This window comes from Pituophis catenifer, unplaced genomic scaffold (assembly GCF_029215685.1).
Source record: "Pituophis catenifer annectens isolate HBS135680 unplaced genomic scaffold, rPitCat1.0.hap2 SCAF_9, whole genome shotgun sequence".
Classification (NCBI taxonomy): Eukaryota; Metazoa; Chordata; class Lepidosauria; order Squamata; family Colubridae; genus Pituophis; species Pituophis catenifer.
In genome coordinates, this window is record NW_027256889.1 from 20140925 (window position 1) to 20281028 (window position 140104).

Genomic DNA, 140104 nt, shown 5'->3' on the forward strand with positions numbered 1-140104 from the left:
TAATAATCTTCTTTCAATCTGTCTTGTTTTATTAATTTTATCATTTTAATTATTTTCATTCCTTTTATAACTTGTAAGCATACCCTTGTAGGGAAGATGGACAGCAAAAAAAATAAATAAATGTAATGAATAAAATAAATAATAATAAAGCCAAGATATGGCTGGAGTTTTGTGTGTGTGTATATGTGTTTCTTCCATCATGGCTGCCATCTTGATTTGACGGGCTCATCAGAATATCATCGGATTCCAGCTACCAGCCCTGGACGACATCTTCGCATCTCGCTGTTTGAAGAAGTTGCACAACATTTTCAGAGACTCTTCCCATCCTGCTTACAATCTTTTTGGACTGTTGCCTTCTGGCAGAAGATACAGAACAATTAAAACTTGGACCACACGTTTTCTGAATAGTTTTTATCCCAGAGCTATAATTGCACTCAACAATGAACTAAAGTGATGGGAGTGTCCCGATGCTCCCATGTCACACCCCTCCTGCGTGACCTGCATTGGTTACCGGTTGCCCACCAGGTGAGGTTCAAGGTGCTGGTGATTACCTATAAAGCCCTACATGGCTTAGGCCCGGGGTATTTGGCGGATCACCTGCGGCCAGCAATAGCTCCCCATCGCCCCATGTGCTCACATAGAGAGGGCCTACTTGGGGTCCCATCAGCCAAACAATGTCGGCTGACGGCCCCTAGGGAGAGAGCCTTCTCTGTGGGTGCACCTACCCTCTGGAATCAGCTCCCCTTGGAGCTCCGGGTAGCCCCCGACCTTCGCTCCTTTCGCCGTGACCTTAAAACATGGCTGTTTCGTCAAGCTGGCCTGGACTGAATGGGGTTTTAATGGGAATTTTAGTTTTTATTGTTGAATTTTAATTGGATTTGTTGTTTATTGCTGTGAGCCATCCTGAGTCCTTGTGGAGAAAGGGCGGCATATAAGTCTGATAATAAATAAATAAACTAAAGGCCACCATCAGTGAGCTGTTGGACAGCATTACTTGGTCTGTTGTGTGGATGTCTGGGTGGTTTAGGGGTGGGGAATTTGTGGTGGGTGGGGGGGGTGTTGGGGATTGTTATGTGTGTTGGACCTGGTCTTTGGGTGTTAAGTGAATTTCGTTGTATGGGTATACTGTGTATACACATACAATGACAACAAAGTTATTATTATTAAAGGGAAACCTCCAAGAGCTAAATTTTAAATTGATTTTAAATTGGGTTGTTTTAATTTACGGCCAAAATATTTAATTATTTTAATACTGTTTTTTAAATTTTGTATGCTCTGTTTTTACTTAGGCTGTGCACCGCCCTGAGTCCTATTTGGAGAAGGGCGGTATAGAAATTTAATTAATAAAAAAAATAAAATAAAAAAAGAATGAATTTTGAATGGAAAGCTGACTAGAGTCATTGATTTTAGAACTGGAATAAATAAATAAATAAATAAATAAATGACATAATCAAGCTCCCTTTGAAAAGCAAAAGAGGCCTCTAACCTTTAAGAGCAGGTGGGCGTCTCAGGAATTTTGAAATAGAAAATGTCATGGGTGCCCTCAGACATACCTCCTCGGCTTGAGAGTGGCCCCTTCAGACAATGACTGCTGTTGGTGATGAAGCCACCATGGATCCATTTCACAGGAAAACCAAGCTGTAAGATGAAAACAGCGAGAACCTGAACTCAAGGCTAAGCCTGAGGGAATGCCGAGCCTCAGAACCTTTCAGTTTTCTGATCCAGATAAACCCATTTCACAGACAGGCAAGCTGAGGATGCAAATGAGAAATACCTTGCGTAAGATGGTGACAACATCCCAGAGATAAATCTGACTCCTGAAACACATTTGATTCAGCAAACGGTGAGGCTAAAATATAGATGTTTTCACAAAACATGCTTTACTGGATCAGTTTCAGATCTAGCAGCTGCGTTTGCAAAATTGTGTTTGGTGATCTTGATAAGGGTGATTTTCTACTTTGGTGGTTGAGCATATCATGAGAATCCACTCTGTTGGATTAACCTTAACCAGGGAACAATTTTTAGTTCAGGAACCAGGTAAGCATATTGAGTGAACTTAGCTTCCAAATATCTTTATCTAAATACAATTAATCCTCGCCTTACAACCACAATTGGGACCAGAATTTCCACTGCTAAACAAGAGAGTTGTTTGCCACTGTTGTTAAGCGAATCATTGCAGTTGTTAAGCGAGTCACGAATCGGGCTTCCCCCATTGACTTCACTTTTTGTCAATGGCCAAGAGCCCAAATACTGTATTGATCCAGGGGTGAAATGCTACCAGTTTGGCTCGGTTCGACCGAACTGGTAGCGATGGCAGCGGGTGGTTCAGAGAACCAGTAGTGACGGCAGTGTGAGGCTCCGCCCACCTGCCCAGTCATCGCTACTTCCTGCTTTTAACCAGGAAATAACCTGTTTTTTACCCTCTGTGCATGCGCAGAAGGGTTTGCGCATGTCCACGTGTGCACGACACACGGCACGTGCACTTCCGAGCCGGTAGGGAAGGTAAGTAGATTTCACCCCTGTATTGATCATATGATTGTGGGGGTGCTGTGATGTTGCTGTTATAACAGAACAGAATAACAGATTCGGAAGGGCCCTTGGAGGTCTTCTAGTCCAACCCCCTGCTCTGGCAGAAAACCCTATACCATTTCAGACAAATGATTGCCCAGTCTTTTCTTAAAAACTTCCAGTGTTGGAGCAACTTCACAACTTCTGGAAGCAAGTTGTTCCACTGATTAATTGTTTAATTTCCTGACAGTTTCACCAGGCAGGCCTGGTCTAATTTTCTCCCTCTTTTTAAAATTTTTTTAATTTTTAATATTTTTTAGTATTTTTAAATATTCAAATGTTTAAATTTGTTTTAAATTGATTGGGGTTTTAATCTGTCTGGGCCAAAACTATTTAATTTGATTTTATTTCTGCTTTTTAAATTTTGTATGTATGTATTTTATTGTTGGCTGTGCACCGCCCTGAGTCCTTCGGGAGTAGGGCAGTATATAAATCAAATAAAAGTAAAGTAAAGTAAAAAAAGTTAATTAATTAACTGTCAGGAAATTTCTCCTTAATTCCAGATTGCTTCTCTCTTTGATTAGTTTCCATCCAGAGCTTCTTGTCCTGCCTTCAGGTACTTTGGAGAATAGTTTGATTCCGTCTTCTTTGTGGCAGCCCCTGGGATATCGGAACAGTGCTAACATGTCATCCCGGTCCTTCTTTTCATTAAACTAGACATATCCAATTCCAGCCACCGTTCTTCATATGTTTTAGCTTCCACTCCCCTAATCCTCTTTGTTGCTCTTCTCTGCACTCTTTCTAGAGTCTCCACATCTTTTTTACATTGTGGCAACCAAAACTGAATGCAGTATTCCAAGTGTGGCCTTACCAAGGCATTATAAAGTAGTATTAACACTTCACATGATCTTGATTCTATCCCTCTGTTTAGGCAGCCTAGGACTGTGTTGGCTTTAAGCGCAAGGACCGGTCATAAGTTTCAGTGGCATTGTAACTTTGAACGGTCGCTAAACAAATGGGTGTAAGTCAAGGACCACCTGTACCGAATCACGAAATTGATCAAATCCACAGTTTAGTTTTATTTAAGGATTATTTATTTGCTTGTTAAATTTGTTTGCTGCCCATCTCACCACAAGGTGAAGATTGCCTTCCTCCTTTGGCCCCCACCTCACCACGCAGTCACACATTCCAAGATCCCTCCAACCTAATTTTTCTTTCAAATTCCCCTCCAGATGTGTTGGCTGGGATTGGCAAGAGAAATTGTGTGCATCACAATGTCATCGCCCTGATTACACAATTTATGTCAAAAATAGATACAATGCCCCCCACACACACCATTTCTCCCCATTGAGCTGCCTTAAATCCCTCCCTGATGCCTTCCCTTGTTTTACCTCAGCTCGTCTCCTCCCAACAGCAGTTAAAATTAATTCCTATACTCAAATCACCTGGTTATTAAATAAATCATCTTCCGGCTTTTCCCAATCGTAAACTAGATGCTGGACACTTAAGATATGATAAAAGAGGCAATAAATTGTTTAAAAAGGTCCCTGGCAGATCAAGAATCATTTACATCTGAAGATTACATAATAATCACAGGAATTCTGCAGATAATTTCTTGTGATTATTATACAAACTTCAGTTGTAAATTGAATTTCTTTGAAAGAAGAGTTAAGGCTTGACTGAGGATGGGAGAGAGCAGAGTTCAGATGTTCTTAAATTGTAGTGACTGTTTTTCTTTCTTTTTTTAAAAAAATAATATTTATTAAATTTCCAAAGATTAAAATACACAGTACAAAAAGAAACATAATACATAAGAAAAGCAAGGAAAACACACACACACACACACACACAAACACAAAACAAAAAATATAAACAACCAAAAACAAACATATCAAAATTTCAATACTAATAACAACTTTTCTGCATCGGTATCTCAAACCTATTTAACCTCTTTACACAAATTCTACTTCTAAATATCTCTATCTTAAACTTACATCTTTATTTAAATTATCTTGATTTCTATTCACAATTCGGTCTCAATAACAAAAACATCCCTTAAGTTTTATGTTTACTCTTCAGCCAGGAATACCATTTATTCCATATTAAATAGTACTCGGTGTCTCCTTCTCCTTCATTTCCATAGATAATCTGTCCATCTCTGCACATTTGTATTTTTTTTTATTATGATTTGATCCGGAGGGGTGTCTGATTGTTTCCAATTTTGTGCTATCACAATTCTACTTGCCCTTAGTATGTGTAATATGATATATTGTATACTTTTCTGCATTTTCCCTTCCAAAATACCCAGGAGAAATTTGACTGTTTTTCTTTAAAACCATGTTCTCAAGATCAGGCCTTCAATTCTTCTCCAGCCCATGAGGAAGCAAGTAACATTAGCTGTTCCAGTTTCAAAGTGGTGTTTTCCCCTCTTTTCCCAACACAACATGGGCCAGGCCATTTCAATGATTAGCTAGTTGTTGATGCTTTTAGAGTGAACCAGTTTGGTCTAGTGGTTAAGGCACCGGACTAGAAAGCAGTGAGTTCGAGTCCTGCCTTAGCCATGAAAACCAAATGGGTGACCCTTTCTCAGGGTCTTTCTCAATCTTTCTCAGCCCAACCCAGCTCACAAGGTTGCTGTTGTGCGGAAAATATGAGGAGGAAGGCCTGTTGGATATGTTTTTGCCACTTTGAGTTCATCATCATCATCATCATCATCATCATCATCATCATCATCATTTGCTCAGCTTCTATTGGACCATCTCCTTCCCCTCCAGTCACTCTAGTTGACTCAGCCTTCCAAGGTCAGTAAAATGGGGTCCCAGATTGTTGGGGAGGGGGGGGCAAGATCCTGACTCTGTAAACAATTTAGAGAGTGCCGTAAAGCACTATGAAGCGGTATATAAGTCTAAGTGCTACTGCTATTTTCAATGGTCTCCTTGGGATGCTGTCAGCCATAGCTGTTCTCTTGCGGCTCAACATGGGGGGAAAACCAACCATTACCTTAGTGGGAGAGAGAGAAGAGAGAAGAGAAAGAGGGAGGGAGAGAGAGGGGAAGAAAGAGAGAGAGAGAGAGAGAGAGAGAAAAGAATCAGGGAGAGAGGGAGGGAGAGGGAGAGGGAAAGAGAGAGAGAAGAGAGTGAGAGAGAGAGAAGAGAGTGAGGGAGAGAAGGAGGGAGAGGGAGAGAAAAGAATCAGGGAGAGAGGGAGGGAGAGGGAGAGGGAAAGAGAGAGAGAAAAGAGAGAAGAGAGTGAGGGAGAGAGAAGAGAGTGAGGGAGAGAGAAGATAGGAGAGGGAGAGAGGGAGAGGGGGAAAGAGAGAAAAGAGAGAAGAGAGGGAAGGAGAGGGAGAGAAGGAGGGAGAGGGAGAGAGGGAAAGAGAGAGAGAAAAGAGAGAAGAGAGTGAGGGAGAGAGAAGATAGAAGAGGGAGAGGGAGAGAGGGAGAGAAGGAGGGAGAGGGAGAGAGGGAAAGAGAGAGAGAGAGAGAACAGAGGGGGGAGGGAGAGGGAGAGAGAGGAATTCTGGAAGCTGAAGTCTAGACCTCTTCAATTTGCCAAACACTGGTCTTGTACGTTGTGCAAATGAAAATATGGATTAATCCCACAGTCACATGCCCAACTCTGCTTCCTTCACCAGCTGGTTGAAGATTGTCAGGGTTCTCCTAATAGAAACAGATCTCTAGGAGTCATACTTTGCTCTGTCCTTATGATGGAGCAAGGACATAACTACGAGAATTCTACTCAGCAGATAAACTGAAACTCAGAAACAAGAATGCCAGTTTGATGAGTACATTTTCTTTGGAACCATCTTGGAAACAAGAGAGAATGTGATTTAGAGGAGCCTGAAAAATCAGGTAAACACAAATGATAGAATAGAATAGAATAGAATAGAATAGAATAGAATAGAATAGAATAGAATAGAATAGAATAGAATAGAATAGAATTTCTATTTTGATTTGTTATGATGATTTGCTATGCCCAAATAGGTGGCAACACTAAACTGATCTTGGCTGGTCAGTTGGACTAAATCATAGAATCCCAGGGTTGAGAGGAGGTCTTTTAGTCCAACCTCCAAGAGACAGAGTTAGTTCTTAGATGGGAAACCACAAGGAATGTAAGGCAGTACTTATAATCTAAACTACAATAGATGGATCAGATTAATTTCTCTGAGGGATCCTGAGATTAAATCCTATGATACCAGTTTCACATCTTGTAGATTCTGCAATTTTGTCTGGTATTGACATCACAGAACAATTTTTTTTAAAATGCAGTCCACTCTTATCCATCTTCCTGAATTAAGGTGGATGAACCCCCAGAATTAAATCTCATTGCCCATCAGGAAATTCCAAGACAGCAGAATTGACGAGGAGGAGGAGGAGGAGGAGGAGGAGGAGGAGGAGGAGGAGGAGGAGGAGGAGGAGGAGGAGGAGGGAGAGGAGGAGGAGGAGGAGAGGAAGTTGAGCTTAGCTTGAAGGAGTTATGTCCCTTAACATTAAAAAAATATAGATTTAAAATATGAATTTATTCCTATCCAGGGTTAGTGGTTGGTTGGTTGGTTGATTGATTGATTTATGGTCCCAGATCAATCAAACAAAGATACAGAATTAAAAATACGGGAAAACACCAAAGTTGTTATACAACAGACCAATATATATGCTTGTAGTCTCCATAACAGATATGACAGCAATTTGAGCCAAGATTTTAAAAAATCTTCCATATGGAACATGTATGATGCTGTGGAAATAACTAGAAATCATGCCTGCAATTAATATAATAAGGGTGGATGGTTTTACTTTATCATTTTGAAGGTCTAAAACCCAGGAAATGTTTCTGGAGAAAAGAGAAAGCTGTGACATTTGATGAAGAATTTTTAGCATTCCCTCTCTATGGTGTCCCTTTGGAACTTTCTTTGTGAGCAAGCCATAAAATCTGGGTTGCTATAGAATGGAAATAAGATTGTGATGCATAGAAAAAAATGACCAGATCCAAGCATACTTCTCTAAACAAAGGCTCTTTTGGAAATTATATAGTTTAATTATTTTTCCACTTGAAGATTTAGGCTAGAAGATGGATCACAGGCTGGGCCTGATTAGCAATGATGGCATTGCACTGGATTAAGAGTTTCAAATCAGAGTTTATTAAATCCTACTGCTTGGGCTCACCCAACACAAAACAACAAACCATGATGTACAAACAGAATGGCTTATTTTACTCAAGCTGAACAACCCATGTTGTGATTAATGGGATGGGTAGGCTTAGTCAAGGTCAAGGCGCAAAGTGGCTTGGCAAAGATGGGAAAGGAAAATGAACCCTTGGTCCATTTTGCACCCAGAAGTAGGGAAATGTCCTTTGTCCCTTCTGTTGATAGTAGAATGACACATCATAGCACTGCTCAGTGCTGGCAGGGGTTGCTGGGAATTATAGATCAGTACCTGGAAAGCTACCGGCTCCCTACCTTCAGCTGCTCCTTCCTGGAAGATCTGAGTGATTAAGAATCTCAGCATAAAATAGAGTTTATATATCATCTGTCTGTCTGTCTATCTGTCTGTCTGTCTGTCTCTATCTATCCATTTATCTATCTATCTATCTACCTATCTATCTATCTATCTATCTATCTATCTATCTATCTATCTATATCTATCTATCTATCTATCAATCAATCTATCTATCTATCTATCTATCTATCTATCTATCTATCTATCATCTATCGTCTCTATCTATCTATCTTTCTATCTTACTATCTATCTATCTTTCTTTCTATCTATCTATCTATCTATCTATCTATCTATCTATCTTTCTATCTATCTATCTTTTTATCTTACTATCTTACTATCTCTATCTCTATCTATCTATCTTTCTATCTTACTATCTATCTCTCATCAATCTAATCTAATCTAATCTAATCTAATCTAATCTAATCTAATCTAATCTAATCTAATCTAATCTAATCTACCTATACACACAGACACACAGGGCTCTATCAAATGGCAGTCCTGTAGGGGTGAGACTTAGAAGAATTCAACCTAATTTGATCATGACTAGACGGGGAGATAAATACAGGAAAAGGTTATCCTCAAAAATTTGGATTGGAGCCATGTACGGTAGTTAGTACATGTTAGTACCTGGAAGCCAACGGCATACACACTTCATTATTGGGACACTGCATCAGCTGCATATAGCTGCATCACTACATATAGTGTGCCAAGGTTCTCCTGGCCACAGCTTTCACCTGCTAGCCAAGCAGGAGCTGCAAGTTCAAGAGAAACCTCTAATCTAGGATTAGCAAGTAAAAGAAACAATGATAGCTTGGGGAAGAAACTTTGGATATTCAATTGATTTGGAAAAATGGCAACAACTATGGGAAAGGAATTATAAATTAATGATGTCCACTGCATATAAGATGCAATATAAAATGTTTTATAGATGACATATGCCACCTGAGAAATTAGCAAAAATGTTTAAAGACAAATCATCTAAATGTTGGAAGTGTCAACAACTACCAGGATCTTATTATCATATGTGGTGGACATGTTCGGAAGCTAAAAACTATTGGATTAAATTTAAGACTTGGTTGGAGGAAATGATACTTTAACGTATTGAATTTAAACCAGAGCTGTTCCTACTGGGTATCCTACCTGAAAAAATTAGCAAGGAAAAAGTTTATATATAAAAGAAACCTCTAATCTGTGAACCATTTCTGAACACAGGAGTCCAGTTCCATTCAGAGTCAGAGGGGAAACGACCCCTGCATCATTAGGTTGATGAGCTCAAGGCCTCTCTATCTTGAAGGGAATTGGAGTCTGTTCCTCCCATCCTGACATTCGCTGTGTCGACATTTCCACCATGCAGCAGAAGTGGACAGATGCCAAAAACTACACAAGGGATATCATTAGATTAATTGCAGCTGTCAGGGTTGTCTGCAAGTAAAGGTAAAGGTAAAGGAGTCCCTGTGGATTTTACTCCACTAATCGGGTTGCCAACTTTAGGGGTGGGGTGCGTATCTCCATTTCAAGGGTCTTTGAGCCAGCGGTGTCCAAAGACATTTCCGTGGTCATGTGGCCAGTAGGACATCACGGAGTGATGGAGTTTCCCACCAAAGTGTTACCTATTTATCTACTCACATTTACATGCTTTCAAATTGCTAGGTTTTTTTTAAAAAAATATTTTTTACTATTTTACATCATACATTTCCTTTCTATGTTGAGCAGTGTGCTCTCTAGGTGTCCAAGGTGTTAACATACAAACTTACAAGCATCATCATCATCATTATACTCATATATATATATATATATATATATATATATATATATATATATGCGGTAATATATAAGCAAATATGCAATAACATCAATCATATTGTAACATATATTATCTTCCATTATAGTATCAATTATATAACCATCAACAAAAATTTAGTCATCTGTTTTTCTTTCTCCTGTAAACCATATTTCACCTAATTCCACTCCTCTAACCTCCGTATCTGTCATTTAACCATTTATAGAATAGTTCCCATGTTGTGAAATAATCCAAGTCTTCTTTTCCTTTAATTTTTAGGGTTAACCTATCCATCTCTGCACATTCCAGGATTTTTTTGATTATGATGTCATCTGCAGCAGTGGTGAAATCCAATTTTTTTTACTACTGGTTCTGTGGGCGTGGCTTGGTGGGCGTGGCAAGGGAAGGATACTGCAAAATCCCCATTCCCTCCCCATTCCAGGGGAAGGATACTGCAAAATCTCCATTCCCTCCCCACTCCAGGGGAAGGATACTGCAAAATTCCCATTCCCTCCCCACTCCTGGGGGAAGGATATTGCAAAATCTCCATTCCCACCCCACTCTGGGGCCAGCAAGAGGTGGTATCTGCCGGTTCCCCGAACTACTCAAAATTTCCGCTACCGGTTCTCCAGAACCTGCTGGATTTCACCCCTGATCTGCAAGGGTTTCTGGGTTTTTCCAATATTGTGCATATGCTATTCTAGCAGCTGTTAGGATGTGTAAACCCAGATGTGTGTTACCTTTACTGTAATTTCCTGGAAGCATGCCAAATTGCTAAGTTGGCAGGAGTAGGGCAAGGACAGGAGCTCACCCAATCGTGCGATGCTCGGGTCTCAAACCTGACCTGTCCGCTTTCCAGCCAACAAGCCCAACATCTTAACTCCTGAGCCATCGTGTCATCCCTGGTATATTCAAGGCCTGGCCCAAAAAGTCACAGTGGCATCCACGATGGAGTGACCAAAGGCCTCCCTGCTTTTTATGTACATCACAGGTGCAACACCCATTTAGAAAAGGTGGAGTTTTGATTCCACCATCACAATATCCACCCTGTCTTTTTTTTTTTCTTCTCATCATACGCTGCAGATCTCTTTGGTCTATTTTCACATGAGGCAAGCTAAATTAATCTACTTTCTGGAGTTGCCCAGACTGAACCCTAAATTCAGTCCATGTGCCAGGCTAAAAAAATATGGCTGACAAGTTTACTTTTTCAGTATTGATCCATTTCCCTTGCGTGAATTCTATAGAAATAAAATAAAATGCATTGTTTTCCTTGACTTGCTCCTTCCCTGGCTTGGCCCTACCTCTTATTGGGAATAATTATCATAATTTCGGAAACTTGTATGCCATCTAACCCTCAACACCTCTGAAATTACCATAGAATCAACAGAAAATTTAAAAAAATAACAGTAATGAAGACAAGGGCGATGAAGGGAGGGGTCTCATTCTCGCTCACCAAAGTCCTGGGTGAACCTCTCCTGCCCCTCCTCTCCTGGGAGAGACTGTAATTATGGTAGAATCCATGTATTGCCTTTAGAAAAATCCAGCCCTTGGCAACTGCAGTTCTAGCCATCTACAATCTGGTACCCACCAGATCAATGGTGGGTTGCCCCCGGTTCGGACCGGTTCTATAGAACTGGTAGTAAAACTGGCGGGAGGCTCCGCCCACTGACCCCGATGTCATCAGGAAGCTTCTGCGCATGCGCAGAAGTGCGCACACGGCCCCATTGCAAACCGGTAGTACAGGAACTCACCCCTGCTCCAGATGCTTTGATTGGGAACTGTCAGAATATTATATTCTCATTATCAGAATGCCAGAGGCCACACTGGCAGAAGATTCTGGGCAGCCTAATCCAAGACATCTGGAGAACATAAGATTGGAGACCATTCTAGGAGTTAGCAAGAAAAGGCCTTCTTGGCAAGAGCAAACTGGAGACTTGTTCCTGATTATAGATAGTCCTTGACTTATGACCACATGTGGGGCAGTATTTTGGTTGCTAAACAATGCAGTTGTCAATCTAGTCACCTCACGACTGGACCCAGTTTTATGACCATTTCACCCTAGTTGTTAAGTGAATCACACAGTTTTTAAGTGAATGTAGTTTTCCCCCACTGACTTTGCTTATCAGAAGCTGACTGGGAAGGTTGCAGGCCATGATCATATGACCACATGACACTGCAACTGTCACAAATGTGAGCCGATTGCCAAGCATCCAAATTGCAATAATGTCATCGCAGTGGGTGGTACGACAGGAAAAATCATAACAAAATACCATAATAACAGAGTTGGAAGGGACCTTGGAGGTCTTCTAGTCCAGCTCCCTGTCAAGCAGGAGACTAAACCAAGGGTCTGTAACCTTAAATACTCAAAGAGGCATTTGGACCCATTTCCCACAGAAAAGAAAACACCGGGAGCCACAAAACCTGGGTGGGCGTGGCCAACTCGATGTCACTCACTTCCACCAGTCACATGACACCCCCCTGCCACGCCTACCCAGCCAGTCATTAGGGCAGAGAACCAGTTGTTAAAAAACACTGGGAACCACAAAATCCTTTTGACATCTCTCTCTCTCTCCTCCCTCCCTCTCTCCCTCTCTCTCTGTATCTCCCTTTCTCTGCCCTGGCTACTTCTCCATCCCCCACCGTCGCCCTTACCTTCTCAGGCCAGGCAAGGAGTGACTGGGAAGGGAGGGCGACGGGTGGGGCCAGCCAGTAGTGGGATCACCTGACAGGGAGCCACAGCAGAGGGCCCAAAGAGCCGCATGCGGCTCCGGAGCTGCAGGTTGCTGACCCCTGCTTTATACCATTTCAGACAAGTGGCGGTCCAGTCTCTTCCTAAAAACCTCCAATGATGGAGCACCCACAACTTCTGACAGCAAGTCGTTCCACTGGTTAATTGTTCTCACTGTTAGAAAGTTTCTCCTTAGTTCTAGGTTGCTTCTCTCCTTGATTACTTTCCATCCATTGTTTCTTGGGTTAACTTCTGGTGCTTTGGAAAATAGGTTGACCTCCTCTTCTTTGTGACAGCCTCTCAAAGATTGGAACACTGCTGTCACCCCTACTCCATCTTTTCACTAGACTAGACACACTCAGTTCCTTCAACCATTCTTCATATGTTTTAGCCTCCAGTACCCTAATCATCTTTGTTGCTCTTTTCTGCAAATCTTTCCAAAATCTCAACATCTTTTTTATAATACGGGTGACCAAAACTGGATGCAGTATTCTAAGTGTGGCCTTACTAAGGCTTTATAAAGAGGTACTAATACTTCACGTGATATTGATACTAGCTTTCTCTTAATGCAGCCTAGGATTGTATTGCTTTTTTTTTGGTTGCCACTGCACACTGCTGGCTCATGTTTAAGTGATTGTCCACTAGGACTCCAAGATCCCTCTCACAGTTACTGCTGTTGAGCCAGGTTTCACCTAATCTGTATCTGTACATTTGGGTTTTTCTTGCCTAAGTGTACAACTTTACTTTTCTCCATATTGAATTTCATTTTGCTGAATAGGGCCCAGTGTTCAAGTCTATCAAGATCCATCTGGATTTGGAGCCTATCTTCTGGGCAGTGGTGAAATCCAATTTTTTTTACTACCGGTTCTGTGGGTGTGGCTTGGTGGGCGTGGTGTGGCTTGGTGGGCATGGCAGGGGAATGATACTGCAAAATCTCCATTCCGTCCCTACTCTTGGGGGAAGGATGCTGCAAAATCCCCATTCCCTCCCCGCTCCTGGGAGAAGGATACTGCAAAATCCCCATTCTCATCCCACTCCTGGGGGAAGGATACTGCAAAATCCCCATTCCCTCCCCGCTCCTGGGAGAAGGATACTGCAAAATCCCCATTCCCATCCCACTCCTGGGGGAAGCATATTGCAAAATCTCCATTCCCATCCCACTCTGGGGTCAGCCAGAGGTAGTATTTGCAGGTTCTCCGAACAATTCAAAATTTCCGCTACCAGTTCTCCAGAACCTGTCAGAACCTGCTGGATTTCACCCCTGCTTCTGGATATTGGCTTTTCCTGCCAGTTTAGTGTCATCTTCAAGGACGAGTGATAAGTCATTTTTTTCAGCTGCATCATGACTCTGAACCGTCATGAAACGAATGATACATAAGTTGATCACTTCTTGTAGTGTAGTACAGATGATATCGGTGACAACTGCCCCGACGTGCTTAAAGTAAGTAAAAAGGCAACACCGGGTCAGTTTGAGCACATTCGGTGTTGACGGCTCAGCCTCAGGAATGGGACGAGAAGGCCAAATGGTAAAGATTACATAACTGATACCCAGGATAATCTCTAATATTTCCCAAATCTTAAGGAATTTCTCTCTTTCACACACTCACACTCATACCCATTTGGAAAAAAAAAGCTCCTATAAACCAGCATGAAAACATTATGGCAGTTCTTGCTTGAACTGAAAGGCAAGCAAGGCATACGACAATATATTTAACCTAGTTGCCAAATTATCCCATTTTCCGGATTTATACTATTTGTGTAGCATCCGCCCTTAAACACAATAGCCGTCTGGAATCTTCATGTGCAAAATGCAGGCAGAAGGTTTAGCCAATGACCCAATTCGGTGGGCTGTGTGAAGGAAGCCAGAGGAGAGGACTAAACAAACAAACGAGGAGGAGTTCTTGAAATGGATTTCGCTGGAAGTACCAACGTTCTTCCTACTGATTGTAAGTATTGCTTTCATTTATTTATTGCATGCATATTTAGAAAGAAATTATAGCAGTACTTGCAATTTCCTGAATTCCTCATTGGGAGCGGGGTTGGTGCTACATCCTGTAGCATCAGTCAAGAAAATTGAAGTTGTGGCCTAGTTATTTCTTGCTAGACTCCTGCAATCTTCTCCATCTGATCTTCTCTCCTTACAGATCTCCTAAATCCCCCTGATTCTCCCCCCCCCCCCGCCCAGGGCTTCCTAGTCAGGATAATTCACACCTTCCCTTCCTTAAGCACAGCGTCCCCTCTTAAATCTTTTAACTGATTTCTTTCCACCCCTGGAAACTATTGTCTTTACTTTCAACACTCTTGATGGTCTTCTACTCTTCAACCATCATCCTAGCCACTGATGTTTCTGCCCTATAATAAGGGAAAACATTTGCCATAAGGCTCTGGTGCAGAAGTGTCCAACCTTGGCCACTTTAAGATTTGTGGACTTCAACTCCAAGAATCCCCCAGTCAGCAAATTCTGGGATTTGAAGTCCACAAGTCTTAAAAGTGGCCGAGATTGGACACCCCTGCTTTAGTGTTCCATATCTCCTTTATGGCCGAGAATGCTTCTGAGTCCATAAACATTTCCCCCACCCCCCACCCCGAAAGGCACATGGTGATTAATTGCAATTCTTTTATGGAAGGGCATCCACCTGTCCAGAAAAATGGACACAAGCTGTAAAGAGGGAAAAATCTTCCGTGGAGTTTTGGAAAAGTGGATGACAGAGAAATAAGCTCATCTATGTCCTTTGGGGGAAACAGATGTTTGTGACTAGCTAGGCTCCCCTTAGCAGCTATTTTGCTTAAGCACAGCGAGTAAGCTCTCAAAATTCCAGATGTGCCAACTGACCCCAAACGCTTATCAGCCATGATCAGTCAACCCCAGGTAGGTTATTTTTGCCTCCTGCTCCTTCTATTTTTTTTCTTTGCTGGCTACTGGACCAGTGGTGGGTTCCTCCTGGTTCGGCCCGGTTCCACCGAGCCGGTAGCGGTGACCATATGACATCACCGAACCGGCTCTGCCCCCCCGTGCCCCCCCCCGCATTATTCTTACCTTTTATTTGGCCCCACCCCCAATCTATTGCTGCCTCCTGAGTCCCAGCTGATGGGCTAGAAGGAAAAAAACTGTTTAAACTCTTGCCGCGGGGCTTCAAAGGGCCACCCTACAGCTGATCAGTGGTAAAAGGCAGTTTGGTGGTAGACCGGTGCCTCCAAAAACAAATGAGTAGACTGGTGCCTGCAAAAATAAATGGGTAGACCAGTGCCTCCAAAAACAAATGAGTAGACCAGTGCCTGCAAAAATAAATGGGTAGACCAGTGCCTCCAAAAACAAATGAGTAGACAGGTGCCTGAAAAAATAAATGGGTAGACCAGTGCCTCCAAAAACAAATGAGTAGACCGGTGCCTGCAAAAATAAATGGGTAGACCAGTGCCTCCAAAAACAAATGAGTAGACCGGTGCCTGCAAAAATAAATGGGTAGACCAGTGCCTCCAAAAACAAATGAGTAGACAGGTGCCTGCAAAAATAAATGGGTAGACCAGTGCCTCCAAAAACAAATGAGTAGACCGGTGCCTGCAAAAATAAATGGGTAGACCAGTGCCTCCAAAAACAAATGAGTAGACTGGTACAGCTCTGCAAGCAGTTAAAAGCCTGGTAGACCAGTACCTCTGCTAAATCCTAAAGAATTGTCACAGGACCATCAAGCCACGCCCACAAAATAAGCCACACCCACAGAACCGGTAGTAAAAAAATTTAGAACCCACCCCTGTATGGGACACCTGGCTACTGGTGTCCAGTAATGGCTACTGACCACATATGCTTCTCTTTCACCCTGTACACTCCAGTTCAAGCCCCAGCTTTTCCACAGAGTCTTGGCAAAGCGCTCTGCAATCTCATGCCCTTAGTCATCCAGTAAATTCATGTCATTGAAGTGAATTCGTATTCTCTTCTACTGACCTGCAATTGCATCTTTTCCTTCCTCTCTGTTGTCCTGGTCTCCAATTAGAGATGGTCAAATTCTTGGGGTAGGGATTTCTCTCCGTGCGGTTTATAAAATAGCAATCGCATGCATGGGGTTACCTCCGCCAGGTTGACCTCCAAATGCTCTGGACATCACACACCCTTAGCCACAACATGAAATCTTTGGAGAGAGGAATAAGTAGTCCTTGGTTTAACAACCGTTTGTTTATAGTGACAGTTCTAAGTTAAAACAAGCGGGGCTAAACATATGAACATGTGAATGTTTTTAAAATGTTATCTATTTTTAGGTTCTATTTAATTGGGCCAAACTATGTTATAATAATAATTTTAATTAGCAATTTTATGATGTTTGTGTATCTATATTTTTCTTGACTGTACACCGCCTTAAGTCCTACGGGAGAAAGGCGGTATAGAAATATAATAAATAAACAAACAAATAAACAAATAAACAAATAAATAAAACACTGAAAAAAATGACTTATGACCGTTTTTTTAAACTTACAACCATTGCGGTAATCAGACACTTGACAAGTGACTCATATTTATGACAGTTACAGTGTCCCGGGGACATGTGATTAACTTTTGTGACTTTTTAATAAGCAAAGTCAATGTGGGAGCCAGATTCACTTATCAACCGGGTTACTAACTTCACTGCAGTGATTCGCTTAACAACGGTGGCAAGCGAGGTTGTCAAATGGGGCGAAACTCACTTAACAAGGGTCTCACGCAGCAACACAAATTCGGGGCTCAATTGTGGTCATAAATCGAGGATTACCTGCCATCTAAGTTGCCCCATTATTAGAGAAGCATTGGATATAGATGGTATTCCGGAGATGTAGACTGAATTCTAAGGTTCTCAGCTATAGCAGTTCTAGCTCAGGAATCTGGAAATTACCATCTGGATGGTAGCCAGGTCGAAAAAAGACTGGGTTAAAGAAATGGATAAAGTGATAAATAAGCTGAAGACTCCTGTTGTGGCCTGTCAGCAGCCTGTGCAGCTAGTAGCTGATTCCGACAGCGAGGAGGCTGGTGTGGTGTTGTGCCAGCAGCCTGTGCAGCTGGCACTCGAGTCAGACAATGAGGAGGCTGGAGAAGATGTGGTGCCAGAGGCGGGGATTCAGCCAGAGCCTTCAGAACCTCCAGAAGCTCCTTTAAGTGAAGAGGATGAAGAGGAGGAGCCTCTTCTCGATGCACGGGCGCACAGAGCTGCCAAAAGGCAGGAGTGGCTCCTCAGGAGGAGGTCTCCTCAAGAGTAAGGCTTGGGGCCAATTGGCCACTCCCTTAGCCTATTTAAGGAGGAACGCTGACTGAAGCAATTTGCAGGGAACAACTTTGTTCACATACCTTCGTGTCTTGTCTTGCTTATCAGCTTCCTGCAAATTGCTTCTGGGCATTCTGCCAACCACAGTAAGCTTTCAGTTATTATTCTTTGAATTCTTGGCAGCTGTTAATGAAGTTAATTAACAGCCGTTGTTGTAAAAAACTGGTTTATTTAGTAAACTAAGGTTTGAACGGACTTTGTATGTCCGCGTTCTTTGGGGTCCGTAGCTGGGGCAGAACAACTCCTGGTTTTTTGGAATTAGGGTGGCTGAAGATGCAAATCTAGTTGTCAGTCATCCCAATAATCCAAGAACTACGTATTCTGAGTACTGGTAGTCCTTGATGTACGACTGACCACATTTGAATCCAAAATTTCTGTTACTAAGCAAGACACTTGTTAAGTGAGTTTCGCCCCCTTTTATGAATTTTCTTGCCACACTTGTTAAGTGAATCACTGCAGTTGTTAAGTGAGTAGCTTGGTTGTTAGGTGAATCTGGCTTCCCCATTGACTTTGTCAGAAAGGTGAATACATGACCCCAGGACTCTACAATTGTCATAAATATGAATCAATTGCCAAGCATCCGAATTTTGATTAGGTGACCATGGGGGAATGCAGCAATGGCCGTGTGAGAAATGGACACAGGGGAAAAGAGCCTTGTTAGTACAGTGGTCTAAAGCACCCTGTTATTAACATCAGCTACCTGCAATTACTGCAGGTTCGAATCTCGCCAGGCTCAAGGTTGACTCAGCCTTCCATCCTTTCTAAGGTAGGTAAATTGAGGACCCAGTTGTGGGGGCAATAAGCTGACTTTGTAAAAATATACAAAAGGATGAAGGCTATTGCTTAACGCATTGTAAGCTGCCCTGAGTCTCCGGAGAAGGGCGGCATATAAATCAAATTAAAAAAAAAAAAGTCGCTTTTTTCAGGGCCGTTGTAACTTTGAACGGTCACTGAATGACCTCTTGTTAAGTCGAGGACTGACTGTGCAGCATTTCCGCGAATCTTTCCACAGATCTCAGGCATCCGCGCTGGAGAAGATGCTCAGGAATGAGATGTTTAGGATTCCGCATTGGAATGAGGTTTGGTGGTGTGCAGAACAATATGGAGTCTGGCCAAGTCAAGGCATTGATGAAGTTTCTCGGGGAACTTGCCAAAGGCAGATTGGACGAGGAGCAACCTCCCCGTCCCCTTCACTGCTCAGCATTTGCTATAAAAGGAAGTCTCTTGCTTTTTAATTCCATCTCGTCCAGCTTCAACCCAGGGTTTCTGCAGCCAGTCACTTAACAGAGATGTTCCAAGTTTTGCTCTTGCCCTCGCTTGGCCCAATTCCTGGCTTTGCCTTCTCCCACTCCCTGTTTGCTCCATCGATTCCATTATAAAGGGACTGCACTAGCCTCTTTATCAAATGAACGCTCTCTCTTTTAAAAAAAAAAAGAGAGAGAGAGGGAGAGGGAGAGAGCCAGAGGAAGAGAACAGCTTCAAGAAAACAAGTCTGGAACTTTAAATCCACACCCTGCTACAACAACAGCAACAAGATTTGTGGATTCAGAAGCAAACCTCCTAAGCATCTTTCCTACCGCTGTGTCCAAGTATGACGCCAAGATTCAATTACAGCAAAGTTCCATCCTTTTCTTTTTTCTTTTTCTATTTTAGAAATACTTGCCTTTTGCTCATGAGTGCCCAGCCAATCAATCTCTCTCTCTCTCTCTCTCCGTATCAGATTCCTAGGAAGCCCATCAAAAATTTAAGAATCCGATGCAACCTGATGTCTATGCTTATTTGTTTTCATTTTGGGATGGGAGTGGGGGAAGAGAGACAACCTTTTGGATATTAATCAAGATCTGGATTTGTGGGGTGGTCAAAAAAGTCAAAATGGTAGCCAGAATAGCACAACCGAAGTCCTGCCCTTTTTAACAGGAGTGTGACGCACAAAAAAAAGGGGGGGGGGCAGGGCTTCAATTGTGCAGTCTTGGTAGCTTCCTCCCCCCCCCCAGATGTTCTGTTTAAGAATTCCCTATGAAAGCAACACTGCTAAGCGTCCTCTGGAGATAGCTCTCATTTCATGCCTACAAAATTCATTTTATGGCACTTCTAATGTAAGAGATTTTCATTATTGGGCAAAAAATATAGAATTGCCCTCCTTCCTGGTAATTTAGGCCTACATCTCCAGAAATAAAATTAACACACCCATCAAAGATTTTGGATTTTCACACCAGGATGGTGTGCATTGAAGCAACAAGATTATTTCTGTGTGTATGTGCATCTCTGTGTTCTAATAAGGATGCGTAGTGATTTTATATATATATATATTTATATATATGTATATGTATATATATATATACACACACACATACATACATACACATACACCTCTAGCATCTCTCTCATCTATCGCTATCTATCTATCTATCTATCTATCTATCTATCTATCTATCTATCTATCTATCTATCATCTATCTATCTATCTATCTATCTATCTATCTATCTATCTATCTATCTATCCCCTCTCTCTACCTGTCTATATAATATTTTATTCTAGTCCATCTGCACACAGAGCAGGAAGAATGGCGTCCTCAGACACAAGTCGGTGCTGATATTCTGAAAGAAGAAAAGTCCTGTAAAGTTACAGATCTAAATGAGATCCATGCTTTACTTAGGGACACTTCTGCAAAACTCTCTAGTGCAAATGGTCCTCGACGCAGAGAAGAGAAAGAAGCAACCTTACCGTCTTTCAGATTTAACTCCTGCCTCCTACCTTTCCTCTTTTTTTTTTTTTTTAACTCCTGCTTTCCCTTCTCTGGGCAAGTCTCCATCTCCCAGGGGTGATGGGTAGCCTAGGAAGTGGGGAAGGGGGATTTCCTTCTCAGACCACCTGCAAAGCAGTCAAGACCCCTCCCCCCCCGAAAGAGGCTCCATGGCAGAATCCCTTTGCCCCCCCCCCCTTGGGGGAAACCACTTGCACACGTCCACGCAAAGCTTCTTAAAGGATGCTAGTTCCCCCCACCCAAAAAAAACCCCGTTTGTACGTGCATGCTTCCCCCTTCACCATGCCCACAAGGTTATTATTATTTGTTCTGCATCTTTTTAAAAAGAGAGAAACAAACGAAAGGTACACCTCTAATGTCCAAGCTTTGCAACATCAGCTCCGTACTGGTGAAGGTTAAACACGCCCAACTCTTCTGCAGTGCCCGGCAATCTGCTCGCCCCCCCCCCCCAGCTCTCTTTTCCCAGAGCATCACTTACAGTCCTGGTGGAGATGCTCCCATCCTCTCTGCTTGGAGGTGGCTGGGGGGGGGGTTCAGGGGCCTTTGGGGTTGTGCTCTGCAGCCTTGCCATGAAAGCTGCCTCGCTTACCGGCACCGGGCTCGACTTTGCCACGGAAAACTCCCAGTTCATCCTCACTGCCTCCTGCATTCTGTTCCTTTGCTAGCCGGCTGGTAGGAGCAGTGGCAAACCACTCGCAGTTCAGCTTGAGAAGTTCCTTCCTTGTAATGAAGGGGAGGGATTTATCTCTCTCTCTCTCTCTCTCTCTCTCTCTCTCTCTCTCTCTCTCTCTCTCTCTCTCTCTCTCTCTCTCTCTCAGAGATGTGCATGGGTTGTGTGTTTGTATAGTCACAGGCGCACCCACACACATCCATTGGGCCATAGAGGGACCTGCTTGCTGTGCTTTGCAGGGTTTGTCAGGTGCAAAGCAGCCATGGATTTAAAAAATGAAGGTCGTTTTGCCTCCCCATCTCTAAAGCACGGGAGAGTTCCCTTTCCGACTTCTCCTGCACCCCCAACTTTAGAGAGAGAGGGGGGGGGAAATATTAGTTCCGCCTATCTTTGTCCACGCAGCCCCCTAGCCAACACCCCCTTCCTTTCCGCCCAACAGCCAATGGAAGTTTGTACAGACTTAAAAAGGGGGCTAATGGACGCCTTGAAGCTTTATTTATCAGCAAAGGTTTGGCGCAAAGGGGTAAATTCCCTTTACATTTTTATCCACGCTTGCCAGGAAATAACTTCTATACCTTCCTAGCCTAGGCACCTCTGAAGGGCCGGGGAATTATGCGCTCTGCGCACCATTGCAAATAGCCAAGATCTGGGCGGAACTGGTGCCAAAGAACAACGAAGTTGGTGACAAATGGATCCTGGATCTGCTAGAAGGCAAAATATTTTTTTGCTTAGGGCAGTAGCTTCATTCTGCTTGTGGCATGTGAAAGTTGGACAAGTTGGAATTTGCAAGGCCTACCTCCAAGAGGCCTGGAGTCTATGCTTAGGGTAGGACTACGGCAGGGGTGAAATGCTCCCGGTTTGGACCAGATCGCCTGATCCAGTAGCGGGTGGTTTGGAGAACCGGTAGCAAAAATCCCTGCCCCCCCCCACATGCCCAGCTGAGCCGCACAATCATCAGAGACTTTTTTTTTTTACTTTTAAAAGCATTTTTTCTATGACGTCAAAAAATGCTTTTAAAAGTAAAAAAAAAAAAAGGCCCTGATGATTGTGTGGCTCAGCTGGGATCATCAAAGGCTTTTAAAAGAAAAAAAATTCTTTTTTTCTTTTAAATGCCTCTGATGATCCAAGCGGAGTCGCCTGATCGGCAGAGGCTTTTTAAAAAAAGCCTCTGCCGATCAGCCAACTCAGCTTGGATCGTCAGAGCCTTTTGAAAGCATTTTTTTTACAACCTCTTCGCTGAAGAGGTTGTAGAAAAAATGGTTTTAAAAGTTTTTTTAAAAAAATTGGCCACGCCCACCCAGTCACATTACCCCCCCAAGCCACACCCACAGAACTAGTAGTAACAAATTTTAGATTTCACCACTGGACTACAGGTAGTTCTCCACTTACAACAGTCATTTAGTTGTTCAAAGTTATGACAACCCTGAAAAAAGTGACTTATAGCTGTTCTTCATCCTTACAGCCGTTGCAGCTTCCCCATGATCACATGATCAAAATTCAAACCCTTGGCAACTAACTCATATTTATGACGGTTGCAGTGTGCTGTCATAAGTGCGATCGACTTTTGCGGCCTTCTGATAAGCAGAGTCACTGGGGAAGCCAGATTTACTTAGCAACCGTGTTACTAACTTAATAACGGCAGTGATTCGCTTAACAACCCTGGCAAGAGAGGTTGTAAAGTGGAGCAAAATTCACTTAGCAAATGTTTCGCTTAGCAACAGAAATGTTGGGCTCAATTGTGGTCGTAAGTTGAGGATTACCTGTACCAGGTGTCTGGCAAACCAGGAGCTCACATTCTCCTTTTTGTCCTTGTCTCTTCCATCCATCAGGCATATCCTTAAAATCAAATATTGACAAGCTTCCTGAGTACTTTTTATTTATTTATTTTTAAAAATGGGGCTGGTTTTACCACAGAAGTGATTCAAACTTTCATGCCTTGCAACTTCATAAATTGCCTGCTTCTTTCTTTCCCTCATCTATCAATAGCCTAGATTTACATTTTGTTCACTTTCTGATTCCAGCAAGCAGCTTCAATCCAGACTCTTTAAATCTATGATCGCGGGTGTCTGGAGATCACATGGCACATTTGTAGGGTGAAATTTGAAAAATGTCTGGTTGTCAATTCTATATTATTGCTAGCATATGTTGTCGAAAATAAATATTTGACGGAGGGAACATTGTGATTGAAAAACCAATCTTTCTGATGCTGGAAAAAGTAATTTCATATACATGTAGGCCCTAAGTATATTTCTTTTACAGTTGTTTTGGCTACGGTTTTTATAATGGTATGTGGGAATGATTTTGGGAGATGGGGGTGCAGGGGGCAGAAAGAGATGCTGCTTAGGGAATGATCAGATCAATTGAGGGGAGCCTACAGCTGCGTAACAGGCAGAGGAAAAGAAAAAACTCAGAAAGGAATGTGTCCCAAACTTAACAGGCTGTCACAAGAGATGGTGAGAGATTTGTAGTTTCACCTCTTGTAAGATTCTACTAAGGTAGACTTAATAGTAGGATTAGCCAGTGGTGGGTTTCAATTTTTTTTACTACTGGTTCTGTAGGTGTGGCTTGGTGGGCATGGCAGGGAAAGGATACTGTAAAATCTCCATTCCCTCCCCACTCCAGGGGAAGGTTACTGCAAAACCCCCATTTCCTCCCAATCAGCTGGGACTCGGGAGGCAGAGAATAGATGGGGGCGGGGCGAGTCAGAGGTGGCATTTACAGGTTCTCCAAACTACTCAAAATTTCCGCTACCGGTTCTCCAGAACTGGTCAGAACCTGTTGAAACCCATCTCTGGGATTAGCCCATCTAGTTGTGTTTCCTGTTTGGTCTACCTGGGAAGGCTGATATTTTTGTCAGGGATGCCAAGAAAGGTAATGAATCTCCTTCCTCCTCTTCCCCAAATTGTTCTCCTTTTCAATTGTCCATGTCCTCTTTTGCTTGTTCAGGGATCTACAATAGGGATCCAGGCTATTATCTAAAGGTATGGAGATGCTTAGTTGGAAGTTGTTTTGTAAATTGCTTGTGTAACCCCTTGGATTCCATGATACTGGCCTCCTTATCATGGAATCCAAGGGGGTACACAAGCAATTTAAATGGAGTCGTAGTCCTAAGAACAACATCTCCAGTTTTTGAGGTCTTTGAGGCTCTTAAGCAAGAATATATTCACTCTTCTCATCTCTTACAACCTCTTAAGCAATGAAATACTGGGATTCTTTAGTTTTCTTCCTTTTTTTTTTTACCCACCCTTTCCTATTATAAATGGTGACTGCTCATCCACTCATTTTCAATTATTCTATTAACCATCTCAACCCATGCTCAACCCAGTCCTCCCATTAGTCTGCTCTGAGCCAACACTTTTTTTTTGGAAAACAGAACATTTCCCCCCACCCCACCCCCTTGGTTTTCTCCTCTCAAGCATGAAATCCTACAGCCAGCCTAAAAATTCATGGAAACGGGGAAAAGAGACGTGTAGAAGTGTACAGATATGTAGAGGACCTTATCTTACTGCACTGAACTAAAATTGAATTCTCAATCTAAGATGTTTTAGAATAGGGGGATTGTAGTTCCCCCCTATTTTAGTATCCCTGTAGGAAAAGAAGAAGGTACCATCTTTTCCCTTAGTTTCACTCCAACCTTCTCCACCCTCATGCCCTTCAGATGTGCAATCTCCAGCATCCTCGACTGATCCCCATACTGGCTTCATGGTACGGGCCCTACACAGGGGTGGGGCTGCTGGGAATTCACAGGGGTTCGGGAGAACCTCTAGCTAAGATTCTGTGCAGTTCGGAGAACCCCCAAATCCCACTCCTGGCTACTGTATCCTTCCCCTGGAGTGGGGTGGGAATGGAGATTTTACAGTATCCTTTCCCTGCCACACCCACCAAGCCAGTGGTGGGTTTCAAAATTTTTTACTACCGGTTCTGTGGGCATGGCTTGGTGGGCGTAGCAGGGTATTGTAAAATCTCCATTCCCACCCCACTTCAGGGGAAGGTAACTGCAAAATCCCCATTTCCTCCCAATCAGCTGAGACTTGGAAGGCAGAGAATAGATGGGGGGCGCGGCCAGTCAGAGGTGGTATTTACCGGTTCTCCGAACTACTCAAAATTTCCGCTACCGATTCTCCAGAACTGGTCAGATCCTGCTGAAACCCACCTCTGCTGCAGGTGCCACAGACAAGAGGCTATTTGTACGAATCAGTTCTCAGGCACAAGCCGATAGCCTGAGAACGCAACAATCCTTTAGGAAAACAAAGAGAGATCATCCCCTCCTATCCAAAATAAAATAGTTTCTAGCCTTTTATGACACCCAGGCAGGAGAAATAGCTACAAACATTTGACCCTTAATTTCAATATAAATAGGGCTTGCCTTTTAATGCACAGCACTAACTGGAACTCTTTCATAATGGCTCCGTTAGCTTTTCTGCAATAAACCTTAATCAGAGTTTTTGTGTCCTTGGAAGTTTGTTCTAACAGTTTCTTGTTTAGCTACCCAAGAGAAGGCTGACGTTATTGCAGTGATGGTCCCATTCAAACTGGGAAGTGGGGTAAATAGTATTTCAAGACTTGAGATCGCTAAGCTATGGGCAGGGCCTCCCTAAAGGCAATCATTTCTTCTGCTTAGGCCAGTCCAGCGGTCAGGAACCTGCGGCTCTGGAGCCACATGTGGCTCTTTCATCCCTCTGCTGCGACTCCCTGTCACTCAACATATGCATCACAACCGCCAATGTGCAACACCCACCGGCACACAATTTATCGAGCTTTTCAACCCCTGGTAGGCTAACCATGGATAAATCCAAGAAAAGAAAAGTTTCAGAAGAAAACAGAACATTTAATTCAACTACATAAGCTAGTTTTGTGGCCTCTCAGGAAATAGTCAGGCACGGGAAGGGTTTTGTGGCTCCCGGTGTTTTCTTTTTCTGTGGGAAAGGGGTCCAAATGGCTCTTTGAGTGTTTAAGGTTGCTGTAGGAAGTTAGCATCCACCCCTTTCCCAGAAGAATGAAATATTTTGGGAAATATTAAAAAGGCAGAATATTATGTTTCCCTGGATGAGAAATGGAGAAGCATGTTTTAAAGACAAAGCAGCTCCCACCTTCCTGCCCCCACCCTTTTGTTAATGGGCCAGAGGCAGAAACTCAATCTTTGTCAATGGACCTCATCTGCAAGACAATGGGACCCATCTATAGGACAGAAACTCACCACATGGCACCTGGGAAGATTAGATCAGCCGGCAAGGCTAGCTAAGACCCCCACCCCCTGGGAGTCTGACAACCAATCAGGATACTCTTTCTGGGCCCCAGGAAGTTCAAAGCCAGAGAGAGCATAAAACCCGGGGACTTGCTGTATCTCGCCCTCTTTTCTGTTCAGGAACTCAAACCATGTGATCCTGTCCACCATTAAACCATCTTTCCAAGCAGTCTCCATATTTCCAGTGTCTTTTTCCCCACTTGGAACAGAACCCAGAAGGATATTTCTTCCTACATTGCAGACCCCTGGGCCAGTCCTACTGCTAAATAGAGAACTGAATTCCCAGTTGATGGCGAAGACAACCTCTGGACCATGGCTTCATTGTACCAGTGCTTCCTCTATGGTGGCATCAAATGCAAAGACAGTTATGGACCCTTTTCAGAAAGGCTGCCAATATTCCATCTGCCTGTCAAGCAGGAGTTAGTCTGGCATCAGCTCTGAACTAGGCCAAACGTAGCTTCAATATGAATCAGTTCAGAGGGGGTGCCAATGCCAGCTTCGAAAGGAGAAGAGAAGTCAAGAGTTGTCAAGTGGCATCATCTTTCTTTGAAGGCATTAGGAGGCTGGATCTACTACCAGCTTCATTCTCATCGTGTAAAGGCAGTTTTGGGAAGGGAAACGTTGTTTTCTACTCCTAGCCTCAGTATTTCTAGCCCTGGAGATTTCAGCATGGCTCCTATCTCCTCCCATCTTACCTAAACGCATGTGTTGAATTGGATCCATCTCCTCAGGAGATCCCGCTTACAACTGCCAGGTCTAATTTTCTAAAGTGTTTTGGAAGCTACCGAGTCTTTAATTTCATAGAGTTGATTTTTTTTCTGAGCGCAGAGATGCTCTGAATTGCAAAGCTGGTGGGTTCTGTTTGCTTGTTTGAACATTTATAGCAAACTTTTAAAGGCACAAGATTCACCGTGTGGGCTGCAGTCAGTGAGGCCTCACACAGTCTTCTGCAACTTGGTACATTCCAAAGGTAACAGCCCAAATTCCCAGAATTCCCAGGAAGTCTGGTCCCCCGGAAAGTCTGGGAAATGTAGTCTCCACCTCATTTTCAGGAGACTATACTGGGCAAACGTAGCTGGACCGCCCCAAATAGGAAACATTAAGGGATTGAGAGAAGATTTCGTTATAAGAGTTCCCCTTATCAGTGTTCTGTCACTCTTTAAAAAAAAAAAAAAAGATTTGCAAGCATTGTGATTTTACACAAAGGCTTAAATGCCAATCTGCTATCCTTGAAGGAAAAACTGAAGAAAAATACATGGCCATATCCAGTGGTGGAATTCAATTTTTTTTTTACTACTGGTTCTGTGGGCATGGCTTGGTGGGCGTGGCACGGGAAGGATACTGCAAAATCTCCATTCCCTCTCCACTCCAGGGGAAGGATACTGCAAAATCCCCATTCACATCCCACTCCAGGGGAAGGATACTGCAAAATTTCCATGTCCTCCCCACTCCTGGGGGAAGGATACTGCAAAATCGCCATTCCCACCCCACTCTGGGGCCAGCCAGAGGTGGTATTTGCTGGTTCTCCAAACAACTCAAAATTTCCGCTAGCGATTCTTCAGAACCTGTCAGAACCTGCTGAATAGCACCCCTGGCCATATCTTAATGTTTTACCACCAAAAATTCTAAGGATACAGATCACTGACTCTTGTCCTGGGCTGAAGGGGAGGGTGTTTCTGAAAAGACTTCTTTTTGCTTAAAACGATTCCCTTCCTATGAGAGTAACTCTTCTTATCAAAATTGAATTGGCTCTCCTATTCTATTCTATTCTATTCTATTCTATTCTATTCTATTCTATTCTATTCTATTCTATTCTATTCTATTCTATTCTATCCTATCCCATTCTGTTCTAATATTCTATTCTATTCTATTCTATTCTATTCTATTCTATTCTATTCTATTCTATTCTATTCTATTCTATTCTATTCTATTCCACTCCACTCTACTCTATACTCTACTCTACTCTACTCTACTCTACTCTACTCTACTCTACTCTACTCTACTCTATTCTATTCATTCTAAATGTCCACAGCCCCAGATTTGAACTGCACCTCCTGGCTCAAAAACCAATAGCTCCCATCCGAAGATGCCCAAACTCGACAGCAAAAATGTTTCCCTATTTAACTGGAATGGGGCATCCAATGTCAGCCAGACATGAGGAAGCAAATTCCTCCTCCTTTTCCTCACTCTGACTTGGTCCGCCTTCCACATCTCTGGATCCTCCTGAAGGGAAGCCAAGTCTGAGGATGTTCTCAGTTGAAGGACAGTCAGTTAAAGCAGGGGTCTCCAACCTTTGACAACTTTAAGCCTGGCAGACTTCAATTCCCAGAATCCCCCAGCCAACTGGCTGGGGAATTCTGGGAATTGAAGTCTTCCAGGCTTAAAGTTGCCAAGGTTGGAGACCCCTGAGTTAAAGAATTCTGATTGATGGGATCCAGGAAGAGACCTTCTCTGCCACAGCTCCCATCCTGTGGAATATTCTGCCCTCCCCCCAGGTGAGGCAGCCCCCCCCAAACTCTCAGCCTTCTGGAAAGGCGTCAAAACATGGTTCTTTGACCTTGCATGGAGAACCCAGAGGATTACGCAGCCATGGGGCTGGTTAGCACCTTGAAAGCCCTCCCTCCGCCCTTCAATTAATTTTTTAACAGTGTTTTAATCAACTTTGCCTTTTAATTTTTAAAAAACATTTTATATACTGCTTTTAAATTTTTAACATTTTATTGTACACCGCCCGGAGTCCCTCCATGAGGGAGATGGGCGGTTCCAAATAATAAATAAACGAATGAATAAATCCTCCGGCTGAACCTCTGACGATACTAAGTTTAGTAACAGTAACACAGTTGGAAGGGACCTTGGAGGTCATCTAGTCCAACCCCCTGCTCACGCAGGAGACCTGTACCAGGGATTCGAACCGCCGGACTGCTGACCTTTCCGATCGACAAGCTCAGTGTCTTAGCCACTGAGCCTTTGCAAGAGTCTCAGTCACGGGCCCTCCTTTTTTGCGTTTCAGTTTGCCAGCTTTGCAAGCCAGAGGCCCTGAAAAGTCATTTAGCATTGCTTTAAAAGAAAAGAAAAACATATTTTAAAAGAAAAAAGGAAAAAGGAAAAGAGGGACTTTTTACACCAGAAGTTAGAAAAAAAAAAAAACACGGAAACTCCTACCTCATCCTTGCTTACCCAGGAGAGCTGAAATTGACAAGGCTGGGACATACCTTTCTCCCTCTGAACTCTTCCCTCCCTCCATCGCCTTCCCCACCACCAAGCTTGCTATTTTTGGCAGGATCCTCCAAACTCCGCTCCGCCTATTAATAAGGGGAGTGAAAAATCTGTCGTGCCTCTGCTATATAAGGAAAGGTAGAAGGATCTACACAGCTAACTATACTCCGAGCCAGAGAGTGTGCACGCAGAAGCAGAAGAGAGTGGAGGGGGTAGAGGGTGGAAGAGACTCACACTTTTGGCACAAGGAATGGAAAAGAGATTGTGTCAGGACAATTCAGGGGCAGTCGCCTTGCGCACGTAGAGGGGAACAAATGCTCCGGCATCAGCTTTCAAAAATCTTTGATCGCCCACCTCTGGAAATCTCCTTTACAGTTTTCACAAACAAGCCAGGATCCATCGAGTTTGTTTCTGAAGGTGGAATCATCATCTGTCACATTGCTGAACCCAAACCTGGTCCTGAATAGAATAAAAAAAAATCCCACCCGGTCCGTTTTAGCTATGTTCTGCCCCAGCTACGGGTCCCAAAAAGTGTAGCACACACACACACAGCTCCAAAAACTCCGTTTAATACAAACAGACCCTTTTCAAAATGCAGGCTTTAACCACAAATGTCCTTATCAGCCTGCTATGAATTACAGAGATTAAACAAAGTCCGACAAGGGTTGGCAATCAGCCCAGAAACCAAGTTGTAGCAAAAAACTCACTCTCAAATTGCTCTTTGTAGGACCAAAACGTTGTTTCCAGCAACATTTGCTATCTGTGTGCGAACTTAAATAGGCTAAGGGAGTGGCCAATTAACCCCAAGCCTTACTTTCGAGGAGACCTCCTCCTGAGTAGCCACTCCTGCCTTTTGGCAGCCCTGTGTGCTTGAGCATTGGGAAGAGGCTCCTCCACTTCACTCTCTTCACTTGAAGGAGCCTCTGGAGGTTCTGAAGGCCCTGGCTGAGTCTCTGCCTCTGGCACCACATCCTCTTCAGCCTCCTCGCTGTCCAACTTGAGTGCCGGCTGCACAGGCTGCTGGCGCGACACCACACCAGCCTCCTCATCGTCGGGATCAGCCACAACCCGTGCAGGCCGCTGGTGGGCCACAACAAGCTATTGGCCAAGTTGCCTGGATGAATAAGTCAGTTCTACACCATGCTCCATGCCTCTTACTTGTATTTCTGGACAAGCGTCTAGTGTTCCTCTGAATGAGGCTTACCCAATTACTGGGTCATGTTTGTGTCATAGGAAGTGGAGGGCAGCCCGAGTTTAATCAATCTTGAAGCTGTCTATCAGGATGGGGCGAAGATGTTTGCAATCTGGCAGTCACATTTACGTGTGATTCATAGCAATAATTGGTTATTTTTGAGCTCTTCGGCCTTTCAAAAAGAGGAATAATACGCATCATCCATTCTGCAGCTACATTTTCTACCCTGCCAAAAGTAGCAGCAGGGTCCTCTCCTTATTTTCTTGTGGAATAGGGACACCAAGCTGTTTCACTGACAGCAAATAAAATCCAAAGCAAATATCAGCAAGTGCTATTCTGTAAATGAGATGTCAACCTTCCCAAGTAATCCAGGCAGGAAGCACGACTAGATGAGCTAATTCGACTTTATTGTAGGGCTATACATTAACAGAATCTTGCAAGTACGAAAGAACAAAGCTCCCACTGTCTACCATCTGAGAAGCTAGGGAGGTTCCTTTCTGAGTTTCTTTCCCTGCCTGTTATGCAGCTGCAGGCTACACCCCTTCTTATCTTTTATTTTAATGTACACTGAGAGCGTACTGTATGCACCAAGACAAATTCCTTGTGTGTCCAATCACACTTGGCCAATAAAAAATTCTATTCTATTCTATTCTATTCTATTCTATTCTATTCTATTCTATTCTATTCTATTCTATTCTATTCTATTCTATTCTATTCTATTCTATTCTATTCTATTCTATTCTGCTTGTTCCCTAGGCCAAGGGTCTCCAACCTTGACAACTTTAAGGCTTGTGGACTTCAACTCCCAACTCCAAAGCTGGTTGAGGAACTCTGGGAGTTGAAGTCCACAAGTCTTAAAGTTGTCAAGGTTGGAGACCCCTACTCTAGAGCAGTGTTTCTCAAGCTTGGCAACTTTATGCTGGCTGCAGAATTCTGAGAATTGAAGTCCACAAGTCTTGAGGTTGCCAAGGCTGGAGACCCCTGCCTTAGGCAGCATCTCTTCCCCATATCCCCAGCAGGGGTAGGTTTCACTTACCTTTGCTACCAGTTCACTCACATGCCACTTCTGCACATGCGCAGAGCGTATTTGATGATGTCCAGGTGGGTGGGTGGAGCCTCCTGCCACCGCTGCTACCAATTCGCCTGAACCGGGGCGAACCGGTAACAACCCACCACTGATCCCAAGGTCACTCCCACATACCACTACATGAGGCTAGTTACTAGCACTGCCTTAAACATTTCCTTTTTTAAAAGCAAGAGTGATAAAATAGAACCAGCAGATAAAACAAATGCAGCAAGAAATTGGATGCTTCTCAGGCGCAAATAACCAGGAGCATTCGTTGAGTCCAAAGCACAGGATTATTGCTACCTATATACAAGAATCTAGTCAACCAATGTTCAAAGCTAAATTGGTGCTAGATTAGGGTCAATAGAATTTAAGGTGTGGGGGCTGAATTTGGATCTCTTACAGCAATGCAGTAACTCCAAACTGATAACACATTTAACTCCGCCTTCCAGGTCAGCCTGCTCTTCTCCTTCATCACCCTTAGTATTAGCAATATTTCAGTTCCCAGGAGAATTTTGGAGACGCAAAATGACCACAGAGGCACATAGAAACCAGTGTTTTTCAAACTTGACAACTTTTAAGATGTATGGGACTTCAGCTCTCAGAATTGATGTTGGCTGAGGAATTCTGGGAATCGAACTCCACCCATCTTAAAGATGTCGAAGTTTGAAAAACACTGAAATAAACTTGAAATTGTTCCTTTTTAATGTCAGAGAGTATCAAGAATATCAAATATGCATGAGTCAAAAAGAGGGCTGTGAAAATATTTACAGATCCCTCACATCCTGGACATAAACTGTTTCAACTCCTACCCTCAAAACAATGCTATAGAGCACTGCACACCAGAACAACTAGACAGAAGGACAGTTTTTTCCTAATGCCATCAGTCTGCTAAACAAATAATTCCCTCAACACTGTCAAACTAGTTACTAAGTCTGCACTACTATTCTCATCTTGTCATCGTTCCCATCACCCATCTCCTCCCACTTATGACTGTATGACTGTAACCTTGTTGCTGGTATCCTTACGATTTATATTGATACTGTTTCCTGATTGCTTATTGGTACCCTATGACTATCATTAAGTGTTGTACCTTATGATTCTTGATGAACGTATCTTTTCTTTGATGTACACTGAGAGCATATGCACCAAGACAAATTCCTTGTGTGTCCAATCACACTTGGCCAATAAAAATTCTATTCTATTCTATTATTCTATTCTATATACTTTTTAAAAATGAACTGCGTGTGAAAAAAAAAAACTTAACTCAGTCTCTGCTACAGAAAGGACCTCCTAAAACAAGCTATTTGTTTCCTAAATGATACAGGTGATTGGAAAGTCCTTGCTTTGCTTTAAAAAAAAAAAGCCAACTCTTTGTATTCTGGTCTTAATCTATTGAGTTTGTGTAAAGAAGTCAAGAAGCAAAGCTAAGCGTGCTCTGGTATACAATACTGCATTATTCCTGCCCGAGGAGCCGACTGTGACCCCACCTTGGGCCAAAAAGTTCTAAAATGCACTCACTCAACCAGCAGACTTGGTTCAGTTTCTTCCCTCCATTGGTCCATCCCAAATCTTTGGCTTCCCAAATCTTTGGCTTCAGGTAGCGTCATCCTCTTCTTGCTGAAGAGGGAGGCTTGAGGCTTCAGCCTGTTTTGCTTTCTCTTGCTGAAACCAGCGTAACACATTTGCAACCGTCTCTTTCCTCCTCCTTTACGTTTCCTGGTTGGAGACCAAAAAGAACTTCCTGCTGTTGGTTCCCAGCCTGATTCATGCACAGGGATCTTAATTCAATGGTGAAATCCAAATTTTTTTACTACCGGTTCTGTGGGCCTAGCTTGGTGGGCGTGGTATGGCTTGGTGGGCATGGCAGGGGAAGGATATTACAAAATCTCCATTCCCACCTACTCTGGGGCCAGCCAGATGTGGTATTTGCCGGTTGGCCGAACTACTCAAAATTTCCTCTACCGGTTCTCCAAACTGCTCAACATTTCCGCTGCTGGTTCTCCAGAACCTGTCAGAACCTGCTGGATTTCACCCCTGTCTTAATTCCTTCGGACATTCTTTCCCAGCCTGATGTCCTCCACGTTAGGCTAGTGTCAGCACTTCAACCTGCATTTACTCTAATGCTGACATAAGAAGGAGAAGCGAAGGCATCTGGAAAGGGACGTTTGACTTTTCACCTACTTATTTTCCCTGGAGATAATATCCCCTAGGAGATGGGATGGGAGGGGGGAAATTCCTTTGAGCTGGAGTAGATTAGGGGTAGAATGACTTGGAAGATGGCCAATGAGTGCAGGGGAGTGGGGAACGGAAAGGGAGGGTTTTGGGGCTGGAAGTCAGTGTTGGCTTCGATTGGAGTCGGGTTTAGAATGTCGTGCTTAATAAATAGGAGTTTTTCTTCAAAGACTTTGAAATGCAATTTATTTGAGACGACCTTGAAACTTGACAGCTAGATTGTAACATGCCTAGCGACCATTCAAAGTTACAACAGACTTGCTCAGGGCTACTTACGACCTGGATTCTAGGTTCCAAATGGCCGGGCCCTTTCCACAGTCATGGAATCATATTTTAGGTGTTCAACAACCAGCCTGCATTTACAGTGATTTGCAGTGTTCCGTCATCATTGGACCATGATTCCTGTTATTTTTGCCAGAAACCGACATTTATTTCTGGTGTCTGGCAAAAAAAAAAGAAAAAAAAGAAAGCCTATTGCACACAATGGATTCAGTTAACCATGACACTCACTTAATGACCATGAATTTGCTTAATAACTGCCATAACTAAGTCTTAAAATGAGGTCAGTCACATAATGACAGCCACCTAACAATTGGGTTATGACAACTTAAGACGGTAATTCTGGGTTCAATTATGGTCATAAATCAAGGCCTACTTGTATTCAGTGTTGGATGTCAACCTTTCAAAGCACCAAGGGGGCACGATGGCTCAGAGATTAAAGATGCTGAGCTTGTCAGCTGGAAAGCTAACAGCCTGGGTTCGAGACCCAAGCGCTGCACTCCTGCCCACCTATCAGTTTGAAAGCCTGCAAATGCGAGTAGATAAACAGGTACCACTTCGGTGGAAAGGTAACAGCATTCCATGTGCCTCAGCATACAGTCATGCCGGCCACACGACCATGGAAGTGTCTTCGGACAATGATGGCTCCCTCGGTTAAGAAACGGGAGTGAGCCCTGCCCCCTTAGAGTGAGAAACAATTGGACAGAGGAATCCTTTACCTGTACCTTTAAAAGCACCAGACGTCTCAGGTTCAATTTATCTAGAAGGCTAAACCTCCGAGACCAGACAGTATGAAAGGGATTGTTTGGGGTCTACTGACCCATAAATCCTTAAATGTTCCACGGCTTTACTCAACCTAATTTCCTGGATTTAAGAGCATCACAAAATGCAAAACAAAATGTGGTTGACCAGTTTGCATTCAATGCATTGTGTAAACATAATTTAAGATTCCTCAAGCATTTTTCTATCTCGGCATTGGCTTTGGGTAGATCTGTCACCTAAACAGCTGAAAATAAGCAATCTAGGGTTCACAAAACAGTTAACCTACAGGTTGCCCAGTATAACAAGCTTGGATTAGTTCTAACCTTGATTGGTTTGGGAGTAGCTTACTGTGTTGTTATGAACCTAAACTATTTGGTTAGTTCATGGATTATGCAACCCCACCCCACCCCCCACCTCAAACTGGCTAATTTGGGAAAAGGGTTAAGCAAGAAAGCTGCTGAAAGGATTTAATTTGACTCATATATTAATATATTTACATACTGCCTTTCTAAGTGAGTTGCTTTTAAACTTCATGACTAAGTATTCAGATAGTTAGTTTTTATTGAGTGTGGAACAGGAGAGGTGGAAACAATGAGTCATGTCCTTTCACACTGCTTGATTAAGAGATGTCTTTGTGCAAAGTTGTTTTTGCTTTGTAAAGATTTTTCAGGCAGACAAATGAATGTGATTTTTACCTTTTACTAGACCCGGGGTCGGCAACCTTAAACACTCAAAGAGCCACAAAGGCCCTAACCAGAAGTCCCCCGTTCAATTCTGGAGCCAACCGGAAGTCCGGTTCTCCGCACCATAGTGTCTCCTCTTAGTGTCCTTTTTCCTCTACCTATCCTAACTGAAAGCCCTATCAATTGTGGAGCTGACTGGAGACAGGGAGCCACAGCAGAGGGATGAAAGAGCCACATGCGGCTCCAGAGCCGCAGGTTGCTGACTCCTGTACTAGACCTAAAGCTGAGCGTTTGCAGTTTTACAATTCATACATACCCAACTATCATGGTATTCCCTTCCAGACAAAGCCTTGGTAGTACAGTGGAGCCTTGGTAGTACAGTGGTCTAAAGCACCCTGTTATTAAGACCAGCTGCCTGCAATTACTGCAGGTTCGAATCTTACCAGGCTCAAGGTTGACTCAGCCTTCCATCCTTTCTAAGGTAGGTAAATTGAGGACCCAGTTGTAGGGGCAATAAGCTGACTTTGTATAAATATACAAAAGGATGAAGGCTATTGCTTAGCACATTGTAAGTCGCCCTGAGTCTCCAGAGAAGGGCGGCATATAAATCAAATTTAAAAAAAAAAAAGCCATATTATGCATAATATAGAAAAGGAGTAAAGAAGGACTTAAAGCATGAGATAAGAAAAGAAAACATAGCTAAAACTACTTTACCTACGCACAGTAAACGTCTCCACAGCTTTTAGTCCTGGAAAAAAAAAATCCTTGCTTTCACATTTATATACAGATAGTCCTTGACTTATGACTACAATTGAGCCCAACATTTCCATTACTAAGCAAGACAGTTGTTAAGTGAGTTTTGCCAAATTTTACGACCTTTCTTGCCACAGTTGTTAAGTGAATCACTCCAGTTATTAAGTTAGTAATACAGTTGTGAACTGAATCTGGCTTCCCCATTGACTTTGCTTGTCAGGAGGTTGCACGAGGGGATGACGTAACCCTGGGACACTGCAACCATCATAAATAAGAGCCAGTTGCCAAGCATTTGAATTTTGATTTTGTGCCCACAGGAATGCTGCAACAGTTGTGTGAAAAACAGCCATCAGTCACTTTTTCAATACTGTTCCAACTTTGAATCAGGGGTGGGTTCTAAATTTTTTTACTATCGGTTCGGTGGGTGTGGCTTATTTTGTGGGTGTGGCTTGGTGGGGGTAATGTGACCGGGTGGGCGTGGCCAACTTTTTTTTTTTACTTTTAAAAGCATTTTTTCAACAACCTTAAGAGGTTGCAGAAAAAAATGCTTTTGACGAAGCCTCTGATGATTAGGCAAGTCAGCTGGGATTGCCAAAGGCTTTTAAAGGCATTTTTTTTCCCTACAACTCTTCGACTGAAGAGGTTGCAGAAAAAAATGCTTTTAGAAGCCTCTGATGATCAGGCAAGTCAGCTGGGTTTGCCAGAGGCTTTTATAGGCATTTTCTTTTCTACAACCTGAAGAAGAAGGCTGAAGAAGTTGTAGAAAAAATACTTTTAAAAGCCTCTGACGATCCCAGCTGAGCCGTACAATCATCAGAGGCTTTGTTTTTTTTTACTTTTAAAAGCATTTTTTCGGCCGAAGAGGTTGTAGAAAAAATGCTTTTAAAAGTTTTTAAAAAAAGCCCCTGATGAGGTGGGCGGGATAAGTGAGTGGCGACCGGGCCGGGGACCAGTTCGGGGGCATGGCCAGCCAATGTTATTACCGGTTCTCGGACCTACTACAAATTTTTACTACCGGTTCTTGCGAACCGGTGCGAACCGGGAGCAACCTACCACTGTTTTGAATGGTCACTAAATAAATTGTTGTAACTCAAGGACTACCTGCACAGTTTTATATATTGACTTTTGCTCCTTGATCAACTCCATCTCAACCATGCTTGTTTTGGAGTTCTTGCTCTTCCCGATTTCTTACCCCTTTGCTCTTCCTTCATATATTTGTTTTTCAATTCATCCTCCTTATATGTATATAAATCTGTATATTCTTGTGGATTCTTCACTTTGTATTCATTCTTCTTCCTTTGTCACCTGTAAAGACCCCATTTACATTCAAGTACTTTTCAGTTCCTCCTATTGTACCCAACTCTCATTTCCATATAAGTGGACCTACATACACTTATATACAGGGTAGGCCTCAACTTACGACCACAATTGAGCCCAACATTTATGTGTTAAGTGAGAAATTTGTTTTAAATGGGTTTTGCCTTATTTTACGACTTTTCTTGCCACTGTTGTTAAGTGAATCACTGCGGTTGTTAAATTAGTAACATGGTTGTTAACTGAACCTGGCTTCCCCCTTGAGGCTTCTAGGAGCCTGGGGAGAGTGACAACGGCCTTCCCCCCCCCCAGAGGCCGGAAACGGAGGGCCTCCGGCGGGGTGGGGAAGGCCATTTCTACCTTCCCCAGGCTCCTAGAAAGTCTCTGGAGCCTGGGGAGAGTGAAAAACGGGCCTTCTAGTCCCACCGGAAGTAAGCAATTGGGCCATTTCCGGCCTCCAGAGGGCCTCCGGTGGGGTGGGGAAGGCCATTTTTGCCCTCCCCAGGCTCCTAAAAAGCCTTTGGAGTCTGGGGAGAGCGAAAAATTGGCCTTCCCCACCCCACCGGAGGCCCTCCGGAGGCCGGAAACAGATTGTTTCCCGACTTCCGATGGGACCAGAAGGCCCAAAAATCAGCTGGCCAGCACGCACATGCACGCCAGAGCTGAGCTAGGGCAACGCTCGTGTGCCCACCCCTATGGCTCTGTGTGCCACCTGTGACACGCATGCCATAGGTTCGCCATCACGGGTCTAGGACTACCTGTACTGTAGTTATTTTCTCTTCTTTCACAAACGCAACACATTCTACTTACTATCTTTCCATCCGACTTGCAACTTCTTAAAAATATCTCCATTTTTGTTGTTCTTAGTGAACATTCTACCAATGTACACAAATTCATCTATTTACTTATTTTTTTTTTCCATTTCCATATAACTTCAAACAGTTGACTCCATTATTCTTATTGAACTCAACTGCCTTGGTCTTTTATACATTAATTTCCATGCTCTTTATTTTATTGTGTAATCTAACATTCCTTGCATATAATTTAAGACCTCAGCCAAGAATACAAAGTATGTGTGTGTGTGTGTGTGTACATCTTCAACTAATAGTGTTCTAACATCATCATAAGCATTCTTTATGTGTTTCTCTATCAATATATTAAATAACTAAGGGAACAGCTTGTCTTAATCCTTTTTCAATGTTAAACTGTTCAGTAACCATTTCATTTATTCTTACCCACTTAGTTCCACTCTTAATGCATTCATCAATTAACCTTCAGCTTCATACTCATGCAAAACATCCATCATTCAAATCTATTAATCATACACTTCTACTAAATCAACAAATGCACAATAAACTTTCTCATATTCATATAGTTCTTCATGACCTAAAGAGGAAAAAAATTGTTCTCACTGGTGCACATAAGTGCACCAGTGTGCCTACCGTCCCTGTCCTAATATTCCTTTTTACTTACTCTTTTCATGTATTCAAATTATGTTTATATTTTTACCTGTTATCTTATATATGCTTGACAAAATAAATAAATAAATAAATATTTTTTATTTATTTTTAATAAATAAAATGGGGGCTTCTTTTCTGAAGCTTTGTTTCTGATGCTTTTTTCAGCCTCTGAAACCTCCATTTGAGAAGCTGGGCGGGGCTACATTCGGAGTATAAGATGTGCCCAGATTTTGACCCTTTTTTTGGGAGGGGGAAAAGGTGCGTCTTATACTCCGAAAAATATGGTACCTATTACAGAGCTTGGAATACTGAAAAGGATACAGAACTATTTTTCATCTCCTTACCTTTCCCTTGACTGATGACTTTTTTTCTAATAATGTACCAACATTTGCACATAAAGGCTCAAACTAAGAGTTGGAAATTTGCCTTGTGTTATTTATAAAGCAATAAAGGTGAGATAAACAGCTAATAAACTATCATATTAGCTCTCAGTGCCCGTTTGCTGAAAATAATGACATTCCCAACCATCCTATTGCTTCCAAAAGCTGGGTGTCTTTCATAACAAGAAGCAGATGTGCAGCACGTTATAGTGATGTTCCAAATGTAACCGATGAAGAAAGTGGAACAAGCCCCTGCCCTGTGGGTCAAGACTGGTGGGCAGGAAGGTTCTGCAGCACGTTGGGGGGCTCTGAGAAGAACACATTACTTGGAGGCCGGACAATTTATATTCATGAGCGGTAGGCTTTGCCTATGAATAAAGATGGGTTTGAACTTCATGTACAAATAAAATTAACATAGGTTTTACACAGGGAGTTGACATACACGATCTTAAAACAAACCTAAGCAGGTCTAGTTGGTACCCAGGTGGCAAACCACAATTCCAGGACAACTGACTGGACTGGATGAGGCAGTGGGAGAACATCTTCCATCCCTTTAGATGTGTTCATAAAGTCACAGGAACTGAGCTTGACTCAGTGGGGTCTTTATTTTTATTGTATGCGAGTGGGGAATAGCCCCTATGTGAATGGATGGTGGGGGGAAGATGACTCTAGATTAGGGGGGTCAAACTCGCATTGTCATGGCGTCGTCACGTGACATCATGACTTTTTTCCCCTTCGCTAAACCAGGCGTGGGTGTGGCCAGCGCATGAGGCATCTGGGCTGCGGGCTGTGAGTTTGATACCCCTGCTCTAGATGATCTACTAAGCGCAGGGGTGTTGGCACAGGGCTCAAGATGGCAGCCACAACTAACTAGAGGGTCACAGCCAATGTAAAAATGACGAGGCTCCAGTCACATGATTGAGCCCACCATCTTGACTTCTTGGACACCCACATTGATATCCTGAATAAATATAACTGGGTTTTTCATCATGTCTTCTTGGTGAGCTTTTTCCAGTTTTCTCCACAATATTATGACATGTTTTGGGCTGAGAGTAACTGATTGGTCCAAAGTCACCCAGCCGGCTATCATGCCTAAGGTGGGAGGAGAACTGAGTGTCTCCTGGTTTCTAAGCCAGCATCTTAACCACCACACGAAACTGGCTCTTATCCACATTGACCTAAATGGAAGTAGATTTCAGTACAATCAAGGAAACCACTCAAACAGGCTTCTAGCATCATATATAGCTCCTTTCCCTCAAGAATAATTTAAGACTGCAGCTGTCCATGTGGGCTCTAGAGATTAAAGACCTTGACCTTTGAAGAGGTATTTGTTCTGGACAGAGATTTTTATGTCCAGGCCCCTAAAAGTCCTCGTTTCCCCAGTACTATCAAGGAATTTCTCTGTGCTTGGTGAGGAAGCAAATCTTCCTCCTGAACGCATCCCCATGGCAACTTTGACTCCATTCCAACCTTTGGTCTGCTGGAAGTAGAACACCCAAGAACCTTCCTTTGCCTAGGCCAGTGTTTCTCAACCTTGGTAGCTTGAAGATGGGTGGACTTCAACTCCCAGAATCCCCCAGCCAGCGCTGCTGGCTGGGGGATTCTGGGAGTTGAAGTCCACCCATCTTCAAGCTACCAAGGTTGAGAAACACTGGCCTAGGACAAGGTTGTTCATTTTCAAGGAAACCATCGAATTCAAGAATCCCACCTCTACTGCTGGAAAGAAGGAAAAGAAGACAAGGACAGCCATGATTCCAGTTCAACGGGGTTAAGTGCCCCCACAGGCTGAGCAGCATATTTATTCTTCATCTTCCAAAAAAAATCAGTAGTGCAGCAATGTAAACAGGAAACAGGAGAAGTTGAAAAACGATTCTTCACCAGAGACAAGCCTGGCCAACCTCGGTGCCCTCAGGGCCACATTTCCATTTATAACATTTGGGGGGGGGGCCCTACATAACATCATCAACTTTTTCTCCCTTACTTCCAAAGACTTTATTAAAAGGACAGAATGTCGTAAACCATTCACCTGTGGTCTACTAACCTCCAGGGGACCACATAATTGTTTAGGGGGATATCTGGCCATCCTAAACCTAACAAAAAATAATAATAATAATAAATCTGAACTTCCACAATTTTAAAATTAGGGCCCCTGTCATCACAGTGTAAGCACTTAGAAGGGTTTGCCCCTTGCAATTAATCAGTGATAGCACTAAGAAGGAATGGGGGGGGGGGGGGGGAAGAGGAGGAAGGGATAGTCAACTAGAGTTCATTTTTTTTCTTTAGAGGGAAAAAGGATGTTTGCCAAGTGTGAAACAGGGAGCATGGAAATGAATAAAGCATGTAATAACAGGAGGGAAAAAGAAAAATGAGCGAGAGTAAATCTCATACCCCCTAATGAAACTAGGAAGCATTTTCCATCATCTTAGAAGAAGAAAAGGGAGCTGCTTCACATTGGTTGGTAACTTGTGATTTCCACCCAATAGGCTGTTCAGTGGAGATGCCTGCATTTGCTCTAGGTTAAAAAAAGGGGGAGGGGGTTTAATAGGTCTGACATGGGATAAGCAATATTTTCAATGGGAAGCACACAATGTGCATGGGATTAACAACAAAGAAAGAGGTGGTGCAATAGGAGAGAAAGAGGCACTGATCTACTGGGCGGTATCAGAATCCATTTGTCTACATTTGTCTTTTGACCCTCTTCCTCCTCCTTTTCCACTTGTGCAAAGGTGGGTTTTCTTTTTTCTTTTCTTTTTTTTTGCAAGACGACACATCAGTGTTTTTTCACAGGCAAAGGAGCCTGTTGTTCTACAGTGTGACTGACTACCAGTGAGAAAAACTTTCAGGGTTGATGCAGAGTGTGGAGGAAAAGAGCCCGAGCAACCAGCGATCTGGAGGCTCCATCTCAATTCTCACCACTGGCAAAAACTGAAAAGGGGAATTTACTATCCTAGTCAAAATGCAGTTTCTTCACTTGCCATGGAGACAATGCTTGGCTTCTTCCATTTCTGGAAAATGACGCTCATATAAATGATGGTGAATCAGGAAAGTTTTCCTAGGAGTGAATTGGGGGGTGGGGTGGGGGGACAGTTTGAGGCATCTCAGCTTTCAAGACCAACTACGGAGTGTGTTCTCACAAACAATACAGAAGAGTGTGTGAAGAAGGTTGCCAACTCTGTAGCAAACAGATGCTTGCATGAGTAGCCTCGGATCTGTACTACAGCCCTACGCAAATAGATGCCTTTTCACAGGAGTGGCTGGGAAGTTCTGCATTGTTTTCAGAACTGCACCTACCCTTCATAGTCTTTTGTTTCACAGCTTCTTTTGTCAAAATTAAATTTCCCTTTTGAGTCCAAATTCAAGTACTGGCAGTTTGACTCAACATTTTCTTAGAGATGATCGGTAAAGAGAGAAGGACTCTCCAAACAGTGGTACTCCCAGGATTCCTCGTGCAACCGAGGAGGAAGAGAGTGGTCTTTCATATCGTTTGCCAACTCTTTGTGATGCAGGCCTATCGCTATAGAATCTCTTCTCGCTGGTTTTTTGGCTTCAGTATCACCTGCCCATTTCGCAGAAAGCCATTCTGGCCGTGGAGGAGCTTTCCCTTCTCCCGGTCAGGCCAAGTGAAGATGGCTTCGTCACTGTCCAGTTCAGACTCCGAATGCATCAGACTGGTGTTCTGTGCCTGGGATTTCTGCTTGCTGCCTTTAAAAACAAACAGAGAAACATAAAGAAACAAAAGGCTGCCTATGCATAAGTGCACCAGCGTGCCTATCGTCCCTGTCCTAATATTCCTTTTTACTTACTCTTTTTATGTATTCAAATTATGTTTATACTTTTACCTGTTATCTTATATATGCTTGACAAAATAAACAAAAAAATAAAAATAAATAAATAAAATCTTGCAGGAAAGGTGGATATGGGGAGAGTGACCCCATTTACTGACTCCACTTTCCTCCTTTCGAGACTGTTTTTCTTGCTCCTTATTGTACATATCCTGATATTTCTGCCTTTTTTCAATGAATAATCTAAATAAATATACTACGGTGAATTTATTTACGTAGCATTGGTTACAACAAACCAAGTTAAAATAAACTCAAAGCAGTAATGAACAGGAGGAAAGAAGATTCAAGCATGAGCTTTACCTGAGCTCTTATTTACCAGCATCGGCTTGAAACAATTTTCACTTTAGATAAGAGTTACGAAGCAAGGAAATTTAGCTGTAATTCTTTAGTACAAGAGGAAAAAATAACTTTCTGTTGCTCTGAAAAATAAGTGACAGATTTTTTTTTTACCTGGGGCCTTGTTCTCTGACATCAGCCCGTCCAACCTGGGAAGGCAGGGAAGGCATGTTGCGGATCCCGTCAGTCAAAGAATTCTGACTGGCTGGGTCCAGGAAGAGGGCCTTCTCTCCCACTGCCCCGTCCTGTGGAATATTCTCCCCCTCCCCGGAGGTGAGGCAGGCCCCCACCCTCCTGGCCTTCTGGAAAGGAGGAGCCTGGATAGCTCAACAGACAGAGCACTGTAATTTAACACCAGCTGTCTGCAATTAAAGTAAGATCGAATTTCGCCAGGCTCAAGGTTGACTCAGCCTTCCATCCTTTCTAAGGTAGGTAAATTGAGGACCCAGTTTGTGGGGGCAATAAGCTGACTTTGTAGAAATATACAAAAGTATGAAGGCTATTGCTTAACGCACTGTAAGCCGCCCTGAGTCTCCAGAGAAGGGTGGCATATAAATCAATTTTTTTAAAAAAAAGGAGCGAAGAGCTGGCTTTATGGCCTTGTGTGGGGAGCCCAGAGAAGCATGCAGCCATGGGCCTGGTTAGCACTCTGAAAGTTCTCCCTTTGCCTTTCAATTAATTTTAAACAGTGTTTTAATCATCCTTGCCTCACCTCAGTGTTTAACTTTTATATATTGTTTTTATATTTTAATATTTTATTGTGCATTGCCCGGAAGTGCTCTGTGAGGGAGAGGAGTGATTTTAAAATGTGATAAATAAACAAAAACAAACAAACATGCAAATAGGAGAGCCCCAAGCCCATTCTTTCTTTTATATCCCTCTCTCAGAATAAATGTTTCTTTGCAAAGACAAGAAAAACATTCCCTCTCCAGATCACAAGCTACGATGTATTAGAGGAAAGGTGGCAAAGGAATCACATGCTTGGTCCTCTTACTTTACACATTAGCAGGAATGAGGAACTACATCACGTGGCTGGATCTGATTTCACAGCTATTTTTGCTGCCGGCGTTAAACGAATCACACAGCAGTCATGAAGGAATCTGGCTTCCCCAACTGACTTTGCTTGTTGGAACCCAGTTGATAAGGTCATAAGTCACAATCACATGACCGCAGGATACTGCAACCATCCTTAATGTGAGTCAGTTGCTAAGCGCCCAAATTGTGAACATGTGACCTGGGGGGGGGGTATGACAGTCATAACTTCGAGGACTGGTCATAAGTCACTTTTTTGAGGCCGTTGTAGCTTCAAACTGTCGTTAAATAGTCATAAATCAAAGATTACCTATAAAGACCTAAACTGAGGTTCATGCAGACGTTTAAAATCCCTTGAGAATAAAAAACAGGCTGCCTCTGTCTTCGGTCATGACTAACTTCTTCTCTCAGGTCTCACCTGCTTTGGAATTTGGCTTCAGCTCCAGGCTCTCTTGATCCGTGGCATCCAAGATCTTATACTTACTCTTCCTTTTGGGTTTTCCTTTTTTCCTTCAGGAGACAAACAAACAAGTTGGGACTCAGGGAAGGCAGAAACAGATTAACAGCTCAGTCAGGGAACAGCAGCAACAGCACTTAGACTTATATACCGCTTCACAGGGCTTTCCAGCCCTCTCTAAGCGGTTTACAGAGTCAGCATCTTGCCCCCAACAATCTGGGAACGCTGGCAAAGGGCACAGGGAGCTTACTCACTTCTTGCAGCAGCAGACCACCACCCAGGAGAAGATCCCAAGGGAGACCAGAATCACAAAGGATGCAATCACGACGTAGAGCACACTCCATTCTGGAAGAAGGACAGAAATGTTCTCAGATTGTCTGACTTTTGAGACGTAACAGAAATTTCACACGTCTTTCGGGCAGAACAAGGAGAAGATGGGAATGCAGTAAGGCAGAGGTCTCCAAACTTGGCAGCTTTAAGACTTGTGGACTTCAACTCCCAGAATTCTCCAGCCAGCATGCTGGAGAAGTTGAAGTCCACAAGTCTTAAAGCTGCCAAGTTTGAAGACCTCTGCAGTAAGGGATTCTCAATTAGCAGGAAAAGTGGCACTTCTGGATTACCAGGATTAGGATCCTGAATTACTGCCTTTGCTTGGCCACTCTTCTCAATCCCCTGCTATATTTGACTCCAGATCGAAACCAGCCTTATGTATCCACCTTTCAGAAATCACACAGGAGAGCCTGGACTTTACCTCTGTCTTTATAGATAGGTTCTCTGTAGCTAACAACAGATAATTTTAAACTCTAAATTAAGGGAATATCAGCAGAGCCTCACACCCCAGAGAAATTGACCAGGGTATTTTAGCAGGGGACTGGACTAGATGATCTCCAAGGTCCCTTCCAGTTCTATTCTATTCTAAGGTGGTAGCTACTGTGACTACTCTCCCATCTCCTTTTGGAAGGGTTATCCCCATTAACTTACCAGGATGTGCAACTGACAAGATTGTAGGTTAGACAAAGTGCAATTATTGTGGTCTCCCCTGAACATTCTTGTGGAACCAAATGGTCCCATTGACCCTTCCCCACTTAAAACACAGGCTATACAATCTGAGAGGTCAACAGCAGTGCTCTAGGCCAACCATTAACCCTCCTCTCCCTATAACAGGGTGTAAGGTTTAAAATGTAAACGGAACCTAGACACATACAAATGGCAAGCAGCATCCTGACACAGCCTCTAGCAAAACTCATTCTATGTCCAGCAAAGTCATGAAACTGGGATATCCACCTACCACAATTGCTTTCACCATCACCAATCTGCACTTTGATGAAGTTCTCCATCCAAAAAGGATCACAAATGCAACGCTTGGTGAAAGAGTCGCAGAGGCCGTGATCTGAACAGTTGAGCTGGCAGGCTGAGGAGGAGGAAAATGTAGTCAATATTTAGGCAGACAGTACCAGGGACAGGCACAGAGGAGTACGAATTCTGCCTTTATGTATGTTTCTCATGGTTGATTGCCCATATAGCACGAATGTGTAGCTGAAACACAAGTACTGCCTGGCTGTTTGCGGTCTGTAATGCTGAATTCAGCTTATATAAAAGAGCTCATTCTGAAGGATCAAATTTCCAGTGAGATGATGCTTCTGCTAATTGTGAATAGGGTTATACTCTAACAGAAAACAAACAGATATGCAGTTTGAGGCAAATCTGCATTTTTTTCTGGTTTTGCAGATGGAGGCAATCATTTTGATCAACTTTGGTTGATGTACAATTCTATCACTTCCCTATATATGCATCATAGGGATTTGATGGCTATTATAGGCTTCCATTTAATATGGGTATCTGATGTTCAGAAACTTTCAACTGGTCCAGAACTCAGCAACCAGGTTGGTCTCAGCCATAACTAAAAGATCACATCATATCTATGCTAAAGAATTAGGCTGGCTTCTAGATTATTTCCAGATAAATAGCCAGCATTGATTATTATTAACTCTATAGTTTTGATCCAGACTTGAAAAGACCTTAAGATCTAGGACATCTTCTGCTGACTCCCTTGTTCAGAGTTCAACTGAGGAGTTTTACCTAGAGTTACAGTGGGCTCATCTTGTGGCAATCCTTGTAGCTGGATTTCTAGAATGGGATCCCTGTTGAGTTGTGGGAAATGGCTTCTTTTTCGATTTTAAGAAAGTCCTAAAGCTGTACCTTTCAAAAGAAATTTGGGGTAACTAATTTTAGTAGGCATTCTTTAATATTTCTAGCTTTCGCTACTAATTTATATGAGTATTTGATGTATAGTTACATCGAATAACTATATATAGTTATTTATAATTATATATAATAACTATATCTAGTTATACAAATAACTAGATGAAGTTAGTGTCCTAGCCAGATGTATGCATAAGGCCTGGAGTTTTAGATTTATTTATTTTATTTATATATCAAATTTGGAGATGGAAGATCTCCCTCACAGAGAAACTCTGATGAAGGGCTTATTGAAATAACCTTTCTGACTTTGCTTGTCAGAAGCTAACTGGGAAGGTTGCAAATGATGATCACATGACCCTAGGACACTGCAACTGTCATAGGTACCTGCCAGTTGCCAAGTGCCCCAATTTTGATCACATGGCCATGGGGATGCTAAGTGTGAAAAACACTCCTACGTTACTATTTTCAGTGCTGTTATAACTTCAAATAGTCACTAAACGAATGGTTGTAAATCAAGGACTGCCTGTAATGCATTTTACCAAAAGGCATCAACTTCAGGAAGCTTCAGCTCACTTCAACGGGTGTTATTTGTGAACTGAGCTTTACTTTCTTGTTTGTCTGTTTGCACGCCTCCCATCAAGAAACATAACGCTGGGAGGCTCACAACCATCACATAAACCAAACATCATAAAAACAAAAAGCAATAAAACCAAAAATCAAAACCTGGTGCCACAATCAATCTCCTTTAGTGCAGCCAATAGCACCATCTTCAAGCTCTAACCTCACCCTATTCTTGGAGGAACCTTGGAGGAAGAATCTTTATGGCCTCCTGGAAGATGGAACTCCTGGAGAGTTGGAGCCTGTTGGATCTCTAGAGGAATGGCATGCACAGGGCAGAGGCTGCCATGGAAAAGAGCACACTGCCAAGGTCCTGCTAGGCAGCAACATGATTCCTGGGTGTGGATAGACTTAAAGTGAATCTCCTAAAATATCCTCTGACTTACTGACTGTATTGATCTCCAGTGCACGGAAGATAAGGAAATCTGATTGCTGCTTCCGCAATTCACTCTTGAGGGTCCATGCAACATCACGTCCTTTGAAGATCTGGTGAGGAGGCTGATTCCGCACATAGAACACCAACTTTGTGCTGTTAAAGGGAAGAAAATTGAAAACGGCAAAAGATAAGGGAGAAAATGGTTGACCAGAATTGCAATTCAAGAGAGGCAGAAAGGAGCCATGGAAGCATTTCCTTAATACACCATCTTCAACAACTTGCCCAATGTTTCTCACCCAATGACCATGTGGTCCCTGTGTTTAAGATAATCCTCTTTCCCCTGAAACCTAATGAAGAGCAAATGTATAAATCAGAAGTCTTCAAACTTGGCAGCTTTAAGACTTGTGGACTTGTGGAGTTGAAGTCCACAAGTCTTAAAGCTGCCAAGTTTGAAGACCTCTGGTATAGATGATCAAACTCCAATCTTATAAAACATACGTTATGCATGTACAAAAGCCCACCTGCCATTTTGTGCAAGGGAGAAGTATCAAAAAAAAAACAAAACCTCAAACTGCAGATATGTGAAAACTGTCCATGTGTATTGAGGGTTGAACCCTTATTTATCAAGCATGGAAAAGCGAGGCTGCAGATTACGAGAGCTGCCTGTATATATGAAAGGGAGGTGAGGCTTTTTGTTAGCTAACTGCCCTTTCCTCTGCCACCATATTGCTCAACAGAACCATGCAGCTGATGCTGGACTGCAGCCCCCTTCTCATGCCTCAGACAGACCATCCACATTGCTTTTGCTTCTTCTGTTTTAAACCAGGAACCAAACAGATTATAGGCTTAAATATTTGATGTTCCTATATTTTTACGGTTATTAAAAATATGCTTGAAGGAAGCAAAGGTAATTTAAGAAAAGCACTTTAGGAGTGGATTCATCAAAACTATATCATTGGGGGGTTTTCCCCTCATGTTTATTACATAAAACAAAACTGGCTATGTTTAAGCATCACACTTACAAACTAGGCTGGCTGGAAACCAAGCAACATCCTAAACTACAAACTTCCAAGATACATTTTGGCTGGTAGCATCTATGAGCCCAATAGGCCTGTAGCCCTCTAAATTTCTCCGTATTCTCACCGTGTGAATGGCTGGGGGCAGGGGTGTTTGGTACAGATATAAGTGCACATACACAATTGTGCCCACACAATACAGAGCACCTGGGCCACCTCTGTTCCAAGAAATTCGTAACACCCAATACTGTATCGCAGACTTAAAAATAGCTCAGTTGGAGCATGCCAAAAGAAAATGTTGTTTTGTATCACTTTTATTTTGATGAAAAGGAACTGGGGCTGGTGTCTGTTGGGATAGGCAAACATTAGTTATCTCAGAACGAGTCCCTTGCAGCGACCCTCCTAACCTAACTGATGTCTGCATTCATCTCCAACCTCTTCTCATGAGAGCTCAAAGGAGCCGGTTATTTATTTTATTTTATTTTATTTTATTTTATTTTATTTTATTTTATTTTATTTTATTATTTTATTATTTTATTTTATTTTATTTTATTTTATTTTATTTTATTTTATTTTATTTTATTATTTTATTTTATTTTATTTTATTTTATTTTATTATTTTATTTTATTTTATTTTATTTTATTTTATTTTATTATTTTATTTTATTGATTGATTGATTGATTGATTGATTGATTGATTGATTTGATTTATATGCTGTCCTTTTCCGGAGACTCAGGGCGGCTTACAACGCGTTAAGCAATAGCCTTCATACTTTTGTATATACCTGCTTAGTAGGGCTTTCGCCCCCCCCCCCCAAGCGGTGTTCTTTTTTATACAAAGTCAGCTTATTGCCCCCACAAACCGGGTCCTCATTTTACCTACCTCGAAAGGATGGAAGGCTGAGTCAACCTTGAGCCTGGTGAGATTTGAACTTGCAGTAATTGCAGGCAGCTGGTGTTACTTAACAGTGCTTTAGTCAGCTGTGCCACCAAGGCTCATATAGTTATGGGCACATCCTCTCATTTACTTCCCAAGAAAAACCACCATGGAAAGGAAGCTGGGTTGAAAGTGTGACTCTTCTTTTCTTACCTCTTCTCAGTGTAAGCCTGGATCTTCTGAACTGTGATGTCTGAATCCAGGACCCCAAGCAGAACCCCGATCTGACGGATGAACATGCCCTTCTGCCGCTCCGTCAGGTGGCTGACGTTCACATCTAGGATCATTTCCACCAGGTTGTTGTTCCTAGGATCTGGAAGAATGCTGGCGTTAAGCGCTAGAAGGCATTGTAGGAATTGGTGAGTTTGGAATGTAACCTTGCTCAATCGCAGGGATGAGGATGGATCTCATTTAAAACGGGACAAGGAAAAACAAAATAAGTCTGCTGTGGTCATCTCTGGGTTAACTCAGTTTATTCTTTGGAAAATCTTGAGGGAAGAACACGAAGGCTGGCTCCTGAGAGATGGCTGCTCCATTCCAGATGGAATCAACTCGGAGAAACTTTCTGTTGTTTAGAACAGGAGGCAAAGTTTTGATTTGGGGTAAGGGGTGGAGATACTTAAACACTGCAAGAGGGATAGGGTAAATGGCTCTGTCACTTATGTCTCTCTCTTTCTTCTCTCTCTCTCTGTGTGTGTGTGTGTGTGTGTGTGTGTGTGTGTGTGTTAGTTTCCACTTTTTCCTGGATTTGGAAGATGGCAGGGACTTTTTTGGGGGGTTCCTTTGTTGGAGTAATTACTAAATATTTGTGTGTGTTTCCCCAGGTTAAAAGGTAAGAGCCATGCAACTTTTAAGGAGTAAAATTGAGTATCGCAGTTGGAAAAAGATTTGTGGGTTGCATAAAATGGAGGAAAAGGGGTGCATGTCGTTTGTACACTGTGTGCTGAGAAACATGATCTGAGTAAAGTAAACTTACAGAGTAATAACCTTACCATGTCACATACAGCTAAACCTCATTTAGTGAATCACAATTGGCACTAACAACTATATTCTTAAGTGAAGCTGTCATGAAACTGCAATTGTGCTTATGATGTTACTTCAGCTTTCCTTTGCTTTAATAGCACTTAGCAATAGCACTTATATACCATTTCACAGTGCTTTACAACCGTCCCTACGTGATTTACAGAGTCAGTCTATTGCCCCCAACAATGTGGGTTCTTTAAAGATGTGCAAAGGTCAAAAACTGTGAGAATTGGTCGTAAAGCTACTTTTTCATCGCTGTCATAACTACAAATGGTTGTGAAATGAAGCAATCAGTAAACAAGGACTACTAGAAGTGAAACCCAATGTTAGGATATTGGATTTTTAAATGAATAAAGCATAGCAGCTGAGACCAGAGACTGTGCAGCTTAAAGTTGTGATTTCATCAGGTCCATGAAGGTCCATTTCTGCAATTGGAAGAGATGAATTTATCTCTTCTAATGATTATTAATATTGTGGATAACATGGTTAGAGGAATAGTATGCTGAAGTATACTTACTACCAACCTTGCTCCTTCATTAGTCATTTATATTATTACTTGTTATTAAAGGTAAAGGTTCCCCTCACACATATGTGCTAGTCGTTCCCGACTCTAGGGGGCGGTACTCATCTCCGTTTCAAAGCCCAAGAGCCAGCGCTGTCCGAAGATGTCTCCGTGGTCATGTGGCCGGCATGGCTCAATGCCAAAGGCGCACGGAACGCTGTTATCTTCCCACCAAAGGTGGTCCCTGTTTTTCTACTTGCATTTTTTGTGTGCTTTTGAATTGCTAGGTTGGCAGAAGCTGGGACAAGTCACGGGAGCTCACCCCATTATGCGGCACCAGGGATTCGAACCGCTGAACTGCTGGCCTTTCGATCGACAAGCTCAGAGCCACTGAGCTAAGTTATTAGCACATAATAATAACATCTTAACCGCAGTGTCTGCATTGCTTTCCCCTTTCCATGTAAGCTTCATGTGGACCCAATCATTTTCTGAAAGAAGAAAGGATGAAAGAAATGGATGCACTCACCAGCTTTTACTTCCACAGTGGCTCGGTCCACATCACTCTCCCCTTTGGCATCAGTCACTTTCAGATGGAAGGTGTACGTTCCCTCCACCAGGTTGGAGAGAAACAGAATGGGATGATGATCCGAATTATTTAGCACCTCCTGTATTTCACACAAATGCCCAAAAGGAAACATAGCAGAAATTCAAGATCTCTGGAGGATCCTTCAAATTCTTAGAAGCATTGCACACAAACAGATGCACACGGTAAAGCAAAATGGATTCTCTCCTTCATATGGAGGAGAAATTGGAAGCAACCCAGGTATCCTTATGTACTTTTGATCAATGACATAACTGGTAAAGCACCAGAAATGCAGGAGAGGCCTCTTTCTGAATGCTTTAAAAAAAAACAAAAAACAACCTGGGATTTTGAAGGAAGCACATGAAGTCATTTTGATTAAATACAAAACCAGGCAAGGTGAGCAAATATCAAGGGCCAATTAACAGTGAAATAGATTTAAAAATTAAGGACAGAGCAAGGGTATTTCATAGTTACAGCAGCCATTACGCAGAGATAATGCTGTGTAGCATCAGGATATGCTGTTTCCTTTCTGGTTATCTTCTATTAGAGAGCTCCAAAGGGCCCCTGGGGTTAATTAGTTTTATACAGATTTTACAGACTTCTCCTGTACAATATTTATGGGAGTTGTTTCCAACCCATTTAGAGGGCAACTGACTGAGGAAAATTGCTCTAAAGGAAAACAAAATTCAATATACTGGATTGTCCCTAGCTCATGAGCTGCTGTTATCGTTCATGCAGTTGTGCGAAATATTGCTAAACGTTCCTGAGTCTCACATTTAGGCATAAGCACCGCAGAAAAACGTGGTAGCAGACCTCTCATTACCCACCCCTGCTGCAGGGCTGCTCTCATCCCGAGTCCACAGGAAGGTGACAATTCCTTTGTCATCCGTAGATTGGGACCCATCAAGCTCTGCCGTGTTTGTAGGGAGAGTGATGGTGACACTGTTGCCCACAATTTTTGCCACAGGAGGCTGATTTATCTCTGGGCAAAAAAGGAAGACGGAAAGATCAGAAGGCAAATGAGTCCAAAGGATAATAGTAGGTGAAGATACACCAGGAGAGGGATATTGGGAACATTCATTCCAGCATGGAGTCCATCATTAGACGTAACACCCAACTGAATTAACCATATGCTTTACAGAGCTAGCCAGAATATGGTAAATCAGTGCCTTCAAACTAATCAATTAATTAATAAGGAAGGTGAGATAATCCAGAAATATACTTTTTAAAAATTCCCATTAGTTCTCTTAGAAGAAAGTAATTACAGAATACAGTAATGGCCAGGGTGTTGGTTTAGTTCAGTGTTTCTCAAACTCAATAACTTTAAGATGTGTAAACTTAATTCTCAGAATTCCCCAGCCAGCATGAGTAGACTTCAACTCCCAGAATTTCCCAGCCAGCGTGGTCCATCTGATTTGATGGCCATTAAAATATTACTTCTACCTGCTACTCACCTTCTTTCACAATGACAGTAACTGAACTTTGTCCTTGTAAGTTCCGTTCATCTTTGACTGTTAGTGTGAATTTGTACACTCCTACTTTAAGCCCAGAGACTGTGGCTATGCTGCTGTTGGCATTTTCCAGTTTCACACCATCTGGGCCCCTGGCACAGAAGAAATAAGTTGAACTTGACAGAATTGCTTGCACAGGAAAGGAAGAGAGACGGTTAATCCTTTTGGTACCTGAGGAAGAGCTAGTCTTCAGGTGACGCAAGGAAAATTATTTGGTGGGCTCAGGAAGAAAAAAAAAATGCATCTAATTGTGTTTCCTTTCTCTCTATGGTAGTCTTGGTCATAATTCTTTTTTCCTTGTTCTATATAAGCGAATGGAATAAAGTCAAAAGAATTTTATTCTTGGTGACGTAGATTTCTTTCCCCCAAAAAGACCGAATATCAATTTGTGTAAGTGTATGAGGAAGAAGGGATATGTTGCCCTTAGAGAATTTCCTGATTTTCCAGAATCTTTGGCATTTTGCAACTCTAGGAAGCTACTTCTAGGCTAGGTCAAAGGACAGCATAGTTTTTCAAATACACAGGAGCAATGAGGGGCCTGAGACAAGCTTTTGTTCCAACATGAGACCAGGTTCTTGTCAGGACTACCAGGAAAACCTCCCAAGAGACTCCAGAAAAATCTCTGGCCCCATCAACCTCTTAGTATTTGTTTCTCAATTTAGGTTTCTGGGAGCCTGAAGTCAACACTAATTAGGTAATCCCATGACAATTTTTTTTAAAAAAAAGATTCTTCCTCCTGCCTCCAAGATGATTATCCCTAATTTTAGACAGAAAAACATATTCTACCACACGGTTCCCAACCCCCAGTCTACGGCCCGGTACCAGTCCATGACCCATTGGAAACTGGTCTGCGCAAACACGCAAAGCTCCCATTTGTGCAAGTGGCAGGCACATGCACAAAACCATCCCCCCCACCGCCCCTGCCAGTCTGCAGACTCAGAAAGATTGGGGATTGCTGTTCTACTACATATCTTAGGTCATATGGAAGGAAGTCTTGACTGCTCCAGAGAAGGTTGCCTTGGTGGGAATACAAGGTGCTCCAAGGTTAGCAGCTTAAATATTCAACATCATACTCAAGATAATCTACAACAGTTCAGTCTGGGAGGTGGCAAGTAACTTATGGATTCTCAGGCCTATCTCAAGATCCCAGCTCAGAAAAGACCTTACTTAAGTAAGCGGAACAGAGTAAATATGTAAAAAAAAATTCCATACAAAAGAACAACCATCAAGCGTGAGAGAAAAGAGCGACATACTGTGTTTTCTCCCAAAGGAAGGAGACAATCTTTTGGTCATCTGAGCTCTTGCTGCCATCCAGAGTGGTGCTGTCCACAGGTAGGATGAGTTCTTTGTCTGGACCGGCGTCTGCCCTGGGAGGCTTATTGTTTTCTGAGTAACACATATACATATTTTAACAGCAGGTAGGATTGCATATGCACAATATTGGAAAAATCAACAAACCACCACAGATGAGAATATAATCAAAAAAATAATGGAATGTGCAGAAATGGATAGGTTAATGCTAAAAATTAAAGAAAAAGAAGATTCTGAATATTTTATGACATGGAATTTTTTTTTACAAATTGTTAGTCGATAGATACAGAGATCAGGTGGATGGGTTTATATGAAATATGGATTATACGAGAAAGAAAAATTGATTAGTAAACATTTTGATGCTTATATAATTGATGTTAATATGGAAGATAGTATACTTTATAACAATGATTGATAGTATCTACTATATGTTTGTATGTTAATAGGATTATAATGATTATGAGGATGTTTGAATTTTAACACTTTTGTTACCTAGAAAACACACAGTTCAATTTAGAAATGGAATTTGTTATATAAAAACAATAAAAAACAATAAAACGTGAAGAAGAAAAAAGAAATTAAAAAGACCAAGAATGTAGCAGAATGCTTATAACGAGAGGTAAAAAGATGAATAAACACAAATAAAATTGATTTATAGGAGGTCAGACCATTATCCCACTGGAATCCAAGTGACTGGCAATAATTTATTTATTTATTTATTTATTTTATCATATTTGTATACCGCCCTACTCCCGGAGGACTCAGGGCGGTGAACAGCCAAGATAAAAATACAAAAAACATACAAAAGTTAAAAGCTATTAAAAATAGATTAAATAATTTGGGCTCAAGAAACAAATTTTAAAACATCCAATTTATGTAAAACATTTAAAACCCAATTTAAAAGGGAGAGTTAGGCCAGACCAGCCTGTTGGAATAAAAACGTTTTTAGGGCGCGGCCCTAAATGGATTAATTATTAGATTAATTGCCAGTCCCCCTTCACCCCAATTTTCAAATATGACTCTTTTCTGTCCCTGCTAAATCAAGATGCTTTAAGCAGGAAGGCTTAGAATCAAACAAGGCCCTTTTTCCATGCAAGGCACATTCAATGTCCTGAATTATGGATTTTTCATAAACAGTCTGTAAAATATAAAGTTAAGTTACACATTATAAATTTACTTGGATACTGCCATATCTTGTTTCACTCACTTTTTATGGGATTTATATATTTATTTAACATAATCATCTTCTACTGGGTGAACAAGGAAGTATTCTGTAAATCCAACTGAGACATTGTAAGAGGCCTAGACAACAGTGAGAACTTAAACCTAGATCTCCTTTTTGTGGCATTAGCAGAATAATAATATTCTCTCCAGAAGACAGGCATTTATTTTGTTGGTAGGAATTGTACTTCACACACACACGAAGAGAGTTCCTGAGGGCCAAAGGGAAAAGGGCATGACATAATTCTGAGTTCCCTAGAGGGTACATGGTCAATATTGTTGGCAGGTCTGTTGTTGGTTTCTTTTTTTCTTTTTCTTTTTTTGAGGATTTGAACTGTTTTAAAAACTGTTTAAAAAACGAACTGTTTTAAAAATAAAAATAAGCATGTTTTGCCTGTTCAGATTTAGATATTTATTCATGTTCTTTTTTGTCAAAATATAAAATAAAATAAAAATAAAAATGTGCCATCAAAAATAGACAATATCCTGCTGACGTTTGGGATAATGATCGTAGGGCATTCTAGAATCACAAAAATGAGGGTGGAGATGCATGTGGCTCAGCCTTCTAATTCTCTCTCTATATGAGATAAGATCTTGACCTAGAGAGTGGCATATCCAGCAAACGATACCCATTGTCTCATAGTATAGAGTTTTCCACTCCATATCTGCCCTACATTTCAACCTAACATATAAGCACATAGAGAGCCCATAGAAGTAGGTTAGCAGAGTTTTAACAGATTTCCCTTAAAGACCTCAATATACAGTACAGAAACTACTGTACAGGCTTATCTCTTTGCTTTCCAGCAAACATTTAGATTTTTTCCCCCAGTAATTCTTTGTGCTATGCAACATGCCATTTCTAAAGCCCAAGGGAGTTTCAAATGCTACTTTTTATTCTTTAAGTAGTCTGGGAGGGGATTGGTGGGGAGAATGGATGGTAGAACATTATTTGGGGGAAATGTTTTTTTAAAAGAAGTCAAGTGCTTTTAAGTTCCATTGTTTGCACCAATAGTATTTTAAAAGCATGCACCCCTATAGGCGGATACTCAAGAAGCCTCCCACTACTCTACATCTGGTCCATAACCATCTTCATAACTAGATTTCTGGGATGTAATAGGGATTTGCATTTTGCATTCCCTTATGCAAAATGATTTGTTTTTTTCATGTTTTATTAATTTTTATTTATATTTAATCCGGTTTTCATCAAACAGTGTTTGGTCTGGGTACAGTAATGTTTCATCAATCATAGTATTCATTTTTGTTATAGCATTCCTCACAATAGTAGTAGTAATACAATAACATAATAATATAATCATAATGATACTTAATATCCTCTTCTTTAACAATTCTCCTCATTAGGATTCCCTCTTTTAATTTGTCTCCCTTTCTAACTTCTGTCTTTCTTATCTAACCATTAGACATTCAAAGAACAACAAAAAGTATAAGAAAAAGGAAAACTAAGTAGAATAAAAAGACGAGGGGGGGGGTTAGGAGAGAAAAACTGCTTCTGCAAAACAATTTGTTTTGAAAGGAGACCTACCAGGTTGTACAATCACGGTGACCTCAGCAGTGGACTGATGTCCAGCAGAATCTGTCACTGTCAGTTGATAGGTGTAGTCACCTTCACGCATGGCTGAGAGCTGCAGAGTTGAAGTCCTTACCCCCTATGAATTGGAGGAGGAGGAGGAGAAAACAGCATTCAATATATTACTAAGCATTTCATTATTTTGAATCAACATCCTGGGGTAAGAAATAACAAAGTATGGCCTCCTTTTCATGCTTGCAAAGGCAGCATGTTGCAGAGGGTATGGATGTCACCAAATTGGAACTTGCCTAGCTTGAACAGGGAACTGTTACCATTGCTACCATCAAGCAAGAAGTGATAGATTACAGCTCCCAATATCTCCAGCCAGTCTGTAGTCCACGAACAAAAAACTCACAATCCTTCAGTTGTTGCTGAACTTCAATTTCCAACATCCCTCACCACTAGCTGTATTTCTGAGGGATGTCACAAGTTATAGTTCAGCAACTGGAGAACCACAAATTGCTTATCCCTGCTTTGATTCCTCAACTCAGTACAGCAGAGAGATAAGGAAGGCTGATTAAACTTTTCATCTTGGGTGGCCAGAATGAATCCAAGGGTTTCACCTCAAATAAGCACAATTTATAGCTCTTATTTCAAAACTATGGAATACATTCAGTGGTGAAATCCAAATTTTTTTACTACCGGTTCTCTGGGCGTGGCTTGATGGGCGTGGTGTGGCTTGGTGGGCATGGCTTGGTGGGCGTGGCAGGGGAAGGATACGGCAAAATCTCCATTCCCACCCCACTCCAGGGGAAGGATATTGCAAAATCTCCATTCCCACCCCACTCTGGGGCCAGCCAGAGGTGGTATTTGCCAGTTCTCTGAACTACTCAAAACTTCCGCTGCCGGTTCTCCGAACTGCTCACAATTTCTGCTACTGGTTCTCCAGAACCTGTCAGAACCTGCTGGATTTCACCCCTGAATACACTTAAATAAAAGCTAATCTGGGAATCTTAGATATCATGCAGATTTGGTGAAGAAAGCTAGCCTAGGGCACTTATATGCGTGGCAATTCTGATCTGGGAGAGGAACAGGAACCAATGCAGCCAGAAATGCAACAACATCGGCAGGAGAGAAACCTAACCATTTACCCACCTTTTCTATGGATTGAACCAAAATGTCCACTATTTGAGAGAGTGCATGAGACACATTTATTTTCATTACATTTATCAAAAAGCAGAGGGAGATGGATATTCACTAGGCCATGAAATTCCTTGAAAATAAAAGGGGCATGAGACTGCAGCCAATTTAAAGCCTGCCCACTAGTGTGTTTTGAACACAAATGTTAACATTAAGAACCATATTATTTCTTAATAATGTAGAATCATTTGTTATATAAGCAAATATTGGACACTAATTGCCAGCTGTTTACAAAAATTAGTGCATTTTTTTTCAAGTTGAACTGTAAAGAGTATTAAGAAAAGGTTTAGAAGAAAGAAGAAAGAAAGGAGAGAGGAATAGAGGGTATGAAGAGGAAAGGGAAAGAGAGGAATGGAAGAAAGGGGAAAGTAGAGAAAGAAAGGGCAGGGGAGATGAGTAGGAGAGGAGAGAATAGGGGGAAAGAGGGGAGGAGTGGGGGAAAGGAAGGGGAAGTAGGAAAGAGGAAGGAGAGGAGAAAGTAGAAGAAAGTAAAAGAAAATAGAAGAGGAGAGGAGGGAGGGAGGGAGGGAAGGGAAAGGAAGGAGAAGGAGAAGAAGGTTTGTTGTGAAACGAGGGAAAAGAAAGAGTAGAAAAGCAACCCCGAATGCAATTAAAATGACTTATTTGTATGCTTTCTTTAAGAAAATATGTATATGTATGATTAATTATGTATAAAAAAATGTATATTTACATTATTTGTATAAGAAATAAAAATTTAAAAAATTTTCAAAAAAAAAAGAAGAAAAGGTTTAGGGTCTCATTGAAACGGGGGTCCTGGCGATCTTACCTGCATTTCTGCTACCTTCACTTTGCTGTTGGGGCTGAGGGACCATTCGTAGCTGACGATGCCGTGGTCATCCGTGCTCTGATTTCCGTAAAGGGTGATGGCATTTTGAGGCAGAGTGATCACTTGGTTAGGGCCCGCATTTGCCACAGGGGGGTAATCCACTGCCTTGTTTACTGTCAGGCTAGCGGTGGTGGAATTGCTAGCCCCATCAGAATCCACCACAGTGAGGCTAAAATGGGAGAGATAATGAGGAAGTTTAAAGATCAAGCCTGAATGGGCACAATTTCGCAGGCAGCGATCAGAGCTGAACCTGGCAATCAGAAGCATGCTACCTCTGACGTTTTTCACTTGCGTTTATTAGCTCCTAACAGAATTGACTGAAATGTTGAGATGGTGCTTATTTGAACATGTGTGGCAACATCCCTGTCTATAATGGTTATTTGTTTCCCATGCTGCATGAAACTGAAATTTAAGTAAATATTAGTACTTCTGGGAGCAGCTCTAACTGCTGGCTAATTGCATGACACACAGCTTTACAGAGTAACTCTGAAGCCCTGCATTTCTATTCACAGGAAAGTTAGGAGCTGCCTAACAAGCAGTATGGAATTTTCCACTCTTTGCATTGAAGATACATAATTTGTGATTCCACAATGCACCAAGAAATTCTACAAGGCACCAAGCCTCAATTAGCGAGGTCTGGCTGGCCTCCAGGGACTCAGGGGACTTCTTAACAGTGGCCATTATTGAACAGGTCTCTTCCCTAATGGATATGCAGTTGGCTACTTCAAAAGCCTACCTATACCAATGATCTTTTAATCAAGGCTTTTATTACACTTTCTTGCTATGATCTGGGAGATTGCCTTGTACTGGTGGAATTATATCGAATGCACTGCTATTTTTTAAATGTTATTATATTAATACCAAGCTTCATGATGGTAATTTTATATCATCTGGATAGTCTATTAATAAATCTGTTAAAATATTAATGCCATAAATCATTTAAAATAAATTTCAGAATTCAGTTCCAGAGGACATAAGAGGACATTGTGTGGTGTGGCAATTTTATATCATTAAGCATTTGCCAATGCCCTGTAAATAAGGTGAAATTAAAGGAACAATTCGGATAAGATGGGTGGAAGAAGTGACCGAAAAGGTTTTGTGAATAATTTGGTTTTAGATCTGTGGCAGCCTAGTGCAGGCACTTCTGTGTATATGAGTCTCATGAATAATAAGACTTCTTTGCAATTACCAGTTTCAAGCTAGTATTCACTGCCAAAGTAAATACATTTTTAAAGTGTTCCTTAAAAGTGCCAAAGAAATCCTTTCAGAAACAGCTCAAAAGCCTTGCTAAGCATGAAAAAAGAAGCATAAAGAAACAACTTGGCAATTAAGACTAGCACATGATCCAAGATTCACTGCTGGTTTCAAATGCACAGATGAAATCTAAGCCGTCACATTTTATAGGCTATTTGCTATTTGATAATCTGTCTGTTCACTTATGGAGGGGTCTGTTACAGAGCCACGCAAACAGTTCATTATTTAAAATCATTGGCAAAGCAACCCAGGAAACAGCTTTTCAGAGAAGAACATCTGAAGCATATCATCCTACCACTGATCAAAAGGTGGAAAAAAGCTTTTTAAGCTTAAAACATTTCTTCTACAAAGCAAACAGCAGCTATACCAATGAGTAATCCTTATCCTTTAGCTATTAAATTGAAGCCAGCTAGACTAAATACAAAGAAAACTGAATAATAATATTTTTTTCTAATATTTATCTATTTCTAATTAGGACCCTGTAATCCCTTTCATCGGGGTAGAGGCTGGACAACTGAATGGAGCTGAGTGTTTACTGGCCGGATGCTCTTCCTGATGCCTTATTTATTTAAATATATTATAGCTGCCCAAATCCGATGGACACTGTGCGGTGTGCAATCCCATCCATAAAAACAGATAAACCTAGAACTACCGATAGCCCAAACAACAGAGAATTGCTGCAGAATATCTCTAGAAAATTTGACCCTTTTACAAAAGAAGCTAATTTATAGATATCTTCATTATTTTATTATTCATTTTCAGTGTCTTGATAACCCTTAAGAATATCCATCTGAAACTTCAGTTAAACAAACAAGTATGTAAACGCTTTAAAAAAAAAAATAGATGCAGGCCAGGTAGAGGAGAGGGAGGAAGGGAGAAATTTAGAAGGAAATAATGAGGGATGATGAGCCATTGGATATTCTTTCACTAATGTTCCTAACTCACTAAAAGCAACATAATGTGGGACCCAACTGTTTTATGAATGCAGCAACAGCCTCCTGGATCCAGAATGATGCTAGTAGCAGCTTTGCCAGATTATGTGAACTGAGGTGTATATGCTTATATAAGCAGACCACCTACACAGGCTAACAAAAATAAAATAACATTGTGGGTAAAAACAGTGTTGCTGTTCTTAAAATTGATTTAGTTGCTAAGCTTATTATGTAATTAAAATAACACTGTATAATCAGAGGTAGGAACTCTTGACTTACCGGAATGTGTAATTTCCTGGTACCAGGTTGGTCAGTTCCAGAATATCTGTATCAGCAGATACCTTCTCTTCTCGAAGAGGCCCCTTTAGTTCTTCCCAGTGATAGCTGACTATTTTGTCATCATCAGTACTTTCTGGTCCAGTAAACACAGATAATGTGTTATTTTACAGGCCACTTTCTCCATAAACATGCAATACAATAGTCAAATCTACTTAAAATTATAGACCCTATCACAGGCCACAATAATTTAATTTCCAAGAATGATGCTATAGCAGCGATGGCTAACCTTTTTACCATCGCGTGCCAGGAGAGGGGGGGCGGGGGAGATTCGCGCACGTATGCCCACACCCATAATTCTATGCGCCCTGCCCTGTGCGCGCACCCCCCCCCCCAGCTTCTGGCATGCGATGGCCCGGTAGGCCCGTTTTTCTTTCTTATCTGGCTCCAGATCCTCTCTATGCATCTGGGAAGGCAAAAACAGCCTTTCCCACTCCCTCAGAGGCCTTCAGGAGGCCTGAAACGGCCCATTTCCCAACTCTCGATGGGACAGGAAGTGACTTTTTTGCTGTACCGAGCCTCTAGAGGCCTCTCTAGGAGTCTCTGGAGGCTGGGGACAGCAAAAAAGTCACTTCCTGTCCCACCGGGAGTTGGGAAATAGGCCGTTTCAGGCCTCTGGAGGGCCTCCGAGGGAGTGGGAAAGGCTGTTTTGCCTTCCCAGATGCATAGAGAGGATCTGGAGCCAGGTAAGAAAGAAAAACGGGCCTTCCCCACCCACCTCCCAGGTCCTCCGGAGGCAGGAATCAGCCTGTTTCCCTATTTCTGGTGGGCCCAGAAGGTCCGAAAATCAGCTGGCCGGCACGCACATGCGCCCGAGAGCTGACTTGGCGTGCCCACTGATATGGCTACGTGTGCCACGCGTGCCATAGGTTCGCCGTCACGGTGCTATAGCAACCATTAGATTTTTCAGGGGATGATCAAGAGCCCATGGAGAGAAGCTGTCTTATAGATATATTTGATTCCAGTTTCAATCTCCAGAATGTCATGAGTGGGGCAAGAAAAAAACGAAGATGAGACTCTGAATGGCCCAGAGATAATTCTTGCCAACATGTCTAATAGGCTATGTCTTTCTAAAACAGTCTTCCCCAAACCAATGGCCTTTGGAAGTGCTGAAGAAGCAATCTCCAGACTTGTCTGTGGAGATTCTCAATCATCCAAGTCACAGTTGTCCCAAAGGTGCTTTTTTCCCCCCAAAAGGCAACTGGATTCTTTTTTCCTTGAAGAAGAAGAAAACGTTTCCCTTCTTATCCAAGAAGCTGCATCAGTTCAGATGGCGGGGAGGAGGGGATGGAAGGATAGGTACTAATAGTTGAAACTGGATGGTGGGGGAATGGAAGGGCAGGTTCTGATAGGATGGAAGAAGGGGATATGGAAGGCTTGTATTTCTTCGCAGTCACCTGGTCATTAGTACTCTCTCTGAGAGCTGTGTGAGGCCACTTGGGGGTTTATCTGTGCTCTCAGATTCACCTGAATCAGGGTGCAATTGGTTGTGGAAACGTCTTGGAACAGCTGCAAGGGCTGCATTGTAGACTGGAGACAGATGGTGTCTTATTCCTCCCCCTCTCTTGAGGGAGGGGTGTTCAATTTTAACTTAGGTGGATTCTTTTACCCCTACTTAAGCTTTTCTTCGTCTTCCTCAAGGAAAAAACAATCCAGTTGCCTTTGGGGGGAAAAAAGGCACCTTTGAAGCAATCTCCAGAATTCTTTTAGCTGAGCTGGTTGAAAAGGCTAGGAGATACCGTCCCAATATACAGGTTGTCCTTGACATATCACATTGAATTTGCTTGTCAGAAGCCAGCTGGGACGGTCGCAAATGGTGATCACATGATCCTAGGATACTGCAACCAATGTAAATACATACCAGGTGCCAAGTACCTGAATTTTGATCATATGTGACCATGGGGATGCTGCAATGATTGTAAGTGCAAGGAAAAAAGTATAAGTCACTTTTTTTCAATGCTATTGTAACTTTGAATAATTTCTAAACGAATGTTGGTAAATCGAGAACTACTTGTACTTAGGGGAAGCAAGAGTATAGAAGGCTGGCATAAAATACTTTGAGGAATTAAAGCCATTTAGTAGAAAGAGCTAACATACAAGTTGATGATCTTTTATATCCTCATCATTTGCAACCATTTGAACACAGAAATCCTTTTATGATGGCTTTCTTTGTTATTGAAAAGGAAAAGGGAAAGTAGAGCTTATTTTTGAACAGGTGTCAGAATCTCTTCCTGAAAATATGGCAGCATGAAGTTTAACACTAGAACCAGGAAACTGAAAAGCAGTGTTTAATTTTGTGTGTGAGAGTCTTTCAGACATTAAATTATGCATTTGACAGTTATGGCTTGTAGATAGGAAATCCAAGAAGTGAGTAACACTTGACGTGCTCCAAGGGATATCTCTTGTGTTCCTTTTTGCTTAGTGAATCATTGTTGCCTTCCCTAACTTTTCTGATGAACAGACTGCAATGGTTGGGTTGATGCTTGGAAACTGCCAGTTAGGCTGCAAGGAGGGGTCAAGCAAGGGCCTAGCTTGGAGTCACTGCACAGCTGCAAGTGGCATAAGGTTGACCTCCCCCAAGATCTATGACGCAGTGGTGAAATTCATTTTTTTTAGTACCGGTTCTGTGGGCGTGGCTTGGTGGGCGTGGCAGGGGAAGGATACTGCAAAATCCCCATTCCCACCCCATTGTGGGACAAGCCAGTGGTGGTGTTTGCCGGTTCTCCGAACTACTCAAAATTTCCACTACCGGTTCTCCAGAACCTGTTAGAACCTGCTGGATTTTACCCCTGCCGTGAAGCCTTATCTTGTTCCTCCCAGGGGAAAGCAAGCAGTCTGGAGAGATTCCTATAACACCGGTGGGAGACAATAAAGTTAGTAGCTATCCATGACGGTCTCTGATTGCCTGTGTCTGACATTTGAGTACTTACGGCTGCCATCAATGACTGTTGAGGTGGTTGGAAGAGAGATCTCCAGGAATGGGGGTGACACAATGGCCACAGGTGGCTGATTTACTCGAGGCTCTGCAGTGACAAAAGAAATATGACAATTTCCCTAAGAAGATATTAGAAGATATTCGTGGCACATGCCATCTCCTTTAGAAATCCATTTCATTCAGTTGGAGCATAGTGGTAGAAATAAGAACCACAAAAACTCAATGTTGCTTCTGGATTGTGCTTGCTAGACAACCTTAAGATAGAACCCTCTGGAGCTCCAACACCTTTTCCTGTTCACTGTGCAATGTGCTATTCTATCTTTAAAGGCTATTGTAAGGATTAATCAAAGAATCTATTAAAAAGTCTGAATTATCTAGAAATGTTTGTAAAATGTAAAATCATTAGGTGGTTACAGCAACTTTTCAGCTTCAAAATCCTGATAGTAAGGCAAACAGTCCCACCATTAAGTTAAGGTAGTATTATAACCGTTCTCTACAGCCTCTGGATGAAGCGTCTAACATTTTTCAAAGAGTGGGTAGAGAAGCAAGGGTCTCCTCAGTTGGCTGCATATATGTAACATGCTCTCATATTAATGTTTGTAGTATTCAGATGTTAAATTACTTTCTAAATGCAAAATAGGGAATAATGGATAATTTGAACATAGTAGTCCTAAATTCTGGATTAGCAATGCTGGCTGCCCACTGCAATTCATTAGAGATATCCATTCTGGCTGCCCTTATACTAAGAATCATCTTTTGCAAGTAATGCCGTGCAAGTATTCCGATGGATAATAAGGAGTATTTAAAATAACAAGACAGAACAAAAGCTCTATAGAGCTTTTGCAGTTCATAACCAAGGCAACACCATTTATTCAATGCTGTATTGCCTAACATAAAATAATTAGTGGTAAACAGTAAACACTTCCAAAAGCAGGCAGTCTTATTAGACTGCTGGTATAAAAAACAGTCTGTTGCATCCTAGCTAACTTATTTTCATATAAGCTTTATGCATCAAGCCCACTTCATCAGACAGATGGAACAAAACCCCTGAGAGAGATTCTCTTGAGTACATGCAAAGGAAAGGAATAAGAAGAATTCCTAAGAGAATCAGGACACAGAATGGTTAGATGCTGGTCATAATAAGATTTCAGAGGTCTGTGTTTTGCCTCAAAGGGCACTAAATCCAGTATGATGTGAGTTTTGTGTTGTGAAAGTGGTGGCTTGTCAAAATTTAACCTGTCTCTTTTCAAAGAATTACATCACTGGATAAACCCAAGAGAGCAACTGCAGTTCAAGACAAGCCTAGTGTTTTCAGAGGGGCAGAAAGTGGTTTATATTTATTATTCATGCTCAAATTGCTCCCTGGGTATGATCTCACATCATGAAGAAGCATTGCCAAAAAAATTATATAACAACCACCAACAGAAACACTGCTGCTGCTCACACAAAGTACAGAAAGGGAAAAGAGGTGAAAAGAATGTGATAATGACACACTCCTTTTCCTCTCTCAAAACCGAGTCAAACATTTTGCTTAGAAAATATTCAGGTCAGCGATAATTTGGGCCACCTAGCTTGCTTTTCAAATGTTTACAAAGACAGAAAACTGGAAGAATAAGACCTGGGAAGACAATGCAGAACAGAAGGAGTTTGAAGCAATCATTGAGCATACCTGGTTTAACCGTCACATTCACCATTCCTTCTCCGTGTGCGTTATCACCATCTACTATCACATTGAATTCATATAGGCCAACTGTGAGCTGCCAAACAAAACGAGCAGGGATTGTTAAGAAAAGGGCAAGGCTATGATGATATATTAAAAGGAAAATCAATCACAAGGAATATTGGCAGCACGTCTGAGGCAGGCCTTGTTACAATACTGTCCTCCTCTCTTTCCACCACTTCCATCATGAGCTGTAGTCACCAAAAGATGTTGCCACGTGCTCAGGGAACTTTTAGGAGCCAAGGAAAGATTCAGATAAAATGGGATGAAAATAATGAAAAGCTTCAAACTGTTTTATATGCTGCTGCTCCCATGGAACATGTTGTTGTTTAAAAGCGTTCTTCACATAAACTAAAAAAGTAATGCATGTTAAACTAGCTTGCATTCTCATTCTGCGATTTTTACATACTCATGATCCTTAAATCTGTTGCTCTTGCATTCTTGTTTCATTCATTTAACCCTGATAAACACATGGACAACAATGTTTTTATTTGTTGCCACGTTCATCTGAACCTTGTACAATGACACTCCTACCTGTGGTTCTTTCTAGGCAGACTCACCTTGGACAACTTGAGAATCTGAGAATGCTGTCCTTCCATCTCTCCACTATAATCCTTTGGGTGCGTAATCAATCTCCAATCATAGGAATAGCTACTTCCTAGTGGAAGAAGATCAGAGATTATGGGAAGGGCTTATATTTGCATGTCAAAAATTATTCAAAATGTAATGCCAATGTGGGAGGAGCTTATGCAGAACAATGGTTTTCTTTATGCTGCCATATTTATGTGAATAAGTCTTGATTGCCAAAATAGATTTGGCCAGGCTTCCTAGCTTCATCTTCCATTTTGAATTTACACACATTTACCAAACAAACTTGCAAGGGTTACCAAATTCTGAACAGGACTGTTCAGCTCCTACCTTTAGGTGGTGGAGGTAGGACATATGCATTCAGTTCCACTTCATTTTTTGGCAGGGTCACCTGGACACTGTCTCCAGCAGAAACTGCCAATTTCTTAATAACTGTGGAGGAAAATTAACATTCAAACACAGAGCAGAATTGGGGACAATTCACTTTTTAAAAATGTTTTATTTACTTTATTTGAATAACATGTAAAAATTCCATTTCAATCAAACAGTGTGTTGTCTGGGTACAGTTATTTTTAGGCAATCGTAATCAAAATGCTTACAATAACATTCATCACAATAACATTGATACTATAATAACAATAACAATAATATTTAGCTTGTCTATTTTATCGAATTTCCATTTTAACATTTATCCTTTTTATGTCCCTGCATTTCTAACTTCTGTTTTTATTGTCTAACCATTGGTAAAATAAGTCCCATGTCAAAAAGTATTCAGTTTCTTCTTTGTCCTTAATAGTAAGCGTTAGTCTATCCATTTCTGCACATTTTAATATATTCTTAATTACACTCTCATCTGTTGGGATCTCATCAGACTTCCATTATTGAGCATATACAATTCTAGCTGCAGTTAATACATGTAAAATAAAGTATATAGTCTAAGTCTCTTCTTTCCTGTTCTCTTTGAAAAAGAAGTCCATTTCTTTTTCCATATTTTGTATAAATTCTTTATCTTGCAATATCGCTTGATTCAATGTCCATCTCAATTTTCTTTTTTGTCCTTTCCATACAACTTTTATCAGATTGTGATCTGCTTCTCAATTAATATGCTACAATATTCTGTACATTATGGTCTCAGGCTTGTAGATAATACCCATCTCTCAAAACATTTTACTGCCCCACCCCAAGCTAATACAGAAGATTAAAAACTTTGCTCTTCTGGAGAAACTAGTTTGAACACTGTGCCCTGAACCAAGGAGATTTGTTAGGAAGTGTGTAACAAACAAGACCAGCTAAACTAGATACATTTCAGGAGAGAATATGAGTTTTATTTCTCAGGCAAGGAGAGGCAGGAATCTTGATTTATTCAATGTGAACCTTATTTATTTAAAAGACTTGCATGGCTGCTCATGTTAGAGAACAACTTAGTGCAGTTCCAAACAATAAAATCACTAAAACACAGACAAACAAAAAACAAACAAAAAACTGGCACCTCAATCATCCTTCTGGGATGTTCCCCCAAAACTACCCACAGGTTCTCATCACTTTCTACCCCGGTGCCTGGATCTCAGACTTCTATAAATGTGCAAAGGGTCAGAATTCTGAGTTGGAAATTGAAAAACATTTTAAAGTCCAAGTATGTAGTCAGAGCTCACAGAACCATGACTCTGTAGTATTTTGAATATTTGGGTATAGACAGTTAGCACTGAAGCTGATAATCAAATCTTGTTTCAATTTAAGGAAAGCAATACAAGTCTCTTTAAATAGCTCCCTTGCAATAGCCAGATGAGGAAAGCAAATAACAGCCAACATTTGCAAAGAAAGAAGAGCAAGACATATTAATAAGAATACATCTGGATTTTAAATAGTTCAAAGCCAGGCCACCATCCATATTCCTGAGTACTGAATAAATTCATAGAGAAAGAGTTAATCTTATTTTTTTTATTCAGTGTTTTTTTAGGAGGCTAAAACGAGGATAATAGTTGCACACAAGAATTTTAAAGACATACTGGGTCAATAGAGAATGAAACTAGAAAATAATCAAAACGTATGCCCTCTTAATTTGTCTTCAGATCTGGTACAACAGAATCAAAAGATCTGTTTTTGAGCTAAGATAACAAAATTTGCTGTTTTTATAAAAGTATTGGGAAAAAGTTATCTTCCAAACTAGCTAGTTTAGTCAGTTTAGTTTATTGATTAGCCCATAGGCCATACCAAAGTTATCTTCCAAGCATTGTTGACAATACCAATGTTAAGAGAATCCAGAATTTGGATCCTGGTTAAGAACATTTAAAGAAGGAAGTTTGCTCTTACCTGGTGTAGGGGCAGGAGTACTAGGTACCATAGCAGGAGCCGTCAGAACTGCAGTAACACTACCATTGATGGGAATGCCAGTTGGAACAGGGATAACTTGTGGCACCTTCCCCAAATCTTTTCCCAGAAGACTGTTAGAAGTTGGAATGGCTTTTTCTAAAGAGAAGGTCTGGATGGAAACATTGTTGGATAGTCTGGTTTTCTCTGAGTTCCCAACAGGACTGGGGAAGATGGTTGATGAAGTGGAATATGATGTAGCAACTCCTGTAGGGGCCTAGAATTTACATGAGAGAGACAGAGAGTTTGTGAGAATAAACATCAATTACAATTTGTAATAAATAACAGTTCTCAATTCTTAAAAAATAACTTAATTCTCAATTGTTATTTTAGAGGATTTCCTCAGTTCTGCTGCCCAGAAATTATACCCCATTCATGAATTACAGAGATAATACTGCCATTAGACAGTAAAATTATTCCTAAATATTGCTTAGTTAATAAATATTTTGTTGTTGTTTATCAATCAGATTTCTAAAAAACATTAATATTAAACTAAATTAAGCATACAATACAGCTATAACACTGTATTGTAGGAATTGTAACAGAATTTCAATTTTATTTTTTAGGACTATAGCAAGGGTTAGGGTTTGTACTTTTATTTGTACTTTTGTGCTAGAAATACTTATTATTTAAGCATATGGTATACATTACATACAGTATCTTTTCAAGGACAGAGTTATAAAACTGAAGATCACCATTGAGAAATCCTATTTTGAAGACCTGCCAGCCAGCCTAGTAGCGAAAATGCAAATTGGGTATATATTATAGTATCATAGATGCAACATATTTGCATCAAGTGATTGGGCCAAGTGATTGTGGATTGTTAAACAGGTGAGTTACGTAAAACTGAGGTGCTGTAGAGCACACTGGTTCTCAGCTAGGATTCTTAAAGGAAGCTAAGAATATCAGATTGCAAATATATATTGCTGATGTGAAAAAATGCACCAGGTATGTTCCATATCCGTATCCAGGCCCTGATGGGGGACATAGGAGAAAAAGTTTGAGAAACATTATTTTAGAGGATGAGGATCACTAGGATGATGATGATTAATGTTGGATAGCAGAAGTATTGAGATTATGCTAGCTATCTAAAACAAGACAAATAAAATTTTATTTTCTATTCACTCAACATTTATCTTGCTTGCAAGAAGGATTTCCGTCTTCATGGTCAAGAATGTGAGTGAGGGGTTTGTTTTGGTAATATATATTATTATTTTACTCAGAAACTGATCAGACTGGTGTAAACAAATCTAAGGAACAGATGGAAACAATTTCCTTTCTTTCATCAGGAAATTCTTTCACAGACCTTCCCCATTCCAATGGGTTGCCTGGAGCAGCACGAACCAGGCATTTCAGTTTTAACTGGGCTTATCTGTATAATTGCATATTTTCTTGATCCTTTTTATATAGGATCAATCAAATTCTTAAACTGAAGTATCCAGAAACATCTATGATCTGGGCCATGTTTATAAAGAAAAATGCAGCATATGTTATTGCGGTTGAATAAGTTATTTTTATTACTAAACATGTGATTTGGGAAGAGAGTTAGAAGATAAAATTCTGGGCCCCGGTCTCCTATGAAAGAGCTTGAGACAGTCAGAAAAGGAGATTTGCTACAAAGGTACTACCAATTAGAACCAAAACACTGAGCACAAAACAGACGTTCAGTTGCAGATCGTAGAGTAAAAAAATAGCCCTTGAAACCTGCTAGCAGTTAGAACTGCCAGAATCTGATGAGTTACTCCAATCTTTAATACAGTCCTCAACCTATAACAGTTCATTTAGTGACTGTTCAAAGTTACAATGGCACTGAAAAAAGTGACTTATGATTGTTTTTCACACTTTCAAGCATTGCAGCAGCCCAATAGTCATGTGATCAAAATTTGGATGCTTGGCAACTGGTTCATATTTATGACAGTTGCAGCGTCATGCAAAGGTCATGCGATCACCTTTTGCGAACTTGTGACAAGCAAAGTCAACGGAGAAGCCAGGTTCACTTAACACTTGTGTTACTAACCTAACTACTGTAGTGATTCACTTAACAACTGTGAGAAGAAAGGTTGCAAAATGGGGCAAATTCACTTAACAAATGTCTTGCTTAGCAACAGAAATGTTGGGTTCAATTGTGGTCATAATATTCACCACTAGCTTTAATATAGATTTGCCTGATTAGCTGGAGCAAAAATGGTTTCTAACTTCTCTAAGATGCTATTTATCTCTCCTATCTGTTCTAAGATGCTATTTATCTCTCCTATCTCTCCCATCAATCCCTTGGAGAAATCAGAAATCATAGTACACTCCTTGGTTTTTAGGTGTTTGATTTCTATCTTGTCAATGTTCATAAGCAAGTTTATGAAAACCAGTCTTAATCTTTTTTTCCCCCAGTCAAGTTTATTAAAAAATTTCCAGCAAGATTTTCTCTATTTCTATAAAGAGGATGCACCTTCTCCTAGTTGGGGCATCTCCTAATTGGGACATCAGAAATGGTGCTGATTTCGTTACTGTGTGAGAATAAAACTTCCTTGCAACAGAAACATTTGAGAAAGCAAACTTACAAGAGATAATTTTAGATTGCAGGAGGTTCTGTAGATATCAACTTCCTGTTCCACACTAATATTTTTAAAAATATTGGTCTTGCATCGGTATAATTAAAAAAAAATTAAGTACCTAACAGGATTAATAAAATAAGTCTAAATGTCAGTATGTGAGCTTGAATTTGACAGTAGAAACTGATTCAACAAGAGAAATGTGAAGCATAGCTTGCTGATCAAAGTCACTGCTGTTTCACTGCAGAAGGACTGCAGAAACAACCTATTAAAATTCTATGGTTGCTAAGACAGAAAAATAGTAGCTTTAGCTTTATTCCTAACATTTGTTACAGCAATCACTTCTACTCTTCACTGACTGGTTTTTTCTGACTCCTTATTGTGGGATAACAAAAACATCTCTATTTTATCCTATTTTCCTTTTCTATTTTCCAAAAGCCATAATTACACTGCATTTGTCTTTTTCTGGATACGTTAGAATGTGCATTGAACCTCTGATATGACAAATGACAGGGAACACTGTGCATCCAAAAGATAATGCTGAGAAATTAAGAGAAAGGGAATTGAGTTTTACCAGTAATGAAATATTGCAATCTGAGAGCTAGAAAAATATAGATTCTAGAAAATAAACTCTTATAAAAAGTAGTCTTTCTATTTAGTGTATGTTAACTCTGCCTGTGACTTTCTCAGTACAGTGGTACCTTGGTACTCAACTGCTCTGAAATTCATCAAATATGGTACTCAGTGCATTTTGACGCAAACAATTTGTGCCAGTACTCATTGTTTGGTACTCAACACACAAGCTAGAACTTGTTGGTGTTGGCTGCCTTGTGACTCACTACATTATTCCTTATGAGAAAAAAGTATTTGGTACTCATCATTTTTGATACTCGTTGCACCTCCTGGAACTAATTAATGATGAATACCGAGATACCACTCTATCTAAATCAAAGATGGATAAAACACCCTTTTATTTTGATTACTTTGCTCAGTTTCTTGAATAATATTAGTATAGCTTTCAACCCCAAAGCCATTTAGGAGCAACAGAAGGTTTTTATATTTTGGTAAAAAGCTACAGAAAAATGGCAAAAAAACAGTTCAAATATTTAATTCACCAAATAGATTATTTCTGTCACTAGCTCTGGATCTATATTGGTGTTTGTTCTATTGTATTGATATATCAGAGATTATCCAACTTCTCCTCCTGGTGCTATTTTCTCTTATTTCTTTGGTGATAGTTTGTGTTGTGGGGAAGCAAGTGCAATTTTCTCATCTCTGAAAATTCAGTTTTCCACTATAGGGCAAAACATGACCCCTTCTGCCTCCCACCTCAAAGTAATGTGTTTATTATACCATTTTGGACATTCGTTGTATTAAGGCCATGCAGAAGCTTTAACATGACCATGATAATTAACTGCACATATTAAAGGTCTCCCTCCTTTCTTAGGCTCATTATGTGAAGATTAGTATCTGTGGAGTCCTTGGCATCTCTCCACTGATAACATAATAATAATTTTAAATTTTCTTCATTTCTCTCAATTTATGATGAGAGGGAGGGAGGGAGGGAGGGAGGGAGGGAAGGAGGGAGGGAGGGAGGGAGGGAGGGAGGGAAGGAAGGAAGGAAGGAAGGAAGGAAGGAAGGAAGGAAGGAAGGAAGGAAGGAAGGAAGGAAGGAAGGAAGGACTGGCCCAAGTTTACCCAGTTGACTTGGGCAAGTTTACCCAGTTGACTTTGGCAGGACCAGAACTCACCAGGTTTCTAGCCTGATTCTACTATACCAAATTTGCTCTTGAGAAAACGTTACTATGGTATTATATGCATATGATTGGTTTTAAAAAATATACATATTATTTTCTTCTCCCCCATTCTTCAGAATTACATTTCTTTTCCTACCACTCCTACAGTTATAAGATGCTCAGTTTCAGACTAGCAACTTCTATAGCAGCAGTGTAAAGTACAGTGAAGAAAAGCAGGAGCAGAAAGGTTTTTATAATCCTTCAATCACTTTTGAAAATGCTCTCTCCTGGCAACAGATCTAATTAACTGCACAAGACGCTTTTTTCCAGGCTCATTGGAGCAATGAATTGAAGAACTTTTCCTAGAACATAAAAATGGCACAATGTTGTGCTATAAGGCCACACTTTTAAGTTACCTTGAGAAGCAAAACAGCAACCTTGCAAGACACTTAAAAAGGATCACAACTGACTCTTACATAAGGATAAGAAAGGCTGGTTTCCACATTTTCACATTATAAAGGCTTTTGCTTCTGAAAACCTTACATTCCTTCAAAGCCCAGCATTTGAGAACTTTGAAAGTGATAGAAATTTGCTATTAAAAAGGCATAAATGAGTCTTTGCCAGAGTATCTTATGAACATGAGCTGGAATTGCAGCAAAATGTCATTATCAGAATATCGAGAGAAAAGTGACAATTCAGGATGCGGTTAAAAAAAGGATGCAGTATGCTTCAGTTGAATTCAGATGAAATGTGTATTTACTGCTCAGGCCAGGAAGGATTCAGCACAGGGAAGATAGCGTTATCTTTCTGACATACCAAGTAACAAACTCTTGTGAGAGGCCAGATGTTTATAATTTAAGGGACATGTTATTGCTAAGACAGAAAAGCTGAACAACTCCTAGGTGATTAAAAAGTCAAGGGACAGCAGAGGGATAGAAGGGACAACTAAGGCAAAGCAATGCCATGTAGCTGTTTCCCATATAAAATGGGTAATTTCCAAATTTCCCGGAATGTCTTTTGGCTCTGTTCCATATCCTGTTCTATATCCTGTTCCACAAGTTTAGCAGTTCTCCTGTCACAGCTGCAAGGTGACCAAGGCCTGTAAATACTGCACCCAGCTATATGGGAAGCAGGGGTGAAATCTACTTACCTTCCCTACCGGTTCGAAATGCATGTGCCGCACGTCACATGTGTGCGTGGACCCTCTGCACATGCGCAAACCCTTCTGCACATGTGCAGAAGGTAAAAACCGGTTACTTCGGTTGTTACTTCAAAGTAACAACAATCGGGCAGGTGGGCGGAGCCTTGCGCTGCTTTTGCTACCGGTTCTCCGAACCACCCACCGCCATCGCTACCGATTCGGCTGAACTGGTCCGAACCGGTAGCATTTCACCCCTGATGGGAAGATCATATTTCAAGAGTTACATTCTTTCTGCAATAGGTGAAGTTAAGCAGGATATGATTCTGAGCCTATTGGGCTTCTCCGTAGTTGCAAAAACCTTGCTTTTTTTGTCATGTCCTGGCGTAGAAAGGAGATGTCTGCTCCTCAAGGGGAATTTTTAGTTAGGAATATCTTTGAATATTCTCCCCAATGTGCTAAGGACTGGTTGATTTTGTCTGTTGCTGGCGGTTACTGATCTAATGTTTTAATACTATTAAAGCCACCTAGAGTCATCCTGTGATGAGGCCATGCAAGTGGACAATTAAGTAATTTTATTTCCCAGTTCAGGATTTTTTTTTTTTTAAATTTGATTTATATGCTGCCCTTCTCTGGAGACTCAGGGCGGCTTACAATGCACTAAGCAATAGCCTTCATTCTTTTGTATATTTCTACAAAGTCAGCTTATTGCCCCCACAAACTGGGTCCTCAATTTACCTACCTTAGAAAGGATGGAAGGCTGAGTCAACATTGAGCCTTGGCGAGATTCGAACCTGCAGTAATTGCAGGCAGCTGGTCTTAATAACCAGCTTAATAACAGGGTGCCTTAGACCACTGTACTACCAAGGCTCTTTTAGTGAAACCTTTACTATAGAATGGTTAACACCAATACAATGGAATTACTGCACATGTAATTTACAATAAAAAGCTATATTTTGATACAATCTGTTTCAGTAACAACTATCTGCAACATTTGAAGCAATATGCCAAACAAATGGAAACATATTTATAGCTTTTAATAGTTCTGTTTGCTATTTTTGCTGTGTGAAGAGACATGTTGATAAGCAACAAGCTTTAATATCAACCTTGCAACTGCAGAGGAGAGTGGAGAGCATTCTGATGGCTGCAAATTAATCCACACTTTCTCTTTACCCTAGCTTTACCCTAGCTTTGGCAAATGTGTAGCCAAGAGTCTGGGTTAGGGTCAGCCTGAACTTTAGAGAGGCGCTGGGTCAAACCAGCACAGCTTCCCTACTTCAGAATTTACTTATTTACTTAGAGATATGTATGATTTATCCAGTTTTGTCAGGTTAAAAGAATACAGATGCTACTCTAAAAGTCTAAGCAAACAATCCCCTATACATATATAGATCAAGAGAATATGGACTGATTGTTTAAAGTCAAGTGAACTAGTTGGGTAACTGTCAAGGTACCTGACAGGATCCGCCAAGATAACAAGAGGTCAAGGTCATAGAACTTCTGCACTGCCATTGGCTTGAGTAGCATTACTGCCCTTCCAGGGATTCACTTACCCCCAAGGAGCCACTCCCACCAGGGTCATGCTCTCTGTTCATGTGATCGCTGTTGGAAGAAGATGGGCTTTGGGGCTTCAGTTCTTTTGAATCCTTATAATTTGGCAGGAGGATTTTTTCCACTTTAGTATGGTTTCCTGAAAGGTTTGCTTCTGGTCTTGAAGACTGCGGTTCTGTAAGATCCTTGTGAGTAGGTATTCTATCCAAGGCTTCTGATGGAGCTGGATGGTTTATAGAGCTTCCAGCACTGGAGTCCACATCTCGCTTTAGAGAATTTCCCCTGGCATTTCCTAAATGCAATGCGTGAGCAGGCAGCTCTTTGAAGGACCTCTGTATCCTTGATTTACTCTGATGTCTCTCCTTCCAGTTCAACCATTTGGGAAGATGGGCTTGCCTCTCTTTGGCAGGTTGGGAATCTACATCAAGATCAGATTTTGTTACAAAGACCATGATGAGGTCCATCATGTCAGTTCTGATCTCTTGACACTTATGAGACTTAGTACAGTTCACCTGGATGCAGATAGTCCCCATGAGCCAAAATGCATCACAGGCTGGGGTTTGACAACAAGCAGCTTGACAAGAGTGGATAGAGTGCAATCCTTCTAGCAGCTGGAGATGGACACTATCTGATGACCTCAAATTGCCTTCTTCCAAAGGCTTTGCAGACTGGCAAACTCTTCTGCTCCAGCTTCCTTCTGTGCAAAGAGAAGTAAAGTTATAACCATTTTAAAGAAGCAGTAAAAACAAAGGCAAAATGATCACCAGTGGTTGGTTTGCTCACCTGTACAGCAACAACAAAGGTGATAAATCATTCAGTTTCCCTTTTCTTATCCAGAAACATGGTGGTTGTTGCCATCATTATATTTTTGGTCAACTCAAGGTGGAGAACATACCTGGTACACCTGCCTCCTATTTTCCCCACAACAGCAACCCTGTGAGTTGGGTTGGGCTGAGAGGGAGTGACTGGCCCAGTCACCCAATTGGTTTCATGCCTAAAGGAGACCTAGAACTCACATCTCCTCGTTTTGAGGTCAGCAATTTAACCACTATACCAAATATGCTCTCTTATATTCAAATGTTTATGTTTAAAATAAGAGGGAGAGAAAGGAAGCAGTATACCAGCTGCTCAATGAAAACGGCAAAATGCTAAAAGATAACAAAGAAAAGGCGGAACTATTCTTGAACATACTATTGTGGAGTCAGAACACCAGCGCCCACTAACAAGTCTGCTGCCCCAATTCTGATACTTTGTTATGAAGTTGGGCAGCCTTATTTGTCAAATAAAGAAATAATCAATAAATCAATCTTGCCTAACAGTAATTGCATTTTTCCAGTAGAAAAAAGTGTTCCAGAAAGTTTATTCACCAGCTATATTCCTGAAGCTGCAAAATACTACCTCTCAACACCACCTCGTGTTTGCTGTAAGGCAAGGGTATCAAACTCAATTTCATTGAGGGCTGCATCAGGGTTGTGTTTGATCTCGGGGTGTGTGTGTGTGGCCAGGGTGGGTGTGGCCAGCTTGACGTCACTGTCGGGGGTACCTGTGGTCACCCAAGCGATCTGCCAGCAAAAACAGGCTCCCGAGCTCCGTTTTTGGCTGCCACGGCCTCCTGCAATCCTCTGCCAGTGAAAACAGAGCTCGGGAGCCCGTCTTTGCTGACAGAAGCACCGTGGCCTGGTCCTTCGCTATTTCCAGGGCAGCCCTGCAGGCCAGATCTGGCCCCAGGATCTTGAGTTTGACATCCTTGCTGTAAGGCATGAAAATATTGTCAGATATATTACACTAATTATTGCAAGTCTACTGAGATATATAAGCTTATTTAGTTCCTAAATGAAACTTGCAATAACAGCAATATATCGCTAGAATTATAATTAGTACCTTTCTGAACAAAAAAAAATGTCATTGCCACTGACATTTTTAGGTGAGGTGATAAATTCCATCTATTTAGTGACAAACAAAATACCTCTTCATTGATTTGGATTTTGCATCAGTGACAAAAATATGCTTCTCTTTCCTCATTACATTAAAAAACGATGAGCTCACACATGCATATTTTACAGTCAGTAACTACAGCCTATTTGACAGAACATTGCCTTTTCTCACTGCACCACGATATTAAGAGGACTAGAATCCAAGAATAAAAACTAAACATAACCCTCCTACTCTTCAATATGAATCAATTGTGGCATTTCATTGTGATACATGATGTTAAATGATAAGTAGAAAGAAATACAAGTTATCTAGGGAACTCTGACTAAACAGGGCCGGTTTGAAATCTCTAATATAGGCTCCATCAGAAGGCTCCTTATCTTCATGCCATCCCAGGGTTGGGTTTTTTTTTTTTTTTTGGCAAGACCTCTAGTCTAGACAATGATTAAAAGATCATTTTGTCCCAGGTCAGGAATACTAACAACGAATTCACCTATATTCAACTGCTTTTAGGATTCTGACTGCACTACGGTAATCTGGTAATCAGATAATGATTCAGCATCTTAATTAATACAACATTGTAATTAGTAATATATAATTAACAGGGCCCATATTTCTGGACTACAGAAGAATGAAAAATTAGATGGACATTAATAAACAAATTTAGCTCTGTTTCCCTGTTTTCATAAGTGCACTCATTAAAATAATTTGATGGAAAGTAGTATCTGATTTCTCAAGAGAATAGATCTGTTATTCCCAACCCTGTGAAGTGACAGTGCTGGGATGTTTTCTACCTCACCAACCCAACCTATTGGTAGACATTTTTTTCTCCTGTGCTGTCCATTTTATCACAAATAACACCAAGAGTTTTTGCAACACTACTCTTAAGAGACATTATGGGATATATCCAGAGGTGGGTTTCAGCAGTTCTGGAGAACTGGTAGTGGACATTTTGAGTAGTTCGGAGAACCGGTAGTAAAAATTCTGACTGGCCCCACCCCCATCTATTCTCTGCCTCCCAAGTCCCAGCTGATCGGGAGGAAATGGGGATTTTGCAGTAACCTTCCCTTAGATTGGGGAGGGAATGGAGATTTTACAATGTCCTTCCCCTGCCACGCCCACCAAGCCATGCCATGCCCACCAAGTCATACCACACCCACCAAGCCACGCCCACAGAACTGGTAGTAGAAAAATTTGAAACCCACCACTGGATATATCTCCTTTGAGCTGAAAAGATGGGAGAAAAACTCCTCTCTGTGCGTACTTGAATATAAACTGATGAAAAAGTAAAACATTGCAAAAGTGCTTCCCATCTTCACCCACAAATAACTGACTGCCTCGAACATCTTAAAGTGACCTCACCGTTTCCCAGCATCATGTGGCATTTGTATAATCAGCCAGAGCCACTTATTTTCCTGACAAACATCCATGGTCCTAAATGCTCAAAGTATCTTTTGGAGTCTGAACCTGAAATGTTGAGCTGTCATACTTGTTGCTGTATTACATATTATTATTTAATATTCTATGTATATGTAACTATATTACTACCATATAAAAGACTATTGAAGAATAAAAATTAAGCAGAATTTTGAGCTGACATGTATCGAATTAACTGTCATGACACATCATGTCAAATTGATTAGCTTACTAATCAGAAAGTCATAAGATGCTTTTTCAAACTGAAATCTAAATGGATTACATCTATAGCACTACAGTAACTATCCCAAAAAAAATAGGTGTTATCCTTATAAGATTTTGTCTTGACAATGGAAGTGGACTTCTGGTTTTTAATGCCTGGTGTATAGTTTCTTGGATTTTCCTTTCAAGATACAGATTATATTTGTTTTTTCCTAGTCCCCTGATACTGTTCTCCAGAATTACTCAAAGAATAACATACATAAAAGTTTGGCAAGTTTCTTACTCCCTCTCAATTAATAAATTAGTTAATTACCAGTAGGCCCTGAAGATTTAAATCCAAAGGAAATAGAAGGTTTCTGACAGTCTCAAACTAAGGTCCTAGTGGCTAGCCCTTAATCCTGTTTTATACAATTGCGTAAACTCTTCTAGAAAAACAAGCAAGAAGAGGAGTTGAGCAATTCCACATTTTCTTTCTTATCTTTTAGCATTTTGCCATTTTCACTAAGCAGCAGCAGCTGGTATACCTCATTTCTCCTGCTCTTCCATAAAATTTTGAACACAAAGGTATTTTGGTTGTTTCCCCCCTCTTTTGTTAAACTCAACTGATTCTGCATTCTTCTTTACAATTCGAAATATCTTTATCCGTCACTCTTCTACCTTCTGCATGTAACCAACTCATTTATTTGCAGATTAGTGCTAAATTTGTCATTGGTTTTATCTGCATTTCCTCCTCTCTCTCTCTTTTTTTTTTTTTTGCCACAGTGGAATTGGGCTTCTTAAGGCTTTCCTGTTCAAATTATAACTGGCTTCAGTTTTTTTTTTAAATTCAGACATTCCAGTGTTATTTAAACAATATTCTGTAATGTTCTGTAATGTTGATGCAACTTTTCCTCAGTTAAATCTTCCCTAACGAATAAAATGCAGTTAAGCTTGAGTTATGTAGAAGGAAGTTACAAGACATGCCAGGAATTGGAACAGTGGGCAGCCTATACATTTTGGTAGAATATAATGAATTTTCTAGAAGGTCTGTATATGGCAGACCTTCCTTCTAATATTTATCAGAGTAATAAAAATTACCCATCACTACTGCTTCATGTCTCCTTGAAAGATTTAGTTTGGAAAGCATCCTTCATCCAGGTTGTGTAAGCAATAGTCGATAACAACAACCGCATGTACTTTCTACAGTAAAGTACATATATAATATTTTATACATTTTTAAAAGTTCATTCATTGATTCTTTGGGGAAGCATAGATATTTTTAATGCACAGTGCAATTTCACCTCCCTTTCCATTGCTTTTGTTCTTTTTAACAGCTATATTCGCCAACTGCGATGTTCCACAAGCGCTTTCATTGCTATGAAATCATATTTAGTTTCCTGTACTCAAGAGTTCAAGCCCATCCTGCTTACTTCTTGTATTCTGAACATACAGAAAACAAAGGTGAGAAGCTTGTGAGCCAATATTATTCCTGATCTTTTAAAAATGAGTTAAGTAGGTCATATTTAAAAAAAAACCATATCCACTTTCCTCTATAGAGTGCAAGGCTTCATCCGAGTTTCTTACATCACAATTTTCTTTTTCACAACACCACAGAATTCAGTTTAATGTCCCCTTGATTAAGCCAAATATATTTTTATCAGTCCTGTGAAATGCAACTCATTTTGTTCCAGCAGTCCATCAGGTGTTAGGCACAAGGAACCAGAAGCACAACGTGAGATGATTGAGAGTTATCACTTTATTGTTGCAATGTTTATTTACAAGAATCTCGCCAGGCTGATTGCATTCTCTTGGGAACAGTCAGATAAGGCTTCAGGGTAAAGCCAGACATGCTGATGCTTTCTGTGATGTACGGACTCTAAGCTCAACGCCCTCTTCATACCTCCCCCCACTGTAGCTAGAGATTCTAACACATCAGAGAGTCTTCAGATCACAGTCCTGAATTCAATTATTTTCCACTAACATCATTTGAATAGTTTTAGTCTTTTACCTGCACCATATTTCTCTTGTTTCCCAATTCTCTACTATGGCCCAGAAAGTTGAATAAGATGAGTAACTGAATCCCCTGGTTGAGTATCCTTCGCAGATCGTCTAAATCTACAGTGATAACACTATATCTGCTCTTGCAGTATTACTGATATCACATCTATTACTTAGAACTGATAATTGATAGTGGATTTTATGTATCTTGAAATTGTTCTGTTATATTCCTAACCCATGCTTTTGGAATGAGTTATCAGACATATTTGTTCCATAGCTCTTCTCCTTATCATCTTATACAATACCGCTGTCTCTCCTCTGTCTTTCAGGGATACATTAGCCTGGCGCATTTTCAGCCAGGCCTATTTTTCTTTCCCTGAAAATTCAAAAGAGCCAGTTTCTTCTCTGAGGGCCTCAGAGCTGTTCTGATTTCCAGTAGTACAGAATATTTACTAAATTATTTGTTTCTGGTTGTCACTTTTATTAACTGGGTTTGTTCCTTCTTTGATTCTTGTTCAGACAATATGTAGAGTTATTACTTTTATCAGCTTATGTAGCAATACCTCCACTGTTTAAGCTAATAAACCTCCAAACTCTCCTATGAGGTTGTGTGGCAATTCACTGCACCAGTCCCCCAACTTTTTTTTCAGGTGCCCCCTCTAAGTTGCACTTACTCAAATAAGTAATCTATGGAGTCTGGAAATAAGACTCTGGAAAGAGTGCAGAGAAGAGCAACAAAGATGATAAGGGGACTGGAGGCTAAAACATATAGCAATAGCACTTAGACTTATATGCCACTTGACAGTGCTTTACAGTCCTCTCTAAGCGGTTATTGCCCCCAACAATCTGGGTCCTCATTTTACCGACCTCAGAAGGATGGAAGGCTGAGTCAACCTTGAGCCTGGTGAGATTCAATCTGCCAAATTGCAGGCAGCCGGCAGTCAGTCAGCAGAAGTAGCCTGCAGTACTGCACTCTAACCACTGCGCCACCGCAGCTATGAAAAATGGTTGCAGGAATTGGGTATGTCTAGTGTAGTGAAAGTAGGACAAGGGGCGATATGATAGCAGTATTTTCAATATTTGAGGGGCTGTCACAAAGAAGGGGGGGGCAATCTATTCTCCAAGCAACTGAAGGCAAGACAAGAAGTAAGGGTTGGATACTAATCAAGGAAAGAAGCAATCCAGATCTGCCAAATCCCCACTGAACCACCCTAGGATCAGTTTTCAACTGACTCTAAAAGAGAGGAAAGGGATTCTCCCCCACCCACCCAGTTTAACAGAACTAGAAAGCACCTGAATGTTTCTCTCTTCTCCCGTCCTGCAGTCTTTATTTCTGAATAACAGGCATTTTCCTTCTTTGCTACAGAAATAAGCATTATAGATTTTTCCTGCAGTTTTCAGTGTTGTGCTAATTATTTCACCAGAAGTTAGCTTCAGAAGATTTTGACTGCATCAAAATGAAAGGCAAAAATAGAAAGGCAAATATTAAATAGAAGGGCACAGTTTCTATGCTTATGTTTCTTTGCATTTTTTTTCTTTCTTAATCTCAAATATGCCATTGTAATGAACTGGGAAATTCTTGTAATAAAATGTCACTTCAACTAAGTTGTAATTGGGAAAATCTTTCAGTATCATCCTTTATCCTCATTACAACACTTAAGAATATGTATTTTGTTTATATCTCACCTTTTGATAGACAAATCAAAGTGGCTAATGTAGCAATAGCAATAGCACTTAAGATTTATATATAGCTTCATAGTGCTTTATAGCCTTCTCCTTATAGCCCTCATATGCTTGATAGAGACAGCATATTTCCCTCAACAATCTGGGTCCTCATTTTACCAACCTTGGAAGGACGGAAGGCTAAGTCAACTTAAGCCAGTCAGGATCGAACTCCTGGCATTGGGCAGAGTCAGCCTGCAATACTGCATTCTAACCACTACACCACCACGGACTCTTAATACCTAATATTTCCCCCTCCCATTTTCTCCACAACAACAACCTTTTCAAGTGAATTTGGCTGAGAGAGAGAGACTGACCCAAAGTCACCCAGTTACTATCATGCCTAATGTGGGACTAGAACTTTTCAAGTGAATTTGGCTGAGAGAGAGTGACTGACCCAAAGTCACCCAGTTACTATCATGCCTAATGTGGGACTAGAACTTGCCTCCTAGTTTGTAGCTTGGTGCCTTAATTACTACACTACACTGGCTATTATGACAATAAAACTGAGGAAGTAATATAAAATGAAGAAGTTAAAGTGCCCTGGAACTTGGAATTCCAATAGACAGGCAGCTGCCACGTAACACCCCAGACTTAACAACTGTCGATAAGAAAGACAAAAAAGCCTGGATAGTGGACGTGGCAGTATTTGGAGATGGTAGAAGAGAAGAGAAAGAACTGGAAAAGATAACAAAATACAAAAACCTGCAAATAGAAATAGAGCATCTGTGGCAAAAGGAAGCAAAGGTAGTACCAATAGTAATAGGTGCCTTAGGTGCAATCCCAAAACAGCCGGGATTCCACTTGAATACCATTGGCAATGACAATTGCAAAAGGCAGCTTTACACAAAACAGCTTACATTCTGTGATGATATTTCTAACACCTTAAACATCAACATCTGCCTATTGTAGATCCTTGGGAATGCCTATCTGTCCTTGGGAAGGACTTAATAGGCAGACAAAAATGCCAAATCCAGTTGAACATCTGGTTGACTGCAATGAACATAAGAAGAAGATATGGTCAATATCTTACAGGACTATTTTAAGGATGAAAATTTTTTTAATGAAAAGCATTTGAATATAGTATGCTTATAGTGTGCTTAAATATTGCAAAAGAGTACTGTGAAATTCAGAAATTTATTATTAATATTCATTGGTCAATGAGCGATTCATAACCTTTTTCAAAACAAGGAAGGAAAAGAAAGAAGAGGAAAGAGGAAAGGAAAGGAAGGCTGTCTGCAAAATTCACCCAAAAGACAATAGTAGAACTAAAACAAAAGAATGCTCTTAACAGTGGGGAAACAGACAGCCAGAATTTATTGCAAATGCTCTTTAGAGATCTCTCACACCAGGGCCCCAATACACATAGGGGCAAATTTAACTTGCAGCAAAAAACAATTTAAATTCTTACAAGATGTTATATTTGCCAATTGCATTGATTAATCCATCAAGCTTCCTAACAATTCATTACAGAGTAATTAAAAAGAGGACACAATATTCTTGCCAGCTTGAAGAAGGAATGGTAGGGAGGAAATGAAAGGAAGAGCATTTAACTTCTGAATATAGTTAGGCAAAGCAAAATATTCCTAATTATATTTTCTTGCCAGCTGCCTCATATTTAAAATGCTTAATTTTAAAGTTTTCCGTTTGCGGCCATTATCTTTGTGCTTATGTTAGCATTTGTCTCACTAAGTTCCAGTTTGTTTTGCACTGTGCTCTCTAAATGAAATTTATCAATGCATGAGGCAACAAGGGGGTTGTTTTTCAGAGGGCTTATTCCAAATCTGATGCTGATTTAGGGATGAGGGAAAATGGCTGGCGCAAGGTCACCCAGCTGGCTTCTGTACATAATTGCTGGACTTCATCCTGAGTTTCTCTGCCCCTATCCCAGCATCTTAACTTTTAAACTATTTGGCCACAACAGAGAGTATTTTTTCTCTTGTGTTTTGGCTGAAACAACTTAGTAAACTACGATTATATTATAAAACAAATAAATTTCTGAAATTTATTCTGGTTCTGAAAAAGATGTTTAACAAACTCTAGAAGAAAATTCAACAATTTACAAAGTTGGTCTGTACAGAGGAGAGCATCAGGGTGGGAAGACTGGTGTAAAGGAATCTGTGAATTAATGTTCAACTATATCTCATTAGGATCTAATCTGGGTCAGTCACCAGGACCAGAGATTTTGTCTTCCGAGCTTTCTGACTTGTGCTGGAGTCCACCTTCAGGGAACTTCGCTCTGCTAGAAGAAGCTCAGAAGACAAAACTTCTGGTCCCAGTGACCAACCCAAATCGGATCCTGCAACATTATCCTGGGACACCTATATTCGCCATATATTTCATCACTCCACCAATGATGTGACTGATTTTCAAGCCTTATGCTTGAACTATAGTAGTATTTAATTTCTTACGTAAACTCTTAATATGCTTTAGAAGCTTCTCAAACTAAAGCAGTTTTGCTTGCTTTAATATGCTTCAATCACATAATGGCATGTTAGACGTCCTGAATAACCATCAAGCAGGAAATAAGCTTGTCTATTAAAGAGTCACATCATAAAATCTCTACAGATTACGTGACAGCTTTAACATAGGCTCTTAAAGGAGAGATACTGAGGAATCTTTTAAGCACTGAGGTCTACATAAGATATGGGGTCAGGTTTCAGGAGCTTCATCTGCAAGTATGAATGTTCAACCTGCACACAAATGTATACTACTATTTGAGGCTTCTTACTCATTTTCAATTATAATTATGATATACACCTCTACTGGGATCAATTAAAAACCCAGCTCAATGCCTATAGGAAAAGCTAGAGTTTTACAGCCATCCAGAAGACCAACAGATTTGGGGCTATTCAGATCTCTGGAAGGAGGGCAAGCACTACACAGATTAAAATAAAATCATTTTAGAGAAAAAGCAGTTGGGCATATTAATAAATTCCTCCTTCACATAAGTATATTTAATTTCAAGAGAGGAACCACCTGGAAAAATACTGATTTTAACAATTTAGAATCACATCACTGTTTGAAAACAATCAGGACTTTTTAATGTGCAATACACTAAGCGCTAGACAATATCCACTTGTCCAGGAGGGAACAGAAGTTTGTCTGTTGCAAGAATACATTTATTCATTTTGAAAGGAGAGAGGTTGAGACAGACTGTGCCAGTACAATCTGCTAGAGAAACCCTTCTCAAATATTTTTTTAAAAAAATTGAAACTTTATGAAAGTTTCCTGGCTTAGCTTGTCAAAAAACTTTTGGTATATATTTTGAAATGTGCACAAAATTTGGAACATAGTAATCTGGAATAAAAATGTCATTGTAAGAATTTGTTGTTGTTGTTGTTGTAAATATGAAACAAGGTCAAAATGTTGTGAACATCTTCCTCACAAAAGCTGAAATGTTTATAGAGGAAGGGGAAGAGTTAAAGAAAACAAGGAAAGGTGTACCATATTTTTCGGAGTATAAGATGCACTTCTCCCCCCCCCCCAAAAGAGGGTGGAAATGTTGGTGTGTCTTATACAGCCATTTTTGGCCTCCTGAAGCCCCGCCCCGCTCGTCCCATTTTTGCAAAAAATCGGCCTATTTTTTGCAAAAATAGAGTGCGCAGAGGGTTTGGGAGGCCTGCAGAGTGCTCCTGGTGGCAGGGGAAGGCAAAAACGCCCCCATTTTGGTGAAAAATGGGCTTGTTTTTGCGAAAATGGAGCATGCAGAGGGTTTGGGAGGCCTACAGAGTGCTCCTGGGGGCCGGAGAGGGCAAAAGCCTTTTTTTTTTACTTACCTCTTCGAAATCTTGGTGATTCTTATACACCAGTGAATCTTATAGTCCGAAAAATACGGTATTTGCAAGATAAGAATTATGACAACTCTTTAATACAAACAACATGCTTGAGAAGCAGGCAATAGCATTGTAGTACAGGGTACTTATTCCTTCAACTGTGTCTTAGTTCTGCATTTAGGATATTCCTGAAATATGATACCTGCTTTACATTTAAAAAAAAACATCAAGAACAAGACAGCACTGAAACATAATTTTGTGGAATTTAGGAAACAGAAAACTAATCTCAAAGAAACAGAGGCATTCAAACTAAATAATTTGTGATTTCTACTTTTACTGTGTATCCCAACCAAAAATAAAGATAATAAATGTAAGAGACTTTAAAATCTATGGTTTTTGTATGTGCAATGCTAAAGATCAATGACTCACTTACTGCATGTCAACTTAGTCAATTTTACCAGTTATCAAATGTCAAAAAAGACACCAGACAATTTACCAGAGGTTAGGAGGAAAAGAGAGATTTTACCATACTAACATAATGAGTTCAAGTATAACAGTGACAGTTTAAGAGCCTTCTCTAAAGATACCAGTTTTCCAGTTGATAAGAATTTTTTAGAAGAAATATTTTTGAAAAAGCACCTAATTGAGATAAAATGCTGCACTATTTTGAGAAGGGTTTAACAAATTATCCTAGCAATTTTCCATAGGCCATAAAATTGACTTACCGTATTCTCCAAGAGTTCTCCTTGCAATACCTCTTTAACCTTGCAAATACAGGCTAGATACTAAAGCTCCTTCTCTTTTTTCCCCCTGAGTCATTGATTTGTCTTCTCTGACTGCTTAAAGAGAAAACTTTCTCCCACTGAGAAGTACCTGCTAAGTCAGCAAGTGATACAAGCTCCCTCCTTCCATTTTCAGGACCACTTTGGGAGTCACATCGTACAGATGAGCTTTTGAACCCAATGGCATTCTATAAGGAAGTTTGTATCAAGAACCTTCAACCAAACACAACTATTTAGCCATTTTAACTCTGTTCCTGAATCATATCAATGTAGCTCTTTAATAACTAATTACAGTTAAGTCTTTGTACAATGTCATTATCATTACTAAAAGAACCTGTTAACAACTTTTATTTAGATATTTCATCTAATTTCCAAATATTTTCTAAGTGCCTTAAATCTTTTTAATCCCTTAGTTATATCAAAATTATTTACATGAGAATGTAGAGGTAGCAAGTGTCTATGGTATAGTTCTAAGATTTTGGAATTAATTTGAAAGTTAAATATTTCCTGCTAAGTATTTACCTTTTCTATTTCTCTCTAAAACAATCTTACATATCCCTATAGCCCAGGGCTGTCAAACTTGCAGCTCACAGGCCGGATGCGTCACGCGCTGGCCATGCCCAGTTTAGCGAATGGGGAAAAAATCACGATACATTCCGTGAGACCACCCTGATAACGTGAGTTTGACACCCCTGCTATAGCCCCTCATCAGAGTTTTGTGTGGCACATAGAACCACCCTGTCCTACTTAGAAATGGTGTGTGTATGTATAAGTGTATGTGTGTGTGTATATATATAGATATATATAGATTAGATATAGATATAGATATAGATATATAGATATACAGATATGAGATAGATATTTTAGGATAGTTTGATACATATATACATACATACATACATACATACATACATACATACATACATTTGTGGAAAGAAAAAAGTACCTGGTATAGAAAAGCATTACACATTAATTGCATACAACATACATAATTGGCATCATTTACCATGTATTTTATATTAGAAGATGGGCACCCAAACGCTCACAAGAAGCAGACACGCTCATTTAGAGCTTTGTATTTCAAAAGGAGAAAAAACACTGTGTGAAAACTCAGAGCACACAGATGGTCCGAAGGCGTAGGTAGATAAAGTGCCAACTTAACAAACCTTGGCTAAAAATCATATAATGTGGGAAGCTCTATGTCTAACTCCTGCTTAAAAGTATTTCAAGAGACAATTTCCAAGATAATGATATTCAAGGTGCAGTCAACATTTATTAAAAGGTAACACCTTTCAGGAAAACAGCTCACTTAAAAAAACATATGTATATGCATTTAATAAAATTTCTTACTGTAACAAGATGCTACCAGATACTTCTGATTGTTGACTACTAATAGACCAACATGGCTTTTCTCCTACAATGTTAATCATAGCAATGGGTGTTCATAAGCTTTACATTGATAATTCATAGAACATAAATCAAATCTGTTTACATTGCACAGATTGATATATACTTATTCATTCACAATTTTAAGTATCTTGGAAAGAAGCATAGAGTCTCACCTGTGCAGAAAGAGAGGGCACTGAGGCAGATAAATACGTAGATTAGAGGAAGATGGCCCAGACACTTGGCAGATTTTCTAAAGAAGAGTACCAGTGGATTCAAAAAGCTGATGCTGAAACTGCTTTCCAAACTCTTCTCCATGGCCTTTGCAGACAGGCACAGAGCTCTCTAAATATAAAAGACATACAATTTAAAATATTCCGATCTCCAACTACAATCACTTTTGGAAAACAATTATACCTATGTATTGAGACAATGAATAAACACTATGCATAAAAAACAGTTTCTACTATTTGTCATTAAGTTCTAAGATTTGCTCCTGAATTTATCTTTAAAAATCCCATACAGCTATCTTAACTGGTATATAATTTAGAGGTTAAAGGCAGGGTCCCCTATGGCCACATGATGACTTATAAAAGCAATTAATCTTCAGACATGAAACAAATACATGAAAGGAAAACTACATGTGGCAAATTCTAATTTTTTCAAAGTAGTTGCCTACATAATTCTAAAGGCTGCCTGCTTGACATTTGTTTACTGATAGCCAGCTGTGTTCACATATCAAAATACTCAGTACTGAAACCAGCCCACATTTGGAAACAGTAGCATATTATGAAATTATGCAATGCAAGCAAAGCAAACTCAAAGCAAAGCATGCAAATTCAATGGTTTTTAAATGGAGGCTTTAGCCATAGTTTGAAAGTTAAAAGCATCCATGTAGAGACTTCTAGTTCCACCTATGCTTCAACAAATGCAGTCCATCTGCTAAACAGGTGGAACTAAATGTTACCACTTGCTTATTGGTATTTCCTAGCACCAGCCAGAAAACAAGATAGAAATTGGAGCAAGCAACCAGTTGAACTGCAATGAAAAAGTAATCTTAGCCAAGTAAAACCTGAGCTTTCTTTCTACTAGAAAAATGAGAAACTGAAGGTTAAATAAAGTTGCAATCCTTTGCTTGCAGCTACAGGTAGTCCTCAACATACGACCACAATTGAGCCCAGAATTATTATTATTTTATTTTTTTTTAATTTGATTTATATGCTGCCCTTCTCTAGAGACTCAGGGCGGCTTACAATGCATTAAGCAATAGCCTTCATACTTTTGTATATTTATACAAAGTCAGCTTATTGCCCCCACAAACTGGGTCCTCGTTTAACCTACCTTAGAAAGGATGGAAGGCTGAGTCAACCTTGAGCCTGGTAAGATTCGAACCTGCAGTAATTGCAGGCAGCTGTGTTAATAACAGGGTGCTTTAAACCACTGTACTACCAAGGCTCTATGTTTGCTAAATGAGAAATTTGTTGTGAGTTTTGCCCCATTTTACGACTTTTCTTTCAACATTTGTTAAATGAATCACTGCAGTTGTTAAATCATGGTTGTTAAGTGAATCTGGCTCCCCATTTTTTTTATTTAGACTTCTATACCGCTTCACAGTGCTTTACAACCCTCTCTAAGCGGTTTACAAAGTTAGCATATAGCATATTGCATATTAGCATATTGCATTAGCATTAGCATTTTGCCCCCAACAATCTGGGTCCTCATTTTACCCACCTCGGAAGGATGGAAGGCTGAGTCAACCTTGAGCCGGTGAGATTTGATCTGCTGATCTGCTGAACTAGCAGTCAGCTGAAGTAGCTGCAGTACTGTACTCTAACCACTGCGCCACCTCGGCTCCCCATTGAATTTGCTTGTCAAAAGGTTGCAAAAGATGATCACATGATCCCCAGGGACACTGCAACTGTCATAAATATTAATCAGTTGTCAAGCATCCAAATGTAAATCATGTGACCATGGGGATGGTGCAACGGTCGTAAGTGTGAAAAATGGTCATAAGTCACTTTTTATTGTTGTAACTTCGAACGGTCACTAAGTGATTGTTGTAAGTTGGGGACTAACTGTACTGTATAAATTGTATTGATTTCAGGCATGTTTCTTTTATTAAATTTAAATGGAATTCTATCAAGAATGATTCTACCTTTATTTTAACTCTCAATGAACTTCTAGTCTTATGCCTATACAAAAAATAACTAGTTGGTCCTCAACTTACAACAGTTCATTTAGTGACCATTCGAATTTACAATGGCATTGAAAATTGTAACTTATGACCATTTTTCACAGTTATGACCGTTGCAGCATCCCCATGATCATGTGATCAAAATTCAGATGATGGGCAACTGGTTCATATTTATGACCGATGCTGTGCCCCAAGGTCATGTGATCACCTTTTGCAACCTTCTGACAAGCAAAGTCAATGGGGAAGCCAGATTCATTAACAAGTGGGTTACTAATTTAACAATTGCAGTGATTCACTTAACAACGGTGGCAAGAAAAGTCGTAAAATGGGGCAAAACTCATTTAACAAATGTTTCACTTAACAACAAATTTGAGGCTCAATTGTGGTTGTAAGTCGAGGACTACCTGTCCTGAAATAACCTACAGAAAATAGGATTAATACCCAATAAGCAGTAAACAATCAAGGAACTCCATAGTGCAATCATAGCTATATTCTCTTCTATTGGTAAAATAACCTCAGTACAGTCCGTGTGTTACAAAAGTGTATACTTTGGTGACTCAATCATAACATAGATGAAGAGAATATGCCCTTCCACTTTTTCTTGTACCACAAAGGCTTGCATTGTCTGATAGGGTCACTACAAAACTGTGGTATTTAGTTGCTGGAACCAAAAATGTGATGTAACTTGAAACTTTGGCTCTTTCCCAAAACAAAGCAAATTTTATAATCTGGTTATTGTAGTTCACCGTGGAAAACGAACAGTGAAGGGAAAAACAAGGCAAAATTATAATAAGAGGCAGCTTCAATCTGAGGGAACTTCATTACTGCATCTGAACTGCCTCACTAGTAAATTTTGCTGTTTCCAAACTCTACTAACAATTTAGCGCTGGATATTGTTAAATCAATTTAAATACTGAAACATCATAAAATTCCCTTTTCTTTCCTATAGAATAACGTATCCACATGACAATAAGCATTGGGTTAGATTAGTATTATTATCCTAGAAAAAAACATAGAAGTTTGTTCCTGATGACTTGGATAGCCTGTTCATCACATTATTGGATTACATAAGGGATCAGCCATGCCAGAATCAGTGCAAAACTTCTGCAGTGGCTGCACATGAAAAGAAAGTTCACCTGAAAAGCTCCTGAAATACTGCAGAGGATTCTAGGGTACATTTTCAGCTTGCATTAGGAGTCAACAATGCTGGAAGACATGTGACAGCCTGAACTCCCATGTATGGCAGGTAGTCATTAAATTATGACAGCAAGCTGTCTAGTCTGCCTATATCATAACACTGCTGGATTCATCTATGCCTTGCATCTAATTTTACGTTTTGCTCTAGGATGACTAACAGAATTAGGTTACTGCTACTATGTTTGCCTTCGTTAAAATACCATGAGAACATAGGAAGAGATCAAAGTTCAGTTCTGTCTTCTGTAAATGTGGAAGTCTACAGTACGTGGCACAATGAATATAAGTTTGTTGCAAAACCAGATATTCATCTGGTATAATACCGTAGTTCATATACTCACTGTAGGTTACATAAAAAGGCCAAATTTGCAAACTTTAACTCCAGCTGTTTTTTTAACTCTTTTTATTATTAACGAGACAACAGGCTGTTATAAAAAATCAGTGATTTGCTTCTTGTAATTAAAGAGTTACAGCATGGTTTAATGATACACATAGGAGGACAAATTGCAAAAGAACTCTTGGAGGATTTTTTTTCCTGCTGCTGCTGAATGTTTTTAAGTATGGGCCATATTCTAAATTACTCAGTATTCATTCAATGTATGAATAACTTAACACCAATTTTTTTTTATTAAAATAATAGCATTATTATTTCAGTCATACTGATTTTTTTTCTTAAGTCACTTCACCCTACACTATGTTGCTGGTGAAAAGCACCAGCAAAAAGAAGTTGCTACTAGAACTAAAGTGAGGAGAAAATCACTGAGACTTTTTAACACATAAGAAACAAACATGCTGCTAAGTGTACTTACATATTCAATGCAGGGTTTTAAAATTGCATATGCAACTATAGCAATAAAGTTTTGGCTTCCTTTTTAAAAATAAATGTAATAATGACCTGTCTGTGAAACAAATGAATTAATGGATCACTGACCAACCAAGTACAAAACAAATACTTCAAGCATGGTCTTTATTACAATTTGCTATCCAAGTAATATTGGAAATATCATTTATACTCATTCCTGATTCAAAGGAGATGTTAAATGTATTCACTGAAGATATATTAGATATACACTATTTCACAATGTAATGGTATAGTTTCATATATAGCATATATGTTTATCAACATGCCAGATTTTTTTAATAAATGAAAAGGACTTGTTATGCACAATTTAAACGCTTCCCTTAGTGTGTATGCAAATGGATGCATATTCATTATTCATCAATATACCATTGCTCACTTGACTCAATTTAGGTTCATTACTGTTTTAGCAGAACACTCTATTTCACAATTATAAAGCTCTTAATACAGCAAATATAATTTAGTGTTCAGTTATCAAAAAAAAAAACAACTTTCCAAGTTAACTCTTTTAACAAGCTTTTAACACTCTGAAATATTTAACCATAAAAACATATTTGTATCGATCAAAATATCCTTATTTGAAAGGTTCCTCAGTCTTAAACAGCTGACAAAGTTAACATTTGAGGGATGCTACTTTGAAATTTCTGATATTCAAAGTGATTTTTTTCAGAATTTAAAATAAAAGGCTAACTTAAAACCAAAGTGTTCCTTTTTTCTCATGGGAAATTAAATCAATTTTTTTTTAATTTTAGATTTTTTAAAAAAATCTGATTTCTAAATTAAAGCTGGTCCTGTCTGTCACAGAATCTACTACTAGAATCTCTATGAGAAACTATTTGGGCAAGCTCTGATAGGATAAATGGAAAGTCCAGAAAAGTAACTCATAAAGAAAATCAAAATATAAGCCCATTGGAAAACTCTACTGCAACAGGAGTGGATAAATATTTCCAGTCAAAATAGTACTATTCACCTCCGACAGATTGCTTGGACAAAAACAAAGCAAAATCAACAGTCTACAGAGACATAGTCTCCTTTGATAGGTAGGTACCTATCTAGCTAAATAGGTGCCTACCTATCAAAATAACAGTAGACAGTATAAGAGTTATATAGCTAAAAGAAAAAGCAGGCTCAGATATTAAATGATAATTTTAATCCATAAAAATAAGGTCTCAGCTTCCAGCCAGTATATCCTAGCAGTTCTGAGAACATAGAACATTTCTGTCTTCCTACTGATATTCAGCTAATAACTACATGGATTATATTAATCCACTCAAGATGGATACAGTGCATGGAGTACCAGGAGGAAAGGTTGCATATATATTAAGGAACAAATTATATTTGTTAGAAACAAGTTCTCACTTGACTTATTTTAGTATTTATTCATTTGAGTTATATAGCCACCCATCTCAACCACATGACTCTGCGTGTCTTATAATTAAAAAACTACAAGAAAATACTACCCAACCATAAAAAGAACATACATAAACTAATACAAATGAACAATATCCATAGCAAGGGCCTAAAAGCAGTCTACATCCAACATAACTGCTGTATGAGCTCCTTAAAATAAGGCTATTCCTGTTTTTCCTAATTGTTATGCCAACAAGTCCAGGTTCAATTCCTTCCACTTGTAAAAAAAACAAAAAAGAGTACCAAATTAAATTTCCCATATTTTCACTTCAGTAAAAGACAAACACATGTGATATAGACATCAGTGTTTTGCACTAGTTCAGTTTTGTACAATAACTTTAATAGGTTATAGGAGCTGTATTTTCTATAATACATTTGTTAAATATCTGAAGTAGCATATCCAAGCTTATTCTTAGTTCTGTAACTACCGTAAAAACTATCCACTCTTCAGTGACAACTATCCTATGTCTAATCAAGTCCTAGACTCAATCTTCAGCATCTTTTGCAAAAGGGGTACTGTAGAGACAGGGGCCCTGAAAACCTTGGAGAGCTGATTAACCAATTTCCGGGCTTCTAAGTTTCCATAATGCTTTGCTGTAGTGCAGGAAGCTGTGGCCAGGCACATCTGTCTCTGCTACCCATGACTATATATATAAACTTTTCAGTTCAGACATTGCAGGTCAAGGGTCATCATCATCATCACTTGCATATCCCTTTGTTAGTGAAGTCCAGGTGGGTTCTTTTATTTAATTACAAGACTTATAAACCGCCTCGCTCCAAAGTATTATGAGTGGTGTAAAAAAGATCAAGTTAGAGTATGGAAAGCAAACAGAACAATAAAAAAGAATTGTAAACTGTATTCACTAACAGACAATAATGGTGAGAGCAACATAATCTAAATCAGTGATTCTCAACCTGTGGGTCGCGACCCCTTTGGGGGTCGAACGACCCTTTCACAGGGGTCGCCTAAGACCATCGGAAAACACATATATTCAATGGTTTTAGGAATAACTTTATGGTTGGGGGTCACCACAACATGAGGAACTGTATTAAAGGGTCGCAGCATTAGGAAGGTTGAGAACCACTGATCTAAACAAATACTTAATTGCACCAACATGGTCTATACATGATGGCATGATACCTTACTCTACTTTTACACCCCCGATTCTTAAACTGAACCATTTTATTTGTATTGTTATATGATTTGATAGACGGTTTAGTTCATTTCTGGGCTGTAGAGGCTCTATTGATGTTCAGTAAGCGACTCTGGTTCTGTTTTGCTGGTCAATAACAGAAATAAATGTAGAATTTAGAACAGAATAGAGCTGGAAGGGACCTTGGAGGCCTTCTAGTCCAGCCCCCTGCTCAGGCAGGAAACCCTATAACATTTCAGACAAAGGGTTGTCCAATCTCTTCTTAAAAACCTCCAGTGATGGAGTGCCAAACACCCTCACGGTGGGGGGGGGGAACCCCCAGGTTTTAATTTTTCCGGGGGGGGAGGAAGCAAAAAAGTGGGGGCCACTCTTGTTTTGGGGGGGGAGGAGAAGCGGTTCCAACGAGGGGATTGGATCGAGGGGAACCAACTGCCCCGGTTCGATCCCACGACAGGCCGGTGAGGTAAGTAGGCAGGCTCCGTGGACAGTCGGCCCTGGAGCTCGTTGGGGGACGGTCGTGACACGGGAACTTGGACCGTCTCCCTAACCACAACCGCTCCGGGGACCCTTAATCCCCAGCGCTCCCCGTCACGGAGGGCCCAGCAGCTGCCCTCAAAGGGAGCCAACTAAACCTGAAGGCGCCGAGGAAGCGCGCAAGGCAACCCAACCCAGCAGGCGCTACTTACCGGGAGGGCCGCGGTGAGGGGGACAGGTGTTCTTGGCCGACAGGTGAAAAGGCGGGGAGAGAGCCCCCCTGAGGTAAAACTGACGGAGGGAAGGGTCCTCCTGCCCGTGCGCCTCGTCAGGGCTGCGGCTTTACCGCCACCATGGCCAGGGAAGGTAGGCCGCAGAAGCTCCCCGGCACCTTCTTCAACACCTCCCCTCCCTCCCCCCCCCACACCTCCACCAAGTTTTTTTTTTTTAAACAGCCCCCCCCCCTCTCTTTAAATCCTCCAATTTCGGAGCAACCGCAACCCCTCACGCTCTGTCCCACTCCGCCCCCCCCTCCCTCCGCTGCTTTCCCTTCAGCCGGAAACGCAAAAAAAAAAAAAACCACACACACACACACAGACACACACGTACGCCTTAGCTGGCCTCTCCGACCAATCGGCGCTCCCGACCGTCGGGATTAGAGGAGGGAGGTGGGGGTGGAGGGAGGAGAATAAAAAAAAAAAAAACTCCTCTCGCCGTTGCTATGGTTGCCCGAGCGCTTTTCTTTCCTCCCGCCCTTCGTTTCCTCAAAAGGGAAAGCGGAAAGAGCCGTGGTTGGGAGGGAGGAGGGAGGAGGGAGGGGAAAAAAAAAAAAACTGTCGTTGCCTTTAGATGGCATGGCGGTAGCGGCTTCGCGAAGAGGTCGCATCAAGGCGACCGGTGATTGGGAGGCCGGATTAGCAAGCCGTCAAGGAATTGGCTAACGGGAGAGAGAGAGAGAGAGGGAAGAAAAAAAAGCCAAGTAGAGGTGAGGCGGGGGGGGCGGAGGATAGGGGAAAGCCAACAGGCGTTGCGTTGGAGAGAGCGGCAGACGGTCCTTCGGCGCGCGCGCTCTCTTTGCTGGCAGATGCCATCCGGGAGAGCCGGAGGAGAAGCACGCTTGTCGGCTGGGAGGTAATGAAGGGAAGCGAGCGGCCATTCGGAAGGCAGAGAGTCAAGCAGGAGAGGAGCCCGAAGGCGGCGGGGAAGGAAGGAAAGGGACCCCAGGCTAGGCCACCCGCCCCCCTCCCTCAAATTGGGGGGGCTGAGAGGAATGAGGTGGGGGGGGAGGCTGAGCCTCCCAAAGGGCGCCCTTTCATAGTCTCGCGCACGCCGTTTGCGGCGGCGCATATCGGGGGGGAAGGGAGGGAGGGGGGGGGTGATTGGAACGTGGCCTCTCCCGCCTGATGTCGCAGTTAAAGAGAAGGCGTGCTGGGGCTGGGGAGGCCCCTTTGCAATCCCCCTCCATCCGCCCCCCACACGCAGCCCCCACGGTCGGGTCGGGCTGAGGGACAGCGACCGTCCCGTCCCATAACCGGGGAGGGGGGACAGCGAGTACTGTGCGTGGAAACTCCCTCCGAACTATGTCGATGCCCCTTTTTGCTGCGTGGAAGCCGTGGGAAAATCTGACCCCCCCTCCCCCCAAAAAAATACATTTCCATGTATTGGATGGGAAGAGTTTTGCGGTGGATTCGTGCTGTCTTTTCAAACGCTGGGTGATGTCTCAGAGGGGAGGGGAGGGGAGGGGGGCTTCAGCTGTGTTTCAGAAGGGCAGTTTCTTTCCCCCCCCCCCGCGCCCCCCAAAAAAGCTCCACTGCTTCTTGGGCAGAGTTTGCCCTTTAGTGGCACCGGTCCGAGCATTTTTTGGCTGCCTTTAGTTGGCATCAGTTTTGACAGCGGTTAATCCCTGCTGGACATCTGTGGGGCTGGTTTGGGTGGCCGGGTCGTGGGCTCTGCAGGTGAGCTCCTGGGGATCCGGCGGGGCTGGTTGCCAAGGTGAAGGAAGGCAGCTTTGGAAGGGTGGGTGGCTAACCCTTGCAGCATGCCACGGTGGGCCAGGTTCTTGGATTGCATGAGCCGCTGCCTGCAACAGCATTTAGGAATCTGCTTGCGCCACTGATAACCATCAAGCCTCTCCCCACCACCACCTCAGATCATAACTGGAAGAGAAAAAGGGAGCAACCGGGCTTTTCTCCTGCAACCTAATTGCAATTAGTTGCATTCCTGCTGCGAAAAATTGGTGGTTTTAATTAGGGTCACGGAGTAAAGGAAGAGCAGCCTCCCACCAGGCAAATCTGTTTAAGATCCCTGATTGCCTGCTGGGTGAACAATGGGAATGCAGTGGTTTTGCATAGAAAGGCTGGAAGAAAAGGATGGTTTTCTTTCTCTCTTTGCAGGCTTGCCTGTAGTTAATCTAACCATCATTAACCTATTTGTAAGTATCCACCGAACTATAAACGGTGGTTATTATGAGTAGGTTAAAACACAATTGCTAGTTTGTTGCTCGTAACTATCATTACTGAGGCGTCTTCCAAGCCACTTGGTACAAATTGCTGATTTTTTCCAGCCCTTGCCAACAGTAAACCAGCAACCCATTTTTGACTGCTCTGCAGAGCAACTATTTGGAAAAGTGAGCGGAGGCTCTGCACAAAGGAAATTTTTTTGCAGTCAAGAGCTGGATCTAAGCTATAAAATTACTCCTGGGTTGTTCTTACTTGAATTGTCCAGTCCCTAACATGGATCTCAGCTTCCTCTTAGCCCACCAAAAATCTGATCAGAAACATTAGTACCATGGACAGCAACTCCTTGTGATGGTTTCACATTTGTGACGTTCTGCTTGTCCTATTTTTCTATGCGTTTCTTAACTACTTTTCCCATAACACATAATTGTTCTTACTGTTGGCCCTGTTATATGTACGTGTGTATATGTATGTATGATATGTATGTTTTTGCTTGTATTGAATAGTTTTGTTTTTAAAACATTTAAAACATTTGCCTTCTGAGAGCTTCCTTTAAAGAAGAGTAAAAATCCACTAAATGCAAAGGGAGAAGACATACTTATTAATTTATTACTGCAAATATGCTGATCAGTTCCAAGAAGGCTCTAAGTGGCTTAGAAATTATACAAAATTATATAGGGGAAAAAAAACCAACAGGAAAAAAAAACATTAACCCAATAACAATCAATCTTGCTTGCCGTTAAGGCACCAAGTCAAACATTCATAGCAGTAACAATTGCCTGCTGCAAGGAAGAAACATGCCGTATCATAAATCTTCAAAGGCTCTCCAGAATAGGTGGTGATGACTTTCCTGAGCAGCAAATAGGGCTGATGTTGACCTGACTCCAGATAGAGCATAGTTCCAAATTAGGGGTGGGGGAGACATGCTTACATAAAAAGACCTCTGGTCCCTCAAGGATGGGATCTCCCTACCAGATCTTGTTGGATGAGCAAACAGCTGGAAGAAAATGGTTCTGTAAACATGCCAGCCATGTACAGCTTTAAAGGTGACAACCAGCATCTTGAATTGCACCTAAAATCTAATTGATCACCAGTGCAGTTCTGACAGATGAGCTGTGACTTGGGCACACCTGGAGATGCCCTTAATTACATGATACAAGCATGTTCCATTGGTTCCTGTTAAGTTGGTAGAAGCAACCTAATTAGAACAGGATGGTCCAAGGTTATATATCCTCAGCAGCTCCGGTTTGATTCTGGCCATGGATGGAAGATTTTCTGCCTTAATTACTCTCTCCATCCTTTTTAGAAGCCATCCTTCCCACCAGAATCTGGATTCTGGTGTTAGAATAATAATGTTGGTGTTTATTTCTTTACATTTTGTCAGCCTAGGAGCTGCCAGGCATTCATATTTTTCCTGTCAGGAAGACCTGAATTTAAAAGAGCCCACATATCTGTGTTTTCTTATGGTAGAGAGCTGAGGCCAGAGCTACTATTGTCATCCTTCTGCACAGATGAAGTCCTAGATATTTTTATCATCTCTTAATGTGGCACATGATTATTTGTTCCGTTCTTTTCAGTTGGAAGCATCCAAGAATAAAGTGTGCGTGCTTTCACACCTGGATTGAGCAAATAACAACATTTCCATCTTCCAAGGGCAAAACCTATTTTAAAAATGGGCTGGAGTTTTACATTCCAAATTTGTCATTAAGCTAGCAACAATAAAAAGACCAAAAGACTTCCTTTCTTGTCTATTTAGGATTTTATGCTTTAATAATAATGTTCATTTGTTACGGCTTAGGTTTACATTCAGTTTTTCCCTGAGATATCAAGGTAGCATATCTAATACTCCAGTGTTTTAAAGCTATATTTCACAAATTTCATTCATAAAATTACAGGGTTGGAAGGGACCTTGGAGATCTTCTAGTCCAACCCTCCACCCAAGTCAGTAGTCCTCATACCACTTGGACAAATGATTGTCGATCTTTTGAAAACCTCCAGTGATGGAGCAGTCACAACTCCAGGGGGAAAGCTGTTCCGCTTTTTAATAGTTCTCACTGTCATGAAATTCCTCCTTATTTCTAGGCTGGATCTCCCTCATGAGCTTCCACATCTCCTCTTCCACGCTCCGTTCTTAAGGGAGCTCTTTCTATTTTAGTTGGTCTGCTGTGAAATATGCTGCAGAACCATTATACATTGTAGAATATTTTATAGCGTGCACTACAGCAAGGTTGAGAGGAGCAAAAGAAGAAAGAAGGACTTAAATATTAGAAAAAAGAACATTTTTATGTTTCAGTAAACATTCAGTAGCACAGCTTCATTCCTCATTTGAGCTATGTTAAAACGTTATTTTGTCTTAAATGTTGACTTAATTTTCCACCTTATCAGCCAACAGTGTCACTCAAATGTCTGAAATGAAACAGTTTATTGCAACTGTATATTGCTGTATTTTGCAATTTTCCAAATTGTGTTTGACAGTTTTCGAACAATATAAATCAACTTGTTCTGAGGACGTTATAGTGGCTAAGGCGCAATATATTGGCAATATTTTATATGTAAAGGGAAATGAAGTAGAATCAGAATTATGTAGCAGTGATGACAATCCTTAAACCTTAGGCTGGTTTTATTACACTGTTCAATGGTTCACATAGAACATCATTTTAAACAATGTTTTGCAGACGTTTCTAGGTGAGGAATGGGCAGGAGATCAGAAGTGTCAGATCAGGGTGTCTTGCAGCCAGTGCAAAAGTTTATGACTCATGGTTGTCTAACAATAGAACCAGTTGAAAAGCTCTCTCTCTTCCTCCCCACCCCCCAATTATTCACCCCCTGGATTAGATTGCCGGAAAATAACTATTTGGGGAAAAAACAGGAACAGATTTTCTAGATAGCCACATTCTGCTTCTTTTGATAAATTCCTGGTTTCCTGAGTATATAAATATTTATTTATATATAAATATTTAAAGACCATCCACTTCTGAGAAGCCAAGGCACTTTTACAGCCAAATGAAAAGGTAACAGGCACAAACATTACATGACTCTTATCTAACCAACAAAAGGCAGCCATTTTGCCTTCAGTATCCAAGTGCCCTGTGGAATAGTAAGATTGTTAGTGGCGTCTGAAAGACCAAGAGGTTGGGTACCTTCTGTGTCTTGGCAGGCAAGAACTTTTAGAAAATGAAGAAAGCCACGGAGAAAGTACCTTCCCACTTCCCGCCACACATTCATTTGGGTGGGAACCTTCCATTCTAGCCACATCCTAGAACCGTGATGGTGAACCTATGGCACTCATGCCACAGGTGGCACGCATAGCCATATTGGTGGGCACGCAAGCTCAGCTCCAGTGCGCATGCGCATGCCGGCCAGCTGATTTTCGGGCCTTCCAGGCCCACCAGAAGTAGGGAAATAGGCTGTTTCCTGTCTCAGGGGGCGGGGAGGCCTGTTTTTCTCTCTCCCCAGGCTCCAGAGCCTTTCTAGGAACCTGGAGAGGGCAAAAACGGCCTTCCCCACCCCACCCGGAGGCCCTCTTAGAAAGGCTCCGGAGCTTGGGGAGAGCAAAAAATGGGCCTTCTGGTCCCACCGGAAGTTGGCAAATGGGGCGTTTCCGGCCTCCGGGGGGTGGGTGGGCAAGGCCGTTTTTGCCCTCCCCAGATTCCTAGAAAGGCTCTGGAGCCTGGGTAGAGCAAAAAATGGGCCCACTGGGCCATTGTGTGCCAGGAGCGGGGGGGGGGGGTCACATGAGCAGGGGCGGGGCTTATAGAATTATAGGTGTGGGCACACACGCACCCGACCCCCCATGCTCATCCCACGCTCCTGGCACGCGATGGCAAAAAAGTTAGCCATCACTGTTCTAGAATCTGTCAGGACATATCTAATTGCTTAGAAAACTATATCTTTAGTTTGGCAAGATTCTGTCTACTAACTGTAAGTAAATAAAAGATTGGACTCAACTGGATCTCACTCTCTCTTCTTGGGGAGAGACTAAGCAAGGGCAAGAAACAGTCCTGCAAGTGTCAATTTGTGACGAGCTTTAAAGATGGTAACCAGCAATTTGAACGGAACCCAGAAGTAAACCAATAACCAGTGCAGCACAATAAATTTACACTGCTGAATCTACTCCCTCCAATTAGCAGACCAAGCTGCTAGTTGAAGCGTCTGAGTTCTCTTCAAAGGTGGTCCTACATAGAGTGTGTAACAGTAGTCTACCTCAGCGGTGCTTCAGCCGGTTCTATCCGGTTCAGGAGAACCGGTAGCGGCGGCTGAGGGAGGCCCCGCCCAGACGTCATCATGTCCTGTTTTTGAAGGTCCTTTGTATGCGTGGAGGTGGTGCGAGCACGCACGCACACTCTCCCATTTGCAAACCGGTAGCGAAGATGAGTGAATACCACCCCTTGTCTTACCTGCATGAAGAGAAGGGCATGAGTCATGGTGGCCAGAGCTTTCTGGTTTAAAAAGGCCCACAAGCCAAAGAAACTCAACCTTAATAAATGAGGATGGGAGTCTTCTTTCCAATTCATAGGAGGCCTTCCTGTCAGCCCTTTAAGGAAGATTAAACTAGGAAACCAATGCCATGTTGGTCAATGCTACTTTTATTAGAAAGCTATAGCAATGGGACCGAATGCACCTCCCTCCCTTTCATCTTTCTCCGTGCCTTTCTTCACCTTCTAAAAGTTCTCTCCTGCCAAGACACAAAAGGAACTCAACCTCTTCGGTCTTTCACCTCCTTTACGTGTTTCCCTAATTTTCATGAAACCAATCCCACACGCCCCGTCCGGCTGCATGAATAGTCCAGTTGGATCACGAGTCAAACTTGCAGGTGGCAGAACTTCTATTGCCACAGTCTCACTCCACATCCTTGGTCTGCGCAACCTCTAAAGAATCCCTTGCCAGAATCTTTTGCCAAGATTCTTTCCAGGAGGAAACCAGCTGAGAAGAATGCAAGCAATTTTATCTGCCAAAATAATTTGTAAATATGTCACAGCAGCCTCCCAAATCAGAGGCTGAACAGAGTCACTGGATAAAACTCTGCAGACCCAGGAAGTTAAAACTTTCCGATTTTTATGGTGCATTCACAAGTATGATAATAATAATAATAATAATAATAATAATAATAATAATAATAATAATAATACCCATTGTCATCGGGCCACTTGGTACCATTTCAAAGAATTTTATAAGATACATCAACAAATTGCAGCTTCCTGCAATAACACTAGTGGAACTGCCAAAAACTGCTACTTGGAACATCGTACATCTTAAGAAGGTACTTGGTTGATACCTAGGATGCTGGCAGCAACCCGTATCAACCATTAGCACCAGTCAGTGGTATTTGTGATGCATTTTTTTTAATGTTCAGTTGACTGAGTTTCATGTTTAATGGATAAAGTAAATAATAATAACTTCATTGTAATTGTACGTGTATACACAGTATACCCACACAATGAAATTCATTTAACACCCTAAGACGAGGTCCAACACACATAACAATCCCCAAACACAACCCCACCCACCACAAATTCCCCACCCCTAAACCACCCAAACATCCACACAACAGACCAAGTAATGCTGTCCATGTGGACATACACCCATGAGCCATCAGATTTACTCTGGTTTTGTCCACCCTCACTGCAATTCCTCAGTAAGCGAAGGAATTTACAGGGATCTGCAAGGAGCTGCCACTTGGGGGCAATCCTTATCTACTGCACTTGCCAGCACCATATTCCAGAGTTTAGTGAGGGGCAAGAATGCTGGGAAATTCCGATGAGACCTCTGAAATCCCGGGGGAGAGGCGGTGGAGGGGCAGGGAGTAGGCACTGGGATGGACAGTTTAACTGGGCCCCCACGCCTGCCGAGGTCTGATGAGCTGGCAACGTGCAGGTGATCCAGAAAGCATTCTGACATGACAAAAGGCTGGTACTTCACCTTCAGTTCACATTGCAAACATATAGTGTCATCATGTTCCTTAATCCATAACATAAATCTGTCTGCACGATCTGCAGATCCCCAGATCTATTTGTGGACTCCACGCTGAAGGTTGGGCATCCTAATCATCTCTATTTAATGGACAGCGTGCACCGGCACACTCACTCAAGTCTGATAACCCAAAATTCTTTTGTCGTTTTTTTTTTTTTTTTTTAAACACGGGGCCATTGTTTTCCAGAGCAGCTCACATCAAAAGAGAGAAAACCTCCACCATCAGGCCTGCAAACAAAGGTCTAAAAGGAAGAAGGAGGGAAAGAGCAATTCTTCAAAGCCGGATATAGTGGTGAGCTATAGGTTGTTATTTAAGGCAATTTGGGGTGGGCTGCCCTGCTTTTGCTTGTGTTGTTCCTTAAAATAACAATTGACAGTTCTTGTTCCTTTGGCAGATGGGTGAGAGACCAAAGTGCTCTTTACTTTGACAGTAGTAGGATTGTGGGTTGTTGGAGCTAAGTGTTCTTTCTGGCAGGATGGAAGAGGCAAGCTGCCTGCAGCTGCTCCTTCTCCTGATAATAGCTGGGCCAAACTTGATGTTGGTTTGATGGCCGTCCCAGGAGATAAAAAGGGCCACTTTCAGTTGGCACTCAGTTCCTTCCTGACAGTGAAAGCCAGATTCATGCTTGATTTTCCAGCATTACTTTGGAGTGGAGCCTCTCTGTCTGTCTTTCTGAGTTATTCCATTTTTTTATTTTTTATTTTTTTTGACAGTCAACGTTGGCACCATGGCCTCAAACTCCGGAATTGTTGTTGATGATGCTGAGAGCAGCAAGAATTGTACCCTGGAGAGATGCCTGAATGTATTTCGCGATGCAAGCAATGATAGCGAACAATTTGCAGCTCTGCTCTTGGTAAGTCCCTGACCCAGTAGACGGAGGGACGGAGGGAGCAAGGGAAGGAAGGAAGGAAGGAGGGAGGGAGGGAGGGAAGGAGGAAGGAAGGAAGGAAGGAAATCCTTCTTTGTTTTAGCTACTCATTAGTAATTGGCTAACTATCTGAGAGACAAACTCACCTGAATCCCACCTGTAAAATGTGGTAGTGATGATGATGATGATAGGTCCAGCAGTTTTTGAATGTTATTTAGGTCATTTATTGAACTATAGAGTTTAATCTTATATAAATTAAAGACTGGGGGACATGGTGGCTTAGTGGCTAAGACACTGAGCTTGTCGATCAAAAAGTCGGCAGTTCAGTGGTTCGAATCCCTAGTGCCGCGCAACAGGGTGAGCTCCTGTTACTTGTCCCAGCTTCTGCCAACCTAGCAGTTCAAAAGCACCTAAAAATGCAAGTAGAAAAATAGGAACCACTTTGTTGGGAAGGCAACAGCATTCCATGCACCTTCGTCATTTAGTCATGCCAGCCACATGACCATGGAGACAGCGCTGGCTCTTCGGCTTTGAAACGGAGATAAGCACCGCCCCCTAGAGTCAGGAACAACTAACACATATGTGCGAGGGGAACCTTTACCTTTTTATAAATCAAAGATGGAGAGCATGAGTGGAGAGGGTTATCTAATTCACCTCTTAGCCCTGACAAAGACCTGGAATCTCCCTCCACCCCACCGCCCTTTGATACCTCCTACTACTTTTTTCAGGTGACCAAAGCGATCAAAGCAGGAGAAATCAATTCCAAAGCCCGTCGAAGGATTTTCGATGCCGTCGGCTTCACGTTCCCAAACCGGCTTCTGACTTCCAAGGATCCCCCCGAGGGCTGCCCCCAGCACACTTTCCAAGCCCTGGGTCTCACTCTGCTGGCCTGTTTCTGCACAGATCCAGATTTAGCCCGGCATCCGCAGATGCTGAACAAAATTCCCATTTTCAGCGACGTGGTTTCAGCCAAGACCAGAGATGCTTCTTACAGTGCCATGATTGACGACGCCTACCAATGCCTCAGAGCCATCTTGGCTACCCCCAAGGGTCCCAGAGAGTTGATCAACAGGGGTGCCCTCTCTGCCCTCTGCCAGGCCTATGTGAACCACAGCTACGGCTACGATCAGGCCCTTCAGCTGCTGGTGGGACTCCTGACGTCGGCGGAAACCAAGTGTTGGCAGAGAGCTACTACTGACCTCATTGGCGTGCTTACTGTCCTCAGCGCGGAGTTCCAGAAGGCCGAAGACATGACCAAATTCCAGCTGTGCGAGGTGCTGGCCCGCTTTGTGCCTCCTCTTCTCCCCCCTGGCTCTGAATGTCTCTTGCCCCTCTACCGAGGCCTGTCGAGCATCTTAACAAGCAAGCTAAGCGCCTCCCAGCGAGACCCTGCCTTGAAGCTTTCGGCCTGCCTCTCCCAAGCCTGCAGCTCAGCCTGGATCCCAGCCGGCAGTTCCGGCAGCAAATTTTTTGCCCTCTTGGTCAACTTGGCTTGCGTGGAAGTCCGCTTGACCTTGGAGGAGCTGGACCTGACGGAAGTGGATAAGAAGCGGGAACTGATGGCTGCCTGCTACATCCTGATGGAGCTGGCGATTGTGGAGTGTACCCGGGAGAAAGGCTCTCTCCTGCAAGAGACCCAGAAAGTGCAGCTGGTTGGGATCCTGGAGGAAGCTTTGGGGGCTGTCATACATTACCTGAGACAGGTAAGAGAAGAGCCTGTTGCATGGGGCGGTTAAGTATCCTTTTAAGATGGGAGGTCGAGGCTGGGAAGCAGGTCAGATTAGTAAGGTGCGCCTGATCTACAAGAGGCCATTCTGGCTGTGTAAAAAGTTTAGCGTACAAGAGAAATAGATCACAGGACTGGGTGGGAAGGGGGATTTTTAGTGGCATTCCTTGCCAGTTCTTCCCAAATGTGTGCCGTTAGAACTTCAGTTTCAGTTGAGTTGTCAGTTAAGAGCCATTTGGGTCCTGAAAAATCACTCCAGGAGTCAGCAACCTGCGGCTCTGGAGCCGCATGTGGCTCTTTCACCCCTCTGCTGTGGCTCCCTGTCACTCAAACTGTGCCTCACAACCGCCAATGTGTGACACCCACCGGCACACGATTTATTGAGCTTTTCAACCCCCGGTAGGCCAACCATGGATAAATCCAAGAAAATAAAAGTTTCAGAAGAAAACAACGTTTAATTCGACAACATATGCTAGTTTTGTGGCCACTCAAGAAATAATCAGGCACGGGAAGGGTTTTGTGGCTTCCGGTGTTTTCTTTTCTGTGGGAAATGGGTCCAAATGGCTCTTTGAGTGTTTAAGGTTGCAGATCTCTGCTCTAGTTAAAACAGAAGGCTGGGAAAGTTCAGTTGTTTTTCTCAGATGAGTGTCTGAGCTGTCCATTCAAGAAAACGTTCGCTGCAACCCCTTAACTTTAGTAAAAGTTCTTGTCACTTCAACCCAATGGAGTTGAGGGTCTTTCTTTCCTAAAGACCTAAGTTGGGGCAGGTCTGACACTTACCGTCCGACAGGTGCCAGCTCTTTCACCCTCCTCAAGGTGGCCTTCCTCGTGATTTGGGCATAGCAAGTCCTCTTGCCTCAGCCCTTTCCTGCCTTGTCAATGTGGGATTTGGGGTGTGTGTTTTTTCTTCTGTGACTCAGGTTGGACAGAAGAAGCTGGAGGATCCTTTCATCTTTGCCTCTGTTCGAATCCTGGGCGCCTGGCTGGCTGAGGAGACCTCTTTCCTCAAGCAGGAGATCTGCGACCTCCTCCCGTTCCTCATTTATTACGCCAAGGTGCAGTTCGAAGAAGAGAGGAGAAGCCGGCGAAGCGCTTCACAGTCTGAAAAGGAGCAGGCCGGACAAGGCCCCATCCCAGAGCCTCTTTGGCGGGGAGACGCTCTGAGGTGAAAAATACCGTTGCTGAAATACAAGAATTGTTAGGATTTCTCTCCAACACAGGGGTCTCCAACCTTGGCAACTTTAAGACTTGTGGACTTCAACTCCCAGAATTCTTACAGTTGCCAAGGTTGGAGACCCCTGCTCCAACAGATCAGTACACCTTCTGTCCTTTTGGCTCACGAACCTCTTGTTCCCAGGATTAGAATTGAAATACAGGAAAGTCCTTGATTTACAACCACAATTGAGCTAAGTGAGACAGTTGTTAAGTGAATTCTGCCCCATTTTATGAACTTTCTTGCCCCGGTTCTTAAGTGAATCACTGCAGTTGTTCAGCTAGTAACACGAGTGAATTAAGTGAATCTGGATTCCTCATTGTCTTTGCTTGTCAGAAGGTCGCAAAAAGGATCACATCATCCCCGTGACAGTTGAGGACTGCCTGCAGTTCTGTTCTTGTTTGCATTTGAAGATCAAATGGATCATCTGTGAAAGGCAGAAAAGACTCTGGTTCAAATTTGCAGGGTAAAACTCACAACTTCCCAGCCTCAGTTGCACCCTTTATAGCACGATAAAGCTGCACGCTATTCTGTTTTTGAAAAAAATTCCCAAGCGTTTTGATAAAGGTTTGTTTCTTGAGGAGAGTAAAGTAAAGATTCTTTTTAGAATGTGAATGGAATAGGAATAGGAAAGAATAGAATAGAATAGAATAGAATAGAATAGAATAGAATAGAATAGAATAGAATAGAATAGAATAGAATAGAATAGAATAGAATAGAATAGAATAAGGAGTGGAATGGAATAGAATAGAATAGAATAGAATAGAATAGAATAGAATAGAATAGAATAGAATAGAATAGAATAGAATAGAATAGAATTCTTTATTGGCCAAGTGTGATTGGACACACAAGGAATTTGTCTTGGTGCATACACTCTCAGTTAATTATGGATGATTTGCTTTGCCTAGGCCTGATTCCATCCTGTGCTTTGCAGGATGCCCAGAGTGATGATCTGAGAGATTTGGCTGTCCTCCATGGAAGAGAGCAGGGCTGTCTTTTACATTGACAAGTCATTTGCTTGAATCTCATGGGATTCAAATGCTCTGGCATTTGAACACCATGGATATTGCATTGGATGTCCAATTTTGTATGTCCAGTACTCAGGTTTCTCATCCAATCCCAGGGCAGATGGTCATGCTGATGTTGACTTTTATGGAGAGCCTTCCTTCTATTAATGTCGCAACTAAAGTCTGTGTGCCTGGTTCCTCTTCTGAATGTAGGATGAGGATTACGTGTCCTTCTACCTCATGCTGACCTACAGCCCCCAATACTCCTTGTCATTGGCCTAATTTTGTTTTGCAAAATATTCAGAGCATTGCTTAGTAATTGCTTCGTGCTAAACTATCAGGCTCCTTGTGTTAAGGCAGCAAGACTGGCTAGGGAATTCTGGGAGTTGAAGTCCACACAACTAAAAGCTGCCAATATTGAGAAACAGTGTGTTTTAAGATATCTAATAGTCTTGCCTCTATTAACTATAACAGCTTGTAATCACTAGCAGTGGTTGTATTATAAAGGCAGCAAACCTCAAGAGGATTGTGCAGCAATTTGTAATGATGATGCCAGACCCACATATAAAGAAAAGGTCAGGCATTTATTCCTGTACCCTCCATATAATTTCTTGCTGTCTCGCCGGCACTCTGCTAAGAGCTGGATTGGAGAAGCCATGTGTGTAATGACTCCACTAACTTTGGATTTGTTTAATTTCAACTCCTCCTAGTTTTCTCTTCTATTGCAACTGAAAAATTCTCCAGTACTGTATTATCCTCAAACCCCTGAAATGGAGGTCCCATAATTTGACTAAACAGGTTGCCAACACACTTTGCTTTGAAACACTCAAAGGTCCTTTAGCTTTGCCTTTAAATCCAGAATGAAGGTCCATTTGTAAGGCTGGCTTTGCAGGCTTTTTGGATCAAACAATGAAATTCAAAACTCTCTGGCTTTAAATTCACTTCCAGGGCCTTGTATTTCTCCTTCTAGATTCCTGTTGCCTGGTTTGAGCCACCTGACTGCCGAAGATCGCCCTCGTGAGATCCTAATTTCGGAGGGGGCGCCAGTTCTCTTGTGCCAATATTTCCTGCACCGTTGGGAGACCTTTGTTTCGAACACCGAATCCCAGTCTGCCTCAAAAGTTATTGAAGCCAGTCTTCAAACCTCCTGCGAGATTTTTCTGAATTTCGTTGTCACTGCTCCCAATCTAATCAGGTAATATGTATGTAGGTGGAGGTGTAAGCAACTCCTTCCCTTGTTAGAAAGGTTCGCTTCGGTTTGTTGCTTAAGCGAAGCACCCTGCAGGGAGTTGATGCTAATTGCTCCTGCGTAGGCGTTTGCCAGCAATCCGTGAGAGAGAGGGAGAGAGAGTTAAGTGGGCACACGACTCCCCATGTGCCTGGGCTGCTCTTAGCGATCTTTGCACATTGAACACAGAGAACTAAAAAGCGTTTGTAGCACATTCGGCTGCTGTGATTATGAAACTCTGTGTTTGGGGCTGATGTTTTGCAGGGTTTCTGACAGCAGGCAGTTCTGCAAGCCTCATCAATTCCCTTTTGCACTGAAAGCATCTGGACGTGTTCCTCTGAACACCTCCATCCCCATGTGTAGAATCGTAGGCTAGGAAAGAACATTGAGATCAACCTGTCCAATTCCTTGCCAAAAAAAAAAAGAAGAAGAAGATCTGGACTGCAGAATTGGTTAGTCCTGACAGATAGCTGCTTTGAATATTTCCAGTGAAAGGGGGAACGCCCTGATGGGTAATTTGTTGTGGGGCCAAACAGCTCTTAACAATGGGAAGAAATTAGAAAGAGCAAGAAGAGCAACAGGTTATTGGGGGGGGGGGGGGGTCTGGAGACAAAAACTGTGATGAACAGTTCTAGGAACTGGGTATTTCTAGACTAACAAAGAGAAGGATTAGAGGTGATATGATAGCAGTCTTCTGGTACTTGAGCTGCCACAAAGAACAGGGGGGGGGGGAGTCAATCTATTCTCCAAAGCACCTGAGGGTAAGACAAGAAGCAGTGGATGGAAACTAATCAAGGAGAGAAGCAACCCAGAACTAAAAAGGAATTTCCTGACAGTGAGAACAATTAATCAGTGGAACGACTTGCCTCCATAAGCTGTGAATGCTCCAACACTGGAAGTTTTTAAGAAGAGATTAAATAACCATTTGTCTGAAATGGTATAGGGTTTCCTGCCTAAGCAGGGGTTGGACTAGAAGATCTCCAAGGTCCCTTCCAATTCTGTTATTCTGTATTCTGCATGATGGCCTTTAAAATATTTAAAACGTTTGAAGGCTCATCATGCCTGCCCTGTCTTTTATAGAACTTGGTTTCCAATCCAACCCTGTATCCTGGTGGTTTTTCCCTGGAAGTGTTTGACTTTGTGAGATTCTATTGAAATGCAGCCTCTCAGGGGAAATGCCAATGTATTTGATTGCTTCTAAAAACCCATCTTCATGTTTTTTTTCCTTTTCACTCTTGGCATGAGTTGATCTATGTGCGGTCCAGAATTAGGGAGGATTTCAATATAAAGATAAAATGAAAAAGCATGAAAAACCCAACTCAAGATTTTACACTTTGGATTTCAGCTGATGAAATTCCAGCAAGGACTGGCTTTGGACCTGTCTTTTTTAACCTCTGGGGTTTTTTTAACCTCTTCACCAAGTCCTCCTAGTGCTGCTGAAGCAGAGAGCAAAATTTAGAAGTCCTAAGAATATCACGCAAGAAGGAGGAATTGCAAATAACCCAGAAAACATCACCTCTTCTGCTCTCCCCTTCCACAGCCGAGAAGATTGTTTCTCAGCCTTGATGGATACGGTGCTGAAATCTCTGTCGTCTCTGCTGCCACAGAGGGAACATCTCATTTTGAGCGCCAACCTGGCCACGCTGGGGCTAATGATGGCCCGAAAACTGTTCGCTTATCCAGGCAAGTGGTGATGGTACCTCCGGTTCTATTGACAGAACTAAATCATTTGAAGCCGAGGGGGGACCAAAGCAGTGATGGTTTTGATCTTGTTTCAGTGCTTGCTTGGTTGGCTGGGCTCCCATTAATGTGGGTGGGTTCTTGCATAACCAATACGCATTCCTTGCATTTAAAATAGTGCTGAAGATCACCAAGGCAGTGCCAAGTAGAGTGCTGCCCCAGATTTCATATTAATCAGTTGCATTTTTTTCCCCACAGCAAATAACAACTGTACATCTCTACAGGTAGACTTTGACTTACAGCCATTCATTTAGTTACACCTGGGCAGAAATAAAAAACAAAGGTACAAGTACAAATTAGGCGAAACCTGGCTCCGAAACAGAAATTGTGAGAGGGACTTTGGAGTCTCAGTGGACAATCACTTAAACATTAGTCAGCAGTGTGCAGCAGCAGCAACCAAAAAAGCCAATACAATCCTTGGTTGTATTAACAGAAGCATAGAATCAAAATCACGTGAAGTATTAGTACCATTTTATAAAGCCTTGGTAAGACCACACCTGGAATACTGCATCCAGTTTTGGTCGCCGCAATGTAAAAAAGATGTTGAGACTCTAGAAAGAATGCAGAGAAGAGCATCAAAGATGATTAAAGTCTTGGAGGCTAAAACATACGAGGAATGGCTGGAGAATTTGGGTTTGGCTAGTCTAAAGAAAAGAAAGACTAGGAGGGACATGGTAGCAGTGTTCCAATATTTGAGGGGCTGCCACAAAGAAGAGGGGGGTCCATCTAATGTGCCTCTTGCATTTTCCCTTTCAGGTCTCCAGGGGACCCCTGAAGCAGAGAGTTTCTTTGGCGCTGCCATCCGTTTCCTTGGCGAAGCTTACGTAGCCCAAGCCAGCACCGAGGGGGGGATCGTGACCCTTGGCGTTTCGCCCACCTACAAGGCCGCCTGGCCGGCCATCCGCGAGTTGTGGTTTTTGGGGATGCAGGCCTTTGCTAGCTGCGTGCCTCTCTTCCTCTGGCTGCCCCAGGACGTCCTGCGTTCTGGCTGGCTGCAGGACCTCCTGGCCTTGCTGGGCCGGGTCATCCCATCCTCGGTGGATATGGAGGTGACGAGGGCTTACCAGGGGGTCTTGGTGGAGCTGGCCAGAGCCAGCCAGCCATGCTTGGAGAGGATCCAGCAACACCGGGGTTTGGAGCTGGCCAGTCTGTACGGCATGGCTGCCTTAGAACAGTGTCTCTCCGAGCAGTGAGTGTGCTCGGGAATAGGTGGTGGGAGAAAGGTGCATTCTCCCAGAAGTCGCAGCTTCCTTCTGTGTCCTGCAGGGGGCAGCTCTGTGGTAGGGGGAGATAGTGTACAGTATGTCCAGCCTCTCTTCTTCCCAAGTAGCTTGCACAAAGTTATACCGTGTAATAGGGGTTGGTTTATTTCTTTGCCATTCTTTGTATTTTATTTATTTATTTATTTATTGGGGGGGGGTATCTTTTTGCCTTCTTTCCAGGTGGCAGAAGACTCCCAAGGCAGCTCAGATCTATCACACGCACACACACACACACACACACACACACACACACACACACACACAGAGGCAAGCTTTTGCAAAGTTTAAAGATTATCATAAAGCGACTCAAAATCCATCGTACGGCTGATGATGATGATGAAAATCATGCAGTGATTAAACTATCCAGCCCCCCAACACGGTGTTCATTAAAAGATTGGGCAAGGTATATGTGTGTGAGTGTGTTGGAGCGGTGGGGTGGGGGAGTCTTTAAAGCCCTTTTTTAAAAAAAAAAAAAAGAAAAAGAATAAAGTAGCTGAAGAGGTGCCAAATATTTGTCGCTCGGAGTTCCATGAAGACTGGGACCGCCACTTAAAAAAAAAAAAAAGAGGGGGGAGGAAGGGGGGAAAAAGGGCAAACGATGTCTCCGTGCATGTTTTGTAGCTCTCTGTGATCTCGTAGAGTAATATGAAGCAAAAAGTCTTTTAACTTGCTGGCAGTATTAAAAAAAAAGAAAAAAAAAAGCATCGAGCCTAATGTATTGCAATGCACATTAGTACTGCTCCATTGACTCTTAACGCACTGTGAAATGAGATAGATTCTTCTCTGGAGAGAGATTGAACAGATGCTAAAAAGGAGTCTGGATTTTATTTTATTTTTTATTTTATTTTATTATTTTTTCCTAGCGTGAAGATGTAAAAGATGACCTCGGCATAATGTTTGAACCCCAAGTGTCCTTTGCTAAACCTCTTGTCATATTTGGATAGGCTCCAAGAATTTCCTTTTTAAGTCCGGAAAGGCCTCAAAAAACAAACCAATTCTCGTCTCAGGACTCTTTGTCACGGTGGAAGCTTTCCTCTTCAGGAAGAGGGGAAACGCGGCACACCTATATTTGAATGTAATTATGTCTCTCCCACTTCGAATAGTACAAATCTTTCCAAAATAATCTGCAGGGAACAAAAAAAAAATCAAATGACCAAGAATGATACTACTTTTCTCAAAAGGCAGCTGGTGCCAAATTATATTTTGTTTGGGTTGGGGCAGGGTGGGGAGGGAGGGGTTTCTCGAATGTTTATAATAATAACTTGCACACAGCAGCTTAGAAAAATTTAAAACTCTGTGTGTTTTTCCAAACTTGACAACTTTTAAGGCGAGTGGACTTCGACTCCCAGAATTCCCCAGCCCAGCGCTTGGCTGGGGAATTCTGGGAGTTGAAGTCCACTCCACCTTAAAAGGTTGCCAGGTTGTGAAAAGCACTGATTTGAACCAGGAACAATCATGAAAATCTACGGAAAGCAATCCTGATGTCCCTTCCTTGCTTGGGACTTGGTTTTATCAATGAAAAGTAGGATAAGAAGGTGTTTTGGGGTTTTTTTTTTGTTTTGTTTTGTTTTTTAAGAAATCATCCTACAAAGAAACGGTGAGCAGTCCAGGGAAGGTGGGTGAATACCCGTATTTTCCCTCCCTCTCCTGCCCCACCCATAAGGGGTCCTGGTGGAGGAGGGAGGTTGGGCACTAAAGAGGATCAAAGCGGCCTTCCTGCTAACAGGTCCCCAAACTTGGCAGCTTTAAGACTTGTGGACTGCAACTCCCAGAATTCTCCAGCCAGCATAGCTGGCTGGAGAATTCTGGGAGTTGCAGTCCACAAGTCTTAAAGCTGCCAAGTTTGAAGACCTCTGTGTTAAAAGAACAAGATGGGTTCCCTAGGGCCAACATATCAAAGCGGGATTTAGACTCTCTGGATTGTGGATGTTTGCTTCTTTGTGTTCTTCAGCATGTGGGCTCTTGCATGCAGCTGGTAACTATTACAGTACCGTGTTCTTGAGTTGGAGGATGGTTCAGCCTGTGAAGCTGTGGCCTTGAGTTGTTCTCCTGGTGTTTTCCGGTTCCGTGAATAAAAAGTGGTTTGTCTTGTTAACGAGCGCCTGTCTTGTCTTTCTCTTCTTCATCGGGGAGATGTCTCTGCAGGGCCGCCACTCCAAACTTTTGAAAAGCTTCAAGGGGTTTGTTAGATTCTTATCCCGTTTGTAACTCAAGGGGGAGGGGGGGAGCGAACGGATGTAACGCAGATAGTCCTTGATTTACAACAGTTCACTTAGAGACCTTCAAAGTTACAATGGCACTAGTGGTGAAATTCAAAACTTTTTACTACCGGTTCTGTGGGCGTGGCAGGGGAAGGATACTGCAAAATCCCCATTCCCACCCCACTCCAGTGGAAGGATACTGCAAAATCCCCATTTCAGGGGAAGGATACTACAAAATCTCCATTCCCACCCCACTCCTGGGGGAAGGATATTGCAAAATCCCCATTCCCCACTCCTGGGGGAAGGATACTGCAAAATCCCCATTCCCTCCCTATTCCTGGGGAAAAGATTGCAAAATCCCCATTTCCTCCCTACTCCAGGGGAAGGATACTGCAAAATCCCCATTCCCACAGAACTCGGGCCAGCCAGAGGTGGCATTTGCCGGTTCTCCGAACTACTCAAAATTTCCGCTACCAGTTTGTCAGAACCTGCTGGATTTCACCCGTAAATGGCACTGAAAATTGCTTAATGACCATTTTTCACACGACCCTTGCAGCCTCCTTGTCATGTGATTTACATCTGGATGTTGGACAACTGGTTCACATGATGATTGCCGTGTCCTGGAGTTCATGCGTGATCCTCTTCTGCAACCTTCTGACGAGCAAAAGTCAATGCGGAAACCAGATTCACTTAACAAATTTCTCGCATAACATCAATTTTGGGCTCAATGGTGGTCGTACGTTGAGGACTACCTGTACTCCTCGGTCCTCTTTTTCCCACAAGAACAACCCTGTGAGGCAGGTTGGGCTGAGAGAAGGAGTGGGCCCAATGCCACCCAGCCAGCTTTCACACCAAAGGTGGGACTAGAACTCAGAATCTCCTGGTTTCTAGGCCTAAATCACTACACTAAACTGGCTGTCTCTTTAAAAAGCTTTGCTAGAAGCAACTAAAGGGCCCAGGCCTCCAGTGCTCTCTTCCAGCAGCACCCAAATTATTATTCCAGGAAAAATGGACAACGCGATTTCCAGTCCCCACTGTGGTGTTCTTCACCGCCTTCTAGATGAGTTCAGTTTTTTTAACTCCCAGCCAACATAGCTAAAATATTAGTTTTTCTTCTGTTCAATCATCTCTGATTCGGCTGGACAAGTCCCTGCCGTTTCCTTGGCAAGGTTTTTCAAAAGTGGTTTGCCATTTCCTCCTGCTTAGGGCTGAGAGAGAGGGACTGGCCCAAGGTCGCCCACCTGGCTTTGTACCCAAGGCAGTACTAGAACTCCCAGCCTCCAAGTTTCTAGCTTGATGCCTTCACCGTTACACAAGGTAAGGTAAAGGTTCCCATTGCACATATGTGCTAGTCGTTAGGGGGTGGTGCTCATCTCCGTCTCAAAGCCAAAGAGCCAGCGCTGTCCGAAGACGTCTCCATGGTCATGTGGCCGGCATGACTCAACGCCAAAGGCACACGGAACGCTGTTACCTTCCCACCAAAGGTGGTGCCTATTTTTCTACTTGCATTTTTTATGTGCTTTCAAACTGCTAGATTGGCAGAAGCTGGAACAAGTCACGGGATCTCACCCCATTATGCGGCATAGGGATTCGAACCGCTGAACTGCCAACCTTTCGATCGACAAGCTCAGCATCTTAGCCATTGAGCCACCGCCTCCCTTACACAAACTGGCTCTCAATTAGGACAAGAATTCAAGTACAGAGATAAAGTATAACCCCCGCCCCATGCATTGCTTTCCCTTTCTCTTTTTATATTTTATATCATGGACATGCCATTTTATGGGTGCGTTCTAGCATTGTCTTCTTCTGTTTACCTGCTTTTGGCCTTGTGCAGAGTTCTCTACCTTCCCTTAAAAAAAAAAATCCATGCCCTTTGCACCAACCCAGCCTCTTCCTCTGGCTGGGCACTTCGCCCTGCCCATGCTACTGACTGCAGCAAGGACCCAAGACAAAATGATATTTGACAGCATGTAAAGACTCATGGTAAAGGTAACAGTTCTGCCCTTAAACTGGCAAACAAGGGAACATTTTATATATATATATATATTGCCAGTTGTGAGACCCTGTTTATTTTTTTAAGAAATCAATGAGCTTACCTCAGCAAATCTCAAAAGCTAACAGGTAGCTCTGGTTAATTTGGATGGGCAGGTATAGTGGAATTCCAGACTGGTCATCATCATCATCATAATCTTAAATTTATTTGTCAAGCATATATAAGATAACAGGTAAAAGTATAAACTGTCAGCTCTTCAACCTGCATTTACTCTAGTGCTGACATAAGAAGGAGAAGAGGGGGCGGCTGGCAAGAGGACGCTTGACATTTCACCTACTTATTTTCCTTGAAGATAATATCCCCTAGGAGATGAGATGGGAGGGGGGACATTCCTGGGAGCTTAAGTAGTAGATATGAGGAGAGTGATTTGGAAGAAGGCCAATGAGATGCCGAGAATTGGGGAATGGAAAGGGAAGGTTTGGGGTCAGGAAGTCAGAGTTGGCTACGCCACGATCGGGGCCAGATTGTCGTGCTTAATAAAATGAAAGATTTCTTCAAAGACTATCTGTTTGGGAATACAATTTATTTTATTTGAGACGACATCGAAACCTGACATAAACATAATTTGAATACATGAAAAGAGTAAGTAAAAAGGAATATTAGGACAGGGACGGTAGGCACGCTGGTGCATTTATGCACGCCCCTTACAGACCTCTTAGGAATGGGGTGAGGTCTACAGTAGACAGTCTAAGGTTAAAGTTTGGGGGGTTTGGGGAAGAAACCACAGAGTCAGGTAGTGCATTCCAGGCATTGACCACTCCGTTGCTGAAGTCATATTTTCTGCAATTGAGTTTGGAACGGTTTACCTTGAGTTTGTCTCTATTATTTGCTCGTGTATTGTTGTGTTGGAAGCTGAAGTAGTCATTGACAGGTAGGACATTGTGGCAGATAATTTTATGTACTATGCTTAGGTCAGACTGAAGTCGGCGTAGTTCTAAGTTGTCTATGCCCAACATTTGGAGTCTGTTGGCATAAGGTATTTTATTGCGGTTAGAGGAATGGAGGACTCTTCTCGTAAAATATCTCGGGACTCTCTTGATTGTATTTATGTCCGATATGCAATGTGAAGACGTTTTTTTAAAAAAGTCCTGATACAAATCCAATCTAAACCAAGCAGACAAACTAAGCAGCACCTGCCTGGATGTGATGAAGAAGAAAAGGGGGAAACGCTAAAAAAAGGATGGGAGGCCTGTATAAAAAAGGATCAAGATTGACTTTAAAGGTACCACCCCCACTCCGAAAAAAAGCCTCAGTTGGTACCCAACTGTTTGAACTTGGCAACAGGAGCTAAGAAACTTCTAGCCCAGAGTGGGAGAAAGGAAAATGCTTTTTGGCTGTTCATGTGAGGATGGAGGTAAAAATAGGTTGCACGTCGTCTTGGTTGCTGTATCAGTGAGATGGGCAGGAACTTGATTTTTAAAAAAAAAAAAAACAGTAAAATGATACCGCAAAAGAGATCAGAGATTTGGAAGCCTGTTCTTAGCGGCTAATCAAAGTCTCCAAGCTACAACTGCAGGAACCAACACACCTGCCTAGAATAGAATAGAATAGAATAGAATAGAATAGAATAGAATAGAATAGAATAGAATAGAATAGAATAAGGAGTGGAGTGGAGTGGAGTGGAGTGGAGTGGAGTGGAAGGGAAGAGAAGGGAAGAGAATTAAGAATAGAATAGAATAGAATAGAATAGAATAGAATAGAATAGAATAGAATAGAATAGAATAGAATAGAATAGAATAGAATAGAATAAGGAGTGGAGTGTAGTGGAGTGGAAGGGAAGAGAAAGGAAGAGAATTAAGAATGGAATGGAATGGAATGGAATAGAATAGAATAGAATGGAATGGAATGGAATGGAATAGAATAGAATAGAATAGAATAGAATAGAATAGAATAGAATAGAATAGAATAGAATAGAATAGAATAAGGAATGGAGTGGAGTGGAGTGGAGTGGAGTGGAGTGGAGTGGAAGGGAAGGGAAGGGAAGGGAAGGGAAGGGAAGGGAAGGGAAGGGAAGAGAATTAAGAATGGAATAGAATAGAATAGAATAGAATAGAATAGAATAGAATAGAATAGAAAATAGAATAATAGAATAGAATAGAATAGAATAGAATAGAATAGAATAGAATAGAATAAGGTGGGGAGGGAAGGGGAGAGGAGAGGAGAGGAGAGAACAGGAGGGAAGGGAAGGGAAGGGAAGGGATTGGAATAGAATAGAATAGAATAGAATAGAATAGAATAGAATAGAATAGAATAGAATAGAATAAGGAATGGAGTGGAGTGGAGTGGAAGGGAAGGGAAGGGAAGGGAAGGGAAGGGAAGGGAAGGGAAGGGAAGGGAAGGGAAGGGAAGGGAAGAGAAGAGAATTAAGAATGGAATGGAATGGAATGGAATGGAATGGAATGGAATGGAATAGAATAGAATAGAATAGAATAGAATAGAATAGAATAGAATAGAATAGAATAGAATAGAATAGAATAGAATTCTTTATTGGCCAAGTGTGACTGAACACACAAGGAATTTGTCTTTGGTGTATATGAAATGAGAAGAGAAGCAATGATTCTGCAACCAACTTTATTTTACCTTTGACCAACTTGATAAAAGTGTAGGCTGGCTCCCCAAGTAGCAGCAGATTAACAACCACGTGGGCCTGTTCTTGGCCTCTAAGCTATGTAGGCAGTAAGTAACAACATTGTACAACAGCGGCATAGAACATAAAACCATGGTTACTATGGAGCACAAAACAATAACAGTTTATTAGTTTCCAATTATAGAAAATGAAAACTACGGTAAACCAACAGTCTAAAAACAATAATTGCAATAAAAACAACGAATAACAAGAATATCTCAAAGCTAAAAACAGTAGGCTATACCATTAAGAACTATGACACTAATAAAGGACTGTATCAGATAACAGATATCGGATATATCAAGTCTGATTAATACTTTCTATCATCCATTCCTGCGGGATTTTGCCTGAATCTAGCCAGACGTTAGCAACCCTTGTGAAGACATTGTTCTCAAAAAGTAAATAATGTAGAATTTGTCTTTGTGGCCTGAAAACTAATAGGAAAATAAGGAAGCTATGAAGGATAGATCAGGGGTGAAATCAAGCTGGTTCTGACAGGTTCTGGAGAACTGGTAGCGGAAATTTTGAGCAGTTCGGAGAACCAGCAAATACCACCTCTGGCTGGCCCCCGAGTGGGGTGGGAATGAAGATTTTGCAATATCCTTCTCCCAGGAGTGGCGTGAGAATGGAGATTTTGCAGTATCTTTCCCCTGGAGTGGGGTGGGAATGGGGATTTTGCAATATCCTTCTCCCATGAGTGGGGTGAGAATGGAGATTTTGCAGTATCCTTCCCCTGCAGTGGGGAGGGAATGGGGATTTTGCAGTATCCTTCCCCTGCAGTGGGGAGGGAATGGGGATTTTGCAGTATCCTTCCCCTGCCATGCCCACCAAGCCACACCCACTGAGCCACACCACGCCCACCAAGCCATGCCCACAGATCTGGTAGTAAAAAAATTTCACCACTGGGATAGATCCATAGTTTTAACTGGCCCAGCCTTGTAAGGACACAGGACTATAGTTTCCCTCTTACCTTTGTTTTATTTATATATTTATTAGATTTTTATCCCACCTTTATTACTTTCTAAGTAACTGAAGGAGGCAAACACACATAATACACCTTCCTCCTCCTATTTTTCCCACAACAACAATCAACCCCCTGTGAGGTGGGCTAGGCTCAGAAAGATTGGCTCAAAGTCATTCAGCTGGCTTTCATGCCTAAGGCAGGACTAGAACTCACACTCTCCTGGTTATTAGGCCACTGCTAACCACTACACTACACCGCAGTGAGCCAGTAAAGACCTTTCTGGGATGAGATGAGGGGTGAAATCCAGCAGTTTCTGACAGGTTCTGGATAATCAGTAGTGGAAATTTTGAGTAGTTCAGAGAACCAGAAAATACCACCTCTGACTGGCCCCAAAGTGGGGTGAGAATGGAGATTTTGCAATATTCTTCCCCCAGGAGTGGGGTGGGAATGGAGATTTTACAGTATCCTTCCCCTGGAGTGAGGTGGGAATGGGGATTTTACAGTATCCTTCTGGAGTGGGGTGGGAATGAGGATTTTACAGTATCCTTCCCCTGGAGTGGGGTGAGAATGAGGATTTTACAGTATCCTTCCCCCAGGAGTGGGGTGGAAATGGAGATTTTACAGTATCCTTCCCCCAGAAGTGGGGTGGGAATGGGGATTTTACAGTATCCTTCCCCCATGACTGGAGTGGGAATGGAGATTTTACAGTATCCTTCCCCCAGGAGTGGGATGGGAATGGAGATTTTACAGTATCCTTCCCCTGGAGAGGGGTGGGAATGGGGATTTTACAGTATCCTTCCCCCAGGAGTGGGGTGGGAATGGGGATTTTGCAGTATCCTTCCTCTGCCACACCCACCAAGCTACACACAGAGAACCGGTAGTAAAAATTTTTGAATTTCACCACTGGATGAGATGCTTCTAGTCACACTAGGAATGCCATAGGTATTATTAATCTAAACCTTTGTCTTGCATTAATGGAAAGGATCGGGGTTCGGCCCAGTTTTGCTGGAGTAACTGAGTTCAGAACCAGTGAATCTGATCCACTGTGAATCCACCAGTGAATCTGATCCACTGATCCACTGTGGTTGGCCTTTGAAGCATCAGAAGGAATCATATTGACATTTTCGGACCTTCCTGCTGGAGAAGATTCCTGAGAGCAACATGGACAGCCAAGAAAACATACAAGTGGTTTACCAAACGAATCATCTGGAGTTCTCATTTAAGTCACAAATGACTAGACTCAATTTACTTACTTGGGACACATTACAACAGGGGTCCTCAAACTTGGCAGCTTTAAACTTCCAGCTATGCTGGCTGGAGAATTCTGGGAGTTGAAGTCCACAAGTCTTAAAGCTGCCAAGTTTGAAGACCTTTGCGTTATTAATTAATTAATTAATTAATTTTATTTCTATACCGCCCTTCTCCCGAAGGACTCAGGGTGGTGTACAGCCTGATTAAAAGCACAAAGACAGACAAAATTTAAAAATAATTAAAATTATTAAATAATTGGCTCAATTATAAAACCCCCAAATTTAAAATCCCACATTTAAAACCAATTAAAATCTTTACATTGATAGCCTGGCCTGGCGGAACAACAAGGTTTTGAGGGAACAGCGAAATACACGGAGGTCGGAGATCTTACGCATTTTTGGGAGCAGTTCATTCCAAAGGGCAGGGGCTCCCACAGAGAAGGTCCTCCCCCTGGATGTCACCAGCTGACATAATTTGGCCGATGGCACCCTGAGGAGACCCTCTCTGTGGGAGCGGACTGGCCGGTGGGAGGCTACTGGTGGCAGAAGACGGTCTTGAAGGTACCCAGGTCCAATGCCATGGAGCGCTTTAAAGGTGGTAACCAGCACCTTGAATCGCACCTGGAAGACCACTGGGAGCCAGTGCAGCTCGTGCAGGAGGGGTGTCACGTGGGCACAACGAGTTGCGCCCATAACTACCCGCGCGGCCGCATTCTGGACCAGTTGGAGCCTCCGGGTGCTTTTCAAGGGGAGCCCCATGTACAGTAGTCCAATCGGGAGGTGACAATTGCGTGAGTGACCATGCACAAGGTGTTGCGATCCAGAAAGGGCTGCAACTGGCGAACCAGGCGAACCTGATAAAAAGCCCCCCTGGCCACGGCCGTCATATGTTCTTCTAAAGACAGCCGTGCGTCCAGGAGGACGCCCAGATTGCGAGCCCTCTCTGTAGGGGGCAAAGACTCACCCCCAATAGTCAGCGATGGCACCAGCTGACTATATCGCGACGCCGGGAACCACAGCCACTCAGTCTTGGAGCATTACACGAAGACCCAACTTTCTTAGGGAAGGCTCTAATGCAGGGATAGGCTACCATGGTGCCTTTATGACCTGTGAACTTCAACTCCCAGAATTCCTGAGCCAGCCAGGAGTTGAAGTCGAGGTCATAAAAGGGCCATAGCTGCTCAGTCCTGCTTTTAGTGCTAGGAAAGGCAGAAGGAAAGAGAAGAGGATGATCAGCAGCGAGAAAGAGGGATTCCCTTACAGCAGGGATGGGAGCATTATTGGAAGACTTGAAGAACCTCGTTAGGGACATGATGGAGAAAATCTGCCAATTACTAGAACAATTAATCAATGGAACAGCTTCCCTCCAGAAGGGAATATGGGTGCTCCATCGCTGGTGGTTTTTAAGAAGATATTTGTCTGAAACAGTATAGGGCCTCCTGATTGAGTAGGGGGTTGGACTAAAAGCCCTCCAAAGTCCCTTCCAGCACTGTTATGCTGTTATCTGTGTGGATTTTCTAAGAATCAGCACTGACTTAGTGGCAATCACCAAATCCAGGGCTAAGGTGGCAAGACAGTTGCTCAAAATATCAGCCAAGCAAAATGGTCAAACTCAGTACTGTAGGAATCTACAAAAAGGAGCATTGCCACATGGAAGGACAAAGCTGGCTTTGCACGTGTGCAGGAAGCCACATTTTATTTTCCCATGCTTTGCTAAAGCAAGATCAACTGACGCGTTTGCATAACACCTGAACTCAGGAGTACTATGCAGCAGGTTCTGACAGGTTCTGGAGAACCGGTAGCAGAAATTTTGAGCAGTTCAGAGAACCAACAAATACCACCTCTGGCTGGCCCCAGAGTGGGGTGGAAATGGAGATTTTGCAATATCCTTCCCCCAGGAGTCGGGAGGGAATGGGAATTTTGCAGTATCCTTCCCCTGCCACACCTACCAAGAACTGGTAGTAAAAAAATTTGGATTTCACCACTGCCTGAACCCAAAGAAATCACATTACAAATAATCTTCACCTTGCCATTGCAATCGGAACCAAAATTCCCATTGTTAAGCAAAGCGGTTGTTCAGCAAGTCGTGCCTGATTTTATGACCTTTTTTGCCATGATTGTTAAGCAAATCACTACAGTTGTTAAGTGAATCACACAGTCATTAAGCGAATCCGGCTTCCCCCATTGATGTTGCATGCCAAAAGCTGTCTGAGAAGGTTGCAAAAGGCAATCACATGTTGATGGGACACTGCAACTCTTCCAAATACTTGCCAGTTGCCAAGGGCCCAAATTTTGATCATGTGACCACGGGGATGCTGTAACAGTTGCGTGAGGACTAGTTATATAACTCACTTTTTTCAGTGCCACTGTCACTTCCAAGAGGTTGCTAAAAGTATGCTCTAGCTGTAAAGCTTACAGTGTGGAGGGAGCCAAAATCTGCATGATTCCCCACCCACTCTGTGATTTGATGCTAGTAATGAAGAAGGAAAGAAAAGAAAAGAAAAGAAAAGAAAAGAAAAGAAAAGAAAAGAAAAGAAAAGAAAAGAAAAGAAAAGAAAAGAAGGGAGGAAGAGAAAGAAAGAGAGAGAGAGAAAGAGAAAGGAAGGAAGGAAGGAGGGAAGGAAGGAAGCAAAGGAAGGAAGGAAAGAAAGAAAAAGAAAGAAAGAAAGAAAGAAAGAAAGAAGGAAAGAAGGAAGGAAGGAAGGAAGGAAAAAAGGAAGGAAGGAAGAAAGAAGGAAAGAAGGAAAGAAGGAAAGAAAGAAAGAAGGAAGGAAAGAAGGAAAGAAAGAGAAAGAAGGAAAGAAGGAAGGAAAGAAAGAGAAAGAAGGAAAGAAGGAAGAAAGAAAGAAGGAAGGAAGGAAAGAAAGAAAGAAAGACAGAAGGAAAGAAGAAGGAAAGGAAGAAGGAAGGAAGGAAAGAAAGAAAGAAGGAAAGAAGGAAGGAAGGAAGGAAGGAAGGAAGGAAAAAAGGAAGGAAGGAAGAAAGAAGGAAAGAAGGAAAGAAGGAAAGAAAGAAAGAAGGAAGGAAAGAAGGAAAGAAAGAGAAAGAAGGAAAGAAGGAAGAAAGAAAGAAGGAAAGAAGGAAGGAAAGAAAGAAAGAAAGACAGAAGGAAAGAAGAAGGAAAGGAAGAAGGAAGGAAGGAAGGAAAGAAAGAAAGAAGGAAGGAAAGAAGGAAGGAAGGAAGGAAGAAAGAAAGAAAGAAAGACAGACGGAAGGAAGGAAGGAAGGAAGGAAGAAAAAGAAAGAAAGAAAGAAAGAAAGAAAGAAAGAAAGAAAGAAAGAAAGAAAGAAAGATAGTTCAGGAAACTCAGGTTTGTCTAGTGGTTAAAACCCCAGGCTAGAAACTGGGCGACTGTGAGTTCTAGTTCTTCTTTAGTCATAAAAGCCAGCCTGGTGACCTTGGGCCAGTCCTCCTCTCTCAGCCCAACCCACCTCACAGGTTGCTGTTGTGGGGGAAATAGGAGGAGGAAGGAGTATTAAATACTTTTGTCACCTTGAGTTATTTATAAATATAATAAAGACAGGATAAATAAAGTTACTTACCACCATTGACCACAAGAGGTCACTCTTATGTTAAGTAAACGCAAATTCTTCCTTTGTGAGCCATTGGCCAATTCCACCATGCAGGAGGAAGCTTCCCCCAGAGAGAGAACAGCTTCCATAATTCACATCCTGTTGGGAAAGGCTGTCCCCGACTTTCTACAGATTTCCTTAGTTGCCACATCTTCCCTATTCAGACATTTACAGCAGGGGGCTCCAACCTTGGTAACTTTAAGCCTGGTGGACTTCAACTCCCAGAATTCCCCAGCCAGCAAAGCCGGGAATTCTGGGACTTGAAGTCCTCCAGGCTTAAAGTTGCCAAGGTTGGAGACCCGATTTGGAGAGAAGGAAAGAGAAGGAAAGGGGAGAACTGTGAACGCTGCCCTGACATTTACCTATGGCACAGCTGAACTCTTTGCATCTATGGTGGGTCTGCTCAAAATTTGGTTTATTTTAGCTGAGTAAGTTGTGTCAACCTAGCCCCTATGCTGTATAAGCCACGGTTTCTGCCTAAGTGGGATATAGGAAGCCAATTGCAACATAGCTAATCCATCATACCAGAGGTGAAATCCAGCAGGTTCTGACAGGTTCTGGAGAACCGGTAGCGGAAATTTTGAGTAGTTTGGACAACCGGCAAATACCACCTCTGGCTGGCCCCAGGAGTGGGAAGGGAATGGAGATTTTCCAATATCCTTCCCCCAAGAGTGGGGAGGAAATGGGGATTTTGCAGTATCCTTCCCTTGCCTCGCCCACCAAGCCACGCCAAGCTATGCCCAATAGCAAAAAAACACCTGAATTTCACCACTGCATCATACTTAAACAAATGGCTTTTCCCCCCTACATTTTTACTGCGCATGTGTGCGCACGCAGCACGCACCAAAAGGAGGCTTGGGAAGGTAAGTAGAACAGTAAGGGCGGATCAGCTGTGCCGCGCGATTTAGCTTTGCTAGAAAGCAGGAAATCCTGCTTTCCCAAGCCTCCTTTTGGCACGCGCTGTGCATGTGTGCACGCGCACAGAGCACATTTGGTGTGCAATGCGCATGTGCATGCAGCACGCATTTGGCGCACAGCGTGCATGCACGGCCAACAAACCGGTTCGGATTTCACCACTGCCCTACTTGGCTGAGTTGACACAACACACTAAGCTAAAACTGAAACAAAGATGCCAAATTTGACTTTCTAAAAAATATAAACGCGACTGCCTTTTCAGGAAAACACACAGGCATCCTGCAGGTAAATAGCATATCAAAGAATGAATAGTTCGGACACAGCAGAATTTAAGAGTCAGCTTCTGGACTGCGTCATCCTTTCTGGTCTGGGAATCTAAGACAGCCACAGAGTTTTAAGATGCCTTCAAAAGCTCATTTGCTCCAACATTCCACCTTGCAAATGTTGGGCTCCAATACAGTGCCAGCCATGCATGTCTAATTCCACATAACAGAATAGCTCATATCTTGGGAAATGTTTATTTTAAAGAGTGCTGGGTATTATTATTTTTTTTCCATTTGCACCAAGGATGTCTGCAAGGTATGGTCATAAAGGGCAGCTGAAGGTGATTGCAATAGTATGACTGAAGTTCCACCCATTCTAATTATTATTATTAGTGTATGGCGTTGTTACATTAGCCAGGAGACCAGAATGCCATTGCAGAGTAGTAGTTTGGCTGCCAAAGTTACCAGTTCTGTTGTAGGAAATGCTTGCATGCTTCCCAAAGTGCGCCACAGGAGGGCGAGCTGCTTAACACTAGAAAGAAAGATGAGTGCAGCATCATCCAAGGCCCCCAGAGCAACATCGCAAACAGGTGAAAGTTCAGAGTTTGCTCCTCTCCCCACCAAAGTGGTACCTATTTATCTACTCGCATAGAACATGCTTTCGAACTGTTAGGTGGACACAGGGGTGGGCTGCTAGGGGTTCGCGGGGGTTTGGGAGAACCTCTAGCTAAGATTCTGTGCAGTTTGGAGAACCCCCAAATCCCACTCCTGGCTGGCCCCGCCCACCCTGCCCCTCCCCTACCAGGAGTCCCCATATGGTCCATTTTGGATGCAGATAAGGGCAGGGCATGCACGGAGCTTCAGGGAGGGCGAAAAACGGGCCTACTGGAAGTTCGAGAAGGCCAGAAACTCCAAAGGGCCTCCGGAGCCTGGGGAGGCCATTTTTGCCCTCCCAGAGGCTTGAGGAAAGCCTCCAGAGCCCAGAGCAACCAGGCAGAGAACCCCTTGCTAAAATTTTGGAAGCCCACCCCTGGGTGGACAAAAGCTGCAGCGAGTGACAGGAGCTCACCCTGACAAACCGTGTCAGGGCTTGAACCACTGGAGCAGAGATCATTCCGGTATTATTAAGTCACTGAGCCACCGTACCACCCATTCTAACATATCCCACATAACTGTGGCGGAATGTAGTCTGGATTCCCAGGAGGGAGAGCCTGAATTCCAGAGGGCAAAGAGACAGCAAAGCTTAGGTAATTTGTTCGGGAGGTAGAGAGTTAAGAAGGCTCCTCCCTACCAATGCTCAGAATACACCTTTAGTGACGCAAGGACCATGTTTCCCCGAAAATAAGACCAGGTCTTATATTAATTTTTGCTCCAAAAGACGCATTAGGGCTTATTTTCTGGTTAGGTCTTATTTTGGGGGGAATACGGTACTAAATGCATCCATCTGGCTGACAATCTTAACTAGGGCTTATTTTGGGGGGTAGGGCTTATATTATGAGCATCCTGAAAAATCATGCTAGGACTTATTTTCCGGTTGGGTCTTATTTTTGGGGAAACAGGGTAGTTTCTTTAATTTGGCAAGATCTCTGTCTACAGGTGCGGAACAGTAAAGAAAACTGCTCAGATGTAATTCTACATACATGTAGAATTATGTAACATACATAAAAAAAACAGACAGAGCTTCAATCTTAGTGTCTTTTTTTTTTTTAACCATATCCTGCAGACACCCCTGATTTGCACAGTTCAGGATGTGAGACATACACTCTTCCAGATGCTGTCAAACTATCATTCTCAATGTCCCCAGCTAGTGTGGTCCATATTTGAAGGATGCTGGGAGTTTTAGTTCAGCAACTTAGCCACATCATAGACAGTCTGATTCTGACCATGAGGTACGGCAATCTGAAAACACATCAAGTAATCCCTTCCTCTGGCATCCAATGGGAACATTTCCAGGGGTGAAATCCAGCAGGTTCTGAGAGGTTCTGGAGAACCGGTAGCGGACTTTTTAAGTAGTTTGAACAACCGGCAAATACCATCTCTGGCTGGCCCCAGGAGTGGGGAGGGAATGGAGACGTTGCAGTACCCTTCCACCAGGAGTGGGGTGGGAATGGAGATTTTGCAGTATCTTTCCCCTGCCACGCCCACCAAGCACGCCCACCAAGCCACGCCCACAGAACTGGTAGTAAAAAAAAATTGGATTTTACCCCTGAACATTTCCCTTGGAAACCACTGAAGTTGTATATAAATGCCTGCTGGTTTGGATACAATCTCAAAATTGCTGTGCTCTAGAGCAGGGGTCCCCAACCTTTTGGACCTCAGGGACCACTAAATTCATAATTTTAAATTCCACGGACCACTAATATGATCTGCCTAATGACCGTCTGGGTGGGCGCATCTAGGTGGTCATGTGATGGGTGGGCATGGCTCCCTTGATATCACTCATGTCTAGGGGCACTTCACCAGTCTCTACTCACCCCTCCCCTCCTAGCCATTCTCGTCTCCCCGCCTGGGCTCCTTAGGGCCCCTACAGGAAGCAGTTCTTGGAGCTAAGCAGCCACCACGAGAAAGAGTCAGCAAAACAGCTGGCTCAGTTCAAATTGGATCTGAAGGAGGCTCAGCAGAAGCACCTCACTGAGGACTAGGAGCATAGAAGCAAGAAGGGCCTGGTGGCTCAGCAGACTAAAAGCATTGTGATTAACACCAGCTGCCTGCAATTACTGCAAGTTCAAATCTCACCAGGCTCAAGGTTGACTCAGCCTTCCATCCTTTCTAAGGTAGGTAAAATGAGGACCCAGTTTGTGGGGGCAATAAGCTGACTTTGTATAAATATACAAAAGAATGAAGGCTATTGCTTAACGCATTGTAAACCGCCCTGAGTCTCCGGAGAAGGGCGGCATATAAATCAAATTTTTTAAAAAAGGCTTTTCAAACAGAGCGAAGACCTGCAGGAGTGCAAGGCCAGGTACCGGCACCTGGAGGCTCAGCAGGCTGAGATGGTCAGCCAGTTCCAGGCCACGATGCAATCCCACTGGAACAAGGCCCTCCGGCTCTTTGCCACCAGCAGCACTTCCCTCCAGCCTTCGCCCAAAGCCCCACACCAGGAGGCTGAAGCAGACCCCAAGTCAGAATTTCTGCCCCCCTCTGACCCGCACAAAAAGACCCCAAAGGAGGAGACTGTCTGCAGCAACACAAGTGTTCATTGCACATATCCATCCCAGGGGCCGTAGTTTGAGGACCCCTGATTTAGTGCACTATAAAAAATGCAGATAACTTTTCTGCGGACCACCAAAATGTTCTCGTGGACCACACCAGTTGGTAACCGCTGCTGTCGAGCCTGATATTTGGAGAATACTGCTCTTGCATATGGAGCAGGAGTGAAATGCTCCCGGTTCGGACCAGATCGCCTGATCTGGTAGCGATGGCGGCGGTTGGTTCGGAGAACCGGTAGCAAAAATCCCTGCACCCCCCCCACCATGCTCAGCTGAGTCGCAGGATCATCAGAGGCTTTTTTTTTTACTTTTAAAAACATTTATTCTACAACCTCTTCCGACAAAAAAATGCTTTTAAAAGTAAAAAAAAAAAAGCCTCTGATGATCGCGCGGCTCAGCTGGGTTCATCAGAGGCTTTTCAAAGCATTTTTTTCTGCAACCTCTTGGCCGAAGAGGTGGTAAAAAAAATGCTTTGAAAAGTCTCTGACGATCCTAGCTGAGTTGCCTGATCGCCAGAGGCTTTTCAAAGCATTAGGAAAAATGCTTTGAAAAGTCTTTTTTTTTAAAAAAGTTGGCCACGCCCACCCAGTCACATTACCCCCACCACCAAGCCACGCCCACAGAACCAGTAGTAACACATTTTACATTTCACCCCAGATATGGAGGCTCTGTGCGGGAATGTAAGGCAAACTGGAACGAGCAGAGAAAGGTGTCATTTTTGGTTATTGTTGCTTTGATATAGTCAGCTTTTCTCTTTTTCAAGCGCAGTTGCAGAGATGCCTCCTTTGTGGCTTAGCTTACGCGGGACGCCATCTTGACTTTTTTCCCCCGAGGCCTCCTGCGTTACAGCTCCATCCCTTTCAAGTTCATTTCAGCTCTTTCCCAGTCAATAAAGATCAGCCTTTTATGCAGCCTAAATGGGTAACGGGTTTTAAGAATGATGTGGAAAATCACTGCAAAATATAGCATGGCTGATCCAATTTTACCAAATGAAACGGGGTCGGCTGGAAAAGAGACTTCCATGGGCCTCCCTTGAAAAGCCATTTCTTGGTAAAAATTGTGGACGTATAATTGTCTACAGCATATAAGGAGAATTTGTATAAGATGTTTTACAGGTGGCATTTACCCCCGATGAGAATAGCCAGGATATTTAAGAATAAATCAGAGAAGTGTTGGAAGTGTCCTCCTGGATTCACGGCTGTCTTTAGAAGAGCACTTGACGGCCGTGACCGGGAGGATTTTTCATCAGGTCCGCCTGATTCGCCAGTTGCGTCCCTTTCTGGATCAGGACTTGTTACGCACGGTCACTCATGCCCTCGTCACCTCCCGTCTGGACTATTGTAACGCTCTCTACATGGGGCTCCCCTTGAGGAGCACTCGGAGGCTCCAACTGGCGCAGAGTGCGGCCGCGCGGGTGGTGATGGGAGCAACGTGGCGCTCCCGTGTAACGCCTCTCCTGCGCGAGCTGCACTGGCTCCCGGTGGTCTTCCGAGTGCGCTTCAAGATCTTGGTTATCACCTTCAGAGCGCTCCATGGCTTAGGACCTGGTTATTTACGGGACCGCCTGCTGCCACCAATAGCCTCCCACCGACCAGTACGCTCCCATAGAGAGGGGCTCCTCTGGGTGCCGTCGGCCAAACAATGTCGACTGGCGGCCCCCAGGGGGAGAGCCTTCTCTGTGGGGGCACCTACGATCTGGAACGAGCTCCCCCCGGAGATACGGAGGATTCCGGATCTGCGTGCCTTCCGTCGCGTGCTTAAGACGTTTTTATTCCATCAAGCTGGCCTGACCTAAATCTTCCCCCCTTTTTAAATGGAATTTTAAATTTGGTTTTAATTTATTGGGGTTTTAAAATGTCTCAGCCAAATTTATTTAATTAGTTTTATCTCTATTTTAAATTTTGTATCTACATGTTTTATTTCATGGCTGTTCACCGCCCTGAGTCCTTCGGGAGTAGGGCGGTATACAAATTTAATAAAAACAAAAACAAACAAACAAGTGTCATCAGACCCCAGGATCATATTACCATATGTGGTGGACATGTGTACACGCAAGGAGATATTGGACTAAGATACACACGTGGTTGGAAGAAATGATAAAGAGACATATTGACTTTAAACCAGAGATATTTTTATTAGGGATCTTACCAGAGACATTTAATAAAGAATTGCAATATTTGATTGTGAATGCTTTGACAGCGGCTAGAATTGTATTTGCTAAAAATTGGAAAGGAGAGAAGATATTAACTGATGAAGAAATTATCAGGAAAATGTTGGATTGTGCCGAAATGAGCAAATTGACATTTGAAATAAGAGAACAGGAAGATAAATAATATTATATGATATGGGATTTATTTTATCAATGGCTAGATAATAAAACACGGAGATGAAACATGATATATGAAATGAAATTAAGATTAAATGTGTAAAAATTTGGGTGTTTTTTTTTAAAGGGAAAAGAAACATGTGTCATATATTGAAATTCTGAAGATTTTGGGGGGCACGAAAGGATTTTAACCGACCGAAACACTGTCTGTAATTGTTTGAAAGGATGATGTTTTTGTGTTGTTTTTGTTTCAAAATAAAAAATAAAAAATTCAGAAAGAAAGAAAGAAAAGCCATTTCTTTGTCAGAGGAAGAGAAGAGACGGGTGGTAGGAACAGAGCAAAGGCTCTTCTGAATGACACCCCCCATTCCACCCACCCCGTTTCCCCCCCCCGACCCCTTCCCCCAGCCAGTATGCTTTCGTAGTTCCTTACAACCCCATATTTAATAGAAATAAATTAGAATAAACAGCCAGCCCTCCATGTCTAAAGACAGGTGGCAGAGTAATATTAAAAGAAAGGAATAAAATTCATTTAATGAGCATTGTTAATTAAACCTGGAATTCAAAGAGGCTGGAGTTGTGGGAATTCAGAGGAGGGGGAAAAAAAAATGAAAATGAAGGGAATCGTTGCTCCAGGCTGGCAGAGTGGAATGAAATTAAATTTAATGTGGGATCCTATTTGCTAATGTCTATCACACTTCGTGCAATAGTATGGCCAAGGAGATACTCACACGTACACAAACGCCATGAACAGAAAGGAAACTCCACACTGTTTCTCTCAAGCAGGAAGACGGCTGGGACGGAGTGGGAAGTCTGAAGACATCCCAACCAGTGGTGAAATCCAAATTTTTTTTACTACCGGTTCTGTGGGCGTGGCTTGATGGGTGTGGCAGGGGAAGGATACTACAAAATCCCCATTCCCTCCCTACTCCTGGGGGAAGGATACTGCAAAATCCCCATTCCCTCCCTACTCCTGGGGGAAGGATACTGCAAAATCCCCATTCCCTCCCTACTCCTGGAGGAAGGATATTGCAAAGTCTCCATTCCCACCCCACTCCTGGGGAAAGGATATTGCAAAATCCCCATTCCCATCCTACTCCTGGGGGAAGGAGATTGTAAAATCCCCATTCCCATCCCACTCTGGGGCCAGCCACAGGTGGCATTTGCCGGCTCTCCGAACTACTCAAAATTTCCGCTACCAGTTCTCCAGAACCTGTCAGAACCTGCTGGATTTCACCCCTGGCTGGAGGCTAAATGCAATGAAGCAGACTTCTGCTATCAGGGCCGGATTTTCCTATAGGCTAACTAGGCTTCAGCCTAGGACCTCAAGATCAAGAGGGGCCTACATTCAAATGGTTAGCAAAATTAAAATTACACTTTCACTAAAGGTGAAAGGGCCTCATAAGTGGAATAGCCTAGGGCCTCTTTTCATCTAAATCCGGCCCTGTCTGCTATGCCATCTTTGTTGACTACAGGCAGTCCTCCATTTATGGCCATTCATTTAGCGGCCATTCCAAGTTACAACGATATTGAAAAAAGTGGCTTACATTTATGGTCCTCGCGTTTATGATTGTCGCAGTGTCCCCACGGTCACATGGTCAAAATTTGGGCAACTGGAATGTATCTACAACAGTTCCAGCATCATCCCAGAGTCATGTCCACTTACAGATTTAACAGCGTTGGAAGGGACCTTGCAGGTCATCTAGTCCAACCCCCTGCCCAAGCAGGAGATCCTACATCTGCCTCTACCTAGGATCAAACTCACAACCTCCTGACTGTGAGGCAAGAGCTCAACCTCTGGGCCACAGCAGCTGAGTTTTGCAATGTGATTGCAAGTCACAACCTTCCCAGCTTTCCGACAAGCAAAGTCAATGGGAGAAGCCAGATTCGCTGAATGACTGCCTGACTCAGTTAAGAAGTGCAGTGATTCGCTTAATAAAAGTGGCCCAAAAAAGGCCATACAATCGTTCTGCAAAATATAAAAAATGCCTCTAAGCACTTATGGACAACCATAACTGGAGTTGTGCTTAAGGACTGGCTTGATCCCATCCTCTCAGTTTTTTTAATCGAATTCGGTTTTAATTGGGTTGTTTTAAATTCGGGCCAAAATTATTTAATTGTTTTTAAAATGTTTTTAAATTTTATATGCTATGTTTTATCCTGGCTGTACACCGCCCTGAGTCCCGCAGGAGAAGGGCGGTATAGAAATATAATAAAATAAATAAATAAATAAATAAATAAATAAATAAATAAATAGTTAGAACCAATGTTTGCCATCCTCTCCCTCTCCCCCTCCCCTACTCTCCTCTCCCCTCCCCTCCCCTCCCCTCCTCCTTCCCCTTCCCCTCTCCTCCCCTATTAAATTTATACACTGCCCGTCTTGTTGTCACACTAAACTGCTTGAGCCTCTGCAATTGTCCCACTTTTCAAGATCAAGCACTTTCTTAAGACGTCCCTAGACCAGACGTTCCACTCCAAAGGAACCCGTTTTTCCAAGTGAAGGAGCGAGGGAGAGAGGGAGAGAGAGAGAGAGACAGCGAGAAGAAGAGAAATCTTTCCAGAAAGTTTCCATCTGCCCTAGTCAGGCCCGTGTTTGCTATGAGCCAAAAAAAGAAAGACAAGGCTCGGGGTTCAACGCACATCTTACCTAAGAGGGCCTTCCCAGGCGCTCTGCTTTCCAGGTGGGGGCCACCCCTCCCCACACCGGAGGGAGAAATGAAGGACTGAAATAGGTGCCTTCAGCACCGCCGTCTTTTGTGCCCTCTGCAAAGCTCCGCTGGCATTGACAATAATGGAAGTAACCCTCCAGGACCCCCATCATCCCCACTGGGGGCTGGAAAGGTGACTCCAGCTGCGCCAAGGAGCCTGTCCCCCATTGGGTAACAGTAACAGAGTTGGAAGGAGGAGGAGATCTGTACTAGGGATTCAAACCGCCGAACTGCCAACCTTTCTGATCGACAAGCTCAGTGTCTTAGCCACTGAGCCACCTAGTTCTTCTGCATCCCCCCCCCGGCCTAAACGATGTCAGTATACCAGACTCTGTTGCTACATCCTCTAACCCCCAAAACTTTAACCTTAGACTGTCTACCATGGACCTCACCCCACTCCTAAGAGGTCTGTAAGGGGGTGTGCATAAGCGCACCAGCGTGCCTACTGTCCCTATCCTACTGTCCCCATTTATTTGTACTCATTTCTTATGTAGATACTTATACCTGTTTATAAAAGGTAAAGGTTCCCCTTGCACATACGTGCTAGTCGTTCCTGACTCTAGGGGGAGGTATTCATCTCCGTTTCAAAGCCGAAGAGCCAGCGCTGTCCGAAGACGTCTCCGGGGTCATATGGCTGGCATGACTCAATGCCAAAGGCGCATGGAACGCTGTTCCCTTCCCACCAAAGATGGTCCCTATTTTTCTACTTGCATTTTTTACCTGCTTTCGAACTGCTAGGTTGGCAGAAGCTGGGACAAGTCACGGGAGCTCCCCCCGTCACGCGGCGCTAGGGATTCGAACCCTTCAACTGCTGACCTTTCAATCAACAAGCTCAGTGTAACAGTGACAGAGTTGGAAGGGACCTTGGAGGTCATCTAGTCCAACCCCCCTGCTCACGCAGGAGACTTATACTTAGGGGTTCGAACCGCCGACCTGCCAACCTTTCTGATCGACAAGCTCAGCGTCTTAGCCACTGAGCCACCACGTCCCTATACCTGTTTATACTTATATGCATATATATGTTATGTTCATACATACTTGTTTTCTCATACATGCTTGACAAAACAAACAAATAAATATAGCCTGGCTGGGAGGGGGCACCTGGAGTGACCCTCCTCTCCCCTCCCCAGCCGCCACTGTTTGGGACGGCAGAACAGCTGCTGTTCAATTCCCACGGCAGCTGCGGAAGAGTTTCGCGGGAGGGCTGCAAAGGGGCAGCTTTTTTTTTTTTTTTTACTTTTTTTTCTCGGCAGAGCTGGGGGAAGAGGGGAATGAGGCTCGACGCCCCAGCTCAGCCTTTGCCAGCGCTGTGCGTAAAAAGCCGCGAGCGAACCGGAGGCGGCGGATTTCGACTCTTGCTTGTGGTGATTCGGAAGACGTGGGCGCCAAGCTGCGGAGCGCTTTTGCGGGGGCGGGGGAGGTATTCTTTCTCCTCTTCCACCCCCAACCGGGTCCATGGGCAGAGACAATCTTTGGCCAGGGGTCTCCAACCTTGACCACTTTAAGCCTGGCGGACTTCAACTCCCAGAATTCCCCAGCCAGCTTAAAGTGCGCAAGGTTGGAGTCCCTGATTTAGGCACTTAGCCCGGGGGCGCCCCATGCCTGCCCCCGTTTTGCTGTGAGAGTGCCTAGAGGGGCTCTCAGTGGGGTGTCTTCCCAACCAAGGGGGTTGTGCGCCCCCGCCCCCCTTTTCTTGGGGTAGGAGTAAAGGTTGGAGGATGGAAGGCTACATTTCCTTTATATGGGGATATTGCGGGGAAGTCGTTAGTAACTCTTTCTCCAATTTCTGGATATCCTGGCCTTCAAAAAAAAACAAAAAAAAACCGGGCACGTTAATATTAAAGGACTGACTATTATTTTGCTGGGTTCAGAAGCCGTCCTAGGCAGAAACACTCCGGTTGTTTTTGGGGCGTCAGCTCCTCTTAAACCCGTGCATGATGGGCTTTCAAATCCACGACTGGTGGAGGGTGCCAGGGCGCCGTTTTGGAAAGGCACCGGGATGGAACATCGATTTAACTTGGATGAAATCAAATCTTTCTCTCTTTCTTTCTTTCTCTTTCTTTCTTTCTCTTTCTTTCTTTCTTTTCATTCTTTCTTCTTTCCTTCCTTCCTTCCTTGTCTTTCTTTGTCTTTCTTCCCTTTCTTCCCTTCTTCCCTTTCCTTCCTTCTTTCTTTGTCTTCTTTCTTTCTCTTTCTTTCTTTCTTTCTTTCTTCCCTTCTTTTCCTTCTTCCTTCCCTTCCTTCCTTTCTTTTCCTTCCTTCCTTTCCTTTCCTTCCTTCTCTATCTTTCTTTTTCTTTCTTTCTTTCCTTTCCTTCCTTTCCTTCTTCCTTTCCTTCCTTTCCTTCCTTTCCTTCCTTTCTTCCCTCCCTCCTTTCCTCCTTCCTTCCAATGTCAGGGTTACGAACAGGGAAGACACAAGGCGTCTATCATGCCTTTAAGAGGCACTTTCCTTCCTCGTTCGCTTTTTTTCCTGAGGCTTTGACAGGAACCACACACAAAAAAAATCTCCTTCCTACAGACTTTCTGGGTCAGGATTTCTCCAGCCGTGGAGACAACATTTCTCCCGTGAATTGATATGGAAAACCAGGTT

At 42.2% G+C, this 140104-nt stretch overlaps 2 protein-coding genes and 1 long non-coding RNA gene across 7 annotated transcripts; 1 reads left to right on the top strand and 2 right to left on the bottom strand.

The window, feature by feature from the left end:
* Positions 1-102: 102 nt before the first annotated feature.
* Positions 103-29708, bottom strand: LOC139321296 (uncharacterized). Of its 2 annotated transcripts, none has more exons than XR_011600768.1 (3): positions 29636-29708; positions 1554-1638; positions 103-356 (listed from the first exon to the last, which is right to left on the bottom strand). It is a non-coding gene; the product is annotated as an uncharacterized lncRNA (long non-coding RNA). The 2 variants fall into 2 exon arrangements; XR_011600767.1 differs by having other exon boundaries at positions 1487-1638.
* An 11857-nt stretch (positions 29709-41565) lies between these two features.
* KIAA0319L (KIAA0319 like) lies at positions 41566-98348 on the bottom strand. Of its 2 annotated transcripts, none has more exons than XM_070950236.1 (21): positions 98166-98348; positions 90845-91013; positions 77458-78149; positions 70428-70701; positions 68448-68549; positions 68090-68187; positions 67479-67566; positions 65805-65897; positions 62818-62950; positions 60293-60521; positions 58321-58444; positions 55502-55634; positions 54192-54340; positions 53565-53719; positions 52681-52819; positions 50783-50942; positions 48687-48829; positions 46769-46891; positions 45735-45825; positions 45442-45533; positions 41566-43515 (listed from the first exon to the last, which is right to left on the bottom strand). In XM_070950236.1, the coding sequence occupies exons 2-21, from the start codon at positions 90984-90986 to the stop codon at positions 43328-43330; spliced, it is 3348 nt and encodes a 1115-aa protein (XP_070806337.1). In that variant the 5' UTR covers positions 90987-91013; positions 98166-98348; the 3' UTR covers positions 41566-43327. The 2 variants fall into 2 exon arrangements, with proteins under 2 accessions (XP_070806337.1, XP_070806336.1); XM_070950235.1 differs by having other exon boundaries at positions 77458-78152.
* Positions 98349-98985: 637 nt separating this feature from the next.
* NCDN (neurochondrin) lies at positions 98986-117511 on the top strand. Of its 3 annotated transcripts, none has more exons than XM_070949767.1 (8): positions 98986-99084; positions 106567-106671; positions 107094-107233; positions 107977-108951; positions 109895-110139; positions 112165-112389; positions 113963-114105; positions 114919-117511. In XM_070949767.1, exons 3-8 carry the CDS (start codon positions 107108-107110, stop codon positions 115353-115355), a joined length of 2151 nt encoding a protein of 716 aa, XP_070805868.1. In that variant the 5' UTR covers positions 98986-99084; positions 106567-106671; positions 107094-107107; the 3' UTR covers positions 115356-117511. The 3 variants fall into 3 exon arrangements, with proteins under 3 accessions (XP_070805868.1, XP_070805869.1, XP_070805870.1); XM_070949768.1 differs by having other exon boundaries at positions 106572-106671; XM_070949769.1 differs by lacking the exons at positions 98986-99084; positions 106567-106671 and having other exon boundaries at positions 107201-107233; positions 108152-108951.
* Positions 117512-140104: the final 22593 nt, after the last annotated feature.

Excerpts from the sequence above, each read along its gene's own strand:
- KIAA0319L (XM_070950235.1), bottom strand. The coding sequence starts at position 90,986 with ATGGAGAAGAGTTTGGAAAGCAGTTTCAGCATCAGCTTTTTGAATCCA. Across the intron at positions 65,898-67,478 it reads GAATGTGACGGTTAAACCAG|AGCCTCGAGTAAATCAGCCA; the intron begins GTATGCTCAATG and ends TTGTCACTGCAG. Across the intron at positions 52,820-53,564 it reads AGAGCAGCCCTGCAGCAGGG|GAGGTGCTAAATAATTCGGA; the intron begins GTGGGTAATGAG and ends TGTGAAATACAG.
- NCDN (XM_070949767.1), top strand. The coding sequence starts at position 107,108 with ATGGCCTCAAACTCCGGAATTGTTGTTGATGATGCTGAGAGCAGCAAG. Across the intron at positions 107,234-107,976 it reads AATTTGCAGCTCTGCTCTTG|GTGACCAAAGCGATCAAAGC; the intron begins GTAAGTCCCTGA and ends TACTTTTTTCAG. Across the intron at positions 110,140-112,164 it reads TGGCGGGGAGACGCTCTGAG|ATTCCTGTTGCCTGGTTTGA; the intron begins GTGAAAAATACC and ends TTCTCCTTCTAG.